Source organism: Falco peregrinus, chromosome 5 (genome assembly GCF_023634155.1).
Source record: "Falco peregrinus isolate bFalPer1 chromosome 5, bFalPer1.pri, whole genome shotgun sequence".
Classification (NCBI taxonomy): domain Eukaryota; kingdom Metazoa; phylum Chordata; class Aves; order Falconiformes; family Falconidae; genus Falco; species Falco peregrinus.
In genome coordinates, this window is record NC_073725.1 from 109,595,894 (window position 1) to 109,700,485 (window position 104,592).

A 104,592-nucleotide genomic window follows, 5' to 3' on the forward strand; every position below is an offset into this window, starting at 1 on the left:
GGGCACAGGGTTCGCCCCCGGCCGGCGGACGGCGCGGGGAGAGCTGAGGCCCCGGCGGCAGCACGCCTCGCCTCGCCCCAGCCGCCTGTTCCTCCCGTGCCGGCGCGGCCTGTGACACATGGCCCGGTAAAATGGGCACCTTCCCAGCCCACGCGCGGCCGCCGCCGGATGGCCTCAGCACGGCACCGCCGTGCTACACCCGGCCGCTCCCGGCAGCACGGGCAGCCGCCGCCAGGGCCGCACACCCGCCGCGGCCGCGCTACGGCGCCTTTTTGACGCCGCGGCCGCGAGCCGTGGTGCGCTCCGCCCCCGCCCTCCCCGGCGGCCGCGCCCGCCGCCGCTCTGCGGGCAGGGCCAGGGGCGCCCGGCAGGGGCCGCTCTCGCCGCCGCCGCCCCTCGCGGTGCATGCTGGGAGTCGTGGTCCGGCAGGCGGCGCGCCCCGCGGGGCGGCGGCGGGCGCGAACTACCGCCCCCAGCGTGCGGCGCGGCGCCGGGCCGGCCGTTCCTTTTGAATGATTTCACTGCGGTCGGCGCTCGGGGCGAGTTTCGCAGCGGCGGCGGCGCGGCGTGAGGGGCAGCGCGGCGGAGGGCGGCGGGCGTCTCGTCCGTTGATGTCAGCCCGGGCGGGCCGCGCCATGGCTGCCCGCGGGCCGCGGCGCTCCTAGGGGCGGCAGACGGGCTGCGCGTTCGCCCTTTCACCCGCTCGCCTCGCCGGCCGCCCCCGCCGCCGACATGTCGTTGGCCATGGAGGAGGAGGAGTACTCCAGGCTGGTGATGGAGTCGGAGCCCGAGTGGCTGCGGAGTGAGATCAAGCGGCTGTTCCAGGAGCTGGGCGAGACCACCCGGGAGAAGATCCAGGCGGCGGAGTACGGGCTGGCCGTGCTGGAGGAGAAGCAGCAGCTGAAGCAGCAGTACGAGGAGCTGGAGCTGGAGTACGAGACCATCCGCACCGAGATGGAGCAGCTGAAGGAGGTGAGGCGGCGGAGGGGCCAGGCCGCAGGTGCCCGCCCTGCGGGGCGGCCCACGCCCGGCCCCAGCGGGTGGCGGGGCGGCGGGCGGCTCGGGGAGGGCGGCGCCGGGGCCGCGGGCCGTGCCGGGGGCTCGGCTGAGGGGCGCCGGGGCCACCGTGGGGCTGCCGGAGCGGCCGGGCCCGCCGTCCCCCGCGCCGTCCCGGCAGAATTTGGAGGAGGGCGAGCAGGCCTCGGCGTTGCTGCGGGCTGCGCGGCTAAACCTTGCCTTCTCTTAAATGACAGGAGGCCATCGCCTTTCAGGTCGGGGTGTGTGAGTTAAAAAAAAAAAAAAAAAAAAAAAAAAAAAAGGAAGCTTTTCTGCTTCTGACCCCTCTCCTGCGCCAGGGGGATGCGGGAGGGAAGCGGGTAAATGCTTTTCTCTCGCTTCCCGACCCGTTGTGCCTCCGGCTGCGGCAGCCGGCCGGCCCCGGGGCTGCAGCCGGGCGAGGAGCCCCCCGGGCGCTGGGGAGCGGGGAGCGCGGAGCGGGGCTCGCTGCGGCCGCGGCCCCTCCGGCGGCTGCACACGCCTGCGCTCCTTTGGGGCAGAAACCTTGCGTTGATGTTCGTAGCTTCCGTGATGCTGGCCGCCGCGAAAACAATACAGCGGGGTTTAGTTCGTATAGCTTTGTTTTGGTGCAGTTCCCTGTTGTTGGAGTCTTGTGGGGGTTTTTTGTTTGTTGGGTTTTTTGAGGAAACTTCAGATCTACTCTGTGCTGCAGAGTGAGGTCTGTCAGAAGAAGTGCTGTTATCTTAGGTCAGCTGGTGCGTATGTTTTCTTCGAGCAAGGTCTTGTCCAGGCCTAGAACATGGGAAAAGCGCTGCCTCGGGATGAACCCGTGCACAGGGTGGCACCGACTCGCCAGAATCGGTAGAGCCGTGGTTAGCTGTCCTGAGAGCACAGCTGGGCCCCTGCCAGCGTGTGCATAGCATGTCCCATGGGAACTCGTTTGTCTGCTTGTACCCTTGGTTATTTTGGTGAGTGTTGCCGTGCAGGCAAACCCAGTGCTGCTTTTTCAACTGATTTAGGCCTTGTATTGATTGCAAAAGCCTAGGAGGTGTATATATGTAGATTTATTTGACCAGTGCAAACCAAGTCCGATGGGTCTTTGGTTTAGCTCATTCAGTTGGAAAAGGAGTTGGAAGTAACGTCAAAATAGCTCTTTCAAAGGGAAAGTAAGTACTTGTAAATGTACTGGTACAAATTCACAGATTCAGCTGAATGTCCTGCATCCCTTGTGTCTTTTGGTCTTGTAAATAAAGCTTTACTCTGCTTTTATTATGTTAAACAAGAATAAGGAAAAGAGGTCAATTAGTTTGAGTTACATGGCTATAAACTTGTTAACTAAATGTGCAAGCTGAGCTGATGTACCGCTATAACTAAAGACACTTGAGGCCAACAAAGTTAAAGCAGCATACAGCCGCAGAGATGCTATGTGAAAGTCAAGGGTAGAGGCAGTCTTGAAAAGAAGATGAGAGTGATAGGGTTGTGCTAAAGGGAAAGAAAAGTCAGTAAACCTGTTTGATAGAGTGGGGGGGAAACATGGCATCAGGAGGTGAAGGGACTCCCCCAGCCTCATTCAGCAAGCCAGCGCCAGACCCACGAATGGAAGTCACATTGCCTCAGTCCACAGGTAGTGCTTTAGTTGCTGTGCTGTGTACACTTGGGCATTACCTGTTTTGGCTTTCAGGTGGAAAAAGGCTTCAAGACAGCTTCTCACTCTTTTAGGGCTGCAACGCTTCAGAAGCTTGTAAAAGAGATTAAAAAAAAAAAAAAAAGGAAAATGGCAGAATCAGCAGTGATTCACTCTTTTTTGCTCTTAATATGCTGAAGGATTTGCTTTGTGTGTGCATGCCCCATTGTAATTAAGTCAAAACCTGGGAGGCAAACAATTCTGGGAACAGCCTGAGGACTCTGCTGGTTAGCCTACACAGGGAAAAAGCATTGCTCCTCTAGCCTTCTTGTGATGCTGGGGAGGAATGTGGTCTGCATTAGACATTGTAAACTCCTCCTTTGAGAGCATAATTCATGCATCTGCTAAAGGTTTATCTCCTTTGGTGTTTTATGTAACTGCTTGCTTTTCCCAGGCACAGCTAGAGGAGCGTTGCGTACAAGACTTGCCACATGTCAAGCTGCTAACTAAAGGAATTCTACTGTGGGTTACCTGAGGTTGCTCTTTTAGGTTGCAAAGGCAGGGGCCGATGGTGGCATGTCTGACTAGAACGTGGGTGCTTTCTGGCTTCTTAGCTGTGACTTCATGCAGCCTTTTAAAATACAGCACTTCTGGTCTCTATAGATCTTTTTTCTTCTTCTCCATTGGAGACCTCAGTAATACAAGGACATGTTATGCTAAGAGCTGTGCAGGCACACAGCAGAGTTCCCAGTCCTGCTGGGTGTTGTAAATTTGGATATACTTTCATTTGTTTAATGTTATGAAGCACCCCGTATCATGGCCCTGTTCATACTGTAGGTAAATGAGCTCTGAGCGTGGGAACTTTGTAATACTAATTTGTTGAAAGTACAGGCTTTTCTGCTATAGTTATCAGATCTTCCATAGATTTCTGGCCAGATTCTCCTACCTTTCCCCAATGCGTGATTGTAGCAGAATGTCATAGCCGTCACCTCCACGGTTTTATCCTCAGAGCTGTACCCCGTTTTGTAAAGATGTCTGTGTACACCCAGTATTTGCAATTCAAGTCCTCCTGGTGAAGCTGGGGAGCTGTCCTTTCCTCCTTGCACTGAGGCTCCACCCCAATCCCTCTTTAGTCGGGGTCCCTGATAAACTGTCAGCTCTTCCCAGAGTTTGTCCTTGTACTTGCTTGCATACTGATTTGATCTCATGAATTTTATGGTAATTTGTGCTGCATTATTTCTATAATTTTCAGTTGAGACTACTAAATTTAAATACAGACTGTCTCCCCAGGTAAACTTATTGGTTATCTTGAGTCTTTCCTTTGCTTTTGTAAAAGGGAATTGATTTCAAACTTTTATGAAACATTATAGATAAATAATACAGTTTTCACTGGTTCAGAGAAATAAGATAGTGGCTTTCTTGTAGTGGAATACTGCATCACATTGTATACATATAATTTTACCATTGTTTTTTCCTCTGTAGGAGATGAAGTAGTAAAGAGTTGTTTCTGTAGGCTGTGTTCAACTAATAAGTCATCCTGTGAGCCTTTGTGATGATGCTAACTGTATAAATTATAGGGCTACCTACCTGCCTGAGCCAGGATTTCTGTGGTTCTGAGGAAGATGGGCAGGATCAGCTCTTTGCGTGCTTCAGCTCATGAAAGTGTTTGGGGCTTTGGTTACTGGTGCTTGTGGTGATTTGTAGGGGAATGTGATGTGGAATGTTAGTTTGGAAGAGGGGTTATCTGCTGCACTCAGTACTTCCCAGTTGCTTTTGAGTTGTCAGTTATATTTATTAGTTATGAAAGTGGCTGCTGTTCAAAGCTCCTTTCTGATTAGGTGCTTGTGTTGTACTGGTGGTGGTAGACTTGTGTTGAAATCCCTCTGAAAACATGGGCATTATATTATGAATTATTTATTTCTGTATAATGTAAAAGTATGCAAGTAGACTGTGGCTGTCCTTAAAGTCTAAAAGCATGTGTCAGTACATCACAGTTAATGTGACCTGTATGGTTGTATATGGTTTTTAATGGAGAGGGGGTAGGGGGGAAGCTTAAAAGGAAGAGTGGCAGTGATCTGTACATGACCCTTCATTTCTTTGTAGCGTGGCGGTGACTCTTATTTCTGGTTTTTGCCTTTGAGGATTGCGTATTGACTTCATGCCATGACATAAATTCTCTGTAGAGGATTCCTGGGTAGACTTGGAAACTGTCTTTGAAAGAAACATTCAAATAACACTTTGCTGCTTCATTTTCCATTAAGCCGAAGTGGGGTGTACTGTGTGACTGAGGTGGTACATCCTGGACTGTTTATTTGAATGTACTGCTCCGGTAGAGTGTATACTGTCTGTGATCACTGATGGAAGTTTTGCTTTACTTAATTCACTTACATGTGTAACAGTTAATTGGAGACATGATACTTCATCAAGACTGGCTTTTAATGCTTTAACTGTGCACCTTCAAAAGTTGGAGGAGAAATCATTCCTTTTCCCCTATGCCTTATATGATGTTATATACCTTATAGACAGACATACAAGCTGGTTACTAAGTAGCAGTGATGTTCTGCACTGGATTTTTCTACTTTCAAACCATTTTACCAATAGTGCTGCTGGACTACTGTGCTCATTTTGTGTGTAGGAACATAAGGGCAAAGAGGTAAGAAATGGTTGGCCTAACAAGCCCGTGGCAGACTGGGATTAAATCCTCTGTGCTCGTAATTCAGTGCTGGATTGACCAGATCTTTCCATTTAATCACGGTAAACAATGATGCTCAGTAGTAATACCTCCAAGGCCTCAGGTACACCTCTGCAGCCTCCTCCTAACAAATATTCAGGTATAATATTGATTCCTGCTGAAAGGGAATGACATTTGAGATTTCCTTTATTTTGTGCACTAAACCCTTTGGTTTTACCAGCATTGCAAGGTTAGAGGTAATATTTTTTTTAAATAGACCAACTTAGGTCAAATTTAATTCTGGATATACATATGTAAATCTAGAATGAGAAAAGTACAGCTATAAATTGATGTTGGGGAACTGATACCAGTTTTGCATGTACTAATGGAAATTAGTTATACTTTTGTGATCCTGCCTTGTGGATTCTACTCCAACGCTTGCCACACTTGAAATGTAGGAGTGAACAGAGTTACTGTCTCTGGAATCTGTGGATGGGATAAGCAAAATATTCCCGTGTAAACTAAGCCACTTGTATTTTGATAAATCATAGTTGGTTTACATTAAGAATAGAGCCACCTGTAATTTTAATCTCCTATCTGCATCGGTATAGGCACTTAGTACTGTGTTTTGGAAAAGCTACTTTTCTTACATATCCTTATTTTGGAAAAAACAAAGCATGAAAAGTTAAACATTCCAGTTTTTCCTGCTGTACTAGAAATAGTAATCTGTAAGGCTTCATGTTGCTAGCTTAGTTTTCTTTCCAGTGTTGCTTGAACTCCGTTTCTTAAAAATCAGAAATGGTAATATTCTTAAAGCCATGATTTCAGATTATTTTCTTGTGAAATTGCTGAATTTTCTTTTTGGGCTTTTTCTGATATGCCTTATGTAATAAAACATCCATAAATGTTTGTGTGAATAGTAAGGACTTTTGAGTGGAATTAAATTATTAACACCCCCCCTGCCACGTTTCCAGAGTAGTGTGTTTCCCTAAGATGCTGTAGTCTCATTGAGAGCTGTGTTTTGGTGAAAGGTGATGTTTTATTTTTGTTTTGTGATGCTTGTCCGTGCCTCGGCCCAGAATGAGGGCAGTCCCTGACCCTTCAGCAAACATTAGATAATTTATTTTTAATTTTCTACATTAGATTAAACCCAAGGTTTTGGCAGCAGTAGTGCCATTTACTATGCATTTTTCCCCTGAAGTGTGGCAGTGCTGGCTGTTTGCTGTCCTGCTGGAGGGGATACAGTGAACTATACTGTGGAACTGAGCCAATTTTTTTTTTTTTTTTTTGTTTTTTTTTTTTTTGTTAACAGATTTCTTCCTGTTTTTGAATTAAGTCATTTCCCTGATTTGGGTCACAGGCTTGCTGCACGTGGTTGTGCAGGTACTGCCTCACCAAAAGCATGTTACAGCAGCAGCAGCAAATAAGTGATGAGAGGAGCATCTTAAGCTAGTCACGCTGCTGAGCTCGATGGTGAAATTGCTGCCTGAACAGCACAAACCATCGCCTGCACAGCGTGCGTGAGTCCATCTTGTCTGACTGCTGGGAACTGGCAGTCTTGGGGATGCTGCAGTGGCAACAGCATTGTCATGCTGGTTGGTTATATCCCAACAGGGGTCTGTACTGGGATGTAGTGTCCTGCAGCGCTGAGGAGCTGTTCCTGTTTGAGACTTAGAACCTTCAGCGTTCAGTCCTGGATTGAGGGCACTTGAGGGCTGAGGCTCTGCATGTAGGATGGAGAGAGCATGGCGATAGGGTCAGCAGCAGGGGACAAGCAGTCCCGACAGGAGAAACACCAGATCAACTACTGCAGGCTGGCAGCCTCTCTCTGCAGATGCTGCAGGGGAACATTTCTTCAAAGTGATACTGCTTGAGGGCATGAGCAAACCTGGAGGGCTTCTGATGGGCACCCCTGTGTGGGTGATGGCTGTGTATTCCTACATCTCTGGCCAAAGTTTGTGCAGCCGGTGATGTGGCAGATGTCCTGCCTGGAAACTGAGTCTCAAACCTACAGTCATCAATGGTGTATCACATGAAGGTTTTTGTGCAGCTCTGCTGTGATGATACCTGCCATTTACTCATTTCAAGTCATAATTCTTGCTTGCCATTTCAGCATCTGCTGAAACAAACTTGCTAGTTTCAGGGGTGTTAATACCCAATTTATCCGTTTGAATTTAGGACCATTTTTCTTCTAATCTGAAAGAAAATTCTAATGATTTGGAAAATTGCCTGGTTTCCTTAGGAGGGGGGCTAGTGGGTGGGAATAACAGTTCTCAGATCTGTGCACTGTGCTGGAGTTAATGGATTCACCATTTCCTTTTTTGCTCTACTGTATGTGAGGTTGTGACTAATCTGTAGCAGCGTGGGGCCATAAGATGACTTCCAGAGGGTGATGCATCCTCCAGGCATTCATTTGCTTTCTTTCTCTGCTTTTGGCAGACTGCAGAGAATTGTTTGTTCAGATCTGGTAACCCAGCAACAGAGGAATATAACGGTGGGTTTGAAATATGATCTACAAAACCTTAGCAGAGGGAAGTGACATAAATAAACTTTGCCATTCAAATGAATGCAGAAGCCTCTGTTTTGGAGAATAGCTCAAGTTTTAAGTGTAATAACTGCAGAGCTGGGACTTTTCTTATTTTCCCCTTCCTCCAGCTCTTCTTTTCACCTCCTGCTTTCCTTCCCATCTTCTCTTCCCAGCTGTTTTCCTTATTCTGGCTGAAATACATACCAAGCAGTGGAGCCTGCCTCTACATCCCCATGTGTGTCAGGCTTGCCCTGCAGACAGGCATCACTACAGAGTGGGTAGATGGGGACCCATCTGAAGGGTCTGCTAAAAGCTGTGGTCTGTCTTCAAACAGATGGGTTTGCCACCAGAGCTCTGGAGAGGCAGGAACTCACGTAGTGTCTAGAGAGTCCTTTACACAGAAAACTGCATGGCTCTGGGGTCCGTGTGCCTGGACATGGGCCTAACTGGGAATGTTTGGCCCAAAGGGAAGGGATATGGTTTCTCTGCGGTCCTGTGGCCATATTCGGCACTGGGGTTGGGGAGCAGCCATGCCGTATTAGGACCTCCACGGTTCTCGTAGGAAGAGTGGTATGTCTGGTGGTGTGCTGCACTCTGCCCAGCCTCTCAATATGCTGCAGTCCTTTGTTCCCTTAAATCTTTTGTTTTCACCCCTTAATTGCTGCCAGCACACAGTCTGGATCTTAGCAAGCTTATGGACTGGTGCTGAGCACTATGCTGTAGGCAACGAGGCAGTATTATGGTAAATAAATCAGGAAGATTCTCCAGGTGTCCTGTCTATCAGTGCTGAACAGAACTGGCCATGTAGTTTAGCTCTGGCTCCAAGGTGGAGAAGTGTGTTGGCCTAATGGGTGAATCAATTTACTGCCCCGTTGTTGCTACAAACTAAAAAGACGTTTGAGCTGCCATCTAATGTGTCAAAACCAAGCAAGTTTCATTACTTCCTATGCATACAGAGTTGGTTACATCTGATTTTAGTCTGTTTCCAAGGTCAGAATCCTTTTTGTTTTCAAATGACCAGTGAATGATGTTTATTTGGAACTTACTGTGGTGCGTGAACAGATGACTTTAAAGTAGAAGGGATTTTCTTGCAGTCCCTGCACACAAGGCTGTGTGTGTTTTGCGGGAGGTATTTGGTTGTCATGCCCAGCGTGGCTGAATATCATGACAAGTCTGTAGCCCAGCCCAGCCCTCTAGCTCTTGTAGAGCTCAGCAGTGGGTGCCCTGCCAGTAGCTGTGAATGAAACTTCTCAACACTACGTTAGGAAGGAAACATATACAGACTGACTGAAAATGTATTCTAATTATTTTGTGGTTTTCTCTGATGTCATTTGGAGGGGGCATTTGGCCTTTGAAATGGGAATCTGTAGGATGAATGTGACTGTCCCCAAGAGGTGATGAGCAGAAAAAAGCAGTGTCACGGAACATGTGCCCCCAGTTTTGGTACATACTAGCAAAAGAAGAAAGAATGTTTTTCCAAAATATACCTCCCTAAATAAATGTTGATCTAAATAAAATTAGCTGAAATCATTCAGCAGTGGTCCTGATTTAAACTTTTTTTCTGGCACTGTTTAATCCAGTAGCTTTCTGCAACTTGTATCTATGTGAATAAAGGCTCCAGTCTGACTCTCATCTTAGTTCACTGTGTTCAACAGCTGTGCAAGCAGTTCCACTCGACTGCTTTTTAGTGATGCTTTCATAAAGTGTTTTAACCAAGAAGTAGTATAAATAAAATATTCTCAGCTTTAATCTCTCAGCTAATAATTTTTCACATAAATACTTTCTCTAGAAGTGAGGAGCAGGGATTGATCTATTCATTTCCAGCTCAAATTTTCTTCTATTGCTTTAAATTTTGCATAAAACTATGTAACAACCGTATCGTCTGTAACAGTGAGGCTTGACCTATAGCAAGAGGTGTCATTTCTCCCTTCATCAAATACCTCTTCTTCCACGTGGTTCTTTTTTTCCTCAAACTTCTGTGGCTTCGGTGTCTGACACTTCTCATTGCAAAAGTCTATTTTACACATTTCGTAATGGTTTTCATTCTGTCACTCAGCAGTACTGGGATATTCTCAGGCATCTTACAGTTGTGGTAGGCAGAGGGTTTTAAAGAAGAATTTGCATTTCGAATACAGCAACATATTTAGTGTGATGAAACGTATAAGAAAATGCAAACCTTTGTGCACCCTCTGAAATGCTAGTACCCTTAAGAAGGCTTTGTCCTGGCTTTGTCCTCTAGAAAAATAGGCTGATTTTCTTTTCTCCCAATTAATAATGGAACGATAAGCTTTGTGATCTTAAATAAATCCAACTGCTCTAGCTTTTGTCGGCCAGCTTTCTGGTCTTTCATAACAATGTGGATGGTTGTTTTTAAATCTGAATGGGTGGTTGGTTTTTGAAATGAATGAGATCCTGGCATATAAAAATCCGTCTTGCGTGTACGTAACAAGCCTAATGTGAAAGTGGCATCTTTAGCATACTGTATAGCTACACAAAATCTGCATTTAAATAGTGTAAATGAGTTAACTTCAAGTGTATGAAAACCAGAACATTTTGTTAAGTTGGAAAATCCCCTTGCTATGGCAGGTTTATTAGGCATTGCTTGTGTTTGTGGAGGCCTTTTTCTTCTGGGTGGGTAGGAGAAGATAGGTACAGTAGATTACAGTTTTAAGTATTACAGTGGGCTTATTTTTACTCTTGCCTCACAATTTCTTTCCTTGTGTATCTTTAACAAGAATTTTGCTTTAAATCCAAACTTCTCTGATTTTTGTGTCATTGGTTTTGGCAAACATTTCTGAATTTTTCTGTCTCCTTGTATTAGGATATAATGGCCTTTTCCTCCTGGCATTTTTGTGATCAAAACCATTTCAGGTGGGCAGGAAGGCACTTACCTGTCCCTTCATGGCAACTGCAAAGGCTGCAGAGAGCTGACAAGGGCAGAACTGTAATTTCCTTTTTCTAATTAGTAAGATCACTCTAACATCTGATTATTCAGTTGTGACAAGATCCTCTGGGACTTCAGTGGGAACAGAGACCAGTCCAGTATGACTTAGTTGCATAGGTGAGTTATGACAGTCTTGCCAGATAAGCTAATTAAAGTGAGTGGGACTTAAGAAAACATTAAGGCCTCTTTTCTGCTATGTGCTGGGCTCGCACGGGATGTGCCAAGATCTGTGCCCGCCCTTGTGCGGCAAATCTGTTCCGGAGAGACAAATGTGAGAAAGCTGCCCCTCTAGTCTCAAACACAGTTTTTCATAGACAAAATTTTGGCTTTGTGCACTGCCTATGTTTTGGCAGTGTTGCCAGTCTTATATGCCAAGATACCAGGAATTGTGCCTTAAGAAAATGATAGGTGTAATGTTTGTGGTTTTTTTTTTTTTTTTTTAAGCGAGTATAGAAGGAGGAATTGAGAGTTAGGTTAACATGTTTCTTTTGTGCAGGCGCAGAGGCTAGAAACTCTGAACTGCCCTTGCGTTTTCCCCTCCTCTCCCAAAGAGGACCAATTCCATGACTCCAGTAGTTGCATTTTAAATGGCAAAATAATTTAAGACCTCTGATCCTCATGAGATGGTTTTGTATTTGCACATCTGAAGTGTTAATTGAGCATCTAACCTTGTACAGATGTTTGTACTCCTAAGCCCCTAATATAAACAAATGCAATGCATACAGTCATCCCCTTAACTGTAGCTGCTCTGTGTTTAATGTGAGTTAAGGCTTGTGCCTTCAAAGGGCCTTTGTTACAGATTTTCTAAAACAGCAAAGTGTAGTCTCTATTGTGTTTTAATTACTTAAAAAATGGGAGATTTAATGGGAATGCAGACAGACCCTGCAACTTAATGTCCAGGACTGCAGTGACCTTTCTTCACCGACAACAAGAAAATCATGTGCTAGCATTTCCTTGGAGCTGTGCCTCAGTGTTTGGTTGGAAAGCAGGCACGCTGCAGCGTGGAAGTTCAGCGAGACACTCATAAGTACTTGGATTTTGATTTGCAGTTGCAGCACTGGATTTTTGTCTTGTTTTTCTCCCTCCTTTATTTTAAGTAGGTTGGGAATGTTTTATGGGCAGGAAATGGGAATGGCTGTTCTGTGAGCACAGCTCTTTTAAGTAAACTAGTGGAAGAGTGTTGAACTCTCTCCTTTCAGAAACAGCCAAAAAGCTCATGGAATTGGAATAGCTCATTTGCTTTTTGAAACAGCAAACTTAGCTTTTAAACTGTCCTCTTGCATCCTTAGTTTACAGCATCACAAGTTTCCTTGCTGTGTCAAGGAGGCTGTTAAAGATGTTTCCCTCATTAAATTAATAAGAAAGTAAATGGGAGGAAGAGGATTTTAGATTTTATGCTTTACTACTGGAGTTTAATCTTAAATTAACATTAATTCCTTCTTTAGTTCTGTTTAGGGTTTCTAATTCTTGTTGACCCTGTTGAGAAAGGAAATATATCATGAAATTCAAAAATGTGTTTTCAAGTAAAACTTAATGTACTTAAGCAATTCTTGATAGAACTCCCTTAAATACAGTTCATGAAATAGCGCTTTCTCTTACATTTACGCTACGGTACAGGGAATGAAATACTGAATGGATGGACTTGGCTAATGTAATATGACCTTGGTGAATTGCATTGAGAAATCTCTTTGGACGCCTCAAACCTTATTGTAAACACAGATTTCCCCCATGACACACAACTAACACAATGTAGATTTCTGTATCCCATTGGAAGTTAATAAAGCATGGATGTGTGTTGAGTATCTTGCAAGAAGAGGCAGTTACTTGGATTTTTATTCCTTACTTTCTGGGTGTACCTATGCACATCTGCAAATTCTAGCATTATGAGAAGACTGAAAAAGCTCAAGTCTTTCTTTTTTGCATACAATAGCTAAACACAAGAAGAGAAGGCCTTCAAGCTACTGTTCTTTTTAAGAATGTATTTTGAAAGATGTTTGTGACTGCTCACTTGTTTACATATATATAATGAAAGGATGTGTAAATCATTCTCTTGCGCAGATCTTGGCAGCTATCAGTTGAGTGGGGGGAAGTGGTAAGGAGAGCAAAAAAGAGATACAAGCTAGGGACTGAGCTTGTAACTTTAAATCCTTGTTTATGCTAAGCATTGTCAAAACATTCCTTATGACTGCCCAAGCACTGTGTTCAACTGAAACCTCCTTCCTGGAGCTTTGGTGGTGGAGGATGTTGCAGCCTTGTCTGACACCTTTCACTTTGTCACAAAATGTCCACATTTTTTTCCTTCCCCACCTCCCCCTTTAAAAGTTTTGAAAAGGATTTTGTGTCTGCTTTCCAGATAAACTTTCCTGGAGAGTTTCAGTGGGTCTGTGAAAGGATTTTTGAAGGCATCTTCCCCAAAAGTGAGTTGGGTAGTTGTAGAGCTGCCTCTCTTGTTTTCTGGCTTGTAGTCATTCCATTCTTGCCACTGCATGAAGGTTGGAACTTTTTGTTCGGATCCCTTCTGATTACAGTTGCTTTATTCAGTCTCCTAATATGTATCTTTTTGGTAATTCGGTTTGGTCTTGAAATTTCTTTGTGTTCAGAAGTTAAAAGGTAATACATGGAGAAGACAAGAAATATTTTTTGTACTTTTTTTTTTCCCTTCAAAGGGCGCTGTTCCTTGTGCCTGTCCGCCTGTCCCTATATGTATTTTGCGCTCAAGAGCCACAGTCTTCATAGACTTGAAAAGGAATCTCTGAGGCTGGAGGTGATCTAAGCTGGACAGGTTGGACAGCTGGGTAGGTGGCAGGCAGGTCTGTCTGAGCTCCCCACTCCCCACAGGAATGAGGAGAAACTGCAGTGGCTTGATTCAGCAGACATCAGCCAACTCCAGCTTCCTTCCTGGCTTTGGTCCTGTGTTCCTCTCTAAGCCCACAGGGCTTTGGTTTTGTTTTGTTACTATTGCTGATTGTGAAATTGCTGCAGTTGGAGAGCAGAGTATTTTGCATAACCTTTATAAAGTTCTTCCTTTTTCTGTTCATGAAGAATTTTTACCAAAAGGTCTTCAAAAGTGAAGGCTTAGAGTAGCATAAAAAACATCAGGCGTTTTATTTGAAATTTAACTTTGCTAATCTCTTACAAGCCTGTCATCTTTCTTAAAATGTTAGCAGTTACCATGTGTAATTTGCTTTCGGTTGTGCATGTATGCCATTTTCTTTTCTTGCATGGGTGTATTTATGTATTAAACATTACGTGATAATTCATGTATTCACTATATTAATATTATAGCAATGCCAGGTGTACAAGTATATGCACAATTGGCTTAAAAATAAAATTATAAGCTTTGGCCCCAGGCTACTTTATCTAAAGCATAGTCAGCAGGAATGAGGGTGTTCTGCCCTGGGACAAGTATGTCCAGTGACCATCTATAAATACTAGAAAATTTCAACTGAAAGTTTATTTTTGCAGGACAAGTAAGTTTGTCAGTGGTGGAGAGCTGATGGTGATTTTACGGCAGATTTGCATATTAATAGCTTGGTGCTCGAGTCTTTTCTTGATCAGCTGGTAAGTGGGGTGAGCATGCTGGGTGCTATGACGAGCAGTGCAAGAGGGGGTATTCCACTGGGAAGCTGCCACAGCTAACTTAGCAATGTGAGACTACTTTCTGTGTGAGAACAAGTGAAGTTTGCTTCACAGTGGTTTCGGGCCAGGATAGATGGAAAGGGCTCAGGACATGCTGGTTAAGAGCATCCACTGGGAGCACTGTGTGTGCATTAGGTTCCTCTGGTGTTTGGGTGCAGTTTGAGGGAATGTAACTGCCCGTTCTCACCTGCCGCTTGTCAGTGGCTTCATTGCAGCCACATTTGACTTGGACACAATTAGGCAAAATACAAGGCAGCTATTTCTGTAAGTTTCTTCTTTTAGGAGTAGTAAGTCCTTTTTTTTTTTACATGAGGGCAGCCTATGTTTTGTACAGAGTCCAATTCAAAAGCTATTTAAAGGTGGGCTGAAGCCAAAATACCCAATCTAATCCCTGGGAAATGAGACCCCTTGCACTTAATTGGCTAAATTAGAGCAGTGTTTGGGGAGTAGGGGTGTTTTAAAACATCTGCCCCCCACCATCACCAGTTACAATGCAGTCTTGTTCTAAGATCCTTCGGTAATCATAGAAATATTTTAAGAGCACATTTGAGTCACTTGGAACAAATCTAGCTGTGGAGTTGTTCAGCTCTAGCCTCTAGTGTATTTGTGTTCCTGCAGAGAAGTCCATAAAAACTAAAGACTGAACCGTAGTACGTACATAAGTAACCACAAACAGTGTGTGCCATGCTTAACTTATTTTCTCATTTTCTGTTCTTTCCCTGTAATCTTTAGAGGCATTCAAAACCCTACTGGGCAATATCCTGAGTAACCTGCTGTAGGCTGGCTCTACTTTAAGCAGGGAAGTTGGACTAGATGATCTCCAGAGATCTTTTCCAGCCTCAACTATTCTGCGGTTCAGTTATTCTGCTGCTTATATATGTATGGTTTTTACATACTGTGCTTTGTAATATGCCCCCTAGTTTGGCATACACTTACAACAGTTAAAAAGTTTGAACTAATTTTTATGATCCACTCCCCCCCCCCCCCCCCCGCCCCACTCCCAGCTATATTTAGGCAGTGAATTCTTGCTGAAGGATTGAGTAGCTGAATCTAGATTTTAGCAAGTGGAGCATGTGAGTTATGTTAGTTGTTTGACTGGGTTTCAGGAGGACTGAAGGAATGCCGATTGCTGTGACACTTGCAGCGTTACCTCTTAGGAAAGGAATGCAGAGATGGGTTGTCTTTTCTCAGTGTCAAGCGTTTCACAAGCTTTATAGTTCTGCTGCTGCATTTAGGTTTTTGTGGTGATCCTACTAATCATGCTCACGTTCAGGAATTTTGAAGCCCTCCTTCACCTCTGCATATATTTGGCATGATTCTACGCTCTATCCTTGCAAACTGCTGTTTAACTTCTAGAGTGATGTGCATGGATTGTGGTCACCTTTAACTTCTGTGGGTTTTGGGGATGGGAAAAATCCTGTATTCCAGGATTAATTTTGACTCAAATGAGCCATTGACAATATGTTCCTGTCCTCCTGGGTCCCCAGTGGAGGTAGGCACATGGGGAACTGGAGGGAAACTGTACCTAGGATTGTCCGTGGCCAGTAGAGTCAGGCTTGAAGCATGGATGCTTGTGACTCCTCTCTTCTGAATTTTGGGAGGTTGTTAGGAAGGTGAGAGCCTCTGAGGGCTGGGATGTAGGCTTTGTGTGAGGGCTGCTGTGAAACAGGTAGAAACCAAACAACGGGAGTACAGTGAGAAATGTGGTGACAGAGAGCTGCTAATATTTGTAGGTACATCTGCACAGAACAAAAACTGTGGATTTACATTAGCTACTCCACTGGTTTGTAGCTGGTTGCTCTAATCTAACCAGTGTGGCCAAGTGCTCTAAATTATAAGTGAGTTATTGGGACTGAAGCAAATGGACCTTTTTAACATGACACAAAGCCTGTTAACATCAAAATTGGTCTGATGTTCCCTCTGACCTCCCCATTGTTAGGGTTTGTGGGGAGCATAGTATGGCATTCATTCCTTTCATGCTCCTCAGTGTGTCGGACTGCAGCTGGGGAACGTCTCTTGGAATTTAGCTCATCCGGGGAGGCATTTTCGGCTGGCAAAGCCCCTGTGAGGCATCTGTTAACTTTTAAGGTTCTTGGTTCTGGGAATTGTGGGAACCAGCCTCAAAGAGCGTTTATGCATTTATCGACCCTGTGGTCTACTGTGCCTGCTCTTGATCAGCGTGGTTGTGTATGCTCTTATTTTCACAACAGGCCTGTCCTGTACTTACAATAGGCCTGAAATAGCATTAAGGTTGACACTGTATTTCTATGTGTACTTGACAAGGAATGTATTTTCTCAGCTTATTATCGTTCTTCTCTGTGGCAAGGTCATCTCCATAGAAAGTGATTAATTTGATGAAAGTATTTCTTTTGCCTTGGGGTCCTCTATTTGCTGCCTGGTACCATGCTGTGTTAGTCATGTGTTGGCTTTGTCTTACAGCACATAATATTAGGCTTTGTATGAAGAATGTGGCCTTAATCTTCAGTGAGTACTGCTGTACAAGGGAACAGAGCCTCCACAAGATGTGGAGTTTATGCATATCTGAGTTTTGTTCCATTGCTTCTTGATTCAATGAGTCTCTAAAGCTAGGTTTTACTTATAAAAGATTGCTAGAACTATTCCTGATTGGTGCCTGTGTGCACGTGAATGCTCTCCAGTGCACAGGCTTGGATGGTTTGACTTTTCCTCTTGTGTTTTAAGATCAGACTTAATGCTGTGTTTGGAGCTGGTGTTGCAGCAGAGCATGGTTTACAGTGTTTTTCCATTGGACTTACAGATCTAGTGTCTTGAAATTTCAGGACTGTAGATAATGTGTATATTTCTATTTCTCTTTTCAGTTACGTTTGGGGAATTTGAGTAACATGTGGGGGACAGGTAGAATTCCTTTTCCTCCATTTCTTTAGTTTTTCTTCAGTGTTGAGGCTTTCATGTGCCTAAAAGCACTGTCTATAATGGAACAAGTCAGCTTATGCAAATTCTAGCTTTAAATGTGAAACGAGCTCTTGGAGAGACAGAATTCTTCATTGTAGTCTTAAAAAAATAAAACTGATCTGCTTCAATATGTCACTGAGTACAAGATGGGGCTCTCTGCTTCTCCCAGTTCTGTGTGGGGATCATGGTTTGGTTTTGAAGTAATAATGATTTAGACATTAGTGCTGTATAGATGTACCCAGTGTTTCGTTTGAGAACGAGCAGTAAGGGCAGCAGTGGCAGTGAATGCAAAAAAAGTGTAATAATATGCAAGAAAATGGTGGGGTGGGTAGCATGCTATTAAGCACACCCTTAAGAAGAGCCATGTGTTTGATTCTGAAAGGCTGAAGAACGTCGGTTTACTTCAGTCCTGACTTTGCTCTTTACTGCAGTCCCTTGCTTACTCTCCTAAATCTGGGAAAATGTACTTTTCATCAATTACCCATTTGTGACCAGAGTAGGACAAACATGATTGGAGATGTGCTACAGCAACTCATGAAGCTGAACGCAGAGATGTAGCTTAATACACTGAGATGTTTACGGTGCCATGGAGTGCATCTGCTGTGTGGCTGCATTAAATACATATTGCGTATTTGGGGTCTGGTTTCCTTCCAGGCCCACTGTCTACATGTAATGCATGTCTCTTAGCACGCTACATCTTAAATGCAGTTAGATACTTCCAGTGATCTGTTGGCAGTAACTTCAGCATCCATACAATTGCATCAGAGGATGCGGAATTGCTTCACATTTGGTCCTGGGGAGAGAGGCAGAGCGATTAACTTTTATCAGCATGCCAAGAGCGTGATACTTTGCAGTGGTTTATTCAGTCAGATAATATTTTACAAGTACTCTGAATATATAACTGCAAAAATGTATCCCTCATTGAAAAACAAAACCAAGCTAATCCCACTACTGTTCATTCCTCTAAAGTATTTTCCAAGGCATTTTTGAGTGCGGTGCTGGGCTTACTTGGTGTTGAAGGGAATGTAAATGTTTGGGGAAGAATATCCTGGGCAAATGACGCAATTATTCAAGTTCTCAACCCACAGTACTTCAGACTAGTATGTGCTTACTTGCTGAAACTGAAGTTTGGTCATCCTTTTCCTCTTCTGTAGCTTCTGCCACAGCTGAAGGAAAGTCAGAATAGTCTGCCTGCTTGTATGAAAACTAGACAAGAAGTCTTGTTCTTACATGCCAATACAACAGCACTGTTCCTTGTCCTGGCTAGGATGATTTCTCTATTCTATGTAATGACTTAGACTGAAATGATGTCTTGAATTGACTTGTGTTTCTGACAGCTGCTGTTTGGCTAGATTTGCTTAATGTGTGATATTTTTTTAGGGACTCTTCTGCAGCTCTGTTGGAGGCCTGGTTTTTGATCTTTACCTTGGGGGCCAGCGTGGAAGGCAAAAGTTAGTGTTAGGCTAAGAAGTTGGAAGCAGTTACTGCACAAAGGAGAGGAGGAGGCTTGGCTGCAAGGGCAGAGCAGTCAGTCATCTACAGGCTTTTGTCTCTTCTTCCCACTCCTACTTGTTTCCTTCCTGCCCTTGGTTTTGTTCCTCTTCCTTGGTTTCCTCGTGAACTGCACTATAGTTTCTGCTGTGCAGGTTCCCTTGATCTCTCTGCTGCTGTTACCCTGTGCCACTGTTTTGACTGTCTTACCCTTTCCTGTGGATGCATGCTCTTTGCCTCCTCTTTATAAGATCTACTTTCTCCCTTGACACTAGTAGTTCTCTGGCTCCTCGTCTCATCAGGCCTTTCTGGACGCTTCTCATTTCCAAGCTCCCAGCTTCCCGGCTGAAGAGCCTCTTTCTCCTCTCCCCGGTTGGTATGTTCCCGTGGCTCAGCCAGCTGGGCTAGTGGCATTATCTTTCAGGCCTGAGGCCATCAGAAATGCCAGGCGCTGCCAAGGATGGGTAAGAAGTGGAGGGGGGAGAGGATAACCTTGGCTTAAAGCCTTGTCTGTGCATAGAAATTACCACTTTGCATTGACCTTTTAAAAAGAAAGCTGGGTTGAGTTTAAGTGTGCAGTAGGCTCTGGGTTGTCCTATGCCAGCATAAGCTGGGATTATTCCGGTTTATTGTTTGAGCACAGGTGTAAGGCAGGTGCTACTGCTGCAGCAAAATCAGTTTGAACAGGAATTAAATTTCCCTGGACCCCATCTGGAAGAGCATTAGAATTGATCCAAATTGGATGACGTTTGTACTGGGCTCCTGAGTGGCTATGAGCTACTGGAGACTGGTTGGGATCTGGCAACTACACCTGAGGCATGTCGCGCATCTGCTCTGGCAGGGCTCTCGCTGCCCCAAAATGCAGCCAGTGCCTCTTGCCCTGTCACCAGGGAATGGCGGAGTGCTGTGGCAGGGGGTGCCTCTGCTGACCGGGCCAGGCTGATGCCAGTGGAAGAAATGGACATCTTCCCTCACACCCGATCTCTGCCAGAACCATCTGGGACCCCGAGCCGAGCCACTGCCCGTCCTGTTGCATTTCCCTCTGAGCCCTTCGCAGTGCTGCGGCTCCTCTGGGCCATGTGTTGTGGCAGCTCCTCTGCCCCTCAGCACAGGCTCCTCCTGGGCCGCATGCGGCTGAAGGAGGGCAGGTGCCTCTGCAGCTGCCATGCCACCGGCTGCTCCCGCTGCTCCTGCCCAGCCCCGGGGGTCCTTCTGGCCTGGGTGGCTGTCCTGGCCAGGCTGGTGGGCACAGCCCGGCGCGCTCTGCAGCTGGCCATGGAGCTGTCACTGGCCGGTTGGAAGCTTTGCAGGATAAAGGCTATTCATTGCTGCCAGTGTCTGCCAACTCCTATTGCAATTAAAGGGTAATCTTTTCTAAATGGTGCTAAATTAAGGCTAAATCCCTCCCTCATGCCACGTAAGAGGATGAATCCCTGGTTTTCTAAAAACAGCTTATTGTTTGGGCCACTGCCCAACGGACCTGTACAACAATGGTCTGGATAATTTGTCTGTTGAGAGGACTCAAACTTTTTGATCTGTCTGTCTGTGTAGATCCTACTCAGAAATCCCCTATGGGGGAATATGGAGAAGTCGAGGAGTTATTTACCACTTCCTTGGGTTGCGTTTGGTTTGAAACTTGGGAGAAGTTTCTGCTCGCTGAAGACCTCGTCCTGGCTGTGGTGACCGTGGGGAGCTGACTCTCCCAGTGACTGTGCGCTGGGGTCGTGCTGGAAGCCATCAGCTCATCAGCCACTGGCTGTGCACGACGTGTTACACTGAAGAAAACAGTCCTGGCAGCACGGCTTGGTTTGTTTTAATCAAGGCAACTGTGTGCATAAAAGCGTGGCTTAAATTAGTGTTCTGTAATGCAAGGCTACTGCTGCACAAAAATTGGTGAGGAGGGGGGTTAACTTTTGACCTCTCTTTTGGGATTGCTGATCTGGATTAATAAACATGATAGGCAACAGATTTCACTCTTGGGAAAAGGAGGGGAATGATGACTTCTGATCCCTTGTTAACACTAGGCTTTTATGACTTTTTTTTTTTTTTAATGTCTGTAGGGCAAGCTGCAATCAAAACGTTATTTGCTTAAAAACATGTGGATTTGTTTCTAAAAAGGAAATGCAACTGAATAGTAAGAAAGGAGGGGGCAAAAATGGGGACACAAATTGGTGCCCAACTCATCAGTGAATGTGCCATTGTAAAATGTATCCAGAAACTTGCATTTATTCCATGTTTTAACACATACTCTTTGAGGGGGATCACTCGGGAATTCCAGTGTGATGATTGTAGTGATAGAATCTGAAATCCTGTAGCATTAGAAGTATTATTATATAAATTCCTCTATTGTTATGTGGTTTGTTTTTTTTTCTTCTTCCTGTTCACTTATGACCAGGTATATAAAAATCTGTAATATTCCTACAAAGATCACACCCGGTTTTTGGCTTTCTTAATGATACCCGAAACAGTCTGGTCTCGCCAAGGTGTAAGAGCTGGTGGTTCTTGCTAGGGTGCTGGCAGACGGGTTCAAATGCATAACCCCCTCAAGCAGGTGACCTTGTGCAGCTGAACCTTTATGGATGTGTTTGGATTAGATTTAACAGCAATGAAGCCTGCATTGCGTTCCTACTAAATGTGAGTTCAGAACTTGGGTCAAGATGTGTTTACTTGTTGAAAGGTGGGTTTTCAATTAGCAGCTACCGTCTGCAGCAAGTATTTAGAAAGCAGGCTGCTGCACCCGCGTGAAGGGCCTCTGGCTGGAGACAGGACAGAAATCTTTAACAGACATCCCCTGTCTTGCAAAACAAAAACACAAGCAAAACTGAAGAGCTGGTGGAGCAGCTGTGCTGATGAGAAGCGGCCTTTGAATTAGTTCTTGCAGCATTTAAAAAGTGAAGTTCCCTCACATGTCCAAAATCATAACCGAAGATTCCTCTGTGCTTTTTTTTTCAAAGTTGATAATGACATTTGTTTCTTTTCAGTGGCTATGGAAGTCGGTGAGAGCACTGCTGAGGAATGTAAACATTCCTCCCTGCTTCCTGCTCCTCTGCTTTGCTGCAGTCCCCTGCCCTGCCGAAGTCAGGGGTGTGATGAACTTGTGAGCACAATAAAATAAAATTAGATCCATTCAGAGGAAGAAAAAAATCCTTCCTTTTTATTTCTAAACAATACCTTGCCATCATTTCATCAGTAATGCTTAAAAAGAGATAGCCTGAACTTAACCCTTTGTGGTCAGGATTTTACATTTACCATCATGGTTGAATTTACTGTCTGCCATGCAAACTGGAGTTCTGCACACCTTTACACAGTGGATGTACAATCATACTGGATCTGTGTAAGTAGCACTTCATACCTAACTTTATAGTGGGAAACAATTACCCACGGAGCAAGGCAGCAAAAATGAGATTCTCATCTCCTGAAATGATGAAACACATGTAATTATTTTTAAACTTGTCTGGAGGAGGGAGAAAAACAGTTCACTAGATGTACGTATGAAGTCTCATTCTTAGTTGGAAACTAATTCTTTAGTGCAATACTAGATATATTTATGTTTTGACTTAGCTATAAACAGGTGTATTCCACTAGCTATTTTAGGAGCTCTAAGTGTGATCTGCTTTCAAAGACTCCAAAATTCACAGACTTAATTTACTGCCTTTTATTTCTGAACGTCTGGAGCTTTGGAAGAAAGTAATGACATACGTTATTCAGGTTTCTTGTCTTTGATAATCTTGAACAGATTGCTGAAGCTTGATCCACTACTTCCCTTTGTAATGTTTTTTGCGATTTCTCATTGTGTATAAATCTCTCATGCTGTTTGAACATCTTTATTGCTTTTCATTGGATCTTCCGAGGCACTAATGTCATTTCAGGTTTCAGGCATTGGCTTTGAACTCTCAAGACGGAGGTTTTCAAGACACTTCTAGAACTTGTAATGATGTAAATTTTGTTGATTCCTAATGGTAGTTAAACTGTTCTTTCTGTTTATTAAATGTCTGCTGAACAATTCTCTGAAGCGTTTAGTAATTCCATATTTTCTGTGTTGAGTCATGGAAGTCTTGATGCATCTGTTAGCAATGAAGATTTTTTTTTTTAATGATTTCCTTTTCTGTTGAGGTGCTTTACAGTTCAGCCAATAATTTAAAAATCTACATACATTTTCTTTTCTTCATAGTCTTTTAATTAAAAAAAAAAAAAAGCTTGGCATTACCAGAAATAATCAGGCTCTTGTCCTGTTATCATTCAGGCATGTATTTTAAAGAATTCTGGTCTCTCTTCAGTAGCCTCTGATTGTGTATAACTAATTTGCAGCCTGAAGACAGCTTTTTCTTGACTCTTTCCTGTCGCTTGCTTGCTGCTGCCTTGCTGGCAATGACAAACTACTGACTGTTGTGAGGATTTTTTTGTTTTCTCTTTCTTTCTTTCTTTCTTCCATTCTTCCTTTTTTTTCCTACGCCTGAGGACTGATTTTGTGTTTTGGTGTGGTTTTTTAAATGAAAATTCCTCTGAAATCTTTTTTGAAGTCAGGAATAGACCATGTTCACAGGCCAACTTTGGATTTCTCAGATTACTTGCAATTTGGAGAATTCAGAGTTTATCCTGATTTCAGACCCTGGGCCTTGGTGTGATAAGGTAGCTAGAAAAGGAGTCTCCTGCTGCACTTGCAAATGATGAGACTCATTTGCTTCGTCCCCTCTGGGCAAGTCTTAAATCTGTCCTGGTAGAACTGAGAAGCTGCTGTATGAAAAAATGTCTGTGTTTTAAACTGCTCTTTTTGGAGATCTTCAAACATAACAGGCTCTCAATTTTGTTAGAGCTGTAGCTGCTGTCAGAAGCATAGACCACACCTCACTTGTTATAGAAGTAGTTTACCATTCAGTTCTCTTCCCGTTCTTCCACAATCTGCTTGAACCGGACTCTAATTCTGGGCACCCACAAACGTAGATGTGGACATATAAATCCTTGCCTGTGTCTGTCCTTAAATCACATTCTCCTAGTTATCCACTCAGTAGTGGCAATGGAAGTGGCACTGTTTTGCTAGGAGTGGAAACTGCAATGTCCTCATTGCCAATCCCATGGCATGTTTGCCATAGGAGCCCGTAGGATGAAAGGTGTGCACTCTCTTACTATACAAAACAGATGTGTTACGCTATACAAAAAAGATGTGGACAGGCTGGAGAGGGTCCGGAGAAGGGCCGCAAAGATGATCAGAGGACTGGGAAGCCTGCCACATGAGGAAAGGCTGAGAACTGTGTTTATTCAGCCTTGAGAAGAGAAGGCTTAGGAGAGACCTTATCACCATGTTCCAGTATTTAAAAGGTAGCTACAAAGAACATGGAGACTCTGTTTTTAGGAGGAATCACATGGAAAAGACAAGAAGTAATGGGTGCAAGTGACTAGTTACTCCTGGGGATATTCCAATTGGATGCAAGAGGAAAATTTTTCACAATGAGAACAATCAGCCGTTGGAAAAATCTCCCCAGGGAAGTGGTGGATTTTCCAACATTGGACACATTAAGATTTAGCTGGACAGGGTGCTGGGCAGTCTTGTCTAGACTGCTTTTGCCAAGAAAGGTTGGACCAGATGATCCTTGGGGTGCCTTCCAACCTGGTATTCTACGATTACATATATGATCTGGCGTTTACTTGTGTGAGGGCAAATCTGCAGTGTGTCTGGTGTGATCAGTGGGGTCACATCCACGTAAACAAACTGTGCTGAGTAAACTCTGAGAATCAGACTTTCAATGTGTGGATCATGCTGACTGGTCTATCTCTTTTTTTCAAAATAATTAAAAGAAATTTGGAAAGCCATTGGGAAGATGTGTTTTTTTCCACTGACATCATTTAGTGTAAGGGGGAAGTATCTAAATTAACTAATTTTGCCATGCAACTCATGTAGACATTGTAACACTTATTTGGTGAAATTGGCCAATTTTGAGGAATGGGGTCTGTTTTTTCTCATCAGTTTTAATTACGGTGTTCAGTGCAGTTCAAGCAAAGGCCATTATTTCCAGCTGAAGTGGCAGAAGTCGCTTCTGTTATTTGCTGATTGTATTTACGGGACTGAACTTCAGGAAGACATGTCCTTCTTTGTAAATACGGGGAATAGAAGCTCTGAAAAACAGCTACCAAGAGTAATCACAGCTCTAGTGATCTTTGTGCTGGCATGCACTGTTTAATTCCTCTTGAAATCAAGACTGTGCAGTCTCTGTCATGGAATTTCTATGAGTGCGTTGATTTTAATTTACCTTCTCCTTTTTTCCTTGTTTCCATGCCAACTTGTCTGTCTCCTTTTTTTCTTGCTCATTTAACAGGGGCTTAAGACTTGCAGGATTGATGTTGAAGGGCTTTGTACTTTTGATGATCGCCAGCTGATCGCTGTTACACAAGATTATTCCTGGTGTAACTGTATTTCATAAATAGAAATCCAATACCGACTAATAAATGCTTTACTATACTGTGCATCCTGTACCTGTCTGCATGTTTTGTTGTGTGTTTTGCATTCTAGCTTGTAGCTTCCTTGGCTGTTCACAGCTCTTCTTACTCTGACCTGTTTGTGTTTCCAACAACCTTTTACCTTGCAGTTCAGGCAGAGTGCATAAAATAATATCAGCTTTAATGTCTTTGGATCAATGAATGCCATTCCGTTGTATTGTCAGGGAGGAGCACCTACAGCAGTAGGAAGACTGGTCGCCTTTGGGCTGTATTTGGCTGCTGATCTCACTGGTCAGCCTGGACTCCTGTCACAGGCATCCTGCGTGCAGAGCACAAGCTGGACATTTGTCTGTAGTGGGTGACTTCATGTTGCTTCAGCTTTGCTTCTGCGGCAGCTCTGGGCTAGTGAAGATTCCCTTGTATTAACAATGGCAGTTTTTTGTGTGTGTTAGGCTAAAACCTTGTGAGGACAGCTCTACTCTTAAGGGTAATAAATTGAAAATTCGTTGGACTCTGTATTAAATTTAGATCTGATTGAAGAAACATGAATTGGCCAGAGGAGCTGCAAGATTCTGTAAAGCGACATGGTTTCGGTTGTTTGGAGACTCCTAATTTAAAGAATGCTCAGTGTTTTAAACACAAAGGCCATACATAGCTGGAAGAGTGGCAGGCGCTAAAGGATCGATGCTTTTAGTGGAGATCTTTAATTTATAGCAGCAGGATCTCTGCATTCACAGCCTAGAAGTGGTAATTTTTTGTAATTCTGAACAGCACATGAGGCTTATGAAAATCATTAAGATCTGAAGAATGAAGACTTTTTTTATCTTTGACCTTGGAAAGAACTAGCATCTATGTTGAGTGAGGCTTCCTGGGTGTGTTTAAGTTTTACTAAAACCAGCAATGGTACAAAAAAGTTGCAAATACACCATCCTGGTAGTGGGTCTTTTTGTCAATCCTAGAAAGGTTTCAAATGTACTGCGTGCTTTTTTCTTTCTGTGATACAAACAGTATCTAGCTGCGTAGCATGTATGAAGACTTGGTTATCTCTTCTGATACAGTTTTTTTTCCATACTTGTTTTTATCAGTCTAAATCTGTACTATTTTCCACATACATAAAGCAGACCTTAAGCCCTTGGTATAAAATTTAGGGCAGGTAATAGGAACAGGAAAGACTTTGTTCTAAAGCTGCAATTTTTTGAGCCCAGAGTTATGGCTGGAATTGCCAAGAATGTTATTTGTCAATAGTTAATGACAGAGGTCCTTAAATTGCTCCTGTGAGCTTTGGAGTTACTCAGTAGGCAGAGGAAAAATGCCTTTCTCTCATACCATGACACTAGTTAATGCGTGGCTCTGACATATGTTAGGAATTCTCAAAGAATGAAGGCAGACTATCCATGCTTTAAAGGAAGACCTCAGGTTTAGTGTGGGAATGTCAAGGTGGTTAATGTTGTGAATGCCTTTTGTTCTATGTGGAATTTTGTGGCTCCTTTTGATGCCTTACGTGTCAAGCCTTGATGTCAGGGAAATAAAAGAATGGGCTTGTGTTAATGCAGATTTCATCAATGTGTTACAGTGTCTTGGTGCTCCTAAACAATTACTTAAAATTCTAGAGAACTGCAGTTGTTTGTCATAACTGAATAACCTAATGTTAATGAGCAAAGCCCAGTGCTGGAAGGTTGGATTGCTTGTAGTTGCCTGTGTGATAACAGGAATTAAGCCACCTCTTGTTACTTGGTGCCAAATGTGGACGTCTTTATTATTCAAGTGGAGCGTGTAATAAAGTCGAGATCTGCACACAAGGTAGGTGGCTTGGCTACCTGGTTATCATTCCTCAGGTAGCTGGAAAATGGGTATCTGGAAATACAGTGATCGTGTAGCTACAGAAGGGAGGAAAATGAATGTGAAACTGATATAATGATTTTTTAATTACTATTTATAGTATAGAGTATTTACTTTCTAGCTATTCCAGGGAATGGCCCAGGGGCATAAAAAGCAAGCAGGAATCTTTCTGATGATAGTAATTGCCAGCATTCTCTAGTTATTAAAACAATATGGGACTTGAAAGAACCTACATAAGAGGTGCCAGAGCAGCCCATAGTACTGTGAAGTGTGGGCTTTGGAGGCTGTGGGTTTGCTCCTAAGGTGGGAGACAAAAATGAACTTAAATCATAAGAAGTATGAGAAATATTTGAATGTTTGGAGAGAAAGAGGCACTTGCTTTGCTTCTGATATAGTGTCATGAGAATGTGGTGATTCAGGACCCCTCGGATAGCTGCAGAGCAGCAACACATCCCAGGATAACTGGGCCTGGGCACAGTCTCTTTGGATTCCGTGGATGCTATTTGGAGTGGGCTTGACTGAAGGGGTGGGATCCGGAATGGCTTCAGCATGTCCGTGATTGTGTGCAGCTCTGCGCTTTAGCTATCCAGTTTAGCAAAACCTCTTGCTCATTCTGTCTGCCTGTGAGGGCAGCGTATGTTACTTCTTCCTTTTGACAGGCCTTCAGCTCAGAAACAAGCAGTGAGTGACTGCTGTAACCCGGATGGGGCTACATAAAAATAGCTACCAGCGTGTTTGGGATATCATGTGATGGGGCTGCTTCCTCCTTGCCTGCGCGGCTCACTGGTGGGACCCACGGCGGGCGATGTGGCTGTGACGGAAGCCTTTGCTTCCTGTTTGCTGGTGTGTAAGTAATGCACCAGTGCTTCATTTTCTCCTGCATTTGTAGTTCTCTCTTCCTTAATCCTTCCCTTTTCCCCAGAAGGTGTCTCGTGGAGTCATGTAGATTGAAATGTATTTGTCTTCCCTTTTTTTAATGATGGAAAAAGACGATCCTTGAATCTTTTCCGACAGTGCTATCACTAGTGGCTAGACACCTGAGCACAGTGGCAACTACCCCAACAGCACTCCCTTTAGCTGTATCAAGTATTGTTTCAGATTAAACAGTGCACACCAGTGACTTCACCACGTGTGCTGTCATGGTTGGCAGTTGCTCTGTACTGCCTGATGTAGAAATTGTGTTACAAGGAGAAGGCTGGTTTTTTTTTTTCACTTTCCCTTCTTGCTTTTTAACTCAAACGTTAAAATAAAGGCCCAAATGTGCCCATGTCTTATGTTTATTGTTTTAAGCAATACACAACCATAATGGGCAATGGTAAGTGGACGTGCTGGAGTTCAGTGTAAAGTCTGGATGTAGGCTGCAAGCAGAAAATGAAATGGAATCAAGAGACTCATCTGGAGTTGGTTATAAATACTGTGCTAGCTGGACACAAAAGACTATGCAGTTGTAGTTGGATTAAATTATCTGGGCCTTTGCTTCAGTTCTAAGTGGAAAATAAATATGCTATTCACATGTAAGGATTTTTTAATGAAAAAGCTATTAAGATAACAAGAAAAAGTCTGCTTTTGCAATGCGGAAATTGCTACTAATGGTATATCTGATAATATGCTTTGTGCAGTCTTGTGTGTATGTGTGTCAGACTGTTTAAAGGCCACTAGGACCAAAAAAACTGTAGTTTTTATAAAGCTGCGTGTGTACAAGGTAAATGCGCAGCTGAGCTCCCATAAGCACAGGTAACTTCAACATATGCAGTAAGTGGTTCCACAGTTATCATTCCATCTCTTCTATACTACTTAAATGATTAAAAGTGTGCTTGGGTGTTTAAAATAATTAGTCTGAGGTGTTTTTCTTTCTCTTATTTCCCCCCAAAGTGCCTCATGTCTTGGTTCATTCTGATACTGGACTGTGTTTACACAACCATATTTCTGACTCCTTGTGGACCAGGGTTTGTTCACAAAACCATCTGTTATTGCCACAACAGAGGAAGCCACTACCCTGTTCAACAAGCAGCAGGGTAATGAGCTCTATATTAAATAGGTTTTGCAGGATGCAACTTCCTTTTATTGTTTCTTGACTGGGTGTGCCCCCTCAGAAGGCAAGCGATGTTCTTGGTCAGGAGGATTCCTCGTGACATGACATGCTAATGCCCATTAACTGTTGTATTAAAAAAAAAAAAAGTTACAGGAGTATTATTGCAGGATTTTATCAATATGGCTAACAGTGAACATGAAAGATGATTTTTTGGGGATTAAAACCTTCCACAGTGCACTAGTCCCGGTACTGAAGAGAATGGAACGAGGCTTCTGATGCTGTACTCTGTGCATGTGGGTGGTCCTTTGGTTACCAGTAATTAAGGAGTGAGTGGAAGCTGTGTCTCTTCATCCCTAAATGCTCAAACTTGATCCCAGTTAAAACAACAGTTTTCTTGGTTCTGTAATTGCAGATGCTGGGTTGAGGCAGAGGAGGTGAGAGGGAGGTTTAGTCTTAATTTTTGGGGACTGGGTGCTGAGCTGGGGAGCATTTCCCTCGGTGCTGACTTAAATTTGGTCAGCCTTGTAGAAGCCTGCAATTAAACATCAGTTGCATGAGTGGATTGTGTTCATCTTTTGTAAGTAATCTTTCTTGTGTGCAAATGAGGTGTTATAGCTTGTATTTTATTTTTATGCTAACTTTATAGAAAAGTAGTTTATAATATTGCAGCAACATGTCTCTGATGTGTTACAGTGTTAACAGTGTTAAAGATGTTAACAGTGAAGTTAACCCATCACATCAAAAGACATTCAGCCGGCTTTTGTAAGAGTAGGTTCTGCAATGTCACTTTGTGATCTATTACTTAACAGACACCTAATAAGGGAGCTCTGCTACAGGGTTGGGCTGCCCTGTTGCTCCAGAAGGACTAATCCTGCTCCAACTCAAACCACAACATTTTATGGAAGTGTAATCTAGAATTATTTTGTCTATTAATTGGGCTTTTACCAAAGAAAGTGTAAACCATTTTTTTAACAAAATCAAAGCTGCATCAAAGGCTGGACTCTTTCCTAGAGCGTGCAGAAATCGTCACTGTTTCATCACCTCTTGGAAGATGAGTTTGGTGATCCCGTGTGGGGTAGGCTGGCATGGTAGGAAGGGATGTATCATTTCGAAAAGCCTTGTGACTCCTCTGTAGGTACCAGTTCCATGGTGAGCTGGTGTCTGTGAATCTAGTCCCGCCGCTTAGCTAAAGGTTTGTGTATGGCCACTGGAGATATTTGAGCATGGAAGAAAGAGCTTGGTCCCAAGCTGGTGAAAAAGTGAGAGCTTTCACAATGATGAGGAGCAGAAATTCATATAGTTGTACTGACACCCATGTGGTGAATGGCCGTAGCCTGAGCATGGGCTGGGCTCTGGAGGGAACTGGTGTTGGTGCCGGGTTGGAGATCAGAGGTTGCCCTGGGGAGGATTCGGCCACACCTGCTCCTAGCAAGGCCACACATGTTCTCATTGTGTACGCCCCAGACTGCAGTCAAACCGTTTGCATATGTTGAAATATAAACAAGATTTTTCTTAGGGATGAGAAGGGGGGCTTGGGGGAAATTACACTATTTCCATTTTGGTCCGATGCAGAGGACATAATGCATCTATTTGCTTTGTCAGCTAAGTATAACTCCTCCTAACTTAAAATGCAGTCACGTGTGTGTTTAGAGGACCAAGATCTCATCTGATTTTTCTTTCATCTTCATAAATAAGTCCTTAGTAATAACAAAAATTGAACTGACTCTGTGGGAATAGCATCATGGTATGATACGTAACGTTAAATGTAAAAGAATAAAATGGCACATGTACGGGGGGGCGGGTTTTGCTGATGCTGGTGCTAATGGTATTGAATATTAGCTAATGCTTATCTCACTGTCAAGTTACATTCATAGGTTGAAGGTAAAGATGGAAGGAATGCAGTACTGTCTGCAAATACTCCATGATGTATTTGCTCAGTTTCCCGCGACTGATTGATCAGGCGCTTGCTGAACAGCACTGGCTATCTATGTTTTTAATAGCACTAGATGAAAGATTTCTCTTCTATGAATTTTTATAACACAGGCTGTGTGAGGCATGAGCTTAAGATAACCCTACATTGTCTTTTATGAAATGTGTAATTTCAGTATGATCTTGTTGAGTTTTAAGTAAAGGGCTAACATTTTAAGAAGGAATGGGCTGCTTCTAACATTTCTAGTGTCTAGTGACATCCTTTGAAGGTTCATCACGTACCTTCTCAGGCCTATTGATGGGCTTTAGTTACGCTTCATGGTCAGCTGCCAGAGATCTAGTGTAGTATTTATAGATCACTGATCTTGGTTTTCAGTGTTGAAAAAATATGTCATTGTAGGTAATAACCTACATCAAATTTCTGCACTTTCACTTTTTATGCTAGGCCTGATAGTTGCTGAGTTCAAGTGCCTGCAGAAGAGCGACTGTCTTAACAGGACACTACTCTGTTTGCAGTCTTTTCTTGATTTGTACACAGGAGAAGATGAAGATCCAATGGCCTGCTCAACAGGATCAAATTGACCTTGTGAACACAAATAAAGCATTCTGTAAAATTTAGCAGAGGGTTTAAAAGCCAGCAATTGATAATCAAAATTTCTGCAACGGGATTCTGGAAAGAGTGAGTTTTAGCTGTGCTTTGATGCCCCATTGGGCAGTGAAGTGCACCCTTTGCACTCATGAGTAGAAGTCTATAGTTTCTCCTGCTCTCAAACTACTAAATTGTGCTGATGATCAGCAGCATTAACTCCTTATCCTGCTCATCTCCATCTCTGGCAGCATCTTTCTTTTCTTTAAGGCCTGGTCTTGAGCTGTGTGGATATCTACTTGCAGCAGACAAGACCATTAGTTCATTGATCTGTTATGATGCAGAGGAGAGCCTCAGGACAGCTTATTTTATTTTATTCCCTCACCCATCAGGCTTGAAATTTATCCTGACAGGAGGACTTTTTTATGTTGACTGCTGTGTTGCTCCCCTTTGCCTTCCTGCCCCCACATGCTCTCCTTTTCTTTATTTATAAGAAAGCACAAATATACACACACCAAAATATCTCTTTGTCTCTAATTTAAACTCAGCAAAATGCATTTGGGGCCTTCTAATTTTCCTTCCCTGCTACAGTTACAGCAATTTTTTCAAAAAGAAAACCCAGACCTTGGATGAATGCCCGTTCCGGTCCCTGAGAACAACTAGAGCAGCTGCTGGTTAGCCACTTACTCGCAGGCTTTGAAGCTGGCTCTCGCTGGGTGGCTTTCCCAGGAAAATGACTAATGGTGGAGACAGCAGTAGGTTGCGTTGTGGTCATGGGGGCACCATCCTGCTAATTATCCCCAGGGCAGGACACTGGGGGCTGAGGAAACACTCCACACTGTCAGTAAATGTATTTTTTGAAGTCAGTTGTGTGTGCTTATGAGTGACAGAGGACACGTTTTAGAAGGATATGAATGAATGCTGATTTATAGCACGAGCTGTGAAACAAAACTAGCGTTCTTTCAGGAGCAGGGTGTTGCTGTGAAGGCGATGCCCACCCTCCCTTGAAGAAAGAGGGAACAGGAATGAATGAAATACCTTGTGACTAATGTCCTTTGGCTTTTAACTCCAAGCTCTCCAGCCACTCCCCTTGGAAGTCAGAGCGAACAGTAATGAGGGCTGCAAGGCTGGCTTTGCTCACTGACACCAAAAGGAGAGCACATGTACCCTGAGCACATTTCAGTGCCTGTTGTTGAAGGAGAGTAGGGCGTGTGGTATTCTTTGCTAATCGCTACAAAGCCTTCTGAAGGGAGAAAAGCCTTGAATCTCTCTGAGTTGTTGTAAAGAACAACTGAAGGAAAATGCCCTGTTTGATTTTTGATCTTGTGACTTTTATCCATATGTAAAAAAAAAAAAAATCTTAATTAACTACACTTTTTTTTTTTTTTTTTTAAATTGGGGTTTGGGTTCTATTTAAATTTTGGTGGATAAACCCCTTTTTCACTGGAAGGGTAACTAATGATAGCCTCCTAAAAGGGGCAGTTTCTGCAAATCCTGCTTGATTTTCAGCAGAGAAGCTGAAAGGCATCTACTGGAGTGCTCCCAAACTGTGAACAGGCACCTCTGTTGTATGTTTATTCTGGTGGCGAACATGGTGATGAGTATGTACGTGATACTGCTCTACTGGTGCATGCACAGAGGCATGGCTGCACTTTTCATTGAGAAAGGCAAGGGATGTTTTCAGACAAGCTTTCTTGTATCACCTTTCTCCTGTGTCTGTGCCTGCTTTTCTATTCAGTGAATTTTAAACTAATTCCTCCTATTCTTAATATGCCTCTTGAAGGAACACATTGTGCTCGTTCCAGTCTGTCTGTGGCGGTGCACTGTACATGGTAATGTGTCTCTGGTAACAAGAAGGTCTTGAAGCAGCCCTTGGACATCTCTGGATGCATGAAAGCAAGGGTTAATGTTGGTTCATCTGTTGAGTACAATTAGTTTCATATAGCGTTGTTCAGCACTGAGGAAAGGGCAGCGTGGCATTTATTAAGGACTGCCCCTTGCTGCTTGACATTTCAGCATCACGTGCGACTGGATGCACAGCCTGGAAAACGGGGAGAAATGCACTTCTTGGCTGGATGAGCACCGCTGGGGGACATGCACAGACGATGTAGTTTTCACTTGAGCAGAAATGAGCATGAGGGACACTGGTGTCCTATTTTCCTGCACGGTCCCTTTATGAAAAGGTTAAAGGAGAAAAGTATGTATGCTTGGGTGTGTAGGCCACAGGTAGTCAGCGATGCCCTGTCGCTGACTTCCAACTTAATTAGAGCCTGCTGTGATGAGCCCTTCTGACTGCGGGGCATTTGTGGTTAGGCAGGAGTTGGTTAGTTCGTTGGCAGCATACTTTATGGTGGTGGACTGATTCAGTTTTCATTATGTTTTTCAAACCCCTCTTATACTTTTGAAGATTACCATTTAATCTCAGAAGACTGGTTATTAAAGTAATTGACTGAGGAGTTTAGGGAGGCCGATGAATAGCAGAAATAAATGCATTGGTGTTCATGAGCATCAAGGTGCTGTTTGCAGGACAGAAAATCAAACTGGAATAAAAAAATACTGTCTTGTGTATCTGCTTTCTATTCTGTTGTCTGGTTCTGGATGTAATAACATAAACGTGCTCCTTCTATAGATTATGCTTCTGAAGAGATGGCCCTTGGCCAGTGGTGTGATCATATGGAAACATATAGGAAATACTAATTGTGACTGGGGGTGCAAGTTGGGAAGAGCACGAGTTTTTCACATTCATTATGAAGTCCACAATTAAGCTTTCTTCCTGGCAAACTGAGTTTATAACAAAGTTAAATGAGATTGCTTTTGAAAACTGCTGCAAAGCATAGAAGTGCTGGGGCATTATCATGGATGAAGTTTGTCCTTCCTCCTGTACTGGCTTTATAAATCTTTTCTTGAGATAAGTACATTTTTGGACTAGTGCTTAGGTTGGTTTCACCTGCTTCTTCATATAATGGAAGGCTGCAATAGATGAAGTATAAAACTGAAACTTGTTTATTGTGTTGCTGCCCTCTTTTTTGTGGATTTACTGCTATCCTGTACTTCCCAGGGCATTGGGACTGTCATTTTCCTACTGTAGGGCAGGAAGATGAAGCAGGAAGTCACGAAACGGTTATCCAAACAGTCATACGGGGATGTTTACTGAAGAGCTGGGAATAAAACCAGCCTCCTGGAGATTCGTAGTTGTTAAAACTTAATTTTCTTACTTAACAAAGACTGTCTGAAGGGAAGCAATTGCAAAAATTAGATTCCACGTTTAATATTAGCACACAGTTTTATGAGGAAGGGTGGGTTTTTTTGGTTGGTTGTTTTTTCTTTTTTCTTCTTTATTTTTTCTGAGACATGCTTTCTTTTAACCTTTGGGAGGGATGAAGTTGGGACGAGGACAAGAAAATTTGTTTGTTTTCAGGCAGAACAGATGAAGATGTTGTGGGTTTACTCTGTGCCTGCAACAGACCAGGCTGGGAAAAGGCGGTACCTGAGCACACAGCATGACCAGCATAGGAGGATTTTTCTCTTGGTGCCTTTTGGCTCACACTTTCCTTTTCCAGTGTAGATCTTTGTACCTGTGCTAATTTGGGATTAGATTTGTGTTGGGGGTCTTGTTTTATGCAAGATGGAGTTGTCACATTATTGACCAGCCTTTTGACCTCTATAAAGAAATCGTCCTCCTGGAATCATTCTCTAATTCTTTGTTCTTCAGCATAAGATTTGATGAACAAGGAAGGCCAAAAAAAAGGCCCCCAAAGCAAATAAGATATGACTGAACTAGGTCACACAGGGACAGTGTGTATAGGAAGAAATATTTGGGTTTTTTTTCCCTTGGTGGTCCCCCCCCCCCCCCCTCTTTATCAAGCTCTTTTGGAAAGGACTTTTTTGGTTTGTATCCAAATTTGCATTGCCATGTACATTGTATGTTACTACTATTGTTGTCAGATCAGGGGATTCCTCTTCCCCCCCCCCCCCCCCCCCCCGTTTTTTTTGGTTTTGTGGGGTTTTTTGTGTGTTTTTTGTTTTGTTTTTGAAGTGTATAGATTTAATTTTGAAGACATTTGTTTTGATACTTCCTCACAGATACCCTGATATAGATCACCTTTTCTGCATCTTGCACACTGTTCAGTGCTGTGGTGACTCGGCATGGGCAGGATGGCTGGATGCTGCCGTCAGTGCATGTATTGACTTGTAGGGAGGCAGAGTAGTGAAGGTTGCCTGGTCTTGGAGACTCTGCAGCCTTTGGGTTTATTCCTTCTCTCATGTTACTGATGGTTAACCTTGGATAAGGCCTTTAACCTCTTTCTGTGTCAGTTTCCCTCATGAAAAAAGGGCTGTAACACTTCTTTTCTGTGAGAGTTGAATTTTTCAGGATGAGAAAGAGTGTAGAAATTTTATAGGTAACATACAAAGCCTCAGTAAATTGCTTGTCACTTTACGTGTTCCAGCAGCTCCTGAGAGCAGCAGAAATCCAAGACATGTGTAAATCGTTACTTAGTGTTACGTGTGTTTGTTACAGTAAATGGAGACCCTTTGGTAGCTTCATGCCAAGCCTTGATCATGCAGGTCTTCTCTCAAGAAACAGACCTGTGGTACTAAAGTCTGCAGCATGAATTTAACTTCAGCTATCATGGTTTCCTTCCCTGTGCCATCTCAGGGACACTTAATGCTCCTGAAGTCTCTTACCTTGCATGAAATGCAAAAGCGTTTTCTTAAAATGTGTTTCATTACTTCCCGCTCGGTTTAGCATGCGTCATACCTAATCCAGTCCCTTGCAGGCTGTGTAGGGGTGTATGTGTTGCGGGTGGGATGGTACAGTGTGATGAGTCGGTGACCAATTTTTTGATCTTACTCTGCCTAACAGAGCTCTTGGCTAGCAGTGTGTGGCTTCATCATAACAAATCATTGGGAAGCTCCTATGAATTATGCACGGTAGCCTGACCCATTTGCAGGCCAATCTGTTTGCGACGCGCGGCAGGTCGCGCGCAGCCTGCGGTGTTGCCTTTGCCGTCAAGGCTGGTGGCTGCTCCCAGTGGTGGTCCTGCGTGGCTTGCCGTGCTAGCCTGCCTTCTGGGTCCACGCTGGGAACTGGCGTAGGGAAGGGGGAAGGTCTTCACACATTTTCAGATTGCATGGTCCTGCTGGTCTGAGGGTACAATTTGAGCAGGACGTGTGGTGAATCTAGGGGTAGTTTAAAATAGTTGATGCTTGTTTGCTTGTTTTTCTTTTTGTGCCTGAGCAAAAGTGTTGGTCTGTTGACCTCCCCCCGCCCCCACCCCCCCGTGATGCTAGTGGGGCCATTTTGTGGGATGACATGAGAAGTGGATGTTTTAGATGACAGAGAGCAACCTTTCCCCATCATTGGCATGTTATATCTCTATCACATGAAGAGGGTAGAAGCTGCTTCAAATTTTAACTTGACAGTGGGGTAATGGGATGGGACAGCCCAAGAAATTTCACCTTGGGTCAAGGGTGTCCAGAAATACTTGCTACTTCATGCCTGGTGTGGGGCATTTAGGAAACAAAGGGATGGTTTTGGCGTGGGCAGGTGTCCATATCATGAAAACTTTGAAATGAAGGAAGCAATTTGAATATCTGAGACTAGTGAGGAATCAGTGCCAAAAGAGCACAGCTACAAGTGTCCAAAGAAATCGTTTGTTTCTTTTTCCAGGGAAAAAGATCATAAAACAGCATTTTTCTAGTCCTGAAGTAATACACTCTTTTTGCGTAAAAAACACAGGAAAAGCATGAGTGGGTTGTCCTGCAATGCAATCTTCACTATCTTCCCCGCCCCCGCCCCGCCCCTCATAAATTTTGCATTGTGGGTTTGGGTTTAATTTATTTTTCTCCAAGCAGCTGTCAGCTTGAATGTCTGTATGGGGGGAGGAATGTTTTAGGAAAAGGTTGTGCCTTCACTGCTGCTGCCTGCCCTTGCTTATTTCTTGCTCTCTGATTTGCCTGTGCCTATTAGGGTGATCCCGATTCTAATGATTCGCTAGCTAATCAGTCCTAGCTTTGTTGCTGAATGAGGGAGCCGAAGGGCAAGAATTGAAATGGCTAAGGATAATTTCCAGATTGACTCACTGGTGAGGCTGCTAGCATTGATGAGAAGAGAGAGGGCAGAGGAGCAGCTTTGTCAGGGCTGAGCAGCGATCTGCATGGGCAGATAAGGAAGGGCGAGGGTTAGGGTGCTGGGAGAAACTGATGCTGTCATGATGTGCACCCTCATGCTGGGTCTTGTGTGTGTTTCTAAATCTCCTGACTCAGGAACTGTCACGTTAACAACTCCTCAGATGAATTCACTTCGGAAGCATACTGATTCTTAGCTGCTTCAGCAATTTCCACACCTGAAGCCAAACTCTCAGTTTCTGTAATCCTGTTGGAGCCTCTAGACCCCTTGGTTCATGCTGTACGAGGATTCTATGTATCACGACACAAAAGCAATGGAAATGGAGCACTCGTGCCTTCGAACAGGGAAGTGCTGGTGATTTTACGTGGAGTGTCTCCTGCATTGCTCCGAGCCATTTCTACTGCCTTCATTTAGCCAGTGTTTTATCTCTCAGATCCTCTCTTTCCTCTCTTTCCTCTCTTTCCTCTCTTTCCTCTCTTTCCTCTCTTTCCTCTCTTTCCTCTCTTTCCTCTCTTTCCTCTCTTTCCTCTCTTTCCTCTCTTTCCTCTCTTTCCTCTCTTTCCTCTCTTTCCTCTCTTTCCTCTCTTTCCTCTCTTTCCTCTCTTTCCTCGGCAAATTTATTGAAGGAGGAGAGGAGGCTACAGCCCCTTCCCAGCTGTGCCCGGTATGGCCAACATCTGGCCAAAAGCTCTTGTAACAATATGTAGAGTTGCTGCTTAGCTATTGATTTTGGCACAATCGCACGTAGCCCTCCAGAGCGTGCAAGTTAATGCAGTTTAAGTGTCCAGCTAACTAAGCCGACAGGCTAAATTAGACTTTTATCATCAAATCTTTTCATCCTAGTGGCAGCGCACTGAAGCAATATATTCTAAATATAGGCTCTAGTGTGTGTTTACCATTTAGGAAGGAAAAAAAAAAATCATCCCTCTAAATCATCTGTGGAATGTCCCTCTAATCTGTCAGGGAAAACCTTGTGATCTTGTAAGGCATTTGCATTTTTCCTGCTGAACCTGAGACCTATTACATCTCGTGTAAGTCTGATGATCCCACTGGCTCAGCTCAGATGCAAGCAAAGGAGCGCTGAAGCTTGACCACACCGCTGCTAGCCTTTTGCCCTCCTGGCCTGTCCCCTGGCATTGCCAGAGCATCCCTTCTGGCCTGCTGGGGGTTTGGGACACGGCAAGTGTACCACTGACTTCTCTTCTGCCACGCTGTCCTTGTACCTGAGGAGAACAAATAGGAGTCTGTGTGGGGGTAATTCATGCAACACAAGACCAGAAGTCATCTGAACCTTGTATTGTGTCTCAACACCTCGTATTTTTTTGGGGGAGGTTTTCTTTTTTCCTCTCAAATTCCAGACTCTTGAAAGCATCAGCTCCCGTAGGGTGCTTTCTTCTAGTGATATAATGGCACAAAGTGCCTGTTCTGTTCGGGCTGCAGCTTCCCTGGTGCTGCTGGGGTCTGTGAGATGAAGCAAGGCTCCAGTTAAAGGTACTGGAGCGATTTAGGAGGAATGGGAAGGAGTTCATTGGCCTTGCTGCCATTAAGGACTTAAGTCTTAGTGGTGCAGCTGAGCTGGCTGCTGCTGGCGGGAGGGATGACTGTCTTCTGGCCCCAGTTCGTGCACCTCCATCCATTCCCTCTGTCATGCCAGTGCTGCTGCCAGCCCGCTCACCCAGCCAAAGGAGGTAGGAACAGAGAGGGACTCAGTCAGTGGGAGTGCAGGATTAGGACATGCTCAAAGGATTATGGTGTTTATGGGAGCACATGAAAATGCTTGTGTCACTGCAGCTTTAGGCTTCTGATACATATCTAGTGTACTTACTCATTTAAGGACTTTGCTGAGAAACTGTTAATCAAAGCGCTGGTCTGTTTACTGAGGAACGCATGAATGGCCACTTTACAAGAAAGTTTAAAATGAAAATAGATGAATGCAATGCACAAGAGGAATATACCTCCTTTTATTAAATTCCTTGCTCCCTGTAGAGAGGTGTCAATCTCTTCAGAACCATGTTTGTGCACTTTGCTGTCACTATTTTAGACCATTATGGTCATTATAAATTTGTTGTTATGAAAAATTTGCAATGCTTGGTGAAGCCATGGAAAATATATTTTGTTTTGAATCTGATAAGCAGAAAGAATTAGGAGCTGAACTGGTGATAAAATTTTGTAATTAAATTCAGACTGACAGTGCAGAAACACGAACAAAAATTTGAGTGGCTTTTAGTGCTAATTAATCTTCTGATGCATACTAACATGTCCTGATTAGCTTAATGTTGATGAGATATATTGATAATTAAAATGAGGTTGGCTAGGAGCAAAATATGAAAATGTGAGATTGTCGCATAGGGGGAAGAGAATACCAGTATTTATCGCATGGTACCATTTGAGAACTGTTTGCCAAAGTAATTGTAGTTTTCTGTTACCTGGCCAGCTCTCCTGGTGAGGAGTGCTTTTCGGAATAAGATTGAGAAGCATATTTAAATGAAAATTGCAAGTTGGGTTTATACACAACTCTTCAGAAAAGCTTCAGTCTGCACTTCTGAAGGTAAAACTGCCCGCACAGATACCCGACCCCCCGAATCACAAAAAGGGGGGAAGGGGCAGAGGGGGCTAGAGGCTGGGTAGAGGTGGGGACTGAGCGGTAGACTTGTCGTGAGGACGATGCCGTTCAGTGGCTGTTGTCACCATGGGCCTGTTTGCCAGCAGGGTAGCTTGATACAAGCCTCTCTCCTCTTGTGCTCTCTCGTGCTTATTGTGGGTTTGGTTGGTGTTTTTTATTTGCATGGCACTTGGGTATGAGATTTGAAGAGCATCTGGTCACTGACAAAATAGCCAAGGTTGCTGTTGAGTGTGGGAGGGGGTGAGTGAGTATGAGTAAATTGCCGTATTGAACCAGGTCTTGTCCTCTCTTCGGTCCCGCATGTTTCTGCCAGTGACCAGCATCTGAAAAAAAGGCATTAGGAACATGCAGAATTATGCTGCCAGCACAAGGTAGCAATCCCTAACGGCCAGAGACCATCTTAAGCCCTAAAACTTGAACTTTTAACAGCTTTTCCAAAGTGTCTTGACCCTTGCTTCTGCACTCGCACGTTGTTACTGTGTTTTATGTGCAAAAATGGCTAATATCTTGCTGGTATTTTCATTCCAGTGATCTGATTTTTGTCCTGTTGCCATGTACTATGGTTTATTTTTTATATTTTTATTGAAATACTTGTGGGGTTTTTGTTAGGCATTTGATACCTGTGATACAGATATAGATCCTACAAGTGATGTAGTCACTTCAGAAGTGCACATAACTCATTCCAAGCTAGATACAAAATATTAATTGGTATATTGCAGATATATTACTAACATCTTGACTGTCCTTCAATTGAAGGATTTGTGGTTAAGCATTCACTTGAAGTTAGCATTTCTTTTTCTTTCCCATTGCAGTGATAGTTTTGTTTTCACTGATTGATTTTTTTTAGTTACAGATAACTGACATGATTGGAAACTTGATCTTTGACCTTCCCCCCCCCCCCCCCCCCCCCCAAAAAAAAAAAAAAAAAGTATCTCTTTGTCTTTTTTTTGTTATTATACCAGGTTTGTGGATTAAGCCAAGAACCATCCTCAACATTCAATATAAATAGCAAGAAATATCTGCCAGAGCCTTAATGATTTTTATATGCTGTTGATCTTACCCAGAACTTGTATACCAGGCATTATGGATGGCTGGGAATCTGTGATAAGCAGACAGCATAAAACTGTATCTGCTTTCCTAGTTCCATATTTATGTGAGTAAAGCAATCTGACCCCTCAAGACAGCAAAATAACCTATAGTACAAAGGAGAAGGCTCAAACCGCAGTCTGGGGAACGAAGGAAGGTTGGGCACCTCCAGGTTTAGGCTCTCTATAGTAGGGAAAATTACGTCTTGGCCTCTGAAGTGTATAATATTGAAAACTGCAACGTGAGAGTTTTGTCATGCTTAAAGCAAGCTGGAGCTTGTAGGCGCTGGATGGTTTGTAATCTGGATGCTGTTGGTAATGCATGTCCATGAAGGTGGTTTGAAAAACCAGGACTGCTAGAGGTAGCACCCTGCCCGTCGGTGGGGGATGATAGGGGCCAGGCATTATTACTATTACACTATAAAAGAAGGGAAATGTGAACTTTTATTAGTAACAAATGCATCCAGTTACCCAAGATTTAGAAAAATAATATGAATCCAAAAATGACAGTGTTGTTTTGTCCCCAGAAGTTTCAGGTAATTTCATTTGTGAGGCTCCTTCTGAGTCCCTCATCCTAATTGGTATGTAAAGGCTTTCCATTAGATGTTTTTTTTCCCTGTCTGAGATAATCTGGAAACAATATTAGTGCTCCTTGGCACAGTCTTATTTTCCTATTGACTTCTTTGTTGTTTCTGTCCAACTTGGAGCATTGCAACTGTAAAACCACTGCCTGTCCTCTGCTCTCAGCGTTATGCTCAGAATCTTATTTTCCCATTTCTTCCATATGTCTACAGGTAGATAAGCAGCTGCAAGCAGTGATACCTTTTACATCTTGTATTTATACTCGGTATTACTGAACCCTTTGGCCTAGGCAGATGTAGTTCTGGACTGGCAATGCGACAGACTTACTGCTTTGGGCAGCAAATTGTTAAGAGGACACCAAGTGCCACACAGGTGCCTGTTTCCTTTATCCCTTATGGAAGGTGAGCTGTGCACCCTCAGTTCTGACCAGGTCTGTGATTGATTAAGAGGCCAGGCATTAGCTGGACGGCCACCATTTACCTTTTGATGCTGCTTCTTACTTACTCTCTCCGTTTTGATGCTGTGACATGCACTATCACCTTTCCTTGGAAGGCTTTTTGTAGCTAAAGCCTACTGAAACATGTATTTGTAAACTAGTGAAGGTTTTTGAAGTGCAACGTTTTGCATGGCTTTCTGATTTTTAGTGACATTACCATATGCTCCATCTCTGTCACTGGGATGCAGGGTCACTTGCTTGCACATAACCCTCTATCCTGGGAGTTTGTGTTTGGAGCCTGTAGGAGTCTGTCTCCAAAGCCCAGGACTCAGACCCCTTAGCTGAGTTGAATTCTGTCTCTGCCCACCTGCTAATGACATTAAGCTCAAGTATTGCCACTTTGCCATTTCTGATGTTCTGATGTTCTTGATCCAAAATTAATTTATATTTTCTGTGGTGGTATTTTTCAAGCTTTCTTTATCCTTAATGAGAAACAGCAGTTTTGGTTTTAGGTTGGTGAAGCATCAGTAACAAACCCACACTATTTTATTCCTCTTTCCCCTTGGTGGGTGTGTGCAGCTTGGCTGCGAGGAGCGTCCTGCTTCTCAGTGGTGAACATGTGCAGGATGTATGTGATTGTGGAGCACCTAAGGATTTTGTAAATGCTGTAATGCAAAGTTCCCCCCAAGACCAAAAAAAACAACCCCACTGGTCAGACTCTGCTCAGTGTCGGTTTTCACCAACATGGAAATAAATCCATGTGCTCCCAGAACTGCAAGCAAGCAGGAGCTGTTTCCAGGGGAAAAATCTTATGGTTTATTTTAATTTTGTCTTATCCCACTTTTTCTTTGTCCTTGAACTGTTTTCATTTAAGGAAACAACTGGGTTCACAGCAGGAAAATGTGGCAGCATAAGTGTCACTCACTGGAAGATGTCCTACTGTCCCTGTTCACCAAGGCATCTGCTCTTCTCTCTACCTGGAGATGGAGAGGAAAATTTTAGAAACATTCAAAACCTGTGGTTATCGAAGGAAGGTCTGACATTCTTGACATGCTGAGGAAGAGAGGCATGCTAACCCAGGAGGGTGTATTAAAAGAGCTTGTTTTGCAAGTTCTAGCTTTAACTTGTCTGGGAGATGATGGGGTGATGCATGGGGTGTCCCTGGCTCCCTCCTAGGAGCTGTTTTTCAGTCAGATGATGCAAATTGGGCACAGTGTTAAAGCCACTTAGACGTTGAAAATACTCTTGGCTAGCATTCACTTAAAACTTAAAAGCAATTTCCTGTTATATGTGGGGTTTCTTATGGACCCTTGCTAGGACTTTTGAAAATGAAGTGCTTTCACTTCACGAATATATTTAAGTGCATTTTTTAAGCCGTTATGGAGTAGATGTTAAAATCATTTGATAGTTGTAATGCTTCCCCCCCCTCCCCCCCCCCCCCCCCCAGCTGCTGCTGAGATGGCTGTTTAGAAACTCATGACTGACTGGGGTGAGCAATCAGTATGTGACTTTTATTTTTTCCAAAGAATAAACCGTGTACTTCAGAGCTGAGATGAAACAGCAGGCAGCTTGTTTCAGAAAGGACGGAATGATCCTTTCTTGTCCTGTGTGTGAAGAGGCATTAGCAAGCTCAGTGGGGTTGTCTCAGAATGGTAACCAATGCCCAGTACTTGGCTCTAGGCTATGTATAAACTGGTTAAGCCTGTACCTGCATCTCTTTGAAAATCTAACCTTGTTTTCTGATGCATGTTTTAGAATATGCTTGGGTTTTCTTTTTTTTTTAATTCTCAACTGTTTCCGACACAGCGGCCAAAGAATGTGAGATAAGCTGACCAAAGGAAAAATAAAGGATAGATATTTTTTTATTTTTTTTATTTTTTTTTTTAGAAAGATCAAAAGATCACTTTGGCTTGTGTTTATGCTGAGGAATTACACCATCAAAATAATTTTCTGCAGACATAAAATAATTATACATTTGTTTTAAAGTTTTTCATGTTTGTTACAAGCTGAAGTACATTTTCTTTTTTTCTTTTCTTTTTAATCTGAAGGAATCAAATCTTGAATGTTTCTAGGATGACACATACTCTCCAGAGGTTGATTTATATTGTGGAGCCCTGAGCACCTTCAAGATTTTTCTCCATCTTTCTTAATCCTTCAGATCATGTGTTAGCGGTTGTCTTTTTCTGCCTCCCAGCTTCTTTAAATGGAGAATATTTTAGTTCGGTTTTAGGTGACAAATGAATTTGTAAGCAACTTTTCTTTCGAAACTCCTTCACGGAAACATTTTTGTTGTTTCCTGTTTTCTTGGTTGTGTTCTTTCATGGCGTAGGAACTTCCCCAACATTTTGACCAAGTAGGAAGGAGAGGTGACTTCTGCTGTAAGGTCATCTCGGAGGGTCTGAGTGGGTGTTGGGTATGAGGACAGGTAGAGACTGAAGTGGAGTGCCCAGGGAGGCAGCACAGGGCAGCCTCTGAAGCTTGGAATGGTCCCTGTGCAGCATGTGGGCTAGTGTCATAGGACATCAGCTCTTGGCAGACATTGGTAGAGGATTTGAGATGGTACTGGTTTTGCAGAAAGAGGTCTTCCCAGCATCGCTTCTGGTTTTTTGATAGTGTTTTGTCTTGTGCTAAACTGACCAGGCTCCAGGTAGTTTGTGAACCTCTTGTTTTCAGCAGTGTAATTCAGGAACTCCCAGAAAATACGGAAGCATAACACCATAATATGGGTGAATTTCATGATTTTTAGGACCTGCTTCTGGCTAAGTAGAGGTCTGGAGTGACAGACCAAAGAAAGAGGCAAAGAAGGCAGCACTGTTCTGAATTTACGCAAGGCCTAGACTCTTGCTTTTGAGCATGACTGAGACAATTTTTTTTTCCACGTCCTCTATCACAGTAGCTCTCCCGAGAGAGGCACAGCGTTTGAATCTCTCCAAGAAATGCATTTGAGAGATTCTTCCCATTTCACGTGATCAGTGAACATCTGTGCATGGGGGAACGAACCTTTTCAAAAAGGTTAAGTTTAAAATATTAACCATCTTGTTAAGAAGTATGCTGATCGTCAAGGACTAAGGAATACTTTCTTCTCAAAGCGTGGAAGTTTTATATGGAAGTCTCTTCAGTGTGATGGATTTCATGCAAAAACTGTCTGCTCATCTATAAGATAACTGAGATCAGATTCCTCCTGCAAAATACACAGATGAATTTGTGTAATCATCAAATCTAGAGGAAACTTCACCTCTTACTGAGCCTGTCTTTTGGATATTGGTACTTTAAACCCAGTTTAAATGCACTTTAAATTTGATCCTGGGCTTTATTTGAAGTGACCTGGTTTTGACCATTTGTTATAACATCTCAGTTATTGGATGAGTCTGCCTCATCCGTTTGCTGTCCACATTCCTTTTCACATTTGTAATTACTGTGGAGAGTTTTGAATTCTTGAGATTTAAGACATCGTCAGCTGAAGATTAAATTTGTAGCAATCTCCTTTATGTTTAGCAATTTATTTTTCTGGGCTATTTAAGCATATGATAGCATGTGTTTTCTGATTGCTTTGGGTCTGCTGATGTAAGTAATGCTGTAAACACAAAAGCTAATCTAATAGCGGTTTTGTTGATGATACTTATTTTGGTAAACATCAGCTCATTATGATAAATTTCCCATTGGCTTCACGGTGCCTTAATTAGCCTTTGGGCAGCATTCCTGACTGTATTTGGGGGGGAGGGCTGAAGGACGAGTGTACTGGTATGTATGGCTGGTAGGGGATGGCAGCTTGACAAGAGAAAACTTGTCAGGATTTCAGTTGATCTGCAGCTTTGCAGCAGGTTATCAGCGATAACTGATAATTAACATTGGAATGATGTGGTGCATTTATCGGGGCTCAGCATATGGTCCTTGCTGCCTTGCAGGGTGCATGGACGCACTGCCCTCATACCACACAATTGTGATCACCTTGGCTGGGAAATGTTCATGTTCACTTGGTCCAGAGAGAAATGGCTGTACAGAATTTGAGGTTGTGTGTGTTTCAGGTGGAGGTTAGTTTTGATTAGGTTCAGATAGCGTTAAAACCAAAGGAGGGATTTCAATCTGTCTCTTACGCAGCTTTCTGAAGAGATAGATGGAAGCTAATCATACCGTTGTCCGGCAGCGTAAAGTGCTTTCCAATGTACTGATGAGCGCATTTAGCAAAGCAAATAGCAAGATAGCATTTTGGTTCATGATCTCTTTGATTTTGCTTTTGACCTGACCTTGGGAAATCTGGAAGAAGGGAACATTGATAGCCTCTTAACATTAGCGTCTTGTATTTCCTTGACGCAGCTGTTCAGCAGAACGTGATGCTTTGCAGCCCTCAACATCCAGCAAGGTGTGTGCAAACGAGTTGTCAGAAACTAATTTATTTCACTCTAATGAGTATCATTCTGATATAACTGTGAACAGTTTTATTACCTATTTTGGTACCTCAGTGGATAGAAATAAAGGGTTTGGAAGAGGAGGAAGATCAGAGTGACTTCTGTTTCTGTGTCTTGTATAATGTTAAAACAGAAGTGGATGGGTAGACCCTGGACTTCTGGGTATCTGAAAGTTTGAGTTTCATGCACATCAGTAAAAAGTCAGTTTTCCTTTTAATGGCTTGATATAAAACAGGCCTGGGCTGTAGCTATGAAAGGTAATTGCATTGCCCTGTAATTCTGCACAATTTTGTTGAAGTTAAATTTCCTATTCCACACAGCCTGATCCAATTATGAAAATGGCTTGTAACATGAATGTATGAGGACGTTTCTAAGTACATACAAGAGAGATAATGAAGCTTGGTTAGAAGGGAGGTACTTTAAGTGTTCCCTTATAAATCTACCCAGGTGGAATTGTTCCAGGCTGCCTGTCCAGATGACCACATCTGTTAAGAAGGTTTCATGTGTTTTGTGTAGTGTCAGAGTCCATTTACTCACGGTTCTGAACCCAGCTTCCCAACCCCAGACAGTAATGCCGTCCAGCTAATGATAGGGTTTCTGCTGAAACTCCACAAGCTTGCTGGTTGAGAGCAAATAACACCCTTGCTGTGCAGAAATAACTGGAGCCCATAAAGAATAGCAGCATCTTTTGGTGGAGGTGATCCATGAGCTTGTTTCTGCAGTTGGTCTGCATGAGCTGATGTCTTCAGTTCCCATTTGTCATGCCATTTGGGACAAGCTGTAATAAAAGTCATTTTCTAAAAAGGGAATATGACTGTCTTAGGGCATAGAAAACTTAACTGAACTTCACCATGCCTTCACCAGGGAATAGAGGGGTGTGATGGAAGTCTCTAGAAGCTGATTGACGGAGGATCATGGAATAACAACATGCCTTCAAGTCTCTGAACAAAGATACGTTCTGCTGTATGAAAGCATGGAAAGCTTGTAAACTGACAAAAACCTGCCATGTAAGAGTATGAATTAAAATATAGAATTTACTGCTGTAGGATTTCATTGAGGCCAAAAATGCAGAAACCCATGAAAAATAAGAGCATATTTTACATGGGTAACTATATGCTAATAGCTTTTCCAAATTTACATTAAGCATTCTGCTTCAAGGCTTATGGCAGTCCCCAACTCCGGGAGATTATGGGGTTTCTTGCACCTTTCTCTGAAGCATCTGGCATTAGCCTCCATAGAAGACAGGATATTGGCTTAAAATAAAACGAAACAAAAAAGCCCAGTTTCAGCCATTATGCCAGTTTCTGTATTGAAATAACTCCCTGTCAATAGTGGCTTCTGCAAAACGATACTACCTTTTCAGTTTTGCTAAAGAAACCCAAGGCCTAGCATTTGCATCAGAACTTTAAAGAGAAAGTTGGTAATTATTCTCAATAATTTCTCTCTTAGCAGTATTATTGAGTTCCTCAATTGAATCATGCTTGGATTCTGCTGTCTGGCTGGTCAGGTATGGCTTTGAGTATCCTGAGCTTCAGTGTGCTCTGTGTTGGCATCCTGCTACCAAAGAAAATGGTGCCACTTCACTGGGCAAATGGGTGCCCAGTCCCTTTCTCTGTGTCAGAGATCTGTAGTAAATGGAGGCCTGTAAAAGGGTGGATCTTAATTCTTTATGGAAAAAAGATTGCGTATTTGAGAAATGTGCATGGTTTTTTATCCCTTTAACATTTATGGAGATCTTGGGGTATTAGGCTTTTAAGCTGCTTTGATAAAACTCATTTGACAAGGGCTTGCACAGATGGTGCTTTACTTTCTGTCTGAAATGTGACACTTTTTAATTTCCCTTGGGTCATCTCAGTGAATCTGGCTAGAATTTCTTCAATGGATGTTTGTCTCCTGTATTTCTGACTTGCATATCTGAAATAAAATTTAGTCTGATATGAGCGATATGCGGATGTCTTTAACTGTAGACAGAGCTAGCACATTCAGTCATCTGTTTCGGCCCTGGTATATTCAGTAATTACTGTACTATTAATGTGTCTGATCTGCTATACAGAAGTAATAAAATACTGGAATCTTCTCTTCAAAGCAGATTTTTTTTCTGCGCTGATAATGTATTTCTGAAGAGCTAGCAGAAGATGATTAATTGAAAATGTAATGCATGACTAGACAAGGAGTTTCACGAGATGCTGATCTGTCCTTGACCTCACTTAATGCCTGATATTAAGGTTGGCTATGAAAACCTGCTGTATGGATGCTGGCATCCCAAAAGATGCTGTGGCACCTGAAAGCTCCAAGTACATCTTGGGTTGGATTGTGGTGCATGCACACGCAGCAGTTAAAAGGTAGCATTCATTAATGTCATTGACTTTGGTCCGTCTTCCAGGCAGTGTTTGTCACAAATACATACCTACTTAAAATGTTAAATCCTTTGTTTTATAATATCTACTACTGAAAGCCACTGACGGGTTTCTTAAATGCAGCAGTTGGGGTGCCTGTATGGGCTGCTTGCTTGTGTGTTGGAGAACTTTGCTGCTAGGAGCATCACCTGGTAGAGTTTCAAGCAAAATTAACCCCTCCAAAAAAAGATGCAGGAGGAGGTAAAAAATGAGAATGTCAGGTCTAAACAGCCCTGCTGTGCTGTAGAGGTTAGATCTCTGTGACATGCCTCTAAATCCCTCGCTGGCATGCTACTAGAGATGACGTCTCGGAGAGTAGGCAGCAGAGCTGGCTGGGTGAGTGTCCGCTGACCTACTTCAGCCAGAATGACCCACGCTGGCTTAACCTGGTTATGGAGTCGCCCTGCTAACCTCCCTCGCGTATGGCTGCAGTGGGTTAGCAGGTTTGAGAGGGCAGTAATCACCAGCAATGAGCACCTGATGGTGGTGATAGGTGTCTTTGGTATAGCTCCATCAGGAAGAGTAAGTGCGCTCCCAGCCTAAGAAGTGGAACAGGCTGCTAATACTAGATCTGTTTTCAGTGATTTAGTTTTTGCAAAAGTAAGTCTGACCTGACTATAGAGAATATTGCCCACGTAGAAGTGTCTGGTCATCTTGCAGTCGTCTTGTTGAAAACCAAAGCCTTGTTTTAATAGCAGGCTCAAGTCAAGACATTGTTCTTCCCTCCTACAAGGGTTTATTTGAGGTTCTACCCGAGTATCCTATGCATCACAAAACACTATTTAGGTGCTGCATGCTACTTCCAAGAGCCCTGTTGGCCACTTGATAACATTTAAAGGTGTGATCCCAGAAGAGGAAGGTGTGGGAAAAGCTTACACTGTTTTGCGTCGAAGAAATATGAGGATAAATATTTTCAACTATTTAAAATCGAAGTTACTTACGGAAAATTATGGATTTACTAATGAAGTATTTGTTTTCTGGTTGTCCTAGGCTTTTGGGCAGGCCCATACTAACCACAAGAAGGTAGCAGCAGATGGAGAGAGTAGAGAGGAGACCTTGATTCAGGAATCGGCTACCAAGGAAGAGTACTACATGAAGAAGGTTATGGAGTTGCAGACAGAACTGAAGCAGCTCAGAAACGTCCTTGCCAACACTCAGTCTGAAAATGAACGCCTTAATTCTGTTGCACAGGAACTGAAAGAGGTGAGTGAAGGTGCTCAGCGTGCATAACAGCTTGCATTGTAGTCACGCTTGCTTGTGCTGTCTAACCAAAATAAGGAAGATTCTTGAGCTGATCGATACGTGCTTAACGCTGGCAGCTGCTAAGGTGGGTTGTCTCTCTGAGACTTCAGTGAAGTGTTACATCCAGTTGAAGCTGTAATTCAACAGTGCAGTAAATCCAGCTTTCTGGTTCCATCCGCTGAGCCAGCCTGTTGTGGCCACAGTGGTCCTGATCTAGTACAAATTCACTCTGGCCTTGTTCAGATACCTACTAATTCTGCAGTAATCATTGCATTGTGTCCCAGGTGATCTGACAGACGTGTGACTGCGTGTCTGAGCCACGGTGTTGCTGTAGGTACTGCACATCAGTTCCCTCAGCCCAAGAACTGCTGCCTTAAAAAGCAGAGGAATCTGTTTAGTCCAAGCACAGAGATGCTGTGAATGTACCTTTTCTGCCTCACTCCCAATGCAGATTTTCTTGCTGCATGATTTCCCCTTTTGTCACTTTTTTCACCCTACCTTCTAAGAATGTGGGAGTGTAACAGAACACTGAATTGCATAAAACGAATAACAGTAAAGTTTAGTGTCTTTGTGTTTTCTCTCATGAGTGATGCCTTTTACTTTGTCATAGGTTGCTTAACGTACTGCCTCGAAGGGCTTTTGACCTTTTCTTGTTTCAGTATTGAAACTGACTATTTACGAGGGGAAATAATTGCTGAGAAACTAACTTAAGTTTAATTACGTATGAAATTTGTAGCTCAGCAGGAGTCACTGTGGCACTGATGCAGAAGATCGTTTTAATAACTCTTAACCATTGCTTAAATTTAGACTAAGTTAGAGACTGTAAACCACAGATGGATGTGGTAAACAATCAGCAATTACTACTCTTGAGCTGTCTTGCACCTTCCTTTGAAACATTTGGTACAAGTCTCATTAGCCCTGAGGTAATTGACCGGCCTCTCGTGCCGGGTGGGAAGGTTATCTAAGAGCCCACGTTTTAATCTCAGCATACTCTACGTGACCACAGCTGAAAATCAGAAGTGTCTCAATTAATTTCTTTAGGACATAGTAACAAATACATGGATAATATTTGGTGGTAAAATTAGTGAGGAAATGTGGCTTACTTCAGTGGAGATGGGGGGTTCACTAGTACCTCTCCTTGGGGTATGGCAGAGAAGGAGATTTGTGGGGCAGACTGTCACAGGTGATCAAACAGGCCGGTCAAGCTCTCCTTTGCATGGGTCCTGGCTGTGGGATAACAGAACTGGAATCGGGCCATGCACTCTGCTTAGGCAAGGAACCAGTCCCTGCAAGCACACATACAACTCGTCTTTATTTCCTGGCCTTTAAGAACAGCTTCAAAGAAAAGCTCCCCACCCTAGAGGAAGGTTATGTGTCTGTAACTGGTTCCACATGCCACTCAAAAGCAGTGCTGATGGGCAGATTGCAATCCAGCTCCCTGTGTCACTGCAGCTGAAGGGGATTCTTTCCTTCTAGATACTGCCATGTTTCGGCCGCCTTTGTCTGGAGCTGTATTTTGTTTTATACGATCCTCAGATGAGTTGTCAGTTTGCAAGGTTTTAGGCTGTGTTTTTTCTTGTGCTTTGTCCTTCCAGCTCACTCACGCACCCTTTTGCACAACCATGCTTGTGTGAGGTGGGCCCTAGTAAGAACTGAAGAGTGCAGGAAGAGGAAGTGGGTGATGTCAGGTTTCCTGTGAAGATTTTAATTTTTTTTAAAGTATGTGTTTGTTTTTTGGGTTTTTTTTAAGCTCTCTTCTGCTGAATGGGGGAAGATGCATTTAGTTACTTGCTTAGAAACAAAGGCTGACAGTAATTCACTGGATATGACAGATTTTAAACTTTGAGTGGAAACCAAACTCGGTTAAAGAAAAATAAAATTTAATACCTAATGTGATAAATAACTGGAACCTTGCAGTTAGGGGTTTCTCTGCCTGTTGTGTCATCTCAGTGTGGGTGCTCTTCTTTCCTTACTTCTTTTTAGCCTGGCTGTTTCTTCTTCTGCTGGTAAATCGTGGTGGGGTAAACAGGTGAGGAGGAGAAAGAGAAATGGCACGAAAGCTTTAGTGTTAAAAGGAAATCATCTGGGCCAATTGACCATATGTGGTTTGGGGTTCTTTTCCTCTGAAGATACTTACCTGTGCATTGCATTTTGAATTACCTTTATAATTACTGGTAAGGAACTGTGAAGCAAGGTGTGTCAACAGAGATACTGGCCTTCTCCAGACCCACAAAAAAGCCAAGTCAACGTGAACAGCTTGAGAGACTTGGCTTTTCTCTTCTGTAATGCATCAGAAAGTGGCAGAAGTTCAAATAGTTGCTATTTTGCTGCTGTTGTCCAGGTAAGTGGAAACAGGAGGATATGCACAGGATTCCTGTGATGATTTATAGATCCAATGGGAAATTCAATTTGAAAGTATTGTGTGAGAGAAGTCAAGGAGAATGTGTTGTGGCTGTTGAAAGCCAGTGAGCAAGATGAGCAGTATGGTTTTGCTTAGTCCCTGTTGCCATGCTTAGCTTTAGTCTGTCTCATAGTAAGTTTTATGTTGGTATTAGTCCAGGGAGACCGTGCTGTGAAGAATGCTGCCATAGTCTAAAAGTGTTGGGGATGAAGGTGGAATATGATCTACTGTTGTATACCATAGAGACGTAGTGAAAATTCCTTCCTGCATTTTTTCTGACTGCTGATGAAAGAAAAAAATACTGTGGCTCTTCTCTGTCTTGTTGTAGAGAATGTTTGTAGGCAGATATAGTCTTTATAGTGTGCATTTTGGAAGTCCTGTATTACTACCTGTCCAGAGAACTGACTTGCAAGATGTCTGGGGGAGCAGGAAACTAATCCCATTGCAGCCATACTGGATTTGATCCAGATAAGAGGAAGGATGTGGAAAATGCTTGACTGGGTGTCCTCTGGCCAGACAGAGGGCTCTTCCTGTCAATACCAAAAGGGAGTTTGAAAGCAAAAAAACCCACCACAATGAAACAAACCCACAATGAAACAAAAAAAGAAACAAAAAACCCCCACCATATCCAAATCCTCAGGAAGTCAACCGAAGCTGAATCTCTGCTTTATGTTTAAGGGAGATTTGCTTGTCAGGGCTGGCTGCAAAATGTTTGCATTTACTGTTTTATAGTTATCTGATAGACACAGATTTTTACTGTTGATGGGGCTTTTTTTGAAAAAAATCTGTTCAGTCCTCAGTAGTAGCGCAGGAAGATGGTTGAGTGCATCACGCAGCAGCTCTGCATCACTTGGAAGCACATTCAAGACTGTGTGTTTAAGATGCCATCATTCCTTTGGTGTCTTCTCAGGACACTTGCACAGAAGCAGTGAGTTGTTTTTGGAAGGAGAAAAAGTGACATTTGGTACACCTGGAGTTGCTGTAGCAGATGCAAGTGGTTTTAACGCTTTCAGTTGAATTATCTAACTCTGGCCTGTTGAGACAGGCTGACAGGGTGGTTACCAATTATGAGTTTTACTGCTGTCATTAGCTAGCTCAGCACCTTCTGTGTCCTGGAGGAGTCACTGGAAGGAGTAATTGCTCCTGAGTAATTGCTGATTGCTATTCCTTTTTAATATTCTTTCATCTCTCCTGTGTTTTAGTGGCACCAAAACAGATTTCATAGGGTGATTTGGCTGTGAAGTCATGAGATAGCCATGCCCAGTATAGAGAAGCTGAAAAATAAATAAGTGGTTCTTTCCCAGGGAAGTAAAAGATGGTCTGATTATATAAGCTAAAGAAGGAAATCTAGTTTAATGTATGTGCTTTTATACGCTATGAGAAATAGCTGACGTGACGTGGTACAATATAATATGTGCTAAATAACATGTTTTAAAAAACTCGGATGTTATCAGCAACATACAAGTGATTTTATTCCTCCAGGGCTGTACAATGGAAGCTGTTTTTCTGAGCTTTGCTCTGAGGAAACCCTCTTGTTCTGCAGTGTTGTCTAGTCGGCTTTATCGAGGGAGTGTGTGTCAAGCTGAAGGATAATGAGTGCCATGCAGTTAACCTGGCCCTGCTGTGCACAGCGGACATTCTCCCTCTTTTTTTTCCTTTTGATAATGCTGGGACTTTCAGGTCTGTGTTGAATACATCCACACAATTGTTTTATCCTGTTTGGGTTTTTTTTTCCTGTTTTTTTTTTTTTTAACCCTAGAGAAATGGCATGCCTAGCATGTAGACCTCTGTAAAGATCTATCTGGGACTTCCAGGTCTGTATTGAATACATCCACACAATTGTTTATCCTGTTTGGGTATTTTTTTTGTTTGTCTTTAACCCTAGAGAAAAGGCATGCCTAGCATGTAGACCTCAGTAAAGATCTATCAGTTTTATGCCTCTGTCCTATTCCCTTGCCTCTCATTGGAGGAACTGGTCATGAGTTTGTTTTTCCAGAGTCTCAAGTTACTCTGACAACTCTTATGCTCTAGTCAAATCCTGTAAATAATTTCCTTAGCGAAGTTTACAGCTTATGAAGCTCATCCGTACTCTCGGAGTAAACCTAAAAAAAACCCTCATCAACCAGCCCTGACATCTTTATTCTTCAGTGAAGACCTAGAACTTGGTCTCTGGTTGTGGGTAGCCGAACGCTTCGCTAAAAGGCACACAGGTAATTGCCAGCGCTCTGATCAGAACAGCTTCAAGTGGAAGCTGATCTTCAGTCACTGGACACGTAAGATGGGCTGTATTAGGTGTGGCCTCTTCCACCACGACTGCCTTACACAGACAGTGATGCAGTGGCTTGCAGTCATCTCTCCGTATCCTTGGACATCGCGATGTTACAGGTGTTTGTTACCAGCTTTCTGGGCCTTGCAGTTAAAACAGGTGAACAGAAGTGGACAAGACATTGCTGGAAAGTCTCAGACACAGTCTGTTCACAATATCTGACTGTTTTAATGGCTAGCAATTGTTTATTTTTTGGAGCCAGTGTTTTCACCATGATAGGCCGTTAAGTTGCTTGTTAAATGTAACCTTGTCTGCTCACAGCGATGTTGGCTGACTGTTCTTCTATAAATACACAGTAATCTGATTGCTGAAGTTCTCCAGGTTTACTTAACAACATCAGTGAAGGAAGAGTATTCCGAAACCTATGATGACACTTCTCTTTTCCACCAGGATTTATAGCTAAGAAGCTGAATGGTCTTTCATGTTGCTTTCTGTTTCTCCCTCTTGAACACACTAGTAACCTGTGCAGGAAATTACACGAGAGATCTCCACTGCAACCCAGGAAGGAAAGCCTCCGTGTTCTGTGTTCTCTACAAGCTTTATCAGGAGCCATAAAGCCATGTATCAGGAGCTTAAAGGCGGCTTGGGTTTTATTGTAGCAGAGAGTAAGTGGAAACAACGTTTTATTGCGTTTGCCTAGCTTATTACAGTGTATTCTAGGTTTGAAGTCCTATGGTTCATGTAGTCAGACCCGTATTTCGGTATCAAATCAAGAGGGCTCGTTATTCCCTTTTTAAATAAATGGAGGAAGGGGGGATACATTTTTGATGCAACAAAATAATCTGTAATTCTTCATGTTATTGCTGTAATATTTCTGAACATATTGCAAAAGTCAAAGAAACTTGAGGTAATGTTAATCATATAGCAAAAATATGCTTGTAGAACACTGTATGCTTCTGTACACACTTGCATGGTGTAAACCACCTTTCCCCTTCTGAATCACACCTAATCTTAATGCTGCACGTATAGGGGAGCAGGTTAGAGACGGGAGAGTGCTGAAAGGTACATTGTCTTTCATTATAAGAATCTTGGAGAAGAAAAGAAGAAAAAATTACTTGATTCTAGTTCTTTCCCATCAGAAAGGAGAGTATTAGAGGAGGATATGGAGATTTTGGAAGCAGAAGTGTGAAGAATGGAAAAGGTGGTCAGAGGTGTGAATAGCATTGGAAAGGTGTCAAAGGCAGAAAGTGAGGAGAAGGCACATTTTTCATGGAGAATATGACTTGGAGCACGGGAAAGGAAGATGACTGTAGTGGTAATATTTGGCTTAATTAGAGTGAAGGAGACTGAAATGCTCTGAAAGTTAGTGGTAGAATTGGTTGTTGTGGAGGCACAGAGCTTGAAGTTTTGGCAGTGTAAGAGTTTTGGTCACACTGAAGGAAGGTGTAAATAAGGGTTTTGTAGAAACATGGCCTCTAGGAGGTACAGAGCGTCAGAGACCCCATGGGGGCAGTGAGTTGAGAGAGAAACTCATCATGGTCACTAAAGAAACAGGAGCAGGTTTGTTGATCTAGAGGAAGATGAAAACAAAGGACTGGGATGGGATGTTGACAGAGCAAGGATCGAGCTCCTTTAGTTGAAGGAGCTAAAACAAAAAAGTTACCTTTTCATTGCAGAATATGGTGAGCTTTGCTAGAAAGCCTCTGGAGCTGGGCTTTGTAGGGGCGGCTTTATGCTTCGGTCTTACATACCAAATGAAGCTGCCTGAGTGCTGGTGTAACTTACTAGTGCAATCCAGAGGCAGCCAGATCAGGAGAGGTGGACGCAGGGCAGGTGGACCAGTTACATGGTCAAGATGCTGAGAAAAATTAATACAAACAAGCAGAATTGTGTAAGAGAGCTGAGTGCTTTAAATAAACTTCTATAAAACCAGATTGCAGGCTGGTGAGTTGTGAAGAAAAGGATACTTTGAGGGTTTTTGTGTGTAGTTTTGTTGTATTTGTTGTGTGTTTGGGGGGTTTTTTGGTGTTTTTTTTTTTTTTTTTTTTTTTTTTTTAAAGACGACCTAAAAAGCACAGCGTTTCCCCTGCTCTGCCTGGTGAGTTGCAAAGGGTGGCTTTCCGAGGGTCACTCTGCTCTGTCATGTTGTGATTGTCTAGTCCGCAGGAGTGGCTGCGGGGTTGATATTGCACATCACTTAATGCTGTTCCCATGTGTCGTACAGGAAAGGCTGCAGGAGGTGGGTGCATTTGCACATTGTCTTTTTCACCCTGAGGGCTCGTAGACATTGTGTTTTATCAGCACTGAATTTGGGAGTAAGGCAGCAGTGAGACAGGCCTTTCAGTGTAACGCTCTGGGGATAAAGATGGCTCTTCCCCATTTCTCCTTGTTCAAGGACCCTGTGGCAACCCTGAAGTTCTAATGGAAAAGCCTCTGAACACTAGGGCTCTTGCAGAGCTGATTACCTGTGGATTTTTACGTCCCTTCTGGGCCCAGGTATAATGCTCGAATACCCCACAGCAATGTATAGAAGATAGTATTCTTTGATCCACTGCTGGTTTTTTGAACTGTGCATACAGAGGCATGTTTAGATAATACTAAAATACACTGAGAGATTTAAGTGTGACGTGAACAGCATGGCTGGAAATAAGCTGCTAAACAAGCTCCAAACATAGAAGTGGCTGTTTGTGCATTGATAAAGCTCCATTTTTAAAAGCAAAGCAGTGACAAGCCTGTTTCTTGAAGGCACACTGAGCCCATCATATTTAATGTGCAGGACTGGATTTCTTGTGCTCTCATGTGTTCAAAGAATTAGAAAGGTCAGAATGCGAACAGTTTTGTTTTATTCTAAAAAAGTCTATCTTTTGTCCAGCGCAGGAAGTTCAAAGGTGGTGATAACAGTGTAACAGTGCGCTGCTGCATGCTGACTCAGCACATTGCAGATGGCAGCTGTTTTCTGCCCACCTTTTTATTTTCATTGAAGTTGATTTTTATAATTCTTTTACTGACGTGGTTTTTGGTTGGGTTTTGTTTTTTTTTTTTAATTATGAGCGCTGAGTAGTTTTACAAAAAGAAAGTACTGTGTGTTGTTTGTATCCGTTTGAAACATAATAAAAATCCGTTCCAAAACAGATGAATTGTCATGGAAATTTAGTTAATATGCTTTGCACGTATTCAAGGAGGCATCTGCTCGTGATTTCTCTAATATTGTTGTGCACTGATATATTCAGAGGAAAGATGTTAACAATAGTGTTTCTCTTGCTGTAATGGCTGCTGCTTATAAACTAAATGTCCAAAAATGGATCAATACTGAAAATAGGGGCATTGAAAGTCACCCTTTAAACACTGTGTAATTTCAGATTTTAAAGAAATATTAAAATAAATCGTTGTTCTTTTGACATTATGAAACTCTTAATATGATTCTCAAAGTTTCAATTGATAGTTAAGAATCCATGATACTCTATTGTTTGGGAATTTACCCAGTTGCAAACTTGTGAGGGATCTTCTCATTGTTCTAATTGAGTAGCTGGGTGCCTGTCGGTGCTGCGGTAACAGCAGGATGAGGCTTTCTCTTCAGTCACTGTTCCCTGTGACCTTCATTACGACCTTTAGTCTGCCCAGGCTTTCTGACTAGCACCTCAAGCAGTGGAGGGAGAAAGTCTCTTGAATGCAGCTGTAATCTTTTAACAGATGTAAAATCCATGTGCATAATTGAAGGAGTAGCAGGAAGTGCTCTAATCAGTAAAACAATGGCTTGAAGTTATTTTGCAAACTGTTAATTAAAGATGTTTGATTTTTATTTTTTTTTTCCCCCTTCCTTCTGCCCTGCCAAGTGAAAACTTCCACTTTGCTGGTACTGTAATTTTAGGATGCAGAAGCAGGGAGATTGCTTTGTTTCGCCTGTGCTTGGCACTGCTGCCGTTAAAGTAGATGACCCTTAGCAGTCTATCCAAGCAAGATTTGTTTGGGTCAGACTGGCATTTTTTTGAAAATAGGAAAGAGCGTGTACTACAGTTATGCCTCAAAGCAGTGCTGCAATATGCTTGGGAAAAAAATTCCTTTGTTTCACACTACTCGTCCTGTGCTGATAGGCTGACTCGGAACTGCACCCTGAGATTTATTTTCAAGTCTCATACCACAGGTTTCAAGGACATGGCTTGTGACAAAACATTGCTTGGGCAGAAGCAGAAAGAGCCAGCTAGGGGATGTGCCTGTAGTATCAGAAATAATATTGCTGTGCTGTTGCTGCCCTTGAGATGGTATCAAAATCTATTCTTTGTACATACACACACGCGTTTTGGTTTTCAAGTTTAGTTTTGATGTACCTTACTAATATTCCTCTTTATCCTAGGGTAACGATGAAGGAGAGGGGGTCCAGATTTTTTAATTGGCATTGCTTACTGTTCTCTCCCTTTATTTCATTAGTGAGTGTAGCTAACTCATTAACCTCTGCTACACTTTATCATTTGATTGCCCACAGGGAGGTGTCTGCTGCTCTAAAAGTTGAGCAGATGAGAGAAACCCAGGGGAGCTGGCGTTTCCCTGAGCCAAAGCTGCTTGTCCTTTGTGTGCCGGACTGGTGCTGGTCTGAGCTGTTCCTGACGTAGCTAGGACTGGAGGGGAAATACGGAATGGAATAACCAGGTACTGAGTAATCACATGCAGTCAAATCCAAGCTGCTTCTGCATGGGGTAGCTTGCGTCTGGAAGCTGGAGAGGTATCCTTGGTTTTTCTTATCTGGGTTATCGTGACCTTCTGTGGCTGCAAAGACTGAAAAGACATCTGATTTCAACCTGAGAAATAACTGGTTTGGATCTAATTTTTGAGAATATCTAAGGAATTTCATGGTGTTAACGGCCAATGTGAAAACAGTCAGCAGCTCTAGAAGTGACACCTGTTGGGGCAGCTTATGGCTAACTAGTAATATAGATGGTTGTGTCGGCACTGGCACCGACAAGTGGTTCCAGGAATTTGGTGACACCACTTCCACTGTCGTGGTATTTTGTCCTAAAATGCAGACTCTAGAATGGAGACTTGCCCTTCCTGTGTCTTAATGATGTCATGGTGGTTATTCTGACAGAGCTGTTTGATCTTCACAATGTGTCAGCCATTCAGATTCAGAGGAAGTTGGACGAAAGCTCTTGTGGGAGGAAGAACTAGCGCGAGGTCAATGAACGTAGCTTTGCTCATGACAAAGGGACTCTTCTGTTTTGCTGCTGCCAGTTTTGCCTACATGTAGATTTTTATACAGTATGATTTTAGTGTGATTTATCAAAACAGTTCTTAGAGGAAAATAACCCTTTTTTTATAGAAAGAGGGCAGTGTGTTACTCTTACGTGGCTGAAAATTGATCACCACCCCCACCCCCGCTTTCTGGAAATATGGGTCAGTGGCCTTATAACAGGCACAGAGGCATTTTGCAAGTAGACAAAACAGTATCTTGCTAATTACTGGCACACAACTTCAGTGTACCATAGTCTGTGTGCAGAACTTGCCTGCTCCCTCCAAAGCATGTCCTGCAAGGAAGAGGCTGCCGTGGCATAAATACATTAAGAATTGACCCTATGGTGGTTTTGGCTTTTCGAAGCCTCTTGTAGCTGTAAGATAACAGTCTCTTGGCAAAGGAAATATGTGGAAACAGCATTTAGTCATTGTTTGATGAAGATCCATTTGCTGTGTCCCCACATCTGTTTATTTCTGTAGAATACAAACTAGATGTAACACACTATCTGAAGTACAACTGTGAAAGGGGAAGGAGATTTCATCATTTAGTCATAATATATATGAAGTAATTGTATTAAGTCATCACAAAGTTATTAAAATCTGCCCTGCTAAGTGGTAAATGCTGAAAGAAAATCCCAGCTGCTTGGGTCCTGCTCCTGTTGTAACCTACAATGTCTGCTGGAAAACAGAAGTGTGGGCTGTGACGCAGCAGCAGCTGGGGTTATGCCCGTACTGATCTCCTTCTACTCTGTCCTTGCTTTCTGTCCCTTTTCACTTGATCCTTTTCTCTCACCAGAGGTTCTGTCTTTAGTTTAATGCAAGTTATGCACAGAAAGTTCATTGAAAAAATTTGCACTAGGGACACTTGCAATTTGTGCAGTCTGTGTGCAGGTCGGTGCTGCGTGTGAAGTGTTACTAGAAGGTGTTGCTGCTAGATTAGAAAACAATAACTTTGAATTGGGAATGCTGAGCCTTCCCAGCCTGGCAGCATGGACCATGCTAGCACCTGAGTAACTGTTCCTGCAGACAAACACATGAAGACCCTGGCGGAAGTTGGCTGTTCATGGGAGTGAAGACTGGTAGGACTATGCCATTAGTAGATCCTGCTCAGGAAGAAGAGTTAAGGTCATGTGTTTTATCCTGAATCACAGTATAGAACTTAACTACATCCTTCATTGGCATGGTTTCCTGCAGCTGACGAGTGCTTGAATGTTTCTGACTGCCCAGGCAGCAGAGGGAAGGCTGGCGCTTCCAAACGCAAGGGTGGACCTGGTGGGTGTTCCTGCGAGTTGGACCAGGGATGGGCGTCACTTCATGACTTGTACCATGTGGCCATGTACCTCTTGTCCTTCGAAGCTATCAAACATCATCTCTGCCTCTACTGTACTCCAGCAGAGAACTCCAGTTTAATATTACTGTGTTTTCCTTTATTCCATGGCATTTTCTGTAAAGTAGTACCACTTCTATAATCTAAATGAAAGCAAAACCTTTCATACGCCTCTGCTACTTATGAAGTGGTATCATAGGTATCATTAATTTAGATAGATAACTCTTTTGGGATTTAGTTCATTAAAATTGTAAGTAGCAATGGAGCTCTAAGCCAGTGGTTTTGAGGTGATTGTATCTCGGTAGGACTGGGTAGTTGTAAACTAAGCACTTTCCAGACATCCAGGAGGTGTGGCATCTTGTGAAAATGGGCCACTAATACTGGGAGTATAAACTTAGCCAATTCTTTCATCTCATATTTTGCATATAAATTAGTTATAGCCAAATTAAGTCAGTAGCAGACCTCTAATCTTTGATAGCTGTACTAACTTTTACTTTTTATCAATATTATTTTAATGGTAAACTCTTGTCAGTCTGACAGATTTGTGGTGGCTTGTGCTGAAGTACCATAAACTTGCTGCGGGCCTGCTGCCACAGTATGCTAGTGTTAAATCTGCCCGAGAAAGTCACCACTGGAAGTCTTTAATGAAAACTTTAAAATAGACCTTTAATATTAGAGTAAGAAGTATGAGTAAGAACACGAATGAGCCTCCAACAGACCTTGTAACAGAGGAGGTCAGGCTTTAATTAACAAGGGTTACTTCTGCTTACGATTACTGAAAATCAGTGGTTTGTGGACATTTCTGATAAGGCAGACTTTAAATGGATTTGCAAAGGGACATAACAGCCGAGTGAAACTGCAGTTTTGGTCTGCAGGCACAAAGCACAGAGCACAGCACAGAGTAGTTCTCTAGTATCATTGAAGTGGGAGGTTTTTGGTCAATAATTATCTCAGATTAACAGAAGGATGTTAAAATAAAAACCCAAAAGTAACAACAACAACAAAAAGTCACCAGGGAGAAAAGTATTTAGAAATTATCAGTGGGCTAGAAAAAGTAGTTTATGGAAATACTAAAACATTGGACTTGTTTTAGCTTGGTTAGGGACAAGCAAGACTATTGGGGACATCTACTGCCATGATGACCAGGAGAGGTCCGATGGCATTAGAAGGGATTCCCTGCGCTTCCCCTTCAGGGTCGCCAGCTCGGTCACTGCTGCCGTCCTGGGGCTGTGCCGTAGCTGGGAGCATCAGCAGCAATTGCTCCACAAGACTTTCGCAGCTTGGCAGGGGCAGGGGCTGGGGCGTGTGGGTGCAGCAGGCTCGCCCACAGCTCAGTGGCCCCTCTGGCACCTGCATGGGGCCAGATCTGGGTCAACTCAGTGGAAGAATCAGAACATGCAGGTCCAGCAGCCAGTGGCTGGCACCTCACCAAAAGCAGTCCCTGTTCTGACGAGGGCTGTTCGGGATATATTGCAAGCCTTTTTCCAGCAGCATGGTTGCTCTTGAGAGGAGGAGTGTCTTCCTGAAACCAGAGATGTGGCCAATTTCTAGATAGGGGAATGGTCTGGTTTGAGTTCGCTACCAGATGATCGCAGTGAATTGCATGTGTTAGACTCTCCTAAGACACCTGGTGCATTAGAGGAATCGAGATTATATATGCTTCAGCTGGGAAATGAAACCCTGAGAGCTTTCAAGGATCTGAAATCACTTTAAGCAAATTAACTGTTTCAAAGTTTACTTTGTGATCTCTTGTTCTGTAACTCCTTAGAGCCACCTCAGCTTCTCCAGGCAGAGCAGTAATCTCACTTGTAGGTTTTTTAGCTGTGTTCTGTTAAGGAGCGCAGATGTAGGGTATGACTGGTTGTGGTTATTAGCACTTCATAAGCAGTCTCAATCTGAAATATAAAAACCCTTACGTTTGATGCTGCAATATTTTATTTTTTTTTAATTACATGTGACTTAAGAGCTACTAATTGAAATACATCTCTGGCACTACTTTATTCCCCTAAGCGTGGGCTGTAGACAAAACTGCAGAGCAGGCAGCAAAGGTTCTTTATGCTTCTTGTGTAAGTTCAGCTGGTTTATTGTTCATTTTATTTTCCTGGAAGTGTGCTTCATCTTTCCAGACCCTTATTAGTTTGCATCTCTAGGGAGAATCACTGCAGTTGGAGCTTGTGTTCAGATATTCCTGAGGTATATCCCAAGTTCAGCTATCCCCTGGGGAGTGACATCCCTGCGCCCTCCCAAAGCTGGAATGATGGGCAAGCCATTGAATGCAGAGGGCTGTTGTCTCAGTTACTGAACTCTTTTCTTCCTTCTCCTTTCACCTTGAGGGAGGTTTGTTGAAACAACCTCAAGCTTGTTTCGTTAGCATCTGAAAATACAAACACAGCACACAGTAAAACCCTTCAAAACCTGCTAGCTGAGGCTGCAGGCGTTTTTGCTGGGTGCATCGGTGAGCAAGGCTGCTGTTGAGCATCACCAATCTCTGCAAGTGGTTGCCTGGGGGCACTTTGGGTGGCACTGACCCTTAGAGCTGGTCTTGGTTCCGCCAGCCCTTCTGGAAGTAAAAGATGACAGCTGACAGCTACTTAAGTCTATTGGCATGCCTTAGAAGGGTTAAATGTTTTCTTTGTGACGGTGAAGGACATGGAAAACTGCCAAGCATTTAGATTGGAGGTTTGAAAAGCAGCTGGAGTTTAATTGCTCTTAGCAAGCAATTCGGTGCAGGAAGGGGGAGACCTCAGTAATAACGTTACAAAGTGCCGGTCATAACACTGTTGTTAAGTTTGGGTCAGCGTTTTCCATCCAGACTCCCTTGCTCGGCTGAAGTTGAGGTGCAGAGCCCAGGCCCACCCCCTGCCCCAGCGCCGCAGGAGGACAAGCCCAGGTGTCCGAAGAAGAAGGGCAGCTGGGAACACACAGGGTGAACAGCGTCCCCTCTTGTGCTCCTGGTGCACAAAAATGGCTCTGTTCTACAGGTGATGAGATCAGCGTTTGGAAATGAGACCGCTAACAGTAACTGGCCTAGTCCAGTTTTAAAACGGGTTATTTTGGATGGCTTTAGAAAGTCATCCTCTGATCTTGGAGGCTTATCAGTGCCCCCAGCTTGTGATCTCAAGGCTCATTCCAGTCCTTCCAGCTTCTTCTACACCATTGATCTGTTTGTTCCTGTGAAGACATCGCACCACTGCTGCTGCCTGTGGGGGCTTGCACCAGTGCCAGACACCTTGTGTTCAGTGCCCAGCAGAGTACCGGAGAAAGACCACCCCTATGGCTGGACAGCTAAAGCCTGTGGGTTGAGGGGAGGTGTATTTATCCGTATCTGGGTTGTACACTTGCAGCTGGAGAGCATGGCTAGAGAGGGCTGGATCCTTCTGCAAGGAACTTAAACAAGTGTAAGTTGTGAATTGCCATATGTGCTCAGGTGTTAACCCTCCCCACAACTAAGAAGGGGTTTGGAGGATGTGCTCTGGATTTGACACTCAAATGTTTGAACAGGTAGCTAGCAAGCAACACGTTAAGTGATAGGACATAGATATTGTAGCAAGACTCAATGCTGGTTAAGCAGTTTTAAGAGATTTAAATGGCTCCAGAATATGCTGTGGAAACTGAGTCTCAGCTCAGGTTTCTCTAATATAGTGCAAAAAGAAATTCATGACAGTGTATCAGTGTATTTCTTTGTTCTCCAGTGTTGCAATAAACCCATCCTTAATGTCACAGCTTCACAAAGCTTTTTATGTAATGGTTTACCAAAAAAAGAAAAAAATAAAATAAAATCACTAATTTTTGAGCTGAGTACATTAATAGGGTGGTGTCCCGGCATTAATCACAGGTAAAGAAAATCCTGAGACATGTATACGTAGTAAGATGCTTTGTCAAGGGGTAGGTGTTTGGATAATGAAAGGACAGGTAAAAAAACCCCACCAAACAAAAAACAAAACAACTAGAACCCACACAACTCTGCACATTTGTTACCAGAGTTTCAGTGTAGCTGTGTCTCTTCCATTAATGCTTCAGAGCTATTGGGAGCGTTATGTATAAGTTATGATAAATAGCTAGTATGCTGTTTTCTGCACTTTATGCAGGAGAACAAATGTGAGTTGCACATATTCCACCTCTTCTTCCCTGCCACCTTGATTTTTGTGCCTTGCAGGATATTTGTCATGGAGTTCAACCCATCTGTGCTTGGGAACATGGGGCATGTCTCACATGAATCGGAGCTCTTCAGATTATGCCTCCTAGTCCAAAAAATAAAAAGTAAGACTGCAACTTCTGCTAGGAAAGAAAAATCAGGTCAGATTCACTCAGTGGCTCCAAGTGCATAAAAAGCTGTACACCTGGCCCAGGTATAGGGAAAACCTTGAAAGGGGTGAGGTGAGGAACTTCTTTTAGCATTAGTTGCAGAACAACCCCCAAGGTGCTAGCACAGGTGTTCCTGGTGCTGTGTTTGGGAGGCTCTTACCACGCTGCTCAGCTGTGTTAGGGGGGCAGAGCTGCCTGCACTGGCGTCTGAGCGCAGTTTGGATTTTCATGAGAGCATAGAGTGCTGTGCTGGTGGGCTTGGAGCTTCTTACTTGCTTTTGCCACTGCTGGTTTGCTGTTTGGGTGTTTTCTCACCCCTTTCCCCTACCACACCTTCCCCCCGGCCCCCAGCCCCCAGCCCTGCAAGTTCCCAGAATGAAATGATATTTCAGAGGCACACTTGGAAAGGGAGACTCTGACTGGGATGTGTGTAACCTGTCTCTTGGGGTTGGGTGGTTTTGGTTGGTTGGTGTTTTTTTTTTTGGTTCAGTAATTTTTTTTTTCTATATGAAATGTGGTTAAAGCTTAACTTTGCTTTTGAAAACAGACAAACAAAAGCACTATTTCTTCTGCTTTTAAGTGACCACGGTGCTCCGCCTTCCCTTTCCTTCCCTATTTATATCTACCTCTGTCTGCAGTCACACCAAGGCTTACAAAGTTGAGCAGCTTTTCAGCAGATAGATCATGTCATAGAATGATAGAATCATCATTTTTCTCCAGTCAGCTTTTGTGAACAAGACACAAAACCCACTTGCTATAAATTCTGGAAAATACAGTCCGACTGATGCAGACTGTTACTTCCTCTGGTGGTTGTGTGGTATTTCTTTTGAATGTATTTGTGTTGGAAAACAATGCCGGCATGCAGATTTTTATGTCATTTAAAAGAACTGTTTCTTAGTAGTTTCCCACGCAGTGTTTGGAAAAGAGGACACAGGTGCTGGATACAATGGGAAAACCAAAGATTTGTATCCAAAGGACTGTCCATTTCTGATGTGTAGGGCTGGAGAGGCACGTCTGTGGCTCATAAACTGAAGGGAAGTATAAAAGCTATGATATTTTTTATAATTTTTTAAAATACATTTTTTATACATTTTGATACATTTGAGTAACTTGGTGACTGTCCTGTGTCAGTGAGAATAGTTGAATGCTGAATAAATGTCATAAACACAGATTTGGAGTGGTAGTTGTTAGGTGTTTTTGTATAGAGAGGAAACAGCTATAAGTATGTATATACTATAGGTATAGCAATAGCTATAGGTGCCTGACTGCCAGCCTCCATCAGACTTGTTTTCATTTCCCAGCACTCAGTGTGCAAGATACGTGTGCCTTTGTGATACAGAATTAATTTTATGCAGGGGTTGTATGGGAAATGAAATTATTTATTTTCCCAACTTGAGGTTGCCTGGGTCATATACCTACAGGTGTTTTATTTATAAGTCTTTCCTCATACAAGAAGCATCTTATGCTGTACCAGTATGTGTCCACACATGATAATATAGGTGCAGGTGTGACTGAGGGAAGTTTCTGCTGTGAAACGAAGAAGCAGCGCCAGGCTACAGTGGTATTTCTCCTTTGCATAAATAAATAAATGATTTTATACTATTTTATAGTTCTTATATTGTAAGGCCAAAGTGAGCAAAATTTTAAACCCAAGAAGCTCTTGTATCTTCTCCTGCATCTGAGAAAGATGAGAGGCAGGCAGCCATCATCTGGAGGTGCTGCTGGCCATGTGTGGCTGCTGCTCGGCCTCTCCACCCTGATGGCATTTGCCCATCGCCAGGGACTGCAAATGGCATTGTCACACAGGTGATCTTTATTGCAATAGTGAAAGATCAGGTTTCCAAACCTTTTGCTGATTTATAGTAAACAGTTGGATCTAATGGAACTTCCAATAATTTTTTTCCTCTCAAATATTAGTGTTTTGTTTAATACCTGTAATACAAAGAAAATATTTAAGAGCCTGCAACTTGAGAACTAGGGGGTGGTTATTTTTGGTTTCTTAGTTTAGCTCTGTTCTAGGAATATTTTATATCCCAGCCCTTAATTACACAGTGATGTGATACTTTGCCACAGGACCCCAGTTCTCACATGTGCAAAGGAAATACAATTGAAATCTGATGGGCAGCTGTCAATTTTGCACACAGCTTGCAACTGCTGATCTTTGAGGCATAAATAATGTAACTTCTTAGTTGTGTTAATTTCTAGTGATTGACCTGAGGTTTTCTTTTTGTTCATAGAAAAGCTTTATGGTCCATATTTTGAGTTTGTAATTTCACCTTTGGTACCTGGGGTAGATAATGTAGCTTTGAGGTTGGTGGTTCTGGACTGGCAGCTGTGGGTATGAAGGCAGCATTCAGGAAAACATTGATTGAAGTGCCTCCTTCAAAAAAGTGTCAAGGAGTTTTGCTAAGTTTTGTGTCTGAGGACTAGTCTTCCCAATTTTCATGCTGATATTTAATAAAATGTCAACGAGATGATGTGTTGACTGATTATTTTGGTGGACTTGGTACTGTTACATTAACGGTTGGACTCTATGATCTTAGAGGTCTTTTCCAACCTAAATGATTCTATGATTTTCTTCTCCCTACAGCAGCAGAATATATATGAGTTTCTGTCCTTTCTGACTGTACTGCATTTCTTCCAAAGACTTTTTTTGTGAATCCTTCCTGTGGAAAACACAAGAAGGGGAATGATCATATCTATAAAGATTTGTTGCATGAAGCATGAAAACTAATCCTAGAATTAGTAATAAATTTGGGCAGACTGACTCTGGATGATGATAATGACATGTAAAATGAGGTGTGAGTATGTTTACTACAGTGGGGAACTTGAACTGAATTGTGACCTCAAGAGCTGGTGGAATTCAAGGAAACAGGAGCCATGCTAGTGACAAAGCTTTGCTTCCAAGATCAGCCTCTGCCTGGTGACCTGGAGGCTGAACTCTGGTCAGCCCAAAACAAAGGAGGCAATTGGCTCTCTGAGATTCCCCCCCCCCCCCCCCCCAATTATTTTAATTCTTAAGGTCAGATTATATGTAACGTTATATGCTGGGGTGTACTAGAAAAGTATGTTCTAAGCAGCAGGCTTTTGGCAGTGTGAAGGACAGTAGTTGTGTTTTTGACATGCAGGCAAGGGTGGACTTAAATTGGTCCTGAGGAGGTCCTGCTATTTCTAGCATTGGTGCTGTTCGGAGAACTTGCAGAACTCTGCTGAGGCAAAGCTGAGAGGATGAAAAAGCTGAGGACAGGCTCTAGCAGCAGGAGGGCTCTAGCAGCAGGAGCAGAGCGGTCTGTGGCCTTTAGATCAGACAAAATCACTTCCAGATCACAGTCTTTGCCTGGGCAGGATGAATTGGGAGGCTTCTGTGTAGCAGGATTATTCTCTAGGTTGAGAAGCTGAGGGGTTTTTTTGGGTGGATGAACACTCAAGGGGATTTTATGGCCATCAACCCTCCACACAGTGGTAATGATGTTTTAAAGGGCTATATGATTCACTTTGGGTGGAGGTGTGACTTTGTATAGTTGAGAGTGTGGTGTTCCAGCTCCCCATCTGCCCTGTGCTCAGGGTTGCTCAAGGCAGAGAAGGGAGGAAGAAGCCATGAAGCCACTGAAGCAGAAAGACTCACCAAAAGGTTCAAACTCATCGGTAGGTCAGCTCACTTTTTCTGTAGACTTGAAGAATTGTAAAACATGTGCAATGTATGTGTGTCTTAAAAAAGCATGAATACCGCTTTCTGTATGGGTAATAAAAAAACCTGATCAAGGAAGGATGCAGTAGCTTCGCTTCCCTGCAGCAAAAGTCCCACCATTTGGTCAGCTACATGAGATAACGTCACCCAATTTAACCTTGCAGCTTGTAAGCATGAGGTTTTGATGAGAAAATGCTGAGAGCAAACTGAATGTACAGCTTGCTAAACAGCCAATAAATCTAGGTTATATCTTCCTTCCCTGGTCAGGAAACAAGGGAGCTATTTTTAAATCTTTCCTTCCTGTACGTACTGAAATAGAGTGATTATTCTTGTGCTAGACAGGGCACGACAATACTTTCCCATTAAATAATGAGCTCTTACTGTTGCTCTGAATTAACCTGGCAGGACTGGGCAGAAACCAGTCTGTCTTCAAAAAAGACTGACTCTAAAGATTTCTCCAGGCATTGACCTCTGCAAAGATTAGATCATCCAGGGAGGAAGAGAGGAGTAAAGCAACCTGAATGGTGGGGAAAGAAGCTCACCAGTAGCTTTGTGGGAGGTCTTCCATTGCATTTCACTTACTTGGGAATGGAGAAAATCACAGATAAAATCTCCTAATTTGTAGAAAACTGGGTTTCATGCAAAGAGCCTTTTGCAGCCCTAACTGTTGGGCAGTTTGGATTATCTGGCTGGAGGCTCTTTCTGCCAAAGGCAAGAGGTCTTCAATGCAGTTGTTGAGAAGTTAACATAAGAATTCATGTCAGTCTGTAGTAGAGCCAACGCTGGCTTAGGCATGGAATATGGAATGTAGCAACATTTTAACAATGAAAATGAAATGTAGTGTCTAGTTTCAGTTTCTCGGTGTGCTGAGAAGTAGTGCTCTTCATTCCTAAAAATAAGCAGACTAGTTTATGTAGTCTTAATTGTTACCTGACATGTGAGGGAGCTATAATTTAAATTTATTGGTCTTAACAGTTGCAGGTGATTCTGTGTTTGTGTTCAGAACGTGCCAGATTCTCAAGTCTTGGCATATGCTCCTGCCACAAACATTTTCTTTATCTCTTAGCTTTCTGTAGGTGCCTGTTGATACCTGTGCTGTGTTAGTTCTGTATATTCCTGCTGCACACTTGCAAGAGGACTGAGGCTGTATTTTATTCATTGCTGACATTATCTTTCACCAGAAGTGGAGAGCACTAAGGGAATCTGAGTGTGTATACTAAAGGATGAAGCTTTATTGTCTAGGATGCTGAATAGTTGAAAACAGAAATAAGATACGATAACCTACCTAGCTGAATCGATAGGCTGCCTCTTTTATGAGCTTGTGTTTGTTTTGCCCTGATTTAGAGCTGTTTGGAAAACCATCCTGACACTTCACAGGTATGGCTGCTAAAATAGCTGATACTACTTTTATCGGTAACTATATTGCCTATTTGCCCATCTAACAAAGATATTTCTGCTAATATTATAATAATACTTAGAACATATTTTTTGTTTTGTTTTAATTAAGTATTTAAAGATGAGGCTTGAAGGAAAATAATAATGTTGGAAAAAATAAGAGCTAAGTCCAGTGAGCCATTCACATACCTGTATATGTGCTAGTTCAATTTATTTAAGTGTCTTTGTATAACCACCAAAGATCTAAAGATCATACTACACCGATATATTGATTTTTACTTCTTACCTATCCCAAAACAACAATGGTGATTTTAATTTTTTTTTTAAAGCCTTTCTTTAAGCTTTTGCATAAGTCTTGAGGCTGAGGGGAATGAAAGGGAACCACAGTTGCTATTTCTTTCTACCTGGCATCTTGGATTTCATTTGAGCTTTAGCTCCATGTATAGCTCCGAAAGGATTCATTAGAACATATTTCCAAATTACAGCACTGGGCATAAAGAAAAGTTTGTTGAAAAGCAGCAGCAAATACATGTCCAAATAAGAACATCTGGGGTCATCTGAATCTGTCTTCCTCTTGAGAAAAGGCAGGTTAATAGATTCAGGCATTGACTTCTGATCTGGAAAACTTCTTGTCTGTTGCTTACAGCCCGCAGCCAGTGAGACAACATAGGTGTGAATGTTGCTTATCCTGCTTGCTCATTAACTTTCCTTTGAGTCGAGGGTGAGAATTTGTGAGAGAAGCAAGAAAACAAAATCTGATTATTGTGTAAATGGCTTGGGTTTTGGTAATTTCATTTTGAGGGGTAGGGGGAAGAGTGTCTGTTTGAATGAAATCTAGTTGATCAGTGCACATAAGAAAAGATAAATTTTTGAAGTTTAATTGTATCTGACCAAATCACCATCATTTTGGGATTGGTTTGTTTTTCCAGGTCAATCAGAATGTGGACATCCAAAGGGCCAGACTGCGAGATGATATTAAGGAATATAAATTCCGAGAAGCGCGTTTGCTGCAAGACTACACTGAGCTTGAAGAGGAAAACATCTGTCTCCAGAAACAAGTATCTGTCCTGAAGCAGAATCAGGTAAGTTTTTCAAAATAATGAGCGTTGCTTTGGTAACACCAGTTAATTCCTGCGTTATGGCATGGTTCTGTCTCATTTGGACATGCTTTTGAGGCTATAAGGTCTATCTTACCAGGTGTTTATTACCAGGAGTTCTTCCAAAATTAAGTTCTTTCTGACCCTGTTTATACACAGCCATAGGACTTTATTGCTTCTGCTTTGACCTCCAAGTGTTTCCATTGCCTTCTCTCTCTCTGGTGGAAGTGAAGTCTCTTAACAGCCTGCTTTGTTACTTGGTTTAGTCTTTTTGCTGTGCTAGTTTTTCAGTGTCTCTTTGCAATACTCTCCCTCCCTCCCTCCCTCCCTCCCTCCCTCCCTCCCTCCCTCCCTCCCTCCATCCATCCATCCATCCATCCATCCATCCATCCTCTTCCAAAGTATCTGTAACTAGGTATATTTCAGAACGTATGTGTTTATTGCTACTTAGTGCTTATATTATTATCTCTCCAGTTCTCTGCTCCTCTATTCTAGCTTCTTTCGTTAAACGTGGAGTATTGTTACAGTTGTTCTATACCGTTAGACCTGTGTGACTGCTAATCTGAGAAGTTATGTTTAATTGCACAATTGCAGCTTTTTCAGAATTTTAGAAAACTGTGTTTTTGGAACAACTCGAGAATTTCCCTGAGTTATCATTGGCGGAGGTAATTAGATTAGATGTGGTCTTTGGTTTACCTATTTACCTATCTTCATCTGTCTATTGGGGATTTGCTATTTTTATTCTTTGGGTTCCTGTCAGTCTCTTTGTATAAATAAAGGTCAAGATTTCAATTGAGAAAATAGTATAATATTCCTGAAATAAAAGCTCTTGAAAAAAAAGTAAAGGTAATACTGAATAATGGGCCATATACGATTTATTGAGAGAACGATGTGCTCATGTTTGTCTGAGGAGACCCTTATTGTTGACTTGAGGATGTACTAAGTCCTTGGATGGGTGACATAGGAATGTTGTACTAATTGTCTAGGTACGAGATATGTTAATGAGTTCCCGGAAAGTTAATGAATAGACACGAGTGACTTGTATAAAGAGGGAGCTGGAAGGTTCCCTTGGGGTGCATGATTTTGGGGGAGCGATCCCCCATGCACCCAGCGCTGCCAAATACAGATAACCTCCGCTCGCTCATGTATTGGTAAAGTGATTCTTTAAATCAATACCATCTGTTGTAGTGAGCACATAGAAAAAGCTTATTAGCGTTTGCTTCAGAACTCCTTCAGTGTTGAATGAAAGCTGCACTACAAAGCAAAGTATTTGGGATATGGAATGTATTTTGTTTATCTCCAGGTGAAACTCCATGTTAATGTTTATCACTGGCCTCACTAAGGTGCCCAAAATGGGGTTCCAGGTTGGAACTATTCTCACCTGAATAATATATTTGATCTAATTAGGCTCTTTTGGTTGCCCTGACATCATGCAGTAGGGATGAAAGGGCTCTGGATAGACTGGAAGAGATAGTGATCTGGTAAAATCCAGCCTCAATGTAGTTGGTTACTTTTGTTTTTCATGTTTTTTGGTCTCATTCATTGTATTCAGAGGGTTAGGTGAAAGTTCCCAGCTCCATGTTTGTATTCTAAAATAATGATATTCAAGAATGTTGTCATCCTGGGTTAAGCCAAATGTAATCCCAGATGCAATCTCTCGGTTGCTACTAATTATTGAGTACTGTGTTTGTGTTCTGCAACCTTGGAAAATAGACTGCAATCTTAAACATTTGAGTTCGGTTAACATACATAGAACCGAGAGCTAATTCTTTTCATGGCAATGGATTATTTCATTTTCTACCTTGTCCTAAGCCTATTTAATGAATTTAATTAAGCTTTCATTATCCTACTGACATAACTAGAAGAAACCATCAGGTTTTCCCAGTCTTAACTTGCAAAACAGAGTTAACGTGATTGGTTCCTGGTTTTTAAACTGGGTGTGGTTCAGCACTGCTATACTGGTGTATGATGGCATCTAAAATTCCTTTAGCAGTTGGCAAAAATAAATAGAGTCATATATCACGTGGCAAGTTTTCCTTTCTTTCAAGGTAAGGAAAAGATATTCTCTCAGGGGGGTGGGGGTTCCCCCCCAGTGGATTCAAAATTTTATACTAATCATTGGTGTTCCTAATTTCAGTGCAAGAGAGGTTTAAAAAAATACAGTTTTATAGGTAAAAACTTGCAGCATGCCGGCCTTCAAACTGTAGCAGACTGTGACTGTGAGCCTGGTGAGGTGTAGAGTCTGAATTGTAGCTCCTGAGATGTGCTGAAATGATAAAACCTTTTATTTTGAATTTATAAAAGCAGAATTTGATTGCTAGGTGCATCCCCACAGTTTTAAGCCCAGTGGCGCACATTCTAACAGCAGTGCAGCAGAGCATCAGAAGCATAACTTTGCAAAGCTGGATTTTGGGAATGTTGAGCTTGAATTTGTGGGAAGGTTGGCCAGGGAATTTTTTAATCAGAGAATGCATAATGTGTTAGGAAAGCCCGTTTTGTGGTGCCGCTCTATCTTCCACCTGTCTTAATTAAGCTGGAGTAGATCAGCTCATTTGACAGTTTGCATAGAAATTTTGTCCCATAGTCTCTGAAGGTAAATTATGTAAGCAGTGTTCACAGTCATAGTGCCAAAGCTAGACTCTGGAACTGAAAAAAAAAAATAGTTTAGTCTCACCATATTTTGTGAAATCATACATTCAAAAGTAAAATGACTTGGTGCCTTGCAGGCGGGCATTTTCATTAGGGATTTTTTTTCCTCTCCATTTGTGTATCTCCAGGTGGAGTTTGAAGGCCTGAAACATGAAATCAAAAGGCTCGAAGAGGAAACAGAATTTCTCAACAGCCAGCTAGAAGATGCCATACGGCTGAAGGAGATCTCCGAACGCCAGCTTGAGGAGGCCTTAGAGACGCTGAAGACAGAGAGAGAGCAGAAGAACAATCTTCGTAAGGAGCTCTCTCACTACATGAACATTAATGACTCCATGTACAACAGCCACCTGAACATCTCTTTGGATGGACTGAAGTTCAGTGATGAAGCCACAGAGCCCAATAATGATGAAATCATGAATGGATTTGAACAAAACTGCCTCAGCAAACTCAGCAATGGCAAGAATAATACATCAACGCCCAAGAAAAATGAAAGCTTCCCTCCAGCCCCCAGTCTGGTTTCAGATCTGCTGAGTGAATTAAACATTTCTGAAATCCAGAAGCTGAAACAACAGCTTGTACAGGTGAATGGGTTTCCTAAATCGTGTACTTCTAGATAGCTGCTAGAGTTTTTGGGTTGTAATCTCAGTCTTTTCAACATCTCATGTGACCACTATACAGTATAAACTATATTTGTAAAGGCTCTGATTGATTTAGAATTTGAGGATGTGAAATGTTTGTTAGTGGAAAACTACAGCTTGCTTTTTTTTTTTTTTAAAAAAAAAAAAAAGCTAGTCATGTCCTATGTTTGTAGGAAAGTTGTAATGCATCGTCTGTGCAGGACATGCTCTGTCTACTTCATTACGTCACTAGCAAGAAATATAGTGTTTTATTCAAAACTGATAGTTACTCCAGTTATTTTCATCAAAAGGAGTTTTGTACACCATAACTGTTTTCTGTAATTCAAAGAACATGAAGTTTTAATCAGTAACAAGCATTTCTGTGTTATATTTGTGCTATTCAAAGGTTGAAGAGTTTGAAAGAAGGTACATATTTGTGTTGCCTAGAAATATTTTAAAGTTACTTTAGTAAGCATTTCTTAAGTGTTCTGTAACCAAAAGCCTTTGTGGAACAAGTAGCTGGATTTTTTTAGAATGAGAATATTCAGAGGAGAAACTTTAGAAGTTTCAGCATTTCTGAGTCTTTCACGAAGCTCCAAGCTTCCACTATAGACTAGCTGCATGTTTTCTAATATTAACTTTATAATTTGCAAGATATCAGTAAAATTTAGCTTATCTCCAGCTGAAAGGATGTTTTCACGAAACCATCAGCTATGCAAGAAATGTGTGAAAACTTGCATTTTGAAGTGGAAATGAGAAAGAATTGGCAAGGAACACTGTGCTTGAGGTAGTTTTAGAATACATTAAATTGCCTTTTCCCATAACGTGCAAGTGATTGGATTTCTGTAAACATACGGACCTTGGCTAAATTGCTGTCTTTTGTAATAAAACCACTTAAGTGGTAAAGTTCTCTTTACGTAGATGTCTGTGTTCATGCATTTCAGATGGAAAGAGAAAAGATGAACTTGTTAACAACACTACAGGAATCTCAGAAGCAACTGGAAAATACACGGGGGGCCCTCTCAGAGCAGCATGAGAAGGTTGGCAGACTCACAGAAAACCTGAACGCGATGAAGAAGCTTCAGGTCAGCAAGGAACGTCAGTCTGCCCTTGACAATGAGAAGGACCGAGACAGCCACGAAGATGGAGACTATTATGAAGTTGACATCAATGGGCCAGAGATCTTGGAGTGCAAGTACAAAGTGGCTGTGGCAGAGATCAGTGACCTAAAAGAAGAGCTCAAAAATCTTAAGGCTAAATACAAAGAATGTGAGTCTAAGTATGAGGAAGAGAAGAGTAGATACGAGACGGAGAGCCAAGCTCTCACTGAAAAGATCACCTCGCTAGAAAAATCTAGTCGGCATGATAGAGAACAGGTGACCAGACTGGAGAAGGAGCTGAAGAAAGTCAGTGATGTTGCTGGAGAAACACAGGGCAGTCTTAGTGTGGCCCAAGATGAACTAGTCACCTTCAGTGAAGAACTGGCCAATTTATACCACCATGTCTGCATGTGCAACAACGAAACTCCAAACAGAGTGATGCTGGATTACTACAAGGAAGATAAAGGTGGACGCAGTAGTCCAGAGACGAAGGGAAGAAGGTCTCCCATCCTTCTTTCTAAAGGGCTGTTAACTATAGAGCTAGGAAAGGCAGAGAGTGGAAGTGGTGACAGCAGTCCATCTCCAGTGTCATCTCTTCCGTCTCCTGTGTCAGATCCTCGTAAGGAACCAATGAACATTTACAACTTGATTGCTATAATCCGGGATCAGATCAAACACCTGCAGGCTGCTGTGGACAGAACAACTGAGTTGTCCAGGCAGCGTGTTGCCACTCAAGAACTGGGGCCAGTGGTGGACAAAGACAAGGAAGCTCTCATGGAGGAAATCCTGAAGTTGAAGTCCCTGCTGAGCACCAAGAGAGAACAGATAGCAACTCTGAGAACTGTGCTGAAGGCCAACAAACAGGTAACCAGGTCTTAAAGATGTGAATGTTACAGTGTCAGGGAATTAGGTCACAAACACAAGAGAATTTTATCTTTGAAGTCATACTGCCATACCCTCAACTCATTGGGGCTTTTGTTGCTGGGACTTGTTTGGTACAAACTTGTTTGGTTTGAAGCAGGCCGTTTCGTTCATGTCCTACTGTAAAGCTGAGTGCTGGGGCTTTAACTGACTTTTGCTTGTCACATACTCATGAGACTTCTTATGAAGCTTAAGGTAGCTTTCTTCTATTACCTGTCTGAATTATATCAGATTGTGATTAATCTAAGACACCTAAAATGAAGAGGTAAATCTTACCTTATACTTGAAAGAATTCTAGGCCTTACCCTTGAAAATGTTCTTAAACATACGTACTCTTCTATCTCAAATCACAAAACAAAAGAAAGCCGTCCAAGATGAGGACGTGATACAAGAACATGGTCAAAATAACGGGTGAACAGTAAAATGAGTCTCTGGGGATTGGGCTGTACTATTTGATACATATTAGCAGTGCGGTAGATGAAAATAACTGCCATTAAGACACCGCATGACATGCTTCATGTCTCCTCTAAAGTTAAAGCAGTGCGAATGGAAGTTGGTTTTAAAAAAAATGTAGTGTTGTTTCAAAGAAATACACGTACTTTAAGTTTTCTTTTGCACATAAGATAGGCAAAATTCTGTAAGGATTAGAGAACTATGCAAGTGTTGATGAATGTGTTTATATCTAGAGATTATGACTATTTTGTTCTTTGTATTGAAGTATGTAAAGTTTAATTTCTTTTAGTAGTTGGAGATAGGTGTCACGAAATGTATATTCTGTAACTTCCCAGATGCTGCTGCATGATTAATGGGAGTAGGAGATCCATATGTCTGATCTGTTTCCAGTGTTCAAAAATGAAGTTTTATTTAATCTGTGCAAGAAAAGTTGACCAGAAGTTTAACGTTCCAGTACAAAGTAAATGTTTAATTATGTGAATAGGGATTAGAAATCTCTTAGCCAGCCACTTTGTGCAGTTTCATTAACTGGTATGTTTCTGTTCTTCTTTGTAAATAGACTGCAGAGGTAGCCCTTGCCAACTTAAAAAGCAAATATGAAAATGAGAAAGCTATGGTTACGGAGACGATGATGAAGCTGCGAAATGAGCTGAAGGCTTTGAAAGAAGATGCTGCTACCTTCTCCTCCCTGAGAGCAATGTTTGCTACAAGGTAAGGAATGTGTGAGCCCTGCAAAATGTCATTGCTTGCTAGTGTGGGGAAGAGCTGAATGTCCTGCCCACCTACCCACGCAGAGAGTGGTGGGGTGAAGGGCCTTTTTCCAAGTTCGTTGCTTACGGTGTTTGTCTGCAGTAAGTTTTCTGATTGATGAGGATAATGCCAGGCATGCAGTAATGTTTCTACAAAACAAGAAGTCGTTGTGGTGGTGTTTATTTAATTCAGGTGTGAGATTCTTGAAGTCATTAACTCTGAGGAGGAGTGACATTTAACAATGCAAAATGAACATTTATTATGCAATGAAGATGTGACTGACGAAAAAGTAAAGATGTGGCAAATATCTTATTATTCTCAGGTTGTCTGTCCTGTAGTTGGCATCTTTGTCATTTCATTTACCTGTGTGAGCTCATTTGGGTTGCATATGCCTTTGGAATTGCTTCTGCTTCTTAGATGGGCTTTTTGTGGTGTTAACAGACAAAAATACCTGCTGACATGTCAGGTGCTGTAGAAGTGATAAATGCTGTTTTGGTCTGCATGTTGCTTACTGCTGCTGTCACTGATCTCTTCTTTAAGTCTGAGCATTTCTTTTTAGGAATGTCAAGGCAGCAATATCATGTTGCAAAATCCAGATCTGCTTCACAACTAAGGCATGTTCAGTTAGCCCCTATGCAGAGATGATCCTGGAAAACAGGAAATGAAAAATGTTTATCCAGAAGTTGTCAGTCCCAGCTTGGTGGGGTTCAGAGAGACACTCCTGGTAATGTTCATTTGCCTGCATATTCCATGCATTGCCTAAAGAAGATGGAGAAGAGACACTGTAAAGAATGTTGTTTAATGTAACCTAGACACTTGCTTTTAAGCTAACCCAGGGTGATGGGAGAATGTGTGTAGTATGTGCTGCTTTGTTCTCTGCCTTCTCTGGACACTTGATTTTGAACCAAAATCAACAAAAAAACCCCAAGCAGAAAAGATTTTCTTTCTGTCATCAGCTAAAAAGTACCGTAGTAAGGAATCTCAAGGGTGCTTATGGGGATTCCTGACGCTTTTCTGTGTGGTCTTTTGTGGGGGTGGTTTTGTGGCAGCTCTCATGTTCCTTGAGTAATCTTAGGCTGAATCACCAGGAAGCCTTTCTCAGCAGTATCTGTGCATGTGGGTGAGCATGCAAAGGAGAAATGGATACCACGGAATGCCAGAGGTTGAATTGTGGCAGCTTGTTATGCTGAAGTAAGGAATACCCTGTACAGTCTGGATCTGTCCTACTTATTTCCTCTCTCTCTCTCGTTCTCTCTCTCCTTTTCTGGAGTGGAATTAATGTGCAGAAATTGCAATCTCTTTGTTAGTTGTAGATCAGCTTGAAGCTGAGAGGAAGGAGAAAAGGCATACTGTTAACGTTCAATTACTTTTCTTAGCTGCAAATAGCTGGCTGTCTAAATTACATGTAACCGCAGTATGTTCTCCCTGCACGTTGATTTTCCTGCCTCTGTGAAAGTGAGAGAGTGAGTGTGGACTGGTTTGGAGAGGAAGAATTGTCACAGAAATGCCAGAGGGGTAGTTGTCTCCCTGCCTTTCTCTTGGTGTATTTTATTATCTAGAGGTCAATCTTGTCCTTTTACTGCGAAGACAATAATGAGGATTTCATGGCATGGGGAAATTGGAGGCAGAATAAAGGTTTTTATGAAAGCAACAGACTGAAGAGCTCTGTCTTGGAGCTCTCACAGGGATTGGGGTGATCAGAGGCAGGAGTGAGCTCTGTCTGGGGTTGCACAACAGACTCCCCTGCCTAAATGAACAATTGTCATTTCAGAACTTACGCTTTACTTAGTAACTGTAGTGAAAAAAAAAAAAGGGCCAAGAGCAAAGGAGGACTCAAGCTGCGGATGGAGTGAGTGGGTGCATGTTCTGCTGAGCCCTCCACTTGTGAGCACTTGCATTCCTGATGGTTGCATGGCAGATAAGCAGCTGGGCCCTTGCATTTCACACCTAGCCTAGGACAGGGGTAGTTGCACGGAGCTTGAAGAATTGCTGCTTTCTCCCCGTGTGCCCGGTGTTGCAGATGCCAGGATAGCTGTCAAGACCTGTTACTGCACGTAGGGTGCTGTCACCCCTTCCCTCCCTGATCTTGGGTCGGAGAGGATCGGTAGCTTGGTTGGCTCCAGAGCGCGTTCCGCTGTCAGTGGTTGTTTCATCTGAATTTCAGGTAAGGTAGGTTTGGAAGGGGTGTTCCTAGGTGCTTTGGTGAAGATAACCTCAAAAACTGTTCCAGAGTCTGATTTTTAGGTGTGTTTCAAATATCAGAAGTATGTAACAGCCTGATCTGTCTTCACAGTCACAAACAACCTGCTAATGGACCTATTAACTCCCTACAGCAAGTCATGTTTCTTCTCTGGCCAAGAGGTTAATAACAAGTGATCGGGCCTTTACCCCACCATGGTTGTTTCAGTGTTGTGTTTGAGTGCAGGATGAAGCATGTATCTGCTGTACATAGATATGTATTGTCCACAGCAAGATGCACATTTTGTAGGGTGCAAGAGAGCTGTAACAATATGTGAGAGTTGAAGACTGGGCATCAGTATAGTAACTGACATAATTTCCTTTTTAAAGTAGGTTAATCCCACTAATTTGACAATAGTACCAGCTATTTTTAATAAGTAATGAAAATACAATAAGACCTCAGCCTGAAGACAAAGGCAGGCTTGCAAAACACAGATTAACAGCTTCCAGCACTGAAGGACTGCGTCAGCACTCTAGACAACACTATACACCTAAAATTAAGCTGTCGTACAATGGAATAAATCAAGATATGCATAATGGAGTATAGACATACATGCAATCGCTGTCTGTTAAAGTCCAGATTTTCTTAATCAACACATTTATCCCTGTTGTATGTACAAACAGAATGAAAGCACTGGCAGCCAGATGAAAATCTGCCCTGTAGAGCTGAAAATTGAATTTATCTGCTTAATTAGACTGTGATAGGTGTTTACATATCACTGTATTACAATCAAACATTTTCTTGATTCGTAGTAAACTCTCTCTTCACCAGGAAAAGAAGATGCAGCCCTCCATTTAAAATCCAAAGAGAAGCTGAACATTTTTATTTTATTTACTTTGTCAAATAGGTTTGCGCTTGCTAACGGGCAGCTTGGGTGCTGCAAAATTTAAATAAACAAGGCCTGACAATGACGCAGCAAACATTCATTAGGGTGCAGCCTTCGGTTTTATTACAAGATATGAAGTGGTACTTCTTTCTCTTTATGGATACCATCTGGCTCCTGTACTTTACCTGCTATCTGTAGCAGCTGTTTGAAAGAATATTTCCCAAAATAATCTTTCTCAAAATTCATTGCACAACATGCACTACTATGGTTACTGTTTTGAGAGGGTTGTGAATGTATTTACTGAGGAATTTAAAACAAAATAGCTTGTGTTCACGTGGTGCGACTGAACGTTGTAAAGAAAGCAGTCACTTTTACAGTACACTTGCAGCATTGAACTACAGTAATACCTGGGTTGGGTTGTTCTGTATTTTAAACAAGAAATCCTTGCAAACTGGCAAATGAAAATATGGCTTCACACAAACCACTCGTATTGGAATTTTACCTTAGACAGTATAAACTAATAACTAATTTGTTTTTGAATAAAATCTTCAATGAAAATTTCCAAAAAGCAGAATAAGTCTTTAAAATACAGTGTTTACCCTCAGTTTGAACTGTCTTTTGGGTTTTAATTGCATCTCTATAACAAAAAAGTATAAAGAGCAAATATTTGCAGTTAACTCATTTCACTCAGGTCTTTGTTCAAGTATGTATGAATCAAGGCTACTGTTTTTTCCTGGCAAAAACATTTAACTTCCAAAAACATTTTATGGTAGGCTTGAATTATATATTGGTTTTAGCTCTCATTAACTAGGTTAAGAAAATGGAAAGATTTTTTTTTAATATACAGAACAATATAAATCCCTACTTGTGTGTGGGGGTGTTAATGGCAAATCTGTGATAAATTATTTCATCTTCCTCTAAAATACTGTCAGAAGAAACACTGATTCCTTTCTTTGCGAGACAAAGAGCTTCCCCCAAGTGCTCTGAGGGAACCTGAATTGAATATGTCCTGTTTTCTGATGGTTGGGGGTGGGAGTAAAACATGGTTTCCTTGTCTTTGTAGGTCAAGATATGTTTCCAGATTGCATGTAAGCAATTCGTTATTCAAACTTGATAGCACCTTAGAGCTCGGTTTCTTAAAATTGATTACGGGGCAAAAATACTGTATTAAAACAGATGAGAAAAATCCAGCTTGGAATTTAAGTTTGAGGCTTGTTTAGGTTAACTTTTCAGTACGGAAGGAGAGAGTAAGAAGACTATAATTTCTGCTAGCTGTTTGGGGAACACCTCTGAATCTGCAATTTCCAGAGTATGCTGCAAGTAATAATGAAGCACAGGTACATAGATTCATCAACTAGCAATTCAGGTTAAAGTCCTTAATGGATGGTTAGATGAAGAACAGGACAGTATGACCATCACTTCACACCAAGAAAAGAATGCACTGGGAAAAACCTGTCATGGACTGGACGAGAAGGCAGTTTAAACGCAATTTTGCATTTTAAAAAGCAAAGGTTATCTTGTTTTGTTGCGCTGGTCTTCCTTGAGTTTGATTTGCTAGAATTTGAGTAAGCATCCTTCCAAAAATTCCACTAAATATTGAAAATAGCAGAAACCATATGTAACAGAAGCATAACATGGTTATTCACCTTTCTTCTCCCGGTGTTATTTTTCTGCTTGTTTTCTGTCTTTTGTTACAGCCTGCAAGTTTCTTGTCTCTTTAATTTGCATGTTGAGTACTATGTGCACTCATGGGAGGAGGACACCATAATCTCTTCTGTCTAGAAGTGCCTCCTGTGTGACAGGTTACAGCCAGACTCTTGTGGTGGATAGAGTAAAAACAGCCAAGCTGGCTTATTTGCTCAAGGTCAGGCAACAAAACCCAAGAGTTCTATTCATATGAGGTTGCATTTGTCCTAATAAACTCTGACAGACTTAAAGCGGTTCTGAGACGATTTAGGATATATCTTATCTCCTCACAGGTTTCTCAGCTTTGCTGTTCATGTATTTTCCATTTCTTTTCCAGAACCTGAGAACAAGCAAGGATAGTAAGAGAACAGGCATTTCTCATCCCTCTAAAATAAAGGTAGAACAGTAATTCAGAAATCTAGTAGAAGCAGAAGGCTTTGAAAATCAGAGAACAAATGTGCCTAGTTGTAATTAATGGCTATCCCCATGTCCCAGTGTTTCATAAACTGCAAATAAAGGGAGGCACAAACTCTGGAACAAGTCAGGAAGGGGACAAGTGGCAAGTGTTAGAACATACTGGAAAGACTGACCGCATGTAACATGAGATTAAAATTACAAGATAGTGCTTGTGATAAAGAAACCAAGCCATGATTACACATAAGAAACTAGCAGCTAGCTATTGTTCATTAATCGAGAAAGAGTGTTTCAAATAAATACATGTCAGTTCAGAATGGTACAAGCTCTGTCAGTTTTCTAAGTATCCAAAGCATCTGGGAGAATATTCTTGTGTTCACAGACATCAAAGGCCTGCAGAATATAAAGGAGTTCAAGTTCATGCAGAGGATGCTGCAGTCCTCACAGGACTGAGAATTGTAGCTAAAGGGTCTTCATACTGGCCTCCACACAGTAGAAGTATTCAACTTCTCTAAAAATATCTTGTAGGATAAATGCTCAGAGGAGCCAGACAGAAAATGTGACCTTGAAAATTTCCAGAATGGGATTCCCAGATGGGAGTAACAGTATTTGGCTCCTGTTCCTGGTGCGAGATCTAGAGATGGTGAACGGTGTCTGGAGCAAAAAATGTCTGGGCCACCAGCACCCACATGAAAGCAAGGAGACTTCCAGGCAGGACGAAGGCGTTTGGCTACCTTACAGACATGCTACAAAACCCCATGTGCGATGTCTTGCACGTAGTCATGTTTCTAACACTGTTGTGCCTGCTCTAGGCTCTAAATGCCTGGCAATTAAAATACCTGCTAGAAGTAATGCTGGATACATTGAGACTCAACCTTGGTGAAGGTGCCCCCTGTAGATAGACCCAGGATCTGGGTTGCAGCAGTGACTTCGCCCTCCTCCCAGGTACTTTTCGAGGTGGCTGTGCCCACACCACGAATTCTGTGAGCCGGGGTGCTTGCTTTGGATGCCTGCTGCTAAGGGGAGCACAACACAGGGGTGTTCTGTGATAGGGTAGTGGGTGCAGTAGAAATATTCAGGGGAGAGGCAATGCCAAGTCTTCCTGTCTAACTTGTATGCTCATAATCAAAATGTCAAGTGAGTTACCTCAAAATACCTTACGTGGGCGATTACCGCAGCAACAGTTGTTTATATCTGTAGTGTTTTATATAGGCGAGTCTTGGTTTCATTTGGCAGTTAATAGGAACTGTCAGGGCTCATAGTCAGTAAAAAATAAAGCATGTACACACAGCTTCAGTGGTATAGGGTGGAGAGGGATGGAGAGTTCAGGATCGTCCACCCCTTGCTACACCTTCTGTGAAGAACTGCGAAAAATGTCCTGCCTGTGCGACAGCTTTAAACTTGCATCTAATCTAGTGGCATAGGATTGTTAATTTCAACCTTTAAGTAAGAAAGGAGTTTAATTTTGAATTCTAAGGGAAGGGAATTTCTCATAAAAGTTTATGATCTCTCCTTCAGGGTTTTTATTGGTGGAAATTTAGAAGAGCTGTAGTGCCTAGCAGTGTCGGTCTGATTGTTCCATCTCAGTGCAGGAGATTGTTCTTCCCATATGTTTCCAACTACGAGAGAGATTTGTGGTCTGATTATTTTCTTTAATAGCTTTTACTAATGGATATTGATTACACATGGCTGATTATGAGCATTCTGGAAAACTATAGCTGGTTATAAACTGTTCTTTGTTCTTAGTGAAAATCTCAATGATTTATTTATACAAGTAAAGGCCACAGCGTTTAGTCCTTTCAGATACACAACTCAGATGAGTTTTCACTGCACGATATTGAGGAAGTAATTTCAAATTAGCACTTCGCTAAGGTTTCCATAGATACTCCCCTGAATTGGCTTATCAGTAATCATAAACTGCCTAAATCTGGGGTGTTCTTTCTTCTGCATTCTTCAGGATTTGTGCTTTATCTTGTTCTTCAGTGATGTGTTCTTCAAGAATCCCCGGAGTGTGGATCTGCATGGTTTATATTGTGCAAACCAAAGCAAGAGATGGGCTTAGTATACTTCCTAAAAATGTCTGAAGGCTGCTGAGGTAGCAGAGGGCCTTGGTCCTGCAGCCACGTCTTTCTGAGTTGTGGTGCAGCTGCATTTGGGCTACTGCACATGGCAGGCTCGTCTGCCTGGAGCATGCTTCTGTGGGGTTAAGCTTTTTAATACTTCTGTTTCAACAGCTTTTTAAAAACAAATGCATTTGGGTATATGGCTATGCAAAATTCCATCCAGTGTGAGTTCCTTCAGAGGAGGCCATCTCAGATTGGGTAAGACCGTAGTTACGATCCAGTTTCTGAAGGCATGCCTGTTTTCTGCTGTCAGACCTTAGTAACAGTCTTCCATTTCTTCCACTTAAAAATCCAAATTATGTATAGACTGGCTCTGAACCTTCCCCTTCATGCTGAGGAGCACAGCCCTGTGGTGCATCGTGGGGCTTTGCAGCATTTGCCACAGAACCCAGAGGAAGGCCACCCTGTGACAGGAGATTCAGCTTTATTTGTGCCGTAATCTTCTTCCCCGTGTTCCTCCTTTGGTAATACAAAGTTGTCGCTTTCTCTGCAGATGAGCTGGTTTTCACCAGGGGTTGGAGGAGATGGAGGGAAGGTGGTAAAATTCAGTCTTTAATACCAATTTCTAAGATATTCAGTCTGAAATAGCAGGTGGCTATTATCCCTTATAGCCAAGCGCAGTCAATGCCCATTTACATGTCATTTTAACTGCTGCTCTGATGTTTCCAGTGTTTAAGAAAGCTGAAAAATCGTGATTTTAATACTCCATATTTTCCTTTCTTATGTAGGTTGACAATTTAATCTCTCCAGGTAGAAGTTAAAATAGTTGTTGCTCCTTTCAAAAGGCCTCCTTCAATCACATCTGTCTTGCTTTCTTGGAGGTTGTCATGTGGTCCTCATACTGATTGCAGAGGAGGGGAAAAAGTATAATTATACCCAGGTGCATTTGGTTACATGGCATTTTTTTCTGGAACAGATCTTGATTCAGTAGTGAATTTGGCTCTAAATGTTATTTAATATAGTATACGCTAAAGCTTAAATAAAATGGTATGTAGAAATAAGGCACAGCTGACATTTGTAGTGGTATGCAGCTTTTGAAAGTGAGACAACCCGTTGCTAGATTTTTCAATAGCTTGGCTTCAGAGAATGTTTTAGAGGGTTTGGGTTTTAATTCTTATCATTGTATTTAACGTTCAGGGTATTTATTTCCTCTATGTAGATGTTTGTTTTAGCTGGTGTTTTTAAAAGTCTAGTTGATGTTTCCTTAAGCTCCTTTTTTTGTTGTTGTGAATTACTAGTCATAAAAAAATCAGCAACATCAAAGCCTTCTGTCCACTTAAAACTGTGAATGTGTAAATGTACAACAGGCTTATGCTAATTTCATATTCTTTAAAGTATGAAAGCTCAATTATTTTTCTTTCAAAGGTGTTTTTAAAACAAATACATTTTCTGTTATGACTTCTAATGGGTTTTGTGTTGAATATACAGCTGGGAAGTAGCTCAGCAGGTGGCAAATGACATTTTAAAAAATTCTAAAAGGGAAAGATCTTTTGTATCTGCAAAGCAGCAAAATATAGATACACATACCACCAAAATGTGCTGCCATAGCTACTGCTACTAGCTGAAGTAGAGCCAGAGGGTGTGTCATCTTATGTGCTTAGGGAGGCAATTTTTTTTTTTTCCTTGAGAAAATTAAATTGGGAGTCATCAAACAGCAGGAAGGAAGAAGGTAAGTAGGGCAGATCCCAGTCCACCTGCGCGTGCAACATCTACATCAACTTCTAAGAACATTTTAATCCTCGCTTGTTCTGTTGAGGTGAACAATTGCGGTACTTTGCATAGCGTAGTGTTCCTCTGGCCCTGGAGCCATGCTGGCACTAGGAGAAGGTTCGGTTTTGAGGCTGTATCATTTCATTTGACTTAAAGATCAGGAAAGCAGGTTTAGGATGCATGGCTGTGTGTAGTCGTAGTAGTTAACACTCCTGCCTCTCCCCAGGCCTCTCCTACGTAGGAGAGAACAGTTATTCAGGTACAGTAAAAACTGCAGCTGCATGTGTACTACTGGTAACACTCCCTTTTTGTTGGAAATTTGAAATAGTGAATGCCTTGTAATTTCTAAGTAGTCATTTGATGTTTTAAACCTTTGTGCTAACGGAAGGCTTGATGAGATAATAACTTGCCAAGGAACCTTTTGGAGTCAAAATCATGGCTTTAATTATAGCTTGGCTCATGCGTGAACAACTTTACAGCCTTTTAGACTCTGACAAGCATTTGTCTGTTACCAGTCAGCTATCAGGTTTGGCACAACAGACTGTGTTTGATCAAGAGGCATTTGAGTAATACCAGAAATATTTAGAGAAGAAGATTAAGGGACATCAGCAAGACTGTGTGGGATGTCCCTACTCTGCTTTACTGCGATGGTTTTGTTCTCTTTTCATCATCCCCTTTTCTAAATGGGGCGGGGGGAGAAATCTGCCTTGCTGTGTCTGGCTTTGATTAGCATCTCTCTGGTGGAAGTCAAATGAATAGACTGCAGCAATCTTGACACTGCTTCACTGAACTGAAAATTTCAGGACTTTCTGTTCTGTAATTTAAAAAAATAGAAATATATTTATATGTTTTGAGTCACAAGAAAGGAGCTGGGAAAGGGAGGGGGAAAACCTCCCCATAATTTCACCTTGCCCAGACCTCTTGGGAGTGTAATGCTGGGAATAAGACAAGGGTAATTAAGGACAGGTCACTTCAGTGCCAGATCATATTTTGCTAAAGCAATCGCATTACGCTCCTCAAGGAATTGGTAACACTTTCTGGACATTCTCCTGGTTTGCAGTAGTGGAGCTTTGAAGAAATCACGTTTGAGCCGCAGGTAGAAAAGAAAGCAGAAAGGTAATTTGTGATATAAGCAAACTTGCACTTTTTCACCTCAGATGTCACGAGTGTGTTTGAAAACTGGAGGGGAACCCCACAGCCCTCAGGCCTCCCAGTAATCTTTAGTTTGTGCTTTGCTCCCACCCCCAAGTGAAGAAAATCAGTCTCTGATAATCTAGAGCAGCAGGGCACGGGGTTAGCAGCGAAGCTGTGAGCTGTTCGTTTCGGGAGCCGTGCCCACGCCTGGGAGCTGGTGTCCCCTTCCATAAGAGGGGAGGACCGTTACGCCCACAAGGTTTATCTTTGTCTTTTCAGACTTCCTCGGGCCATTCCAGTCCGTGTGGCCCCCAGCGCTGCTAGTGAACTGAATGCCATCGGGCCCTCGTCCTGCCTCCGCCTCGCTGCGGTGGATGGGTTGGCTTTGCTGTGTAAGGTCCATCCAGCTGGAAGGAGGGCAGGCGCTAGGCTTCCAGCCAATGGAGGGTTCCTGGTTTGGGAGAAACCCCTCACACGCGACTTTCCCGTTGTGCTCCACAGTACGAGAGAGACTGCGATGAACTTGAGAGCAGGGTCCGCAGAGATTTGAGAGGATCGATTCCCACTCAGTGGCCCTAAACTCAAAACCTTCTGCTATGCTAAGCCGCCTTGCAGTTGTAGTTTGTGCCGGTTTTATATTAATATTTCTGTGTTATTGTTTAATCTCCATACGTATTCAAAATTCTGACTTTTTCTTTCCCCTTTTTTCTCTTTCCAAGCAAATAGATTTAGGAATATAAGCCGAATCCTGCTATTTGAAGACAGGGAGGGCAGAATTTGGGACCTGATATAAGCACAGCTGACAAATCTGCATGTGAATGCAGTTTTTTCCCTGGTCTGCTTTATATTACTTAATGATGATAAATGTCCCTTAAAGTCAGGGGCTTTTCCATTTTGATGTTAAAAGGAACTTCTCTGCTGATATTTTGCTTTTATGAAAAAGCTCTATTTTACAGATGTGGCCATTGTAAATTCCAGCTGGTAGCTATGAATATTTATTTTTCTACCCATACGCATAATTGGTCTTCTATGTGCAGTAAATATGCATCTACATGTAGAGACATTAATTTTACAAATTGTTCATGATGTGCTGTGCAAGTTAAGTAGCTTTCAAGCTCAGTGAAAATGACTGTAGATGAAACGGTTTGCAGGCATTCATATAGCTTCTCCCACAGAGTTCCCAGTAACACTCGGTTCCTTTGTTTAATTGTTTATAGATTGATTAATTTTGATGGTGAAAATGATTACATAAAGGCCACTTGCTATAGAGAAAATAGTAATAAACCACTATTTATAGAATGTTTACATCAGGAATTGGAGTAGGTTAAAGTAGAATTGGGAAAGATGCTTGTTTTTAACAATGCTGTTCAGTCACCGCTGGAAATTTATTTGGACTCCATGTGTAAAGTAACAAACTATGAAGTTCGGGTACTCCTCAAATGGCATTAATAGTCATTTTAGTAACGGTCATTTTAGTGCGCTCCTGCTGTTCCCCTCAGACTCCCTTTCCAGCCTAAAAGTTAGAACCATTGTGGTCTCTGTAAGTAGAGACAAAAGTTAATTTCACTGTATTTTGTCTACTTGCTATGGAAGGACATCTTACTGATCTTTACACATGAGGATTTTTGTATCAGGCTTCATACTTTCATTATCCGAGGATGCTGTTCATTATACTATACCTTGAAAGGCATGAATGTAAGTGCTGAGTGTGGGATTCTAAGAACCCCAGTGAAGAACAATTGTGGTTTTCTACAGGTTTGATTGAAGCTCCTAGTTAAAAGAGCGTATAAGCAAGCAACTGCAAAATTATTGTTCTGCTAGTATGAGCTGGACACAAAGGATTCATGTTCTGTAGATGGAAACAGGATTGCTAAAGATTGATATATTTCATTGCAGATGTGACGAATATGTCACACAGCTGGATGAAATGCAGCGGCAGCTTGCAGCGGCTGAGGATGAGAAGAAGACTCTGAACTCCTTGCTTCGGATGGCTATCCAGCAGAAACTGGCATTGACCCAGCGCCTGGAACATTTGGAGCTAGACCACGAGCAGTCCAAAAGGGTGCGCACAAAATCTGCTTCCAAAGCCAAGAGCAGTAACCCTAGTGTAAGTCATATTCGATCTTGTGGAGACAGGTCCGAAGGATCTGTCCTTAACAACCAGGTTTTTTGTAGTGAGAAATATAAAATCTATTGTGACTAGGACAGGTGTGTAGAAAAATCATGTTATGCATCTTACTTTATGCTGTAACTGTCAGCATAAATCCCCACTGTCTAATGTCGCAGTGAGTTGACTTGTATTAGTATGTTGTTGAACCAGGTAATACAAATTGTATTATGGTGGTCTTAACTGTAACTAATTCGTAAGTATGGGGATGCTATTAACTAGTTAATAGTGGAAAGGAATTGGCTTTTTCCACAATTAACATGTATGGGTTTTGCTGTTTATGGTAAGTGTTTAAAGAGTACACCTGATGTAGTATATCTGGTGCTGCTAATTGTAGGTTGTATAGCACAAATGTGATCCTTTCTCCAGGGTTGCGGCATACTTCAATAAATGCTTTCACAGGCAGAAACAAACAGAAAACCTTCCTTGTTATTGTGGCTGAAGAAGTGGTGAAAAGCAAATGTTAAAATTAAAGATATGTCTTGAAAATGCAGAGCATTTTGAAACTGGAACCAAACTTAGTTTGCTCATTGTGGCAGATATTAAGAACTTGCTGTCAAATCACCACTGACCAAAGGCCTAAAGCTTTTATAGGCTATAAAAGCTAGAAAAAAACCTCGGTAGGCTACATAATTTACAGTTTGCTTCCCTCTTTTCAGAGGGTTAATCAGAAGAAACTTGCACATTCGTATAAAAAATATGCAATACTTACCCATCTGTTATAAAACTTAAAATTTTAAAAATTGGGATCCTACCTGGTAGACAGTTCCATTTTAAGAAGTTATGCTGTGGAAAAGTGTCATGTCCTGAAGGGGTCTTTGTGGTCTCATGTTGCTCCTTGCAAGCATAACACTCTGGAAAGAATCTGTTTTATATATTACTGTAGCCACACAACATGTATGTGTAGAGTTAATGTGACTATGGTCTAGTATTGTCAGTCACAAAACATTTTTTCCTCAGCTTTCAGTATTAACCTAAATAGGATAGTATTTCAGAGCTCTGATCATTTTTTTTAAATACACAGAAGATACTGCATTCCTTATGCAAGCACACGTTTTACAGGGCTCTACATTATAGGCACGGGGAATCGAACCAGATCGTCCTGCTAATAATTATTTATGAAGTAGTTTAGTATACATGTTAATCTTTAAAAACAAGTAAACCTTTGTCTGCTTTCGAACTTTTAAGGGGCCTTTTTAGCCACTTAATTACAATAATGTTTGATAATATGAAAGTGTACTTCATAATTGGTGCCTACTTAAGAGAAAAAGATTGAAAATAATTGCTTCTAAAATTGTGGAAAATTTGTGGAGCACAACAAGGCACGCTTTTTTTCTTGAAACCGGAGTTTTAAAGTGCCTAGCCTCAAACTTTATTTTAATGTAAAGCCCTGTTCATTTTGTACTCTTTCAAATAATTTTGTATGCCTATAGTATTACTAAAAGCAATGCGAGACTGCACGGTTGTCTGCTTGATAGTGATGTTTTATAAAGCCATTCTAATATTCCTGATGTGGTACTGCCTCATCTCACTACCATTTCTTATAGATGATCAGCAGCTTGCTTCCTGTGCATTGCCGCTCTGCCTATAAGTAGTCAGGAGATATCACAGTACTAATATAAGGTAATAAGGAGCACAGCTTATTTTTCCCGGTGAGGGGAAACCACATGGGATTTTGGCTTCCCAGATATTAGTGGCGGGGTGGGAGAAAACTTCTAAATTCGTACAGTGAGACTTTGGACAAATGGAATGCAGAAACCTTGCTGCAAAGCTGGGAAACATCAGGACGCCACAGTCCAGTGCCAGAATTGCATTTACCAATGCTAAGAGGAGGAAAAAAAAAACCCCAGCGATTTAAGTCTAATATGTTGCTCAAACATCACTGCTTGAGAAGTTTAAGCAAATAGTAATTCTGGCTTTAGAAACTAGGCCCTGTGCATCTGTTATTACTTTTTTTAGAAAACACTGAATTCTCCTGAATTTGAGCTTTAATATTGCTAAATAGCAGGTTTGATATTTTAGAAGCAAGTCATCTTTTAACAGTTTTCAATCCTGCTTTTCTCTTCTTTGCTGCACAATCTTCCAAAAGGCCTTTATTCTTCTCATTCCTGCATTAGAGTATAATTTTAAAATACTTTGTAAAAGCAGGCATTTGAGTGCTAACTTTCTCTGCTCCAATAGAAACAGTTACAATTTTGCTTCCACTATGGTAGGGAGCTTTAATGCAGTTATCACTGCTTCCGTGTCTCTAATGGCAGTATTTTTGCAAAATACTAATGGCAAAATGGTAAACTGGAGAAACTGATAATTGAATGCATTGTTAGGGTTTTTTTTTCAAATTAACTGGAACTTTCTGTAAAGAATTCAATGTTATTGGACAGTGACTATTACTATCAGTCTTGGCTCACACTTTCAGCTCCAAGTATGAACAATTTTGCTATTGACCGGATAGTCTTAGTAGTAGTTTCCATCTTCATTCATTTCTGTGAATCTTTAAAAAAAACAAAAAAGCCAACCTGACTGCTGTTGGAGCTTGTCAAGGTTACGGTTTAAGTTCTTGTAGCACCTGTTATAAAAAGAAATGAGGAATGGTGGTAAGGTGAGTTGATCCTGCTGTTTGTATTTTTAGATAATATTTAAGACTGAGTCTTGTAATTTTTGATTAATAATTTCTTGAAACGTACGTTTGCTGTAAGTCTTTCATATCACTTTCAATGGGTTGGGATAAAGCATGGAAAATTCCTTAAGCCATCACCTACCTCTGCAAGCAGGCTCTTCTGAATGATATTCTTTGCATTGGCCTGCATGATATACTGACCTGCATGTTTCTGGAGAACCTAAAGCTTCACTGAAAATGTTTCTTGCACATTCATTGCTGTTAACTTGTGATTAAACAGCAAAGCTTTATTCAGTACTTGTAAGAAACCTTCTTTCTGCAAAGCTATGCTTCCAGGCTGAACCCATAAGCATTGTTCCGTTGGCTTGGGAAGCATCTGCGAGCTAAAACGGCTGCTTCTACCCCAGTAAGCTAACAGACACCCTCAACCAACTAACCTGCTTTTGCAGCACACTGGTTTAAGTTTTCAGTTCTTTAATTGAGAAGTAAACACTTTTTTTTTTTCTTTTCTAATGCTATTTTATTTTTCCATTTTTCAGCTGTAGAGTAGTCCCTGGAGAAGGCCTTTCCAACAGTGCAACAGCATTTCTTAGCCTCTGTCATTATAGTTCAAAGTGGTAGCCCATTGCACAAAGAATGGAAACCACTGACCTGATCCTAACTTTTGAAAACATCTTTTCCTATATACTACCTGAAACTTCCCTTTTATGTCTGAAGCTATAAAACAAACAAGCTTTACCTGTAAGTGCTGCTGCAGTAAGAAAACTTACAAGTGCTGAAGAAACCTACTTCAAATGTAATGATCACCATATTAGTTTATGATCTACTAGAAATGTTTGGATGGGGGGAATTTCTTATTTGGATGGGGGGGGGGGGGAATTTCTTATTTCATTGCAGATGCTAATTTTTTTTATCCGATTGTTAAACCTGTGCACTTTTGATATTTTTCTTTAGCTTCTTTAATTCCTTATGTAGAAGAGTTCATGTAAATGCAGTGGTTTGCGCTCATAGTCTCTCTCCAGTTTGGGGTTGTGATTTTTGAATTCTACATCAGCATGTGGCAGAGATTTTTTGGGAGGCTTTAGATTGTGATTAGAAAAGAGTTTCAAGAAAAACCAGGAGCTCTGCTAAACTGTGTGCTGTGCTTCAGCAGCTTTTTTATTATTATAAAATGTTAAGCTTTATATGTTTAAATTACTGATTTTTGGTTCTTTTAACTGCCATGTTCATTAAGAAATCCAGGGTATTCAAATTCTGGGGTTTTTTTCATATTGTATTATTATTCTTAGGAATAGTTCAATGTAACAAGAAGAAAACTTGACTTTGCTCTGGTTAAAACAGTAATAGGCACTTGAAAAATATGAAAGAAGTAGTATTACCTATAAATTCCAGAATTCCTGGGTTTTGGGAAGTTGAAGTATTATTGATTAACAGAATTTTATACAACTATACCAGTTAAATTCCAAATTGGAATTGTTTTGTTACTTTTTCATTTTATTGTGCCAAATTATGGTACATTTAGAAAGAAAAATTCTAAAGTTGTCAATGATAGGGTGTTATATATCAGCGCCTTTCTGTCATTAATTATTGCCAGTAGTGCCTTTAATCATTTTAAGGGAGACTCTTAGAATAGTTTAGTCTAAGTCCTGTAACTTAGAAGAAATGGAACGGCTGGTTTGGAATTTATTAAAGATATGGAGCAATAAGTGCAAAGTGAACTCCCCTTTCGCACATTTTTAATGGGTAGTCTTACTATAGAGATTATATATTCAAGGAATTGTAAAAAATTCTGTTAGTCAATGATATTTCATCATGGAAATCCTTGCAAATTCAGGGGTATAGAGGAAAAAAAGAAACAACAAACGAACAAACAAAACACCACAAAAAACCCGTAAACAAACCCGAATACGCTTTGGGAACTAAATGGACTCATGTTGAACAAATGAGCAAGATGTATTAACACATTTGTGGTAACAGTACAGAGAATGTATCAGGAATATTGATGTTATGTTAGCTTTGTATGGTGGTGGATGCAGTTAACCATAGTATTGATTGCAAATGTGAACAACAACACATGGATATATTCTCTTGCATGTTGTATCTAATCATGGAAATTTCAGGAAACAGAAACAGAAGTGCATCAACAAACTGTACCTGTCTCTACTGTTTGTTGAGGCTCACATGAATGATTAAATTGGTACTTGATGTGAGGGAGCCTTCTCACTCCTCAAAAAAAGTACAAATTAAAATAATATTGACAGCGGAGAAAAGATTTCTGTTTGCTGGAAAAAGCATTATTATTCCTAGATGTGGGGGACTTATATTTCCATCTCCTATTACAGTATTGATTCATAAGAAATATTGTTGCATTTAAAATTACTACATTTGTATGTGGGTATTTATTTGAAATGATGTCAAAGTACTGTATTATTATGTTTAATGTGCATTACCTTTTAGTGGTGGATTGGTCTCCATTTAACGTCATATGCATGTATTCTTGCCAAGTAACCTTTACACAGATCTGGGGTGGGGGCGGGGGGGAATTAAAGAGAAAATGTGGAAACTTCTTAAAAGCATAACTGTGTGTTAATTGGATAACCTTAGGAACTATAGAGGACAAAATGTTACTTTCAAATTAATTAAAAAAGGTGTTTAATGTAGGAAACAATCTGCCTGCGTAAAGGTAGTCACATTGGCAGTATCAATAAAAAAGAAAAGGAATCATGTTTTCTGCTTGTTGTGTTTGTATTTTAAGAAAGGCACCGTTTTAGTTAGTCTTCCTGAGCTCTTTTTGGATTGGGGCTGAATAGATACTAACTTTTATCTGAGAGAAAGTGAAAACTTAAAACTACATTTGCTGCAGTACTAGAAAATGGATTATTTGTGCTCCTGTTTGGGGAGCGCCATCCCCTCTGCTGTTCCATGAGATTTCCCTGGAGCCTTGATCAGACTGGTTCAGTGTATCTCACCGGACAGGCATGCAAACAGCTGTACTAGCGCAGGAAACGGGAGGGTAGGACTAATGCTTTTGGTGGTAGTGGTGACAGGTCTTCCTAAAACTACACCTCAGTTTCTCATATACTCTCAGAAACATGTTAAGATGATGTTTATCCAGTAGAATTAACAAACTCTCAAAAAACCCTGAACAACCTGAGAATATGCTTAAAGTCTGAGGGCGAGGCTAAGGCTTGCCCCATCAGTACAAGGATTTTCCTAGATCATTGAATTTATCTTGGCCCATAGAAATATTAAATACAGGTTTATACCATAGTTTAAAACCTCTTATGTCCCCAGGTAGGGCTCCTAAAACTATTCTGCTTATTGTTTATATACCTGGTAACAGTCCGGTGCATTACACCAGCTAATTAGCATCATTTGTAGCGTAACTGGACAGCAATGTGACAATTTTTACATAGGCATTGAAAATACTTGTTGAATTGGGTGCAGTAAACGAGCAGACCGTATTTGCTAGGACACTTGCCCTGATTGTATAATTTCTCATTTGCTATAGTGGGAACTTTATTGGGAGAGTGGTCTAAAGGAGAAATATTTTATAAATACGCATGCAAGTGACAGAACAGGAAGAGATCTGTTGAAATAGCGAAACAGTGTGATTCAAAAATGCTTTAGTAAGAAAATAAGAAGAGAAGGAGAATATTTACCTTAAAAGCTTGTCTAGTGAATAACTATTAATTAAAACATCCATGTCTTTGAGACTTTTCTGTGTAGCAAAAAATCCAGTGCCTGGAGGGAACGTAGCCTGTGCCGAGTTGGGAGGGTGGGTCACCAGCTACATTCCAGGCTGCAGATGTTCCTGTATTTAATCTCCTGGAAAGGAATCTGCCAGCTAATGTAACGCTCCTGCTTGCCTTGGATTCAGTATTTCAGTAGCAACCATTTGTTTCTTGCAAGTAAGACTTGAAAACAAGCTACTAACGAACTTCTCGGAGGAGGAACAGGGCAGATTTTCAGAAGTGCTTGGGTGCCTAAGGATGGAGAAGCGGACCTGAAAGACCCCATGTACCTAGTCTTGCAGGGTGAAGGCGAAGAAAATTAAGACATAGGTGCCTTCTGGAGATCCCACTGGATAACATGCTAAAACTCAGCTACGCAATTATTTACTGAAGTTACAGTTTCAAAAATATATTTACATTCTTGTGTTTTTTGAGGGTTGATGAGCTAGATTGACCTACAGGACCAGGAAGGGCTATTTTTCCACCCAAGGGCTTAGCAAAAACAATGAAAAACTATAAAGGTCATCTCTGTGAGCTCAAAACCAAGCAAAGCATCTAGTTAATATGATTATTTTAAGTATGTGATTAATATTATTTTGAGTATGTGATTTTGAGTCTTATATTGAATGTTTATGTATGAAAGCTGCAAGCAAACATTCATTAGCGGTTGGTGGGAAAAACACTCGTGTACAAACTACTCAAAAGCTGACTTCATCCTCTTCCTTTCTTTTCTTCCAAGAGAGTTGCTGTCCTTTCCCAGTAAAGGAGGGGGTGTTGCTGCTTCTCAGTGCAAAGGCAAATTTCCACAAGAAGGAGCTATCACAGCTGCAGAGTGAACAGTTTTTTCCCTTGTATACTGAACTTGGTATGTCCGAGGTAATCTGGGACCTGAATCTGCATCAGCCAGCCTTACCTTATCCAGCCCTGTGACTTGGACATGGCTCGTAGCCAAGCCATCAGATGGGATAATTATCAAGTGAAGTGGTTGTAAAATGCCTTAGATCCAGTAACTATATATATATTAAAAAAAAAAAAAAAAGCCAACAAACAAGCTGGTTCTGCTTCTAGATATTACACTGTTTCTGAAATAAAGATACTGTACCAGGTGGGAGCAGTGTAATGAAAGCTGCTTTTTGTGATTACATTGGAGAAAACATGAAGGTAAGTTTAAAATGTACTTAATTCCTGATCCATGCTGGTAATTTAAACAGGATGATACATGTAATGTACTATGTGCTGATTAAGGGTACGTACATAAGCAAAACTTGAGCTAGCCACATATAAATTAAATGAATTTAAGCTAGGCTGAAGTAAGTTATAAGCATACACACCCAGATTTCCACCAGTTTGGCAAGTAAGAGATAGAGTTGGTTAACTAAGCTGAAAATTACTTTATGGGCGGAACCCACAAATACTGTGGGTTTTTTTATTGAATCAGATGTCAGGTGAGGACACCCTGTGATGGCCAAAAATGTGCCTGCCCCATTCTCTTTATGTTGCAAGAATTTTGAACAACTTTATGCTTCTAAAAAGTCTTTGTCATTTTACTTTTAAAAATGTCAGCAGGTGAACTTTTGAGTTGCGAATGTGCTATGCTAAAATACTGTGACATTCTTAACAGGTGGGAGAAACTTTAGAACTGATGATTTTTTAGTATGTGGTTCTAAAGAGATCATATGTATTAAAATAAGAGAGTTTTGTAAAATAAGTTCTTGCAAGTGCTGGCATAATCCATTCTCAGTAATATTTTTTTATCTTTTTTGAAGCTGATTGATTATTTCTGCTTTTCAAGCAGTAATGTATTTGAGGATTCACAAATCTCTGCGTTCAAGGAGTGAAGGAAAAATGTTCATTTTAGTATGTGGTGCTTTCTATTGCTTGATATTAAAAAAAACTGTCTCCTTTAATCTTCTCCTTGAAACATTGCTCCCTATTTTTTTTTTTTACACAGAATTTTTAGGTTAAAGCAGTCTCCCAGTATTCAGGTACATGCTAACTCAAAGCCAAGGAAGACACTCAGTTTGGCAATTTCATAATCGCTAACAATTTTCCCTCGACTTCTGGTGGTGAGACTGTTCCTAGTTAGGACAGTTTGTATCCTTACTTCAGATTATATTGAGTAAGCATTCAGGCAGCTTCTACTAATCTCAAATGTTACTTAGCTTATTTTCCTGTACAGCTTCTACCCTGGAATTTGAATTAATGCAGCTCAAGGCTTTCTCAAGGGATCAAGAGTAAAGTATTTGATCCAGCAGCAGAACATTAGCTTCCTGTTACCACCAAGTAAACAATGAGCCTTTATTAAGCCAATTATCAAAGTCTTAGAGACTGAGAGTTTGTATCTGTCCATTTAGAAGACTGGCATCTCCGTTAGGGGAAGACCGTTGGGCCCGTGCTACTGAAGGCTTTGGTAGAACATTTTGGAGTGTCATCTTCCCTGCATCTAAAGAACAGCTTGAACTTCTGCCTTGTGAGGATGAGGAAAGCATTAATTCTTTTTAGCTGATAGTCGTGGTTTTATCTAGTAGCAGCTTTGAAAAATAACATTCCCTTTGCAAATGCAAGTTCCTTGTGGTTTTGTCTTTTTCCATAGGGATGGAATTCCTAGCTATCGGTTATCGCCGGTATACGCATGCTTTTCATGCTTGGGGTGGCAAGGGTTTTTTGGTTAGTGCAAATACCAGTCAAACAGCAGAAAGCTCGAGCGTGAGCAGAACAGCCAGCGCCTGTTGGGACAGCCACTAGTCACCTGCCGGGTGGAAGCTGCAGGTGCTGCTGGTTGGTTTAGCGCTGGTTTAGCTCACCAGTACAGCCTGATATGCCAGAGGTTTGCTGTGCTTCGTGTCTATTGGCAAAAAGTCGCTGCTTACTCTTGCCTGACTCCAGATGCTTTAGTTTGAATAAATCGGGTAACTGGGCAGATTCAGAGCAGTGTGCAATTCTGTCAGCCTGTCTGAAGATGCTGCCGTGTTGGAGGGTGAAGCAGCTACCCCGCTGAGCTGGAGATAAACTAACGCGTCTCACTGTGCTCGGGGAGCTGGGTCAAAGAAAACTGACCGCTGCGTCACCGCTGTTGTCAGGCCAAGCCCTCATCTTCCATCTGTTCTCCCTGCTAAGGTTGTCTTTGGCCTTCAGATCTGTTGTGCTCAGATCCCGCTGCGAGCGTGAGCGCTGCTGTTCTCTCGCAGGCTCTTGTCCTGCGCCTGGGTTTGTGCAAGCTGCCGAGCAGCCAGGAGGTATCAGGTTGGGTCTTTGCTGCTGTTGCTTTAGAAACCAGCTGGAACGAGAATGAACCCCATTTTCAGGCACCATGTAATTTGTTTTTCAGTTGCAGAAACAAAGACACCTTACTCAGGAAGACCCGACTGTTCCACAGGGCTGTTCACTGTGGCTGGCACCTGCGGTTACGCTGCTGGCAGTGCGTGGGGAGAGGGGCACCTTCGGGATGTGGCCGAGTTGCACCTTCCTGTACGCTGCCAGTGAAACTACTTGTCTGACTTTGCATCACTGATCGTGGTTTTTAGGTTTTGTGGGTTTCTTAAGTTACTGCTTTTAGGTACAATACTAGAACGGTAGAGGAAGAGAAACAGGTTGCATCTTTGACTTTTACCTTTTCTCCTTTGTGCTATATGGATGAAAGCCTGGGTATTTTTTCCCCCCTTTAAATAACATGAGATAGAGATATCTATCTTTTCTGACTGAATGTTTACTTTCTGTAAAAAAATAGTTGCTAAAAGCTTGTTGAGCCTTTAATTGGAACAAGGAGGGCACAGAATAGCTGAGAAAATGTCTTCTAAGAGCTGTTATGCAGAGGCTAAAATATCTTTCGTCACCTCAGTGAAATACACAGTTAGGCTCTTGGTGATGTTCACAACCCCCCGAAGTTACCAGCAGTCCACAGCAGGACCAGAGCTGCAGCTCCAGAGAAGGGCTGAGAGCTAATGGTGATGTTTGCGTTCTGCAACACTTCTCATTGCAGAAGATGGTTGGGTCATGGAAAGAATGGTAAGAATACATGCCTTCTGCTCTTCCCTGTTGTTTCTTACTGCCTTTAGAGTGTTGTTATCATGAGCTCTCCTGATGCCTTTCCTGACTTGGGTTATACTCTTCATTCTCATTTATAAGGCTCTTCCCAGCAATGTAAAGTGGGACTGTCATTTTTGCTGCTTCGTTATATCTGTGGAGCTCAGGGTTCTTTTAGGAAACCTGACAGATGATCTGCTAGCAAAGCATCAACAAATACATCTTCTTCTATCTCTGTGTCATTTGTAGGAGACAAAATTGTTATTGCTGCTTCTGCCATTCCTCTGAAGGCCAGTTATCACCAGTTCCTGTCTCAGAAGGGTTGTTACTTTCCTGGAGGCAGAAAACTAGCAGAAGGCAGATACTGGTCAGATGCCAAATACCTATTTGTAGAAAAATTGGTGTGTTCCTGTGGGCATGAGGGGAAGGGGAAGTGGCAAGGGGAGAATGGAGGAAGTGGGGGGAAAGGGTGTAAGCATTGGGGCAGATCTAAAAAGAACAATGACAAAGGAGAGGGAGGTATGCAAGAATATGAAAGAGGCAGCAAGGGAAAAATGGCAGCAATGGATTAGGATGGACTGTTGAGCAGCTCGGAGCAGCTGGATCTGCTGTGGGCAGGGATTGTTTGGCACAAAGCCTAGGAACAACTCAATTCCAAGAAAGCAGCTGGCAATGTAGAGTAGTCTGGTCGTACAGACTGCATAGTGTGCGTTTCTCCATCTTAAATGCATCAGCTGGCACATTTATTAGCCATCAGGGGCGAGAAAGAGGCACACGAGACTACAGAAAGAGGGAACAGTGCAAGAAAATGAGGAGAACATGTGGGAGAGGAATATGTTTTCTGGCATATTTGAATGCTTTTCTGTGTGGTTTCGGAATGTCTCGTGCAAGTCTCCTGGGCTGCAGCAATCCTCTTTCTTTAAGCTTCACTTCATAGAATGATTTCCTATTAAAGTATATCAAGGTATTTCTTCTAATTAATATCAGAGTCAATCTAAGTGCAGCTATACTTACCTGAATATCAATGTCAAGTGTAAGCAGGTACATCTGACTAGCCTTGGTTAGATTGTTTTTAGACGTGGTTTTAACTAAATTAGTTTCTGTGTTGTTATATAAAGAGAACTAAGTTTGCTACCCCAGCTGCCTGTGGAAAACTACCAGCCAAGTCAGTGTCTGTGTCGTACCAGCTTCCAAAGCTAAAATAGCCCAAACACTGTGATACTTTATCCTAGCGATGGACATGCTCCTGGGAGGGCTGGGGAATCCGTGAGTTGCAGTACTGTCTGGAAATTGTGCAGAAAATCATGGACAGAGAGAAACAGAAGGATGATTAGGCAGAGAGGCAAGAAAGCCCGGCAGTGCTGGACGGGTCCACAGAGAGGGAGCCACACGGCTGGTATGGGTTATGTGGCCGTCAGTCCCTGCATCTTTTAGAACTTCATATTCACAGCTGGGATATCGCTGTGATAACCATCTCTAGCTTATTATCTCTGCAACATCCTCGGTAGAAGTCACTCCTTTAGCCCGCATTTGGTGCACCCTGCTAAAATGTGTAAGTGCCGATGCTGGTGTGAGTCTCCTGTGGTGGTGTGCGCATAAAGTTTGCAGGGTTTGTGCAGTCACAGGCTACTAGGGCTCCTGACACAAAATACAGCTATTCTCATGTGTAGTTGTTTATACTGGGGAGTCCAAAACTGGTTTAAGTAGTGTGATTTTTTTTTTTTTTTTTTTTTTTTTTTTTGGCGCCAAGTGAGCTGCAAGAGACTAGAGGGGAGGGAAGAGCACAAGTCTTTGATAGGCAGGACACCTGCCTGTTGAAGGCTTGATGGGAATGCTTGTGCGTTGTCCTTGCTGGCTGTTTTTTATTGTTAGTGCCCAGCAAATCAAGGCATAAGTCTGGACAGATGCGTTAAAATTTGTACGAGCAAATCAATTTATGCAGCATGGCTGGAGGATCTGGCCAATATGAAGGTGCCTTTTAAATTGTATTCTTTACAAGTCTGGCCATCACTGAAGATCAGAGCTGTTTTTTCTTCTATGTGGCATTTGTGCAGAAAGCGCCAAATTTCCAGTTCAGCCCCCTCACGCTCTGCTAATTAGGGAACTGCTGAATGTCTGGACCAGCTCTCTTTGTAATCTCAGTTCTGTGAAATAAGAACAGCTGTGGTCTAAGAGAAGGGAAGAGAATCCAGAATGGGAGATAAATATTGTTCCCATCTTTCCAAGGACTCTTTTCCAGATGTGAGGATACAGAAAAAAAAAACAACAACAAAATATAGACGCTCAAACACCAATGCTTAAATTTAGCACCAGTGACTGGCTTTGAGGTCTTGCCCTATAGAAGATGAAAACATTTTCAAAGGCAAAAACCATGAATAAGTTTACTGAAGCTTGCTGGGAAAAGACTGGATGCCCTGGTAATTCTTTCCTTCTCTCTAGTGTTTGGCAGTCTTGTAAAGGATTGTTTCATCCGTTAACTGAGGTTAAGGGTATGTTGCTGCAACCAGGACTTTAAAAGCTTTGCATCCAGTTTGCAGCTTTGTGAAAAAATAAATAAATAAATAAAAGGGAATAAGATAGAAAAAAAACTTCCGCTTATAACTACACGGTAAAAAAATTGTGAAATAAATTATGCTTGACCGTGCAGCAGCAGCATCGCCTGCAGCTCCTCGGCCGTGTCGCTGGGGCGCAGTTCCGGCAGGCGGCCGCCAGGTGGCAGCGCGACACAGCGCCACGGGGCGGGCGCCAGGCGAGCGGCGCCGCGTCCCCTCCGCGCTGGGACCCTGACTTTGGTCTCAGTAATTCCTCCATTCCCCTCCGCTTCGTCCTCTCTTTAGTTTTGCCAGTGTTCCCCGTGGCTTTTCGCAGTTCGTCTTGAACGTGTTTCTTGCCCTTGTGACAAGTCGCTGGCTTGGCAGGTTTGGCCCGCCAAGCTTCACGGATGGTTACAGTGGCTGCAACCGATTACCCGAAGAGTCACGCGATAGACAATAAATGGAACCACAAGTGCAAAGACGTTTTTCTGCTTCGTTTTTTGGATCCCTCGGGTAACTCAGCTCGGTTCTTGAGTGTATGCCACATAATCAACTACTGTGGGCTTGTGCTGGACCTGCTGGGACCAGGACCCTGCTCTGCCTGCTGATTTTAACGGCTGGTAGGAATGGG

At 42.1% G+C, this 104,592-nt stretch overlaps 1 protein-coding gene across 8 annotated transcripts; it reads left to right on the forward strand.

The window, feature by feature from the left end:
• Positions 1 to 476: 476 nt before the first annotated feature.
• BICD2 (BICD cargo adaptor 2) lies at positions 477 to 96,396 on the forward strand. Of its 8 annotated transcripts, none has more exons than XM_055804637.1 (9): positions 477 to 972; positions 50,311 to 50,523; positions 72,097 to 72,249; positions 75,042 to 75,494; positions 76,475 to 77,494; positions 78,564 to 78,715; positions 90,783 to 90,993; positions 92,601 to 92,676; positions 94,210 to 96,396. In XM_055804637.1, exons 1-8 carry the CDS (start codon positions 733 to 735, stop codon positions 92,646 to 92,648), a joined length of 2,490 nt encoding a protein of 829 aa, XP_055660612.1. In that variant the 5' UTR covers positions 477 to 732; the 3' UTR covers positions 92,649 to 92,676; positions 94,210 to 96,396. The 8 variants fall into 8 exon arrangements, 7 of the variants coding, with proteins under 7 accessions (XP_055660612.1, XP_055660615.1, XP_055660611.1 ...); XM_055804640.1 differs by having other exon boundaries at positions 90,783 to 90,948; XR_008747320.1 differs by having other exon boundaries at positions 90,783 to 92,676.
• The last annotated feature ends 8,196 nt before the right edge of the window (positions 96,397 to 104,592 follow it).

Bases quoted from the DNA above. Each gene is read 5' to 3' on its own strand.
- BICD2 (XM_055804635.1), top strand. From the start codon at position 733: ATGTCGTTGGCCATGGAGGAGGAGGAGTACTCCAGGCTGGTGATGGAG. The intron at 973-50,310 runs GTGAGGCGGCGG...TGGTTGTCCTAG, and splicing joins AGATGGAGCAGCTGAAGGAG to GCTTTTGGGCAGGCCCATAC. The intron at 78,716-90,782 runs GTAAGGAATGTG...ATTTCATTGCAG, and splicing joins AGAGCAATGTTTGCTACAAG to ATGTGACGAATATGTCACAC.